Source organism: Pleurodeles waltl, chromosome 5 (assembly GCF_031143425.1).
Source record: "Pleurodeles waltl isolate 20211129_DDA chromosome 5, aPleWal1.hap1.20221129, whole genome shotgun sequence".
Classification (NCBI taxonomy): domain Eukaryota; kingdom Metazoa; phylum Chordata; class Amphibia; order Caudata; family Salamandridae; genus Pleurodeles; species Pleurodeles waltl.
The window spans coordinates 1578132445-1578276623 of NC_090444.1; positions in this window are offsets into that span (position 1 = coordinate 1578132445).

Below are 144179 nucleotides of genomic sequence, written 5' to 3' on the forward strand. Positions count from 1 at the left end.
AGGACCCTCATTTTGCTGTCTCTTCTCCGTGCACATGGCAGGCGGAAGGCTGGTGCACAAGTGGCCTGAAATGGCAGCTTTCACTGCCTATGGCCCTGGCCTGTATGTGCCCAATCTCAGAAACGCTAAGCAGGGGCAGATCTTGCTCAGCACTTCTGAGATTGAGTGCATTGGTGCCAGTAAGACAGGTGGCATTCCATAGCATGTAGAACTCTGCAGAATTCCACTGAGTTTGAATCTAACCCCACAGAATTCCATGGAGAAGAACTTCATTAGCTCCGTCCACCCCTGGTCTTCTGAAAGGAGCCCCAACCCTATACCTGAGTGATGGGCCAGAGTCTTGCCTGTTGGTTTTCATGACAGTCCTCTTAGTTGGCTGGGAAGATAAGGCCAAGATCAGCAAAGCTGCGATGAAGTGGAATAAAGCATAAGATGGCGTCTCTGGCTGGAATGCCCTCTCTAACCTCCTTTTGCCTGAATGGTGTTTTTATAACAAAACTTGTTTTATCCTGAAAACAGGACTGCCATGATTGTGTGTCCATGACTTTGTACTCTTGTAGAAGCAATACTTAGTGAACTATTGTGAATAAAAATAACAGCATTGAGCAGAGCACGGAAAGAAATGCCTACAAAATGCACATAACTGTGGGACAGGAACAACGTGTTTTCTAAGAATGGCAGATGATATAACCTAAAAGCAAGAAGCTGAAAAGCTAGCTATAGTAAAATGTATTAAAATGAATAAAATCGAACAAAATGTATACATGCTTAAAGGCATAGGCTCTGTGCCTTAAGATCAAAATATGGGTGCCCAACCTTAGTGCTAAAAAGTGAACCAAGAACAAGACCTGGTAAGCGCGTAAACTGCTTTGTGTTCTGGTAGTATGATGTGAGTGGTGAAAGAGATGTTTATGTGTATTTGTCAGCCTTCACCCTATGTGCCGATGGGTTACAGTATTTATGAGGTCACGGTCTTCGTAGAGCAATATAATAGCTGCTTAGGAGGGCATTCCGGGACTTGTGATGTAGTAAACACAACTGGAAAAAGTTTCACTTTTAGGTGCATTTTAAGAATAAATGCACTGACAAAATCAGAACGAGTCAACAAAAGACCGTATAACTGTCATATCGAATGGGGAATGAAGGGATTGCATAATGTTTAGTTTTGGTAAGTGAGGGCTTTGGATGTTGGATGCTGTATCATGCATGCTTTTAGTTTAAACATTGAATAACATTTTTGGTCCATCATTACAACCCTGGCAGTCAGTGTTAATGCAGCAGTAATACGGCCAACAGGCCTGCGGTAATAAAAATGGGATCATGACCACGCCGGAAACCGCCAACACATACAGCCACTTTAACACTCTGACCGCCACGCCGTTAGCAACAAAAACCACGGCAGTCACCACCAACAGCCAGGCGGAAGACAATGTACCGCCCACCCCACTACAACCCGCCCATCCGCCAGCTTTTCCGGGGCAGTACCAACACCATCAAAAGCACGGCAGAAACAGTACTTGGAAGGGAAACCACTCACCTCTCGACACTCAAAGAAGAACCAGGACAGCATGGAGCCCGAGCTGCACATTCTGGCCATGCTGGTGTATCTTCTCATATATCAGGAGCCTCAACAGCGGCAACGACGACCACGGTGAGTACAGTACCTAGTAGACAGGGGGGAGGTGAGGAAAAGGAGAGTGACACACACACATGCAACACGCAACATCCCCACCCTCCACCCTCATCCCCAACACTATACACACAAACACATGCAACAACATTACATATACACCCCGTTACCCTCTTGAAGAATGCAAGGATAAAAGGAATTGAGTCAAATTAGTGTTATATTAGAAATCTAGAGAAATACTTCATAAATAAATAAACAGTATGTACAATATATACAATATAAATACAAATACAATACAAATGATGGACAATGTCCATACAAAAATAGGCTGTGGCCCACTGGGCCATAACACATAGGCCAAGCTCACAGTTGACTCATACTTCAAAACAGAGAGAACACTACAGGGGCATCAGGTCAAAAACACACAGGCACCTCAGGGGGACGGGGGAGGGGGGGCACCTCAGCTGGAAGATGGTACAAAGCCACTGCTTCTGGAAAGGGCTCCATGCCCACTGCGATGTCCTGGGGAGTGCAAGGCCACAGTCTCTCAAGTCTCTCCAGTGGGTGGTTTGCCCACTGCTTGGTCCTGGGGAGTGCAAAGCCACAGTCTCTCAAGTCTCTCAAGTGGGTGGTTTGCCCACTGCTTGGTCCTGGGGAGTGCAAGGCCACAGTCTCTCAAGTGGGTGGTTTGCCCACTGCTTGGTCCTGGGGATTGCAAGGCCACAGTCTCTCAAGTGGGTGGTTTGCCCACTGCTTGGTCCTGGGGAGTGCAAGGCCACAGTCTCTCAAGTGGGTGGTTTGCCCATTGCTTGGTCCTGGGGAGTGCAAGGCCACAGTCTATCAAGTGAGTGGTTTGCCCACTGCTTGGTCCTGGGGAGTGCACAGCCAAAGTCTCTCAAATGGATGCCTTTCTCCACTGGTTCTGGAGGGGACATTGTGCCCAGTGTTCTTCATCCTGGGAAGGATGCGGTGAGTGGAAGCCTTTCACCACTGTTCTGGAGGGGACTTTATGCCCAGTGATGCTGCATGTGGGAGGGGGCCAGGTCACAGTTCCTCACCTGGGTGTCAGACTTACGAGATTCGCAGTGGTCAAGATGCATGATAGTCCATGGAAGCAGGGCTACAATCCACCTGCTGGTGGCTACAGCTGCACAGTGGTGGTAGTGGTGGTGCTGATGGGTGTGCTGCAAGTGGTGGTGGGAGGCTCCAGCCCTTCCCCTGCAGCCTCATACGGCTGCCCACTGGGACTGCTGCTGATGGCAGTGGTACCACTTTCAGCGGTGCATGTGGCAGAGCTTGCAGCGGTGCAGGTGGCGGTGCTGCCAGTGGTGGGGGGAGGCTCCAGCCTTTCTCCTGCAGCCTCAGACGGCTGCCGACTTGGGCTGCTGCTGCTGGCAGTGATGCCACTTTCAGCGGTGCTTGCGGCAGTGGTTGTGTTGGTGCAGGTGGTAGTGCTGGCCGCGGTGGAGGTGGCGGTGCTGGCGGTTGTGCTGGTAACCACCAGGCCTTCACCTGCAAGCTCGGACGGCTGAAGTGTCTTGCCTGGTATTTTGAGCCCTTTCCTGCCCTAGGCAGATGGTGGTATAACCTTTGGTCTGGCAGATGGAATCTTTGAGGTGGCCTTGCTGGGTGGTTGTGGCTCCTTTCCCTGACTGGATGCTGACCCCTTCTTCACCTTGCCAGGTGGCGGAATGGTCTTTGCCTTGGCAGGGGTTGGTGGCACATTGGCTGGCCTGACAGTTGCCCCCTTTGAGCCTCTGACAGCTGCAGGATCCACAGCGGATGTGGACCTGGTGGCTGAGGTGCTGGGCTGGGTCTTGGCCACCATGGCCCAAAGGGAAGGACGGGGGTAGGAAACAGGTCAATGTTGGCTAGGAAAATCTTCTTAGGGACACTGGGGCTGGAAGAGGGTGAAGGTTTGGGAATGGAGGAAGAGGGAGTAGTTGTAAGAGGTGTCAGTCTGCTGTGTTTGGGTGCAGGTGCATAAGCTGAATGCAGTTGGGAGGTGGATGGTTGTTGGGTGGGTGTGTGCTTGCCTTTGTGTACTTTGGGAGGAGCGGTCACAGACACAGTGGGAGAGGACACAGGGGACATGTGCATGGATGTAGGGGTTGTGACTGCCATTCAGGGGTGTGTAGTGATGGGCATGCTCGTGATAGATGTAGTGGATGAGGTTGTAGTGCATGCAGATGGGAGTGGAGATGCTACTGGGAGGGAGGTGGACGAGGAGGGGGACACAGTGGAGGCAGTGGATGTTGGTGTGTCTGCATGGGAATGGTGCTTGTGTGAGTGCCTGTGTGATGAAGTGTGGTGCTTGTGTTTGCCTGAGCCACTGTTGTGTGTTGATTTGGGTGAATGCTGGTCTGAAGGTGTGCTTGGGATAGACTGGGGTTGAGGGGATTGGGACTGGGTAGAGGAAGTTGGAGGGGGAGGCTAGAGACAGGGACAATGGCTGTCATCAGTACGGAGGCCAGAGCCTGAAATGCTCTTGGTTGGGCCGCCACGCCAGAGTGAATGCCCTCCAGGTATGCATTTGTTTGTTGCAAATTCCTCTCAACACCCTGGATGGCATTCAGAATGGTTGACTGCCCAACAGTGAGGGATCTCAGGAGGTCAATAGCCTCCTCACTGAGGGCAGTAGGGCTGACCGGGGAAGGGCCTGGGGCGAAGCAGATGCCCACCCTCCTGGGTAAGCGGACACCGGAAACACACTGAGGGGTTTGTGAGAGGGCGGTGCTGGTAGGGGGTGGCGTTTGTACCTGTTGTTGGGGTGGGCACAGAGGTGTCTGCCACCGCCAGGGAGCTTCCATCGGAGGAGGAGTCGCTGTCTGCAGTGTCCCCTCCTGTCTTCGTTGTGGTGCTCCACTCGCCCTCCGTCCCACTGGTGCGCTCACCCTTGGTGGATTCGGCCTCGAGGCCCATGTGGGATGCAGCTCCCTCCATTGCCGGTGCCTCTGTGCTCCGCCAGATGATGCTAATGCACACAAGGACAGAGTGACAAAACAAAAAGGGGGGGGAGAGACAGAGGATACACTTGGTCAATGCCAGCAACAACACTACTGTTGGCGTAAACACACAGGGAGCTGCACTATGCACTAGGCCATGTACTACCAGTTACAATGCTAGTCACCAGCCCATGGGAGACATGGCATATAGCCATCAGCTGCACACCTGAAACCCACAGGACTCTGCCCAGTAGCAGATGCCCACTAAAACCATTGGGTTTGGAGTGCTTCAGAGCCTGCCCAACAAGGGACCTACCCTGCCATGTTCGCCCTGGACTAGGGGCACCCACAGTCCACATCCCCCACCCAGGTAAAACCTCAACTCGCGCCAACTCATGAATCTGAATTTGTACTCACCCCCTTGTGGCTGCTGTGATGCCATCAAGCACCCATCCAACTCCAGAAAGGCCACCGCCAGGATGCGGAACATCAGGGGGGGTCAGGGTATGACGGGCACCCCTTCCTCGTTGGGAGGCCAGCCCCAGCTGGGCCTCCACTGTATTCCTTGCCCAGCATCACAGGTCCTCCCACCGTTTGTGGCAATGGGAGCTCCATCTGTCAAAGACCACCAGGGTCCGCACGTCCTTGGCGATGGCACGCCAAATACCCTTTTTCTGATGGGTGCTGATCTGCAGGAATAAGACAGCAGAAAAGGGATTAGTAATATCGTCTGGACCGTCACACTCATGGCCAAACATATCCCTCCCATCCACTAACGCACATACATAGACCACCATACATGCAGCATTCTGCCCAGGACCCCTCCCCCACCCTCCCTTACACGAGGCTTGCACACACAGCACTCCATTCATTCATGCCCCATGCATCGTGCTCACAGTGTACTCACCTGTTGGTCTGGAGGACCATAAAGTAAATGGTACTAGGGTGAGACCCCATCCAGCAGTTTCTCCAACTCCTCCTCAGTGAAGGCTGGAGCCCTTTCCCCAGACACATGAGCCATTGTCGCTTCCAGACACAGGTCACGGCAGCACTTGCAGTTTAGGTCCGCTCCTGTTGAAGGTCAGGTAGCAAGTGAGTGAACAGAAAGAAAATGGCAATCACGTTCGCGGCGGTGCATACTGTCACCACCGTCGTACATTGCCATTGGCTCCTGGAACCCATAGGGCCCAATGATAACCAATGCGAAGTTGCGCGGCGGTCATCAACCGCCTGCCGCAATGGCGCACAACACTAGCGAAATTACCTCATTTCCACTTGTCTCTCCTTACAGGTCAGGCAGCCACCATTTTTGGGGGGACACAGGCCATGGCACCGAACTGCGTCACAGCAGACACTGGCACATCAACTGACTCTCGGATTCACATACTGGTTCTGTATATGAAAAGATGCATCATTATTGCAATTGATGTGTGAAAATGACCCTCTGCTCACTGTTTTCCTCCCTAGGCTTCAACTGCTGAGGATGAATATGAGATGGACACATCATCCAGTGTACAGACCCTTCGTGGACCTGGCGACTATGGAGGACAGACCCATTATCCTAACATACAGACTTGATCGGGCCACAATCCAAGAACTGTGTGCCCATTTGGAGCCAGAACTGATGTCAGCTATCCGCCATCCCACAGGTATCCCCCATCTAGTGCAGGTCCTGTCAGTGCTCCATTTCCTGGCAAGTGGTTCCTTCCAAACAACAGTGGCCATGGCATCAGGGATGTCTCAGCCAATGTTCTCCAACGTGTTGACCAGAGTGTTGTCTGCCCCGCTGAAACACATGCGCAGCTACATCGTATTCCCCCAGGTGGAGGATTTGGCCACAGTGACAGCTGACTTTTATGCCCCGGGACATATCCCCAACATCATTGGTACCATTGATGGTACACATGTAGCATTTGCCCCCCCCCCCGGAGAAATTAAGAGGTATTCAGAAATAGATAAACTATCACTCTATGAATGTACAGATGGTGTGTTTGGCTGACCAGTACATCTCCCATGTGAATGGCAAGTATCCTGGCTCTGTGCATGACGCCTTTATCTTGAGGAATAGCAGCATCCCATATGTGATGGCTCAACTCCAGAGGCACCGGGTGTGGCTAATAGGTGAGCCCACGGTCCCCACCCAGTATATCTTGGTGTCTGGTTATGGGGTTGTCTCTAAGGGTTAATGTGTGTCTAACAGTTGCCCCTCGATATTTGCAGGTGACTCTGGTTACCCCAACCTATCATGGCAACTGACCCTAGTGAGGAATCCCAGGACAAGGCCAGAGGAACGTTACAATGAGGCACATGGGCGAAAAAGGAGGATTATTGAGAGAACCTTTGGCCTCCTGAAGGCCAGGTTCCGATGCCTCCATCTGATAGGTGGATCCCTGTACTACTCACCCAAGAAGATGTGCCAGATCATTGTTGCATTTTGCATGTTGCACAACCTGACCTTGAGACACCAGGTGCTGTGGTGCCGCTGCGCGGGGCACGAGCCGACCATTCGGCTCGGGCCGCAGCGCGCATTTCTCTGACGCGACGCGCCCCCAGTCTGCTGTGTGCTTGCAGAGGCCCCAAATTGGGCATGAGGCCTCGTTCTTTTGCTGTGAACCGCGTTTTTAGGTATGTCTGACCCCCCACTCACCTGTTCTTTTCTTCTCTTTTCTTTTCTTCTTTTCTTGGACATCTGGTTGTGCCTTCATTTATGTTTTTCCCCCTTCCCATGTTCCCTTTCTCTTTCCAGCATTCCTTGTACCCTATTCTCTATGGTTCCTAGTCCATTCTGTTCTATGTGCTTTTCCCTATCTAAGATGGTGTCCTTTTACTTCCTGTTGGTCGTTTCCTGTTTGTTGGTATTTAAGGGCTGTGATTCTTTCTCTCCTTGCACTGCAACACTTTCTGTTTGGATGGTGTCTTCGCTCCTGCTTCCTCGTATTCCTGTGCTGGTTCTCGTCAGTTCAGAATACTTTTTCCTGTATTTGCTCTTGCTGATATCTCTTCTTTTTGTTCCTGTTTTAGGAACATTCTTTGTGGAGGTTTTTTCCCCTTTCAGGGTTTTTTTCCCTCTGGCGCTACTTCTGAGGGGCATGGCCTGCTCTTGGCATACCCATTGCCTGCAGCACCGTGGCTACAAGAAAGAGTCGCCCCTACTTGGGCCAAGGCCGAACATTCAAGAACAGGATCCACGCCACTCGCTCTGCGGCCTCCAGGGTAAAGCAGCACGTAAGTCGTGACAGGTGCCTTTTCTGCAGGAAGATGAGCCTGGAGATGGTCCTTTGGCAGCGGTGGAGCCTGTGGACAGTGAGGAAGAGGAGGCAGAGGAAGAAGATGTGGACAACAGAAGTAATATCATACAGCAGTACTTCCAGTGAAACACAGGTAAGACACTGTAACTTCACTTTTCTTTTCAATTTTCAGTTGGACATTGTACATGGCAGCATGATTTCCCTATGTCTATGGCCACTTACTGTACACTTTGGCATCTCTATTTTCAGACCTCTGTGCCCCACTCTGGCTCCTTGAATGATTATGCTGCACACTACAGGTCATACCAATGTATAAATTACTGTACATAAGATTTGCAATGTTTTCAGAATGTTGTACTAATACATATCTCAATCAATTGACAGACGCCAGAATTGTATTTGTTCCAAGGGTGTTTATTTAAGTGCTAATAAGTAGAGGTGGATGTGCAATGGGCTGGGCTAATGGTGGAGGAAAGTCCAGAGTAGGGGACAGTTTGCGGGGTGGTTCTCCTTCTGCATCAAGTGGGGTGCTGGTGGCCTGTTGTTCCAGTGGTGGGGCCTCCTGTCCACTAGCGCCGGTTGAGGTGGAGGGCTGTTCTTCGGTGTGACTAGTGTCAGGGGCCCGTTGTTGTGCCACTGCCTCCCTCATGGAGTTGGCCATGTCAGCCAGTACCTCTGCAATGGTGACCAGGATGGTGTGAATGTCTTTGAGGTCCTCCCTGGTCCCCAGGTACTGTCCCTCCTGCAGCCGCTGGGTCTCTTGCAACTTGGCCAGTATCTGGCCCATGGTCTCCTGGGAACAGTGTTATTGTATTTGTGTGTGCAATTGTGTGCATGGGTGTGTTTCCCTGTATGGTTGTGATAGCCCTGTCAGCTTTGCCTTGTGTGCGTGGGGATTTTGTGGGCTAGGTGATCCTCTCTAATGGGCATGCTTTAGTGATGGTTTGGTGTTGCATGCAAGGCTTGGTATTGGGATGGGTGGGTTGAGATAGTGGCGTATTTGTGAGTTGGTGGAGTGATGAGGGTGTGGGTAGGGGTTGTTGTTTGTGATGGCATGCAGGTAGTTTGGGGGATATAGTAGTAAAGATTTGACTTACCAGAGTCCACTCCTCCTGCTACTCCTGCGTGGCCCTCAGGATGCATTATTGCCAAGACTTGCTCCTCCCATGTTGTTAGTTGTGGGGGAGGAGGTGGGGGTCCACTGCCAGGCTTCTGTACAGCTACCTGGTGTCTTTCTACTGCGGAACACACCTTCCCCCGTAGGTCGTTCCACCTCTTCCTGATGTCACCCCTTGTTCTTGGGTGCTGTCCCACGGCATTGACCCTGTCCACTATTCTCCGCCATAGCTCCATCTTCCTTGCAATGGACGTCTGCTGCACCTGTGATCCGAATAGGTGTGGCTCTTCCCGGATGATTTCCTCCACCATGACCCTCAGCTCCTCCTCTGAAAACCTAGGGTGTCTTTGGGGTGCCATTGATGTGGTGTGAGTGCTACGTGTGAGGATGTGTGGGGGGATGTGTGGGGTGATGTGTTGTGGTGTGTGCTATGAGGTGCGTGGATGGTGTATGGGTGATAGTGTTCTGTGGCTGAGATTGAGTGGGTGCTCCTGGCTTTTCTCTCTCTCTGTTTGCAATTTTTTTTTCATTGAAAGGGTTGTGGGTAATGTGGGTGTGTGTTTTATAGTGGTGTGGGTGTGGAGTGTGTATGTGTATCAGGTGTGTGTATTTTGCATTGTCCAATGTGGTGTAGTTTTGTGTGTGTGTATTTTGAGCGCGGCGGTGTGCACCGCAAATGGTTTACTGCGGTTAAAAGACCGCTGCAGTGATTCGTGGGTCCTGATACTGTTGGTGTATTCCTGTTGGTGTAACGGTGTGGGTTTTGGTAAACCCATTTTATCACTGACCTTTGGTCTGGCGGACTTGTGTGTGTGTCTATATAGTGGCACATTTCTCTGTGTGGGTCATAATACCCGGAGCGGTATACCGCCACGGTCATGGTATGTTGGCGGCCGTCAGCACGGCGGTAAGCGGCATTTACCACCAAGGTTGTAATGAAGGCCTTTGTGTTAAGGAAATAAGGGCTGACTTTGTGATACTTGTCTTATGCAAAATGATACAAACATTTAAAAGAGAACAAACACACGTCTTCAATGCAGTGGCACATTAGTAATTTCTATTTTCAAGGTCAAAGGCCTAACTATGTACATGAGCATAACAGTATGCAGCATAGACAAAGCAACCCTGACTTGCAATATGAGGCACTTGCCATGTACACTGTCAAATGTTCTCTAGGGATTTCCCAATATTTTGACTCACATCTTAAAAAAGGATGTTTGTGTCTTTACTTCCTATTTTGCAGGTGTGTGGTACTTCAGTATGCCACACCACATATGACATTTGATGAGAAGTGTATGACTATTGACACTGCACTTTACATGATAATCCTAGAACTACTTTTAGGTGTGGCTAAATCCATCCTGTCTGTGTCCTATCCCCACTTGTGATATTTTACATTGAAAAATAACTATGTTTCAATGTCCTAAAAGTCACATCACACCAATGCTAAATGTGAGGTTCGTAAATGTTAAAGAGAATACAGAGCAAACTTCAGATGTATGTTATTGTGTATCTATTACAGTGAATAAACACATACTTTTGGCCTCCTAAAACATTACCTTGCCTACTGAGATACAAGGATTACAAAGTCAGCACTTGCTCAATGTTGTTGTGAGCTCCATGGTGATTTGTAAACCAACTATTATTTGCCTTCAATTTCAGTGGATAAGGCTGACCAAGGGACATCTACCTATGACCTGGGGCAGGGAAGTAAACCTCAGTAGGCAGGTACAACCTCTTGACACCACCAGCAAGGGGGAGAAGGGAGAAGAAGATCAGAGCAGGGGAAGTGCACCCACCCAGATGGATGATATGCCACCACCAGCCCGGGTGGAAGCTGTGGACATTGAGGGAGGGGGTTTTGAGAGGAACACCACCATCCAAGGGGGAAATTGTGGGTCTCCCCTGGCCCCGAAGACCAGGATTTTGTTGTGGTGTCACCGAGGCAGGCACCATTGTCATCTGAACCTGTCACCAACCTCTCATTAACTACTGAGACCCCTATTCGATCAGGGCTTCTAGCTGCACCCACTTCCACTAATCCCCTCCATGAGCCCATCCAGAAGAGCTGAGAGAGGCACCGGCCCCAGACACCCCACTCCCCTCTTGTTCTACTCAGACCCCTTCATGTGCAGTTATTTTTCGGGCTGCTTCACAGGAACTGGTGCTAGTAAATGAGGCTGAGGGGAATGTGTCCTCTTGTGTCTTAAAGGAGATCCGAGATGAACTCTTTATGTTCCGAGAGGCAGAATCCCAAGACATTGCTCACCTCGGTGCCTCCATCACTTACTTGGGGGGCAGCCTTTTTGCCTGTAATCGACCTGTACCCCACACCACTGTTATTGCATAATCCAGTTCATCATCCTTCTCTGTTTCCCCTGCTGCCCCTGGTACCTCTCATGTTGTCCACTCCAGTGGGGTGTCTGGTCCTGCACCGGCCAGCCAAGAACAGTTCACATGCGCAGAGGAGTTGGACATCATTATAAAGGATGACAGTGAGAATGGCCATTGACTGGACATTGTTTTGACAGTGGATCTTTTTGGTTTATCCCTTGTACATAGACTGGTTCCCCAGACACCTCTTGATGTGCTATATTTATGTTGTCCACCCCCACCAAGTCCCCTTGCCCAATCTGTTTTAAGATTGTATTTGATTTCCTTTCTCTCTTTCCAAAGAGTTTTTTTCTTACAAAATATAATTTCTGTAATTAAGAAAACTACATATCTGTGTTGTAATACCCCTGAGTGTACCGCCAGCCTGTCGGTGGTACAATCGCCAAAACAGCCCTGGTGGTCTTTGACCGCCATGGTTGTAATAAGGCCCTGTGCCTTTATTCCAACTACTGAAGTTACATTGTTATGTGTTGAGCTATGCTTTCTACATGATACCTTTGTACACTGATTGCTCGACTAATATGCATGTCTTACAAACACTTATCAATACATATATGGGCTACAAGCAGATAAACCAATTGACCACCATCAACTATTACTCAACGCATTTGAAATGTGAAAGTTATATTTATTTTACAAAGTGTAGTGAAAACCTATATCACATTGATCAAGGGGAACCCTCTTGTGATTTTGCAATTGTGGTGGTAAGGCTCTCTGTGAGTAAGTGCATTTGACATGTTGGTGCAGATGTGTTGGTGGGTGTGGTGCCTGGACAGGGGGCGAATGTGGCTGTACAGGTGGGGTATGTGCCTAGACAGGTGTTGATGGTGGCTGTGCAAGTGAGGTGCGTGCCTGAACAGGGGTGATGGTGGCTGTACAGTTGAGGGATATGACTGGGCAGGAGGGGATGTGACTGTGCAGTGTGGGGGATGTGCAAAGGGAATAGTGCTTGTGAAGGTGGGGGGTGCACATCCATGTTGTGGTACTGTTGGCTGCTTCTGATATGGTGCAGGTAGATGTGTTGGGTCTCCTCCATGGGCTGATCATGAAGGGTGATCTTGGATCATTTGGAGTGTGCCCTCAATCATCTTTATGGCCAATGCATGGTGTCTTGCACTCTCTTCCCTGTGGATGATTATGATGTCATTTATCTTCTTTAACATGTCCTGCCAAGATTTATCCATCCTGTCCAAGGCCTGAGTTACTCTGTCAACCATTTGAGGAATTGGTGCATACCCTGAAATGAGTCTCAAATATCAAACACAGTAGCCCCTATGTCCTGTCTCACATCATACTTCTAACAGAAACAAACATCCTCCCACTGGCCACCATAATCATCAGCCAGCCCCCTCCTAATGGGATGGCCTTGGATATCATCATGTGGTCCTGCAGCGGAGGGGGGTGGCAGGTAGGAGTCTGTGGGCCAGGGATTGGTACCTAGGGGATACCTGCTCACCAGGAATGCGAAGTCCCTCAGATGGTAGAAAGAAGCCCAGGGATCCACTGTCACAGAAGGAGTGGCTGACAGCTGGGTATAGGCAATGCTTGGGGTTGGAGTGGAAGGAAGTATGTTTGTTGTAACAGGTATGCATCTGATTTTTACCAACTGAGCCAACAATCATTTTCAGGGGACCAGCCTCATCATCCTCTCCATACATTGCCAGCTTTCTCCTCCTCTGCTTCCTCCTCCTCCTCTACTTCCTCATACTCCTGCTGTACTTTACTGGCAGCTGACAAGGATACTTGGAAGAGGAGTGGGATGCAACAAGCGATGTCCAAAATGTGATCAGGTTTGTGTGTGCCTACATGTGACAGCTCACACCGTAGCACTGAGGTATTCAAAGCCCATGTTCAATGCAAAAGCAAACTCACCAGCTCCAATCACAGCTCTGTGTGGTATTGAAATCCCCCTTGTTGACGGCTGTTGGATCTGCCTACTCATGTGCACAGCAGAAGATGTGCTCCTCAATCCAACGTTTTAAGAAGGAAGTGGCAGCATCTTAATGTTCTGCATGAGATATATGTTAGCATGCAGACTTGACACACACTTCACTGATTATGTTGAGCACATTTAACACACCAACTACAGATGCCATGCAAAAGTGACTAAATCTTCCAATGTCCTTCCACAAGGAGTTGGTCATTATGAATTAATTTGGATTCAATAGTTTACAACACTGTGGGGGTCATTACAACCCTGGCGGACGGTGTTAAAGATGCGGTAAATACCGCAAACAGGCCGGCGGAGAAAAAAAGGGAATTATGACCGTGGCGGAAACCGCCAACATAGACAGCCACTTTAACACTCCGACCGCTATGGCGGTACAGACAAGCAGCGCGGCGGTCACCGCCAACAGACAGGCGGGAGACAATGTACCGCCCACACTATTACAACAGGCCAATCCGCCACCTTTTCCGGGGCGGATTAACCGTGGATAAAAACACGGCAGAAACACCTTTTGCAATGGGAAAACGCTCACCTTAGCACACGCCACGAGGAAGCAGGGCAACATGGAGCCCGAACTCCAAATGCTCCCTGCACTTGTCTACCTGCTCTTCTACAAACATCAGCAATGGCGGCACCGAAGACAACGGTGAGTACTGCACCTATGACATAGCGGAGGGGGGAGACAAAAGTCAGGGGGACACAAACGCAACACCCCCACCCCCATCCCGAACCTCACCCACTACAACACACACATTAATGCATAGCCAAACATCACAGTAACAATCCACAACCCCCCCCCGGAAGAATGCAAAGACAAAAGGGAATCAGTAGAACTATTGTAATGAATAAAAATACTGTAAGCTCATATATACAGAAATATATACACATTCCAAATATATACATCACGATTACTAGTGCAGGTATGCACAATTCAATGTCCGTGGACCACTGGGCCCAAAATGCATGGGCGAGCCCCACACTAGATACCTGTCCACAAACGGAGAGAACACTGCAGGGGCATCAGATAGTAATACAACAGGCACCTCAGGGGGAAGGGAAGAGGGGGCACCTCAGCCGGATGAGTGCAAAGCCAGATCCACAACGGGGCTCCATGTCCATTGATGTATCCTGGGGAGTGCAAAGTCACAGTCTCTCAAGTCTCTACAGTGGGTGGTTTGCCCACTGTACCATCCTGGGGAGTGCAAAGCCACAGTCTCTCAAGTCTCTACAGTGGGTGGTTTGTCCACTGTACCATCCTGAGGAGTGCAAAGCCACAGTCTCTCAAGTCTCTACAGTGGGTGGTTTGCCCACTGTACCATCCTGGGGAGTGCAAAGCCACAGTCTCTCAAGTCTCTACAGTGGGTGGGTTGCCCACTGTTACATCCTGGGGAGTGCAAAGCCACAGTCTCTCAAGTCTCTACAGTGGGTGGGTTGCCCACTGTTACCTCCTGGGGAGTGCAAAGCCACAGTCTCTCAAGTGGATGCAGTTCTCCACTGGTTCTGGAGGGGGACTGGTGCCCAGAGTGCTTCATCCTGTGAAGGATTCAGGTAGTGGATGCAGTTCTCCACTGGTTCTGGAGGGGGACTGGTGCCCAGAGTGCTTCATCCTGTGAAGGTTTCAGGTAGTGGATGCAGTTCTCCACTGGTTCTGGAGGGGGACTGGTGCCCAGAGTGCTTCATCCTGTGAAGGATTCAGGGAGTGGATGCAGTTCTCCACTGGTTCTGGAGGGGGACTGGTGCCCAGAGTGCATCACGCTCCTCGTGACGGTCCCAGTTCCGTCATAGCCGCACATGGGCTAACGATGCCTGTCATGGTGGTCTTTGCCCTGTTCAGCGGTGCTTGACTTTGCTGTCTGTGACCTGTGCAGCGGTGCTTGCCCTGTTCAGCGGTGCCTGCCATGGCGGTCTTTGCCCTGTTCAGCGGTGCTTGACTTAGCCGTTTCTGACCTGTTCAGCGGTCTTTGCCCTGTTCAGCGGTGCTTGCCATGGTGGTCTTTGCCCTGTTCAGCGGTGCTTGACTTCGCCGTTTCTGACCTGTTCAGCGGTCTTTGCCCTGTTCAGCGGTGCTTGCCATGGCGGTCTTTGCCCTGTTCAGCAGTGCTTGCCATGGCGGTCTTTGCCCTGTTCAGCGGTGCTTTCTATGGTGGTCTTTGCCCTGTTCAGCGGTGCTTGACTTAGCCGTTTCTGACCTGTTCAGTGGTCTTTGCCCTGTTCAGCGGTGCTTGCCATGGCGGTCTTTGCCCTGTTCAGCGGTGCTTGACTTTGCTGTCTGTGACCTGTGCAGCGGTGTGTGGCATGACGGTCCCTCAGTGTCCAGCTGGACTGTGGGTAACGGGGCCCTCCAGGGCACTGGCGCTGGTCTCCGGACCAGTGACGACAGTGCTGCCCTCCAGGGCACTGACTCTGGAGGTGGTCTCCGGACCAGTGACGATAGTGCTGCCCTCCAGGGCACTGACTCTGGCGGTGGTCTCCGGACCAGTGACAACAGTGCTGCCCTCCAGGGCACTGACTCTGGCGGTGATCTCCGGACCAGTGACGACAGTGCTGCCCTCCAGGGCACTGACTCTGGCGGTGGTCTCCGGACCAGTGACGATGGGGCTGGCGGTGGTGTCCTGGCCAGCGGGGAGGATGGCGGCCTTCTCCGCCGTGCTGTTCCTCCCAGACTTTGGAGACTTCTTCTGCCCCTTCACCACCTTGGGAGGGGTCACAGCTGTCTCGACAATCCCCCCAGGACCCTTGGGGGCGGCTTTGCTGGCAGGAGTCTTCACCCTCTCCCGTCGGGCACTGTCCAACTTCTGGTGCTTTACAGGGGGTGGACTGGCAGTGCTTTGGCTCTGTGTCACACTGGCTGCCCTGGTGGCCGGTGCACTCCACATACCTCTAACACGCACCACTGGTACTGGACTTTTTTTGGCTGAGGTGCTAGTACGGGACCTATGAATTGGAGGGGTGGGGGTGGTGGGACAGAGGTCAAGGTTGCTCAGGAAAAGTTTCTGACGAACACTGGGATGGGTAGCTGGAGGGGGTCTGGGAGTGGAGGAAGAGGAGGTGGTTGTAGGAGGTGTAACTTTAGATGATTTGGGTGCAGGTGCAGGTTCTGGAGGCTGTCGTGAGGTGGATGGATGTTGGGTGTGTGGGTGTCCACGTTTGTGTACTTTGGTAGGGGGCGTCACAGACACACTGGGAGAGGACACCGGGTCGTGTAAATGGTAGTGGGGGTGGTGAGTGCAGGTGAGCGGGGTGTGGTGCTGGGTGTTCTGGTGCGAGTCCTAGTGGCTGTAATGGTAGTGCATGCAGGTGAGAGTGTAGATGACACTGGGAGGGAGGCGGGAGACGATGAGGAGGGGGACACAGTGAGGCAGTGGATGATGCTGTGTCTGTATGTGGGTGATGCTTGTGTGAGTGCCAGTGGGATGTGTGATGCCTATGTTTGCCTGAGCTGCCCTATAGTGTTGAGGTGTGTGCAGGCTGGTCTGATGGTGTGCTTGGGATAGGCTGGGGTACAGGAGATGGGGTCTGGGTGGAGGAAGTTGGAGGGGGAGGCTAGACACAGGGACAATGGTTGCCATCAGTGCTGAGGCCAGAGATTCCAGGGTTCGATGATGGGCAGCCTGACCATAATGAATGCCCTCCAGGAATGCATTTGTTTGTTGCAACTCCCTTTCTACACCCTGGATGGCATTCACAATGGTTCACTGCCCAACAGTGAGTGACCTGAGGAGGTCAATGGCCTCCTCACTGAGGGCAGCAGGGGTGACAGGGGCAGGGGCTGAGGTGCCTGGGGCGAAGGTGATACCCACCCTCCTGGGTGAGCGGGCACTAAGCGAAGGCTGAGGGGCTGCTGGGAAGGCGGTGCTGGTAGGGGGGGTGGCGGCTGTACCTGTAAAAGTGGGGGGCACAGATGGTGCCGCCACCACAAGGGAGCTCCCATCGGAGGACGAGTCCGTGTCACTGTTTGCTGATCCGGTCAATGACGTGAAGCTCCCTTCGCCCTCCGTCCCACTGGTGTATTCAGTGTCCGTGGTGTGGCCCTCCATGGCCATGTGGGATGCAGACCCCTCGTGCTCCGGTGCCACTGTACCTCCGCCTGATGATGCTGATGCACAACAGAACAGGGAGACCACAAAAAAGGGGTGGGGAAACAGATGAAAGACAGGTTGAGTGCATGGCTTACCGATACAGTTGGCGGACAATACAGACACAGCAGCCCACTGCACTACGCCGTGCTCTTGGCCTCTACAGATGCAATTCCTGGGATAGGGCCTACATGGCTACGAGTGTCATCTACCCATATAAATGACACAGGGGCATGTATACCTGTACTTGGCACTCTACAGAGGTGGGGTGGAGTGGCACATGACCTGGATTCTGGAGGGGCCTAGCCTACGGAACTCGCCCTGGCCTAGGGAAACCCACAGCCCTCACCCCCCACCCATCCACTACATGCAGTCATGAGAATGCGAGTGTACTCACCCCCTTGTGTCTGCTGTGATGCCCTCATGCGCCCATCCAACTCAGGGTAGGCCTGCGCCAGGATCCGGAACATCAGGGGGGTCATGGTGCGACGGGAAACCCTCCCATCGTTGGGAGGCCATCCCCTGCTGAGCCGCCTCCGTCTTCTTGCTCCAGTGGCGAATGTCCTCCAATCTTTTACAGCAGTGGGTGCTCCGTCTCTGGTGGACCCCCAGGGTCCAGCATCCTTGGCGATGGCACGCCAAATATCCTTCTTCTGGTGGGCGCTGACCTACATGACATGTACAGGGGAAGAAGAGAAGTCATTAGCAACAGCACCGTCGAAGTGAGTGGCCCAAATCCCTGCCCTTGCCATGTGGCACATGCAATCACACTTCTACATGCTCGCAGGACTCTGCCCCCTTCCTACTGTCATCCAGCCCTCTCCACCCAGGCATAGCCCATACAACGTGCTCCCTGTGTACTTACCTGTTGGTCTGGAGGACCGTAGAGTAGCGTGTACTGGGAGAGTACCCCGTCCACGAGCTTCTCCAACTCCTGTGCAGTGAAGGCAGGGGCCCTTTCCCCAGATGCACGAGCCATTGTCCCTTCCAGACCGAGGTCACAGCAGCACTTGCAGTGTAGGTCCTCTCCTGTCGAAGATCAGGTATCGAGTGATTCAACAGATAGAAAATGCCAGTCACGTCCGCGGCGGGGACGTCTGCGGCGGTGCGTATCATCACCGCCGGAGCACTTCGTCATTGGCTCCTGGGACCCATAGGGTCCAGTGTTAACCAATGCAGCATTGCGCCGCGGTCTTTAACCGCCTACCGCGACGGTGTACAACGCCAGCGCAGTTACCTCACATCCCATTGTCCCACTTTAGAGGTCAGGCAGCCGCCATTTCAGGTGCCCACATGGCTTCATTTACAACTGCGTCACACATACCTAGGCCTACACTCAACACACATACAGGAAGGATATTGTATTTAGTGTTGTGTCCTGTGTATCTGTGGGTACATACCTCAGGATTTGTTGACTCTGTGGTCGCTGTTGTCCTTCCTAGGCACCGTCAGCTGGGACATGTGAGGAGATGGCGGAATCCTCCGGTGTACCTACCGCTGGTGGACCTGTTAACAATGGAAGAGCGACATTTAATCATCACCTACAGGTTTGACCGTGCCACAATCCAGTTGGAGCCAGACCTGATGTCACCAATCCGCCATCCCACAGGAATCCCCCCTCAGGTGCGTGCCCCATTTCCTAGCAAGTTGGTCATTTCAGACAACAGTGGCCATGGCATCAGGGATGTCCCAGCCTAAGTTTGCCAACGTGTTGTCCAGAGTGTTGTCTGCCCTGCTGAAACACGTGAGGAGCTACATCGTTTTCCCTCAGGTGGAGGATTTGGAGACAGTTAAAGGTGACTTCTATGCCCTGGGACATATCCCTAACATCATAGGTGCCATTGATGGGACCCATGTGGCTCTGGTCCCCCCCCACAGGAGTGAACAGGTGTACAGGAACCGGAAGAGTTATCATTCGATGAATGTACAGATGGTATGTTTGGCAGACCAGTACATCTCCCAGGTAAATGCTATGTTCCCTGGCTCAGTGCATGACGCCTACATCCTGTGGAATAGCAGCATCCTGTATGTGATGGGTCAACTCCAGAGGCACCGTGTGTGGCTATCAGGGTACTGTGGTTACCCCAACCTGTCATGGCTATTGACCCCAGTGAGGAATCCCAGGACCAGGGCAGAGGAACGCTACAATGAGGCCCATGGGCAGACTAGGAGGGTGATCGAACGCACCTTCGGCCTCCTGAAGGCCAGGTTCAGGTGCCTCCATATGACAGGTGGTTCCCTATTCTACTCACCAAAGAAGGTGTGCCAGATCATCATCGCCTGCTCGATGCTTCACAATCTTGCTTTGCGATGCCAGGTGCCTTTTCTGCAGGAGGATGGTCCAGATGACGGTGTTGTGGCAGCTGTGGAGACTGTGGACAGTGATGAGGAGGAAGCAGAGGAAGAAGACATTGATAACAGGGACTCTGTCATACAGCAATATTTCCAGTGACACACAGTTGAGAACAATTATTTTACTAATACATTCACTTTCACACTTCTACCTCTATCCTGTCTGTCAATTTGAAGTAGTATCTGCTAACTGAGTGATACATTTCCATTACGGTTTCACAGGTGTGGTTACCAACGTGTGTCATCTGCTTGCATCCTTCATGGACTTGTGATGTGTGACATAGGTATGTTGACATTTCTATTGAGAACGGATTTTGTCACTGTCATAGCTAATACACATTTTCTAAATCACAGACTGACTCTAGATTGTTTTGTGGTTCAAGGGTGTTTATTGAAGTGCTAATTATTGGATGGGGTGGCAAAATGGTGATGGGTGATGGTGGAGGAATGTCCATGGCAGAGTCCAGTCTATTAGTCTCACAGGTGCATTGCCCATATGGGCATAGGAAGTGGAGCTGGGGCAGTTCCAATCTGGACAGGGTAACAAAGTGGGACAGTGGGAGGACAATGAGGGTGGTCTCATTTCCTGGCGGGGGTCTTGCTCTGTCCTGTTCCTGGATCTCAGGAACTGCTTGCGGAGTGGTTCTCCGTCTGCAGGGGGTGGGGTGCTGGTGTGGTGGTCCTTTGGCAGGGCGTCCTGTCCACTAGCGCCGGCGGAGGTGGTGGCCAGTTCATCATCCATGCTAGTGTCAGGGGCCCCTTGGAGTGCCACGGTGTCCCTCACGGTCTTTTGTATGCCCTTCAGGACCCCTACGATGGTGGGAAGGGCGGTGCTGATGGTTCTGAGCTCCTTCCGGAACCCCAAATACTGTTCGTCCTGCATGCGATGGGTCTCCCGAAACTTGGCCAGGACTGTAGCCATCGTCTCCTGGGAGTGGTGGTATGCTCCCATGATGGAGGAGAGGGCCTCGTGGAGAGTGGGTTCCCTTGGCCTGTCCGCCCCCTGTCGCACGGCAGCCCTCCCAGTTCCCCTGTGTTCCTGTGCCTCCATCCCCTGGACCGTGTGCCCACTACCACTACCCCCAGGTCCCTGTTGTTGTTGGGGTGGGTTATCCTGGGTTCCCAGTAGTGGTGGACACACAGCTGACTGACGTGTCCTGGGTACGGAGGTATGGGCCCACTGGGTGGGTGCTGTGCTGGTGTTACCAGAGGGTGGAAGGTCAGTGTTGGGCTGTGCATGTGCGAGGGGAACCGACTGTCCCGAGGCCCACGATGGTCCGGGCTGGTCATCTGGATCCAGTTGGACAGAGCTGCTGTCATCACTGTGGGCCTCTTCTGGGGGTGGAGTGGACATGTCTGGACCCTCCTGTGTTGTGACGTTACGTAGTGGTCCTGCAGGGGTATAAAAGCATGATTATTGCATGTGTGTGTGTCATGGTGTGCAATGGGTGGGTGTGCGTGTACCCCAGTGCAAGCATTCCTGTGTGGGGGCCTGTGAGATGATGGTTGGGGGGTGTTATGGGTATGTGCAGTGGGCATGCTTTAGTGATGGGTGTCCATGCTTAGTTGTGTCATGCAGGGCTTGGTGTTGGGATGGGTGGTTTGTGTTATAAGTACATTAGTGAGGAGTTGGAGTGATAGGGGAGGGGGTGAGGGTGGGGGTGTGTGATAGCATGCAGGTAGGGTGGGGGATATGATAGTTAAGATTTGACTTACCAGTGTCCATTCCTCCACCGACTCCTCCAAGGCCCTCAGGATGCATAATGGTCAAGACCTGCTGCTCCCATGTTAGTTGTGGGGGAGGAGGTGGGGGTCCGCCGCCAGTCCGCTGAATCGCGATGTTGTGCCTGGAAACCACTGAACGCACCTTCCCCCGTAGGTCGTTCGACCTCTTCCTGATGTCCTCCCGATTTCTTGGGTGCTGTCCCACTGCGTTTACCCTGTCGACGATTCTTCGCCATAGCTCCATCTTCCTGGCTATGGAGGTGTGCTGCACCTGTGATCCAAATAGCTGTGGCTCTACCCGTACGATTTCCTCCACCATGACCCTGAGTTCCTCCTCGGAAAACCTGGGGTGTCTTTGGCGTGCCATGGGGTGGTGTAGGTGATGTGTGGGGTGGTGTATGTGGTGATGAGTGTGGTGATGTGTTGTGGTGTGTGGAATTTTGTGCGTGGATGTTGTGTGGGTGATGGTGTTTTGTGCCTCTGTGTGGTGGGGTTCTCTATTGCTGTGCTCTATCTCTGTCGCCTTCGTCTCTGATTTTTGGTCGTAGGGGTTTGTGGGTGATGTGGGTGTGTGTTTTATATTGTGTTGGGTGTGTGGGTGTGTTGTTTGTATGTGTATCAGGTGTGTGTATTTTGAATTGTCCAATGTGGCGGTGTTTTGGAGATGTGTGTGTATTTTGAGCGCGGCGGTGTGTACCACCAATGGAATACCGCGGTTGAAAGACCGCCGCGTGGATTCGTGGGTCATAATAGCATGGGCGTGTTTCTGTTGGCGTGACGGTGGAGGTTTTGTTTTCGCCAGTTTATCACTGACCTTTGGTGTGGCGGACTTGTGTGGGTGTCTGAATTTCGGCGGATTCCGAGATGTGGGTCATAATATCTGTGGCGGATTTCCGCGGTCGCGGTGGTGTATTGGCCGTCTTCTGCACGGCGGTAAGCGGCTTTTACCGCCAATGTTGTAATGACCCCCTGTATGTCACGCTTATATGATGGATGGATGGATGGTAGTGGGTTTCACTACTGTAGCCAGAGTGTCTCCCAAACCCCTGGATGGTGTCTTCGGGTACATTGAGGATGTCCCAACAGCAGCTGTAATGTGACATGCAGGTCTGTATTTAAGTGCAAGGGATGATAGTAATTATTTTACCTATATATGTTATAGGTATAAACCAGCCATCTGCAATTTGCAAGTGTAGGGCCACATGAAGCACTCCTGACCCTTATATACAGCACATTGGTCAACAGCAGCAGTGGGCAGCAAATGAATCAACACAGCACTGACATCTACCAGATTTCACATTAACAGGCAAACATGCATTTTAAATGTACTGATAATTAAAGTAGAGATGTTACTAAGATATTCTTCACCACCTACCTTTGGAGAACCCTTCATTTTTAGGGACATCATACATTATAAGTATGACTGATCTCTTCAAATTGTGAAGTGATTTCACCTCAACATACAAACCTGCTTCACATTTACACATCAGATCTTGTCAGTGTTTTGCAGAGTAAAATGCAGGGGTATGATTCTCAACTGAGATTTGCAAGACTTTCATTCTCCCCTCCTTCCAGCCCCAGAGGTCAGACATTTGTGCTGTCTACTTTTTATGTGTCCTGTTTTTCACTTATACATAATTATTTATTTTACATGACACTGGATAGGGTTTTATACAGCATACATCCTTAAGTCATGGATTTTAGGGTTCACTTATATATGATTGTGGAGGTGGAGGGGCAAAGTGAAAAACAACATTTGGCTAGGATCACACATTTTGGTCAAATGGAGAAGCTGGGGTGATACCCATTTTTACCTGTTGCACATTGTGTTGTTCCACCACCAGATTAATATGTTTTACTTCCTCTACACCCACCTTACCAGCCACAACTCACTTCCCCAAAAACAATTCTACTGGCATCAAGGCAGCCCTCATACACATCAAATTGCATCATACATTTTTGTCCCTTGGAGCTTGTTAGCAAGTATCCATGTAATGGTCTTTCACATCAGTTATTTCTACCCCTCTTTATAAGAGACTAGGGGCCTGATTTAGACTTTGGCAGATGAGTTACTGTTAAACCTGACAGCCTTAGGGTGGTCACCCCTAACTTTTTGCCTGCCTCCCTCCACTTTCTGGATACTGTTTTTGCTGGTTTTAGGACTCTGCGCACTTTACCACTGCTAACCAGTGCTAAAGTGCATATGCTCTCTCCCTTTAAACATGTGACATTGGATCATACCCAATTGGATTATTTAATTTACTTATAAGTCCTTAGTACACTGCACTATATGCGCCCAGGGCCTGTAGATTAAATGCTACTAGTGGGCCTGTAGCATTGATTGTGCCAGCCACTTAAGTAGTCCCTTAACCATGTCTCAGTCCTGCCATTGCAAGGCATGTGTGTGCAGTTTCACTGCCAATTCGACTTGGCATTTAAAAGTACTTGCCAAGCCTAAAACTCCCCTTTTTCTATATATGTCACCCCTAAAGTAGGCCCTAGGTAATCCATAAGGCAGGGTGCTGTGTAGACGAAAGGCAGGACATGTACCTGTGTAGTTGCATGTCCTGGTAGTGTAAAACTCCTACATTTGTTTTTGCACTGCTGTGAGCCCTGCTCCTTCATAGACTAACAGTAGGGATACCCTGATATACTGTTTGAGTGGTAGCTGTCTGGCTAGGTTCAGTTGACAGCTCCCTTGTTCATTCACTCAAACAAACCCCAAACGCAGGATGCTCAGCCTCACTTGCATACATCTGCATTTTGAATGGGTCTTCCTGGGATGGGAGGGTGGAGGACCTGACACATGTCAAAGGACAGTAGCCTGCCCTCACACAAAGGACTGCTATACCCTCTAATGGGACCCTGGCAGACAGGATTGACCTGAAAGGGGACCTTGTGCACTTCTAAGCCACTCTTTGAAGTCTCCCCCACTTCAAAGGCACATTTGGGTATTTAAATATGGCCTCTGCTCAGAAACGTCCTGGAGAAGAGAACCTGAACCAGAACCTGTCAAGAAGAACTGCCTGGCTGCCCAAAGGACTCACCTGTCTGCTTTCTGAGAAGGACTGCTGCCTTGCTGTTGCCCTGCTGACTTGCTGCGCTCTGGCTGTGCTAAGAAGTGCTCTCCAAGGTCTTGGATGGAGCTTGCCTCCTGTTCCCTGAAGTCTCTTGACCAAAAAGACATCATTCATGCAAGAAGAACTCCTTGAGAGGTGAAAATCGACGCACAGTCTGCCAGAAATGATGCGCAGCCTGCATCGCGGTAAAAAATTCACTGCACGGCAAACCGGAACGATGCAGCCTGATTTCTCAACGAGAAGATTTATGCAGCGCCACCATAGCGACAGGAAATTTGACGCATGGCCCACTGGATCGACGCACAGCCTAGCCAGAACGAGGCAGCCCGACTTCCAGAGAGGAATCAACGCCACGTCTGCCGTGCAGTAGAAATTTCTACGCAACACCCACCGGATCAACGCAGACCCTGTGACTTCGTCCTGTCAGTGCCGGATTTCAATGCATCGTCCCTGGGGCGTCCGAAAACCCTGCAACCCAAAGAGGGTTCAAGCCTGAGCACCAGAAATCTACGCAAAGCCTTCCCTGTGTGAAAAATAAACAATTAATCCCTGTGTGCGTCCCTCAAAAAATCGGCGCACAGCTCCCTGTTTTTCATGCATCTTCTCCTCTGCAGTTTCTTGCGGAGATTTTGCACGCAAACTAGGTACTCTGTGCTTGCAAGCAACATTTGTTGCTTTTAAGAGACTAAAGACACTTTTTATCATTTTTACAGTGATATTTCAACATATACTTTTGCATCTTAATCACTTTGACCTGTATCTTACCAGATAAATATTATATATTTTACTAAACACTGTGTGGTGTATTTTTGTGGTGTTCTACTGTGTTATTGCATGATTTATTGCACAAATACTTTACACATTGCCTTCTAAGTTAAGCCTTACTGCTCAGTGCCCACCTACCAGAAGGTGGGCACAGGATAATTTGGATTGTGTGTGACTTACCCTGAGTAGAGTGAGGGTCCTTGCTTGGACAGGGGGTAACCTGACTGCCAACCAAAGACCCCATTTCTAACAGTTACTCCATCACAAACATGATGAAGAGCTGTACAGCCGTGCTGCACTCTCTAATGGCTCTAATGGAATCGACAGCACATCACAGTCAACCCCTCATCCCCAAACCTGTGTCCCAAGGACTGTACAATCAATAGTGTGCCCCACAGTACAGGGACCAGAATTGACCCCTCACACCCCAGACAATTAAGGTCCTGGTGATACTGGGAGTGGGCACACTGTGCCAGGGGCATTGGCACAGGGGGGCAGGGGACATGGGAGGGCACCTGTGATCCAGAGGATGGGGCAGCCAAGGGAGTTAACCGACCAGGAGGCCATCTCCAAAGTCTTGGAAGCATACCAGCAATCCCAGGACAAGATGGACCAACTTCACACCATCTTGGGGGAAAACCAAAAGTTGCAGAAGAAATACCACCACAGGCTCATGCAGCAGTGGCAAATCCACAATGCCCCCATGGCCTCCATTGCAGGGCTGCTCGGTGACCTCACCACCATCCTGTGTGCTTCCTCCACCCAGCAGCAGGCCCCTTCCACTAACCACATACCAACTGACCAACCACATCTGCGGCAGCCACTGGAATGGAGGCACTGCCAGGGGAACCACAGGCCACTGGCACCCCTCCCTCCGTAGCTGAGGAACCCTCCCCCAACAAATGTGGTCATCCATCCAGAGATCCGGGTAGAGCAGATGCCAAGACAAAACCCACTGCCAAGAAGTGACCCTCTCCTGTATATTGTCCCTTTTGTGCCACTGAGACACCCTGTAGACTGTTCAATGTCATGTCTTCACATTGCCTGGACCCTTGGACAGTGGACTTGTACTACCTACAGCTAGGCCCTTTTGCGCTGGTGATTTCATCCACCATGATCCCACTCGTCACAAATATATGCACAATAAACACTACAGATCATAGCAACTGCATTTGTGTCTTTATTTTTAGATACACTAATGTGTGGTCAGCAATATGTTATGTGTGGATATCACCAACAGCCAGTGAAATGGACAGTAGATGGAGGACTCCTCTACAGGGGACACAGTACACCAGACATGTCCCAAAATACATGTGTAAGGGAGCCACAATTCCAGCCACACACCAGAGTAGATACATTTATCCAACCTGAAAGAGACCAAGAAAGGGACACACATCAGATTGTTAGGCATGGTGGCACTCAAAGCACATATGCAGTTCATTGTGGTCGTGCCCAGTGTGTAATGGGAAGGAAACAGGGCACAACAGATAATACTTCTACATCAACAATCTCAGGAAATAAATTATTAACATGCTGTAGCTGACAGCTGTACTGGACTAAACACTACAGTTTCAACTGTTAGCAAAGGCTAATGTACATGAATGGCTCAAGCAACAGGTAGGAAAGGAAAAATTCACAGTACACAGTTAATTGCTGGAATTACATCTGGACAGGAGATTGCAGGACACACAGCGCACTACAGGCATGTCCGTAGATGTTAACCTAGCAACCTGCATTGAGAACAAATGTCAGAGCTGAGATCAGTAACACTGCTCCTGACATGCAATCTGTCCCCTACCACAACCCACACATACGAATAGGTACACTGGACATCTCTACTGATGTACATGGCCAGGTGGAGCATTGTCATCAATCAAAATGGAAACATAACACCTGCTACTACACACACAACATGCATGTATGTCACTGGAAGTACTTATTGATCAGCTCAGTCCTAGAATCAGCTGCATCATCCTCATCTGCTTCCTCATCACTGTACATGTCACCATCATCAGTCACTGATCCAGCTGCCTCCTCATCATCAGCCACTAATGGGATCTGGCATCTCAGGGCTAGATTGTGGATCATGCAGCAGGCAACTATGATCTGGCATACCTTTTGTGGAGTGTAGATGAGGGCACCTCCGTAGACGTGCAGACACCGGAATCTTGCCTTCAGTAGACCAAATGTCCTTTCTATTACAAGCCTCATCCTTCTGTGGGCCTCATTAAACTGGTGGTCCCCCATCTGTGGCACGGTACCTCACTGGTATTAACAGCCAGGGTGGGTTAGGATAGCCTGAGTCACCTGTGTGAATCAAGGTGGGGCCTGTTAAAATACATGTACAGTCACAGGGAAGAATGTGATGACATGTGCCACAGAAGAGACACACATCCACATGCATACATACCAATGAGACAAGCCCTCTCTATCTGTAGTTGTGCCATCATGTGTGGGGCATTGCTGTTCCTCAGAATGTAGGAGTCATACTCAGATTCTGGAACCCTGGCAGTTACTTGGAAAATGTACAGGTCTGCCTGTCACATCACCTGAACATTTCTAGAGTGATGTTTTTTCCTGTTCCTATGCATTTGTTGATTTGCACTGGGAGGGACTAAAGCAATATGGGTGCCATCAATGGCCCCTATCACCTGAGAGATGTGTCCAATATCACAGAAGTCTGTCTTATCAGTGGGAAAATCCGCAGGTTGGGGGAACCTGATGTAGCTGTCCAGGTGTTTCAGAAAAGCTCACAGTATATCATTCAACACCAGACTGAACATGGGCTGTGACATTCATGCTGCCAAGCCCACTGTAACCTGAAAGGACCATGTGGCAAGAAAGTGTAACACTGACAAAGCTTGTACTGTGGAAGGAATGGCATAGGGATTATGTATGGCAGGCAATAGAGCTGACACCAACTAGGTACATGGATCCATGATGGTCAGACGATAGGTCTGGATGATGTGCCTCTCTTCCAGGGTAGCAAGGTCGACTAACAGATGGTACACTGGTGCATTTCTCAAGCTCCCCATGAGAGGGTATCCAGGATGGAGAGGAGTGAATGTACAATGTTATAAGCACTCCACACATGTTATCAGAACAATTTCTTGTGCCACACGCCTAACACTGTAGCCATGCCTGAACAGTTGGCAAATACTATATTGGGGATGCAGTAGCTCCATTTCAACCATCCATGCTGCCCATTTCTGGCCCTGTACAATAGTTACTGGCACACAATACATGTGTAATGTTCCACGTTGTGTGCATAGATGGGTCCTGCATGGACCATGTATGTAATAATGCCAGTGACCTAAATGGTTACACCACCTATGAGGCACCGAGTAGCTGGACATACACTTCATGTGACAACAGACCATATAACAGCATGAATGTCACATGTATGAGCCTAACCATGATGGCATGACATAGGCCTGCTCAGCATTCTGGACATATTACTATCATGATGCACTTATTTTTCTGCAACAAGCCATTAACTGTTCATAAAATGGAAGCTGCCTGCCCTTCTTGGTCTGAACAGACGGAAATGGCCTAAATCCACCGGCATAAGTCGTCATGGCAATAGGCGGTTGCAACCACAGTGCAACTTCTCATTGGTCTATATTGCTGCCATTGGGGGACTGGGGCCAATGATGATTACTGCTGGCAGTGATGATCATGTACCTGGCAGCCTTGACTGCCATTTTCTGCCCCCTAGCTCACTTGACTCCTGACACTCCTGCAAGCAAGACGTCCACAATGTGAGATGCTGTGTACTGTCTCTGGGGTCCATCATGCCACGTCCTAAAGGTGATAGGGCCTCAGCCTTCACACAAGAAGAGCTTGAGAAGTTGAAGGAAGGGGTCCTATCCCTTTATGGACAGCTGTTTGGAGCACCAAATGAGCAGGTGAGCCCAATAGCCCAATGGCATTTTCCTGTGTGATAGGGATGTGTGTCAGAGTGAATGGCGTACGCATACCGGCCAGGGAGTACATGCATGCGGGGGGGATGGAGTTAAGGCATGTGAACCATTATGATGGATTTGTATCTGCATCTGGTGAGTGTGTCTGATGCGTGTAGTTCACTGCTGTTGAGTTGGTTCCAGTCTTCATTACTTTGTCCTTCTGTCTGTGTCATCGCCAAGCAAGTGCGGACCCTGGGGGTCCATAGCTGGCAGAGCACCCACTGCAAAAACCGGTAGGAGGACCTTTGACGCTGGGCCCGGAGGACGCGGAGGCCCAGCTGGGGATGTCCTCCTAACGAGGGAGGGGTGCCCATCAGACCTTGACCCCCATAATGGCCTGCATTTTGGCTGTGACCTACCAACTTACTGCTGGGAATGTATTTGTATTTGCCATTTATAAAGCGCATTTCAGCCGTGGCATCGAAGCGCTAAGTACAACAAGGGTAAGTGAGCGAAAAAACAAAAATAACTCAAGGTAAGATGAAAATTAGCAAGGAAAGAGCCAAGTTTTTACTAACCCCCCCCCTAAAGGTCAAAAAGTTTTGTTCCTTTCTTATGACAGAGGAAGTAAATTCCAGTATTTGGCTGCAGCTAATGTAAAGGCACTATCTCCGCATCTAGCCCTACGAGTACGAGGGACATGGATTGTGTGGGCTGCTGTTGTTCTAAGTTGCCGACTCAGCCTATACCAACATAGCCTCGAGGACAAATATTCCGATCCACATCCATGCACAGACTTATAGGTTAGACATAGAGATTTAAACATAATGCGCTTTGCAACTGGTAGCCAATGCAATTGTTTCCGGCTACTGCTAGCAGGAGCCAAACAAGGGAGATCTAATATGAAGCGGGCAGCAGTGTTTTGAATCAGCTGGAGCTTCTTAAGTGAAGAATTGCGCAATAAGGCATTACAGTAATCTAATTTGGAAATAACTAATGCCAAGATGACTGTAATTCTCCACTCCATCTGTAAGTAAGGAAAAATCTTTTTCAACGTTTTCAAAATCCAAAAACTAGATTTAGTAATGGAGTTCACTTGGGACTTAAAGGAAAGACAGTTGTCAACAATACACCCAAGTTTCTGGTGACTGTAATATGGGCAGGAAGCTCGCCACACTCCAGAGGCCACCAGCGTGAGTTCCACAACTCCTTACCAGAGCCAAAACACAAAATTTTGGTTTTGCCACTATTCAGCTTTAGCCAATTCAGGCCCATCCAACTGTTGACCTCTTGCATACAATTATTGAAGCGTTCTGCCACTTCCTCCCAATTTTTAGAAACTGTAGTCAGTTGAGTATCATCCACATAGGAGGTGGGCATGAAGCCTAACAAACGAATTAGTCTGGCTAAAGGAGTGACATACAAATTGAATAAGGTGGGGCTCAGAGAGGAGCCTTGTAGGACACCACATGGCAAATGATATGTTGGTGCCCTAAAATCTCGGCAACTAACCGTAACAAGTTTATCTCTCAAAAAAGATTTCAAAATCTTCAATGCCGTATCTCCAATCCCTACTTGATGGAGACGAGATACCATAATTTGAGGCGAGATGGGGTCAAAAGCAGCAGATAGGTCCAACAGGACTAAGATGGCTCCTTGCCCCTCATCCACTAATCTACGAATAGTGTCAGAAGTGGTAATGAGTGCAGATTCAGGACTATGGGCATTCCTAAAACCATGTTGGGAAGGGTCTAAGCCTCCCGAATTATGAAGAAAGTTGGCTAAATCATTATTAATGTGCTTCTCAAAACTTTTAGCCTGAACAGGGAGTAGAGAAATAGGCCGCAGGTTACTTAAATCATGTACTGCTCCGTCAGGTTTCTTTTTTAGGGGAACCACTGTCGCTTCCCTCCAAGAAGGAGGAAAAACTACTGTTAGAACTTCCAGAAAAAATGGAGAAAGGGCTGCAGAGACTAGTTCAGGAACCTGCTGTAGGATATGTGGGGGGCAAGGATCGCTGGGGGAACCTGACTTCATTCCCAACATAATCTCTTTAATCCTTTCAGTATGTAGTGACTGTAAATTGGTTAACAAAGGACGATCTGTATCAAAAGTGCTTTAGAGATATCAAGAGAGTTGAATGTCCCTTCAGAATGGCTAAAGCTCGAGTAAATTTGTAAAACTTTATTTTCAAAGAAAATTGCCACCTTTTACAAAATTCTTGTGAGTTTTCCAGCTCCGGGGGAGTAGGAGGAGCCGTCAAGGAACGTATCACTTTAAAAAGTTCTCTGGGGGTATTTGATGGCTCCTTAATCTTTTAGGTGAAATATTCAGGATTTAGCTTTAGTACTAGCAACTTTATAAGCCCTCAGGACTACTCTTAGCTTATCTTTCTCAGCTGCGTTTCGCTCTAACTTCCATCTCAGTTCTTATTGGTGATATTTTATTTGTAGTTGCTCTAGGTCCTTAGTAAACCAAGGGCATCTGGTATTTTTAATTTCTGAAGAGACAGAGGTCTTTAGTGGGGCAAGTTGATTGAAAGACGCACAGGCTCATGTGACCAGCAGCAGCTAGACTGCTGACCTTCAATAAGCCAATAGTATGACTAAAAATGGAGGGGGGCTTTAACAGGCCCCCTAATCGTCTGAGAATTAAAACCCAGCTTTTGCCACTAAACTAAATTGCCCTGTACTTTAAAATCAGATGTCCCCTAATCAGAGCCCAAACAATATTCCCAATGAATAAAACACGTAGGGCACTTACGCTACAAGTAGCTGCGAGGCCGCATCGGGTCTGAATAAGAGCACCGGTTCAAAAATGCACAGGCTCAAGTGACCAGCAGCAGCTAGACTGCTGACCTTCAATAAGCCAATAGTAGGAGTAAAAATGGAGGGGAGGGCTCTAACAGGCCCCCTCACCTTCTGAGAATTAAAAAACAGCTTCTGCCACTAAACTAAATTGTCCTGTACTTTAAAATCAGATGTCCCCCGATCAGAGCTCAAACAATGTTCCCAACGCATAGAACATGTAGAGCACTTACGCTACCAGTGATTGTGATCAATGCTACATGCACATCAACAATGAGAAATGGCTGTCTGTTACCCTGGCAGAGTATCCTTTGCAGATGTGTGACCATACTATGGTGTCAGTGGATGTACATTTCCTATTTCCATTCCTCTCCATGTCTGTATTGTGTAGATGCACTAATGACATGGGCACATGCGTGACTCCATTCTGGCCATACAATGGCCATGAGTGTTTGGATCACCCTAAGCATTGTGTGCGAGCAGCTCATCAATCTGCATTAGTGTATCTGAGGTGTAAGTCCAATCTTATCTGTGTAACCATCCTGTATGTGCTATTGTGTTACTCTCCTATAATTACTGAGACAATATACATCTGATACTGTAGCTGGCATCGACTGATTGTGGGACTGGCATTGCAGTTCCACCACATGAAAGGCATCATTGGGATAGTAGTGCCCTGATAGCTGACTATGCATATATAGGTGATCTACAGAGTGTAGGGTATGTGTAGGGAAGCAACCGTAGGATAATGATAAATGATATTTTATGAATGCGGATTGCATAGATAGTGCAGTCCTTGGAGCTATTATTGTATTGCAATTTGGCCTTTTAACAAAGGGATGGTACGAGATATGGTAAGTGCCCTGGGGGGGTTCCTGATTTTTCACCATTGTGTGTTCATGTCATGTATGACAAATCCCTAGCAGTTCCTATGCTCCAATGTAGAGTACCTGTGTTCATTATATCAATATGTTAAATTGGGTATACATCTGATGTCCTATGACTATTACAGCTTGGCTTGGGCAATAGGTAGTGTCAGAATTGAGCAGGATTGGTATGGCATGACACATTGCGTTTTCATGTGATGATCATTTCCAATTCAGGCTCCTCAGGCTGGTTTATGTGGTAGTGGGATGTGTAGTTGTAGTACAAGCTGTGGTATTTGTCCATGTGTGTCACATGAAAGCACATATTTCCCCTCTAAGATGTATGTTGTCTGGGCTAAGTGACAGGGTTTGCCATTTGTTGAATGGTGTTTGTGTGTGACTGTAGTTGTCATGGTGCGTAATCCAACTACTGTTCCTGCATGTGTGGTGGCATTGGAATTGGTCCATTATATAGTGTGTGTGTTTCAGGGGTACATATGTTGTCACACTCCACCTAGTGGATGTGTGATATATGGTACATGGCCCGTGGTTGATGCAGTGAGCAGTATGCTGAGTAGTGATGTATGTTTTTGGGGGTCAGCTGCTCTGTCTATGTCATAGTGTCAGACTGGTTAAATGGGTACACCTGAGACGTGAACTGCTTGGGTGTGTGTCTTGTATTGGCAGGATCCAAGTAGTACTCCATTTTGCCATCACTGTACTGAGTAGGCAGGCAGGTAATATGACAGCTAGATGCTGTGTGGTCTTTGAGTGGAGTTTTGAACAGTGTAATTGACATGTTACAGTGGGCATGGAGTAATCAGGTGTTGTAACTGTACAAGGCCTGAAGTGTTGTGTTCTGTCAACTGTCCATCCAATGGGTGAAGGTGGATGGACAGGTGAGATATGACTCAGCCATACTATAGATACAGCATCCAGGGCATGATATCCCAGTTAATATGCCTTTGGTTGGCATTGTGGGGATGACTCTAGAAGTACAGTCCTACTTAATTATTGTTGCAGGTGTGAGTGTTAGCATACAGATGTGGGTAGTAGTAACATATAATGACATGATTTTGGTTATATGTATTGTCATATGCAATTGCCTAGCCATGATATGTAATATAAGAGATGCAAATGTTCATATGTATCTATGGGAGGTATGTTTTGACTCTTTTCCATCCTATCTTTCTCTTTCCCTCTCTCTCCCTCCCTTTTTCTTTGTGTGCATCATCAGGCAAAGGAGAATGGGCACAGGTGAGTGGGGAAGCAGTATTCCATGGGACTAAGGAAGCTGGTACCAGTGAGGCCAAGGGAACCCCTAGGACAGAGAGCGAGGGGAGTGCCACAGGGAGACCAGATCTACCAGTTCATCTTCGGAATCCTCCTCCGGTGGAAACTCTCTGGCCGTGGTAGATCCATCTGGGAGCACACCAGCACCATAATTTTCTGTCACCCCCTCAAAAGCACTGCCCTCTCTGTAGCTCCCCAGCCAGTTGCCTGTGCCCACTCACCCAGGAGGGTGGGCATCTCCTTCACCCCAGGCAACTCAGGCCCTGCCCCAGTCAGTCCTGCTGCCCTCAGTGAGGAGGCTATTGACCTCCTGAGATACATCTTTGTAGGGCAGTCAACCATAGTGAACACCATCCAGGGGCTGGCATCCCAGATGCTGCAATGCAGCGCCTTCTTGGAGGGCATTCAAGGTAGCTTGCAGCCCTACAGAGATTGTTTCAGGCTCTGGCCTCTTAACTCATGCCAACCAGTGACCCTGTTTCTTCCACCCCCCCTCCAACTACCACTTCTCAGTCCCAGTCTCATCACCCCCAATCCATCCCACGCATACATTCAGACAAGCTTGCACACAAAACATCACACAAGACTCGCTCAGACAAACACAGGCAGCACACTTCAGTCCACAAGCAATCACACAGCCTACAGACAGTTTCACACACAACATAATCCACTGCCTCCACTGACTCCCCCTCCTCCCTAACAGTCACATCTGCACTCACACCTACATGCACTGCAGCAACAGTCCCTGAACCTGCCACCTATGGAGCCTTGCCCACAGTCACCACAACAGCAGACCCGCAGACATGCACCCTACACACCACATGCGCAGTCACCACCACCACATCATGCAGCACACCCACCTTACTTGCAGATGCCACCACAACATCCATCCACACGTCCTTTTTGTCCTCCCCACCATGTTTGCCCCCCTCCAAAGACACACAAACGCTTGCACTCAGACCCCCAACAGCCATCCACCGCACACACGCACACTGTCCATGGACCTGCACCCAAGTCCAGCATACCTCCCCCTCCTACAACCACTTCCTCTACCTCCATTCCCATCTCTCCTTCCACATCCCACCCCATTGGCCCTAAGAAGCTTTTCCTTTACCGCCTTGACCTCTTCCCTCTCCTTCCCCCATCCTGCCCGTAAGAGGAATGTCTCACACCCCAGCCCGGTACCACAAGCACATAGTCTGACACTGTACCACCCCCAAAGGAGCACATGAGTGCAACACCGGCCCCCTGCCCCAAGGATACTCCTCCACCCCCAAAAAGGAGGGCTAAAGTGCCCCCCTCCCAAACAGACAACCAAGAAAATGGAGCCACCTCCAAACCCTAGGGCCAAGGAGACCACTTCCAAGACCAAGGCCAAGCAGGCCCCTACAAAAAGTAAGCCCAAGGAGGCCCCTACAAAAACAATGCCCAAGGACCCCCTCTAGAACCAGTGGCCAAGGACCACCCCAGAACCAGTGGGCAAGAAGCCACTTCCATCATCAGAGGGCAGGGACCCCCTCCAGAACCAGTGGTCAAGGACCACCCCCCCAGAACCAGTGGGAATGGAGCACCCTCCATCACCAGAGGGCAGGGACTCCCATCCAGAATCAGTGGCCAAGGACCCCCTCCAGAATCAGTGAGCAAGGATCCCCCTCCATCATCAGAGGGCATGGACCCCCCTCCGGAATAAGTGGCCAAGGACCCCCCTTCCAGAGTCAGTGGGCAAGGATCCCCCCATCATCAGAGGGCAAGGACCCCCCTCCAGAACCAGTGGCCAAGGACCCCACCTCCAGAATCAGTGGGCAAGGAGCCCCCACCATCACCAGAGGGCAAGGCCCCCTTCCAGAACCAGTGGGCAAGGAGCCCTATTAGTATCCAGTGTCAAAGGGTCACCTTCAGAACCAGAGTGCAAGAGTCCCCTCCAGAACCGGTGGTCAAGTAACCCCCTCCAGAACCAGTGGGCTAGGAGCCCCCTCTAGAACCAGTGGGCTAGGAGCCCCCTCCAGAACCAGTGGGCTAGTAGCCCCCTCCAGAACCAGTGTGTAAGGGTCCCCTCCAGAACCAGGAGATAGGAGCCCCCTCCAGAACCAGTGTGCAAGGGTCACCTCCAGAACCAGTGGGCAAGGATCCCCCACCAGAACCAGTAGGCTAGGAGCCCCCTCCAGAACGAGTGGGCTAGAAGCCCCCTCCCAACGAGAAGCACCCCCCCATCCACTCTACCCCTCCCTGCCCCCTGAGGTACCTGCCCATTTCCAAAAGATGCCCCCGAAGAGTGGAGTCCCGATGTTGTCAGTAGTCAAGTTGGGGTTTGGACTTTGCCTTGTGGGCATTGGAGACTTTGAACTGGCCTTTGGGCATGTATGTACACATGCAGTTGTATGTTTTTGGATTTTGGGAATTAGAATTGTCATCCAACATGATTACAGTGGTTGGAACAGAGGTATGTGTCCTAGCCTTCTTTGCTTCTAGATCCTGTTACAGTCGATTTACCCTGCAGCTAGTTCTGGGTGTGTGGTATGTGTGTATGGTGTGTGTTGTGCGTGTGTGTGTCACTCCCACCACCCTCTCTCCCTCCTTTGTGTGCTAGGCGACTGAACTCACCGTTGTTGTCTTCATTGGCGTTGGTGCTGCAGGACGGCAATGGCGTGCTACAGCATCGGGAAGACTTGTAGTTCCGGTCCCATAGCAGCCGGGGACTAATCTGTGTCCCTAGAGGGGAGTGTCTCCTTTTAAATGATGGTTTCCACCAGGCTTTTGGTGTTGTTGTTACTGCCCTGGAAATCCTGGTGGTTTGCTATGTTATAATATGGTGGGCGGAACCATGTCTTCCGCCTGCCTGTAGGTGGCTACCACCGTGTTCAGTGGTCGTACCCTGCTGGCAGTTGGTGTTGTACATTGGCTGTCTATGGCAGTCATTATTTGGCAGTCATTACCACCGTCCTGGCGATAGTACTACTGCTATCACCTGCGTGGCAGTAACCTGACCGCCAAGGTCATAATGACCAGCGATATATCTATATGCATACATGTAACTACACAATCATATCCCACACACAATACACAGCCATCACAACGGGACTGACAGCAGGGCCTTACACACACATGCAGGCCATTTAAAATCAGATGTCCCCCAATCAGAGCCCAAACAATATTCCCAACTAATAAAACACGTAGGGCACTTACGTTACAAGTAGCTGCGTGGCTGCATCGGGTCTGTATAAGAGCGCCGGCTCAAAGACGCACGGGCTCACGTGACCGGCAGCAGCTAGACTGCTGACCTTCAATAAGCCAATAATAGGAGTAAAAATGGAGGGCTCTAACAGTACACCTCACCTTCAGAGAATTTAAAAAAACGGCTTCCGCTGCTAAACTAAATTGTCCTGTACTTTAAAACAGATGTACTCCAATCAGAGCCCAAACAATATTCTCACACACGCACAACCAACAGACACATATCACACATGCACAAACTAAGGACCACGAACACAAACCCACCATGGAGAAAGAAAGGTAGGACAAGTAGAGTTCAATGGATTCCAACATCTTGTTGGCCCAGATGTATCGAATTGTGAAAATAAATAAACAATAACTATGTAGAATAATAGGCATAAGCCAGTCCAATGTCAGAGGTGACAAAGGCACATTTGGCACCTCACAGTGCCTTAACTTGACTCTTGGCTGCAAATTGACCTCCACAGGGTAGGGGCATCAAGGGGGGAGATGGGCACTTCAGTGGCGAGGAGGGAGTTTGGGCTTGGGAGGGGGCCATTGGGTTTGGGCTTGGGAAGGTGGGTCTTTGGGTTTGAGTTTGAGTGGGGGTCCTCGGGTCTGGGCATGGGAGGGGGGTCCTTGGCCTGTGGGGTCACATTTTGGCAGGGATAGGGGCATGGGCATTAGCAGGGGTGACAGGGGAGGACTTGGAGGTGGAACGGCTGGAGTTGGGGAGGGACAGAGTGCTCTGGGGTCTCATGGTGTGGGAGAGGGGTAGGGAACAGGGACCCATAGAGGAAATGTTTCCTAGGCACACAGGGGTGGTCATGGCAAAGGGGTTTGGGAGTGGAGGGAGAGGGAGTGGTAGTGGTAGTAAAAGTGCCTTTATGGTGTCTGCGTTGAATACTTCTGTGTGTCTGTTGGGTGGGTGGGTGAGTGTGGGTGCTTAGGTGTCTCGGTAGGACGGATGGAGGAGGTGCTGGGAGATGCCATGCTAGATGGGTGACTGTCTGTTGGGGTAGTGTCTGCAGGTATGGTACATGTGCTGCATGTGGGGGTGTCATGCTAGATGGGTGACTGTCTTTTGGGGTGGTGTCTGCGGGTATGGTACATGTGCTGCATGTGGGGGTGTCAGTGGTTGAGGTGAGTGCGGATGTGGTGACTGGGGTGGATATCTGACTGTCTGATAATGTGGTGACTGTGGATGAGATGGGACTGGTGGCTGGATGTGCAAGTGATGATGTGCTGCCTGCAGGAGTTTTAGGTGGATGTTGTTGTATCTGCAGGTGGATGTTGCCTGTGTGCATGCCGGAGGTGGGTCTTGTAGTGCTTGTGTTTGTCAGTTCCAACCATGTTTGTTGAGGTGTATGAATACCTGTGTGAATGTGTGCTCTGGATGGGAGTGGGGAGAGGGGTTTGGGATTGGGAAGAGGTAGGTGGTGGGGGGACATATGATAAAGGGACACCCACTGCCGTCAATGAGGAGGCCAGAGCTTGAAAGGATTTCTGGAGGCCAGCCAGGGCACTGTGAATGCCTTCAAGGAATGGATTGCTCTGTTGGACTTCAGCTGCCACTCCCTGGATGGCATTCACAATGGTGGACTGACTCACAGAGATGGACCTCAGGAGGTGAATAGCCTCCTCACTGAGGGTGTCAGGACTGACTAGGGAAGGGGCTGAGGTGCCTGTGTCGAAGGAGATACCCACCCTCCTGGGTGAGTGGGCACGGGCAACTTGGTGGGGGGCTACTGGGAGGGCAGTGCTGGTACCAGGTGGCAGTAGAACCTGTAGCTGGGGTGGTCCAGAGGGATCCCCCACCACCAGGGAGCTCCCATTGGAGGAAGAATCAGAGTCAGTGGTATCACCTCCTGTCCCTGTTGTGGTGCTCCCCTCGCCCTTTACCTGACTGGTACCCTCGGCGTCAGTGGACGCTGCCTCCCGGGTCCCGTGGGCTGCAGCTCCCTCACTCGCCGTTGCCCCTGCTCCTTCACCAGATGATGCTAATGCACACATGGACAAGACGACAAAAGTAGAGGGGAGAGATAGAAAGGGAGCACAGGATCAATCACAGCACCGACAGCACAGATGGCATACACATCACTGTCACACCCTGAGACTGATAATGGGAAGAATGGATCACACTGGCATTCCATTGGCTAAGTACCACACCAGGTAGGAGCCAAACACTGCCAGCTACACACCCACTGGGACCAATTAAGCCCTGTCTGCCATGGAACGCTAGATACCTAGTTATCAAAAAACATGCATTTCACCCTACTAACGTAAGCTGGACGATGCAGCAATGTCTAAACTGGCATATTGGGACAACCATTGACTAGTACCCAGCACCCAAATCTCATGCAAGGCCTACAGAGATGGTTGTCAAACACACTGTACTCACCCCCTTGTGGCTGCTGTGATTCTCTCATGCGCCCATCTCAGGATTGGCCACCGCCAGTATGTGGGCCATCAGGGGGGTCAGGTTCTGACAGGCACCCATCCCTCCTTGGGAGGCTGTCCCTAGCTGGGCCTTCGCGGTCTTCCTCGCCCAGAGTCTCAGGTCCTACCACTGTTTCCTGCAGTGGGTGCTCCACCTGCTCTAGACCTCCAGGGTCCACACTTCTTTTGGCAATGGCATGCCACAACCCCTTCTTCTGATGGGCGCTGACCTGCAGAGGAAACACAAACAGTGGGACACCATGAACAAATCAATCCATCCTGTTACACACAAGGCCTACAAACTGCATAGCCCCTCATCAGGCACATACATGACCTGTACGCCTCCATTGACACTGCCACCAGCAATCACCCCCATGACACACTGCTGGCTTACTCATACATCTACATGCAGCCATGTTGTATGCAAAGCACCCATGATGTACTCACCTGTTGGTCTGGAGGACCATACAACTGCCCATACAGGAGTAGGACCCCATCCACGAGCCTCTCCAACTCTTCTGACGTGAAGCCTGGGGCTCTTTCCCCTGTCTCATGTGCCAAGGCAGGTTCCAGACACAGGTGAAAGCAGCACACGCAGAGGAGATTTCATCATGTGGAAAGTCAGGAATCAAGTGAAGTGATAGAAATAAAATGGTGGTCACATCTGCGGCAGTGAACACTGTCACCGCCAGCATTGATCATCATTGGTTCCCATACTTTATCGAGGGCCATGTTAGCCAATGAGGAATTGCATGGTCGTGCAGATCGTCTCCCGCCATGATGCGAACGCTGGCAGAGTGAGATCACTTACATCTGTCCCTGCATACAGGACAAGCAGTTGCCATTTTCCAATGCTAGTACACATGTACAGATTAATAAGTGTGTCATTGCAGCCAAATGTACTCACCTATACAATTCCAGTGTCCAACATACAAGCATGCTCTGTGTACACGGCTGTAGTGTGTTCATGGTTCATGTTGTTACTCCCTTCTTACTTTTGGGTCCCTTACGTTTCACCCACTGTGGAGGAATAGGAGGAGGAGGCAAGCACCTGTGTACAGACCCCTTGTGGACTTGGCTACACTGGAGGACAGGCTCATCATACTCACCTACCGTCTGGACAGGGCCACAATCACAGAGTTGTGTTCACAATTGAAGCCTGATCTGCTACCTGCTACCTGTTGCACCACAGTGATACCCCATCTCAGTGCTCCATTTCCTGGCAACTGGCTCTTTCCAGGTGACAGTGGACTTGGCTGCAGGAATGTCACAGACAATGTTCTCTATTGTGCTTGCAAGGATTTTGTCTGCTATGCTCAAACATGTGCAGCTACATCAGATCCTCCCAGATAGATGATTTAACCACTATGAATCCTGGATTCTATGTGATGGGACATATACCACATGTAATTAGGGCCACTGACGGGACCCATATTGCCTTAGTCCCCCTCCACGGCCAATGAACAGGTGTACAGGAAAAGGAAGAGTTTCCACTCACTCAAAATCCACAGCTGATGGCACAGCTACAGAGTGTGGCTTATAGGTGAGCCTGAGTCCCCACTAATGTATTTCAGTGTATGCCTTCAGGAGTCATATCAAAACAAACTTTATTGCGTGATTACTTAAAATCTTTGCAAAGCAAACACATACTGTACCAAGTTACAAACATCAGCTAAAAATACTAATAAAGCGCCACTATTTAGACAATAATCATGCTTCTTAGTTTGCGAAGTAATTAAAAATTAAGGCCTAATAAGGTTAAAGGAAAATAAGAGATGCAGCAGTAGATGTCAGAGCTTGGTGTATTCCTTGCGTCATACTTTAAAATAAAATATTAGTTTATATCAGTTAAACCGTTTAAAATTAAATCAGTTTGACGTGCAGTTTTCATTTAATTTTGCTTGCAGTTCTGAAACATATTTCCCAAATTTGGCTATCTCTACTGGCTCTTTTAGACGGAATGCCAAAGTTCTAGCCTCAGAGCAGGACCTTATGCCATAGCAGAGGAAGAGAGGTCCTAGTAAAGTGCGTTGTGCATTCAACAGTGTTGGGCAGCAGCATAATAAGTGGATAAATGTCTCTGTTTTGTAGCCACAAAGTCTGCAGCAGTTTATACTGGTAAGGGCGTGACAGATTGGGTTCAGTTCCTTTATTTTTAGGCCAAGCAGTCTGGTGAAGGCAATTTTTGTCACGGCAGCCTTCCTGATTGTGCAAGCTCTGTGGGGGTGGGGTACCAGATGCTGTATATCACTCCTATAAGATGCGGCCACTGCTCTTTGTACTGCTGTGTTATTCAGTTTACCCAGATCAAATGCTCAGGAAATGATTTTTGTTTGTCTTTTCTAGAATCACCTTGATGGCTATTTGTGCATGTACTAGTTTTGTCAGCACAGCTTGATCAATTTGTAGGCCCGTTAATGCTGTGGTTAAGTATTGTGACCATGGTTTTGACTTTGTTTCAAAGATGTAGCGAAGAAATGATTTTAGAGTATTAGTAGGTGCCATAATTAATTTGTGGTAGTATTTCAAGAAAGCCCCCATATGTGCCCAGTTTTGGCCTTCCAGCCCAAATTCTAATCTTATCAGGTTACTCCTTAGATACTGAGGGAGTTTGAATATTCTTTTATAGATTTTCATTTGAAGCTTTTCTATCAGCACAGTACGGTGACCTGGGTAAGCTTCATAGCCATCATTTAATGCTGGTAAGAAAGAAGCATTCAGTACTTGAAAGATTAGTCTGGAGGTCGGGCTAGCTGTGGTTTTGTTTAGCTGGCAGAGTCTAGTTATTATTAAATCAGCTTTTGCCTCCAAGTGATGAAGATGAGCTTTGGGCTTTCCATTGGCTGATAGCCGGACTCCCAGCTAGATGTAGGTGTCAGTGCTGCAGATGTTAAGTTGCCTCATTTTCCAGTTGAGGTGCCGGTGTTTTTGCAGCCCACCAAAGATTAATATTTTAGTTTTTGTGGGATTTGCTGTCATTTTATTTGCAATGTTATAGTCATACAGAGCTGAGATTGCTTTTTGTAGGCCGTTTTTTTAGTGGTCCAGCAAGATGATGTCATCTGCATATTGCAAGAGGGTTAGTCTGAGGTTCCCAATTTTTGGTGGTATCAGGTTTGCGTGTTTTTGTGTTTGTGACATGTCTGCTGTGTAGAGATTAAATAGAATAGGTGTGACACACAACCTTGTCATGGCCTGCACATCTCTTACCACCGTAGGCTGAAGAACTTGGAGGAACACCTGGTTGTTTACTGATTTTGGACTGGCCAAGATAGGGGCGACCCTTTCTAGTAGCCACGGTGCTGCTGACTGGAAAAGACAACAAGGCAGACCGTACCCTTCAGAAGGAGTCCCAGAGGAAAACCCCAAAAATGAGAAAAAACCTCTACCACAGAAACTCCTGAAAAAGAGAAAAAAAACAATGAAAAAAGGAAAAAAAATAGAATATATTCTTGTAGGAAGAATCAGGAGCACAGAATAAATGAGGATCACCACCAAAACGGAGTGTTTGCAACACAAGGAAGAAAGGAACTGCAGTGCTTATATACCAGGAAACAGGAAGTGCTACAACAGGAAGAAAATACGACACCATCTTGGAGTGGGAAATTAATAGGAAAAAAAGACCAAATAGAAAAGGAAAAGGAAAAAGGCATGCTGGGAAGAACACCAAGGAAGGAAACAATCTGGAGACTAAGAAGAAAGAAGAAACGAAGACAGAAGAAAAAGAAAAAGAAAAAGGAGGAAAGAATATGAAAGACCCAAGGAGGTGAGTAGAGGGAAAATCAGGGAGGCTGTCAGGGGCTGCGGCGCGACCCAGAGAATGAAATGTGCCTCCTTGGCCGTACCGCAGCAAAGCGTGTCACGGATTCAGGCAGGTCTGTTCAGAACTCTGGTTGGGACACCCCTTGAGGTCACCGAATATCGTAAAGAAGTAGTGTCCTGGGGCAGAAGAGCAGCTAAAGGCATACACGGAAAGGACAGCTATGGACAGGCACAGGAAACAGGAAAGTAAAAGCAGAGCAACCCTTGTGGAAACAAACAGGAAACGGATTACTAATGGACAAACACGCTGGGGTTGTACACAGAGTAGGGCGCAGAACCTCCCACAGTGACAGGGAATGTCAATGCCTCTGTGCAGTTTGCTCTTACAGATAGTCACCCTGCCAGCCCCATAGAAAGGAGGCAGCAGAAATGATTCTGTCTCTGGACCCTAGAGCACAAACAAGGATAGTACTTACATACACAAGACATGTTCTTTTGGGTCCAGCTGGAAACACAGTGGCGATTCCTGGAAAAACAGCAATAGCACACTGTCACTGTTAGGCACAAAATACAACGTATAACACTAGACAAGGATGGGGGCTTGAATTGCCTCCTGAAAACCAGAAGCCAAACCCAGTACAAAGGAGGACACATACACTGGTGAGGATTGATAGAACACTTACCAGACACAAATACTGACAGGAAACAGAAACAGAAGGAATAAACTAAGAGGCAGAGGCAGGAACTGGGAACAGGCTCAGGCTGAAGCAAAGGCAGGACTAGGACAGGAAAACAGGGTGCAAACTTCTGGCTGGAACAAACAGGACTGGGAACTGAGAGCAGGCTCTGGCTGGAACAGGCAAGGCAGGGCTGGAATACAGGGTGTAGGAATAAGCAGAAAACAGGACTGGAAAACAGATCAGGTTCAGGCTGAAACAAGGTAGTAGCAGGACAGAGAAACATGGAGCAGACTCTGGAAGAAACAAACAGGTACAAGGCTAAGAGATAGGTAGCAGACTATGGCTGGAACAATCAGGAGCAGGGCAGAGAAACAGTAAACAGGACAAAGTTGGAACAGAACAGGAACAAAAGTGGAACACCATCTGATAAGGGGTCTGTAACACAAAGGAATCGAACTCCAATGCACGATGGGGATCTTGAAGAAATGGCTGCTTATAAGCAGTTCCAAGCTGGGTTGCAAAGGAGAGTCCTCAGGTGTGTGTAGTTTCAGACACTTGTAAGTCCTGGAGGAGAGGATCCGGTGAAAAGGAGCAACTGAACTTCTTCCATAGAAAACAATGGGAAACAGAATTCAGGCTTTCTTGACTACCAGGCTGCACATTATGGGATTTGCAGTCCCAAGAAGCAAATGTAGTACTACACAAGTGTACCATGGAGAAAAGAAAAACACAGGATTCAGCAAGGGACTCTAGATAAGTGTTTAAGGTGATTCCCAGGCTTCCTACAGTCCCCATACAGTGCCCCCTAGAGATGGAATGACAGAGTAGTAACAGTATATCCCCCCACCAGTCTGCTCAAGAAGAGAAGGCGATCGTTTGGCTGAAAAAAGTTGAAGAGGAAAAGCCATAACAAGAAAATCCAATACCAACCTTGGTGGTTAAGTTTACAGTCCTGCCATAGGTGAATCTTCCAATGAGCAAAGCATGTATTAATACCAATATGGGCTCCGATGTCTTTCCTCTTTATTGTTCGATTGATATGGAAGGAGTGCATGGAGTTGGTTTCTGGTGAAGTGGATTCAGGAGCAAGGAGATCTGTAATGGCATTATGGGCGGTATTCTTTAGGACATTAGTTTCCTGTTTATTGCTTTCTTCTTTGGAGAAGATAATTGGCGTATTAGTAACTCTCAGGTCTGTTACACCTTCCGACAAGCAGGATATGTCTGTTCTGCAGCAGTATTTGCATTGGTTGTGGTCTGAGGTTTACAAAGCATAGAGACTTGGGAGACATGGGGAACTGGTTTTCTCAAGGTAAAAAAGTCAGAATTTTCTTTCGTCTTGGATGACTTCGAAGTATCAAATTCAGATACAACAAGAGTTTTCAAGGCTTTATAAACTGGATTAATATATGAAAATGTAGAAGTTCCACAAGCTAATTCTTTAGGGTGATCTTCAGACAAGATTGAGATTTCTTCATTGCAAGTGCTCTGTGGTGTATTCGTGGTGTCACAAAAGGTTTCTTTGCAAAGCGTTTCTCCTACAGGTAATTGATCTTCAACTCTGTTGACACTGAAAGGTTGTTCTTTGGAAAGAAATAGAACTGGAGTCTCTTCAGAAATCGCCTTTACACTGTTGCCTACATTTTCAGCTCTACCCTTTGAATTGATGATGGTTTCTCGCACTAAAACACTAAGAACAGTACTTATCATCAGTTCTTCGAATACAGGATACAAATTCACGTCTTTAGTCGGAAATATTACATCTTTCAATACTTGAGCTTCTGTTTCAGAGTGCTGATTTTCAGGAGTCTTTAATTTCATGGGCACAGCAGGTGGCATTGGTGTTACTAGTTTTACATCAAGATCAGATACCGGTAGATCAAACATCTGTTCTTCACCAACAGTTGAGCTGGAAACAGGATACACAGTGGCAGGGAACAGCAGGTCAGGATCAGTGGTTGAGGCTGCAACTGTGTCCAGTTCTAGGAGAAGGCTCTCATTTCTTATGACAGGCTGTTTAGTTTCAGATTGCTGGCTCTCTTCCTTGTCTGAAATCTCCACGGTTTGCTTTGACACAGAAGAGATTTTTAGACTTTGAGAAGTCCATTACATTCTTAGTAACTGCAGGTATTTCTTCACATGCAGAAAAATCCATTAATTCACTTGGAACAGGAACTGTCTCTTCATTATCTGAAAAGTCTGTGATATTGTTTGAAAGGGCAGGAGTATCCCCACAATCTGAAAATTCGGGTGTGTGCGCCATTTTAACATCACTATCTGCAGGTTTGTTCACGGCAAGGCAGGAACCACTGTCATCACTAGATTCAGATTCTTCAACACTGTTGAACAACTTGCCATTAATCTCCAGTAAAGTCAAATCTTGGTTTCTTAAGGTGCAGCTATTGGAGTCTGCATCAGAACTCTCTTCTTCCTTTGGCTTTATTTGTTCTGATACAGGGGCTGAGACACTTCCTTCTGAAGACTCTGATCCATCCTTTGAATCAAAAGGTGTCAAATCTCTCAGAGACGCAGTCAACTGTACTGGGATATTCTCTGAAGAACTACAAGCTGAGAGAGAGTCTGAAAAATAGGCTAATATTTATACCTGGAGCAGCCTTTTGACATTCATTCACAACAGGGAAAATCTGCTCTATAGTAGTCTTTGGAGAGGCACATGAGGTAGCATACTGTTCTTTAAGCCAAAGCTGGTGATCATTTTCTTTTTTCAGGTTTTCAAATTCCCTTGCAGTAGTTTCCATCAGCTGCTCTGTTACTTCTTCTACCTTACAGATAAACAGAATGTCTGGTTCTGGCAACAGTGAAATATGCATTGATGAAAAGAGCCCACGGGCAAGATTTCTAGTGTATGTTACAACATATTCATGATAGAAGTCCAATATCTGCCTTTTAATCTGCCAAAACTGCTTTTTGTGTGTGTATGTCCATATTGTTACTAAACCCATTCAGAATAGAATAGGGTTTAGCAGAGCTTTTAGAGATTGAGACTGGTGTATTATCATCCAGTTTGGGAAGAGCACAAGCCTTTTGAGTTCAACTAAGGAATCCCACAGTCTTTACTGATCCCTTAGATACAGGTTCTATCCTGCTGACTTGAAAGCTCTGAGGGACTGGTAGGTCTTTATAAGAGTCAGCACTGCACTTTGAATTCTGAGAAACTGACCTAGATGGACTAAAGCACACATCAGAAAACAAGGGAATCCCTACTGTGGCTTCTTGAACAGTGTCAGGCTTCTTTGTTTTGGCAGAGTCCTGGAGGTGAACTTGGGGTGCACTAGCATGAGGCAAGGAATTAACCAGTTTTCTTGAGAGTAAGTGTCTTGTGCAGAGGTAGCAAGAGCTCTTTCACTGTTAGGAACATTCAAACCTGTTTGAGGCAATAGATTCTCCAAAAACTCATTATTTCTCTGTAATTCTTCCACAGACATGGATTGGGGTCATAATCACAGATATGATAATAGTTGAACATTAAGGGATCAGCAAGCCTCGCAATGTAGTACTGAATTTGCAATCTTTGATTTTCTTTAACAAGTCTATCCTTTAAACTAAGGCCTTTTTAGAGATCTTCAGAGAATGTAAAGGTTTAGAAAGGGGTGTCTTAACATGATAGGAAAACATTTTAGGTCTGTGTGTGCCTTTGCTGCCTGAGGAGCTTGAAATTTTTGGGTCGTGCATTCTGTCACGGATTCGGGCGGCTCTGTTCAGGACTCTGGTTGGGATACCCCTTGAGGTCACCGAACAGCCTAAAGAGGTAGTGTTCTGGGGCAGAAGAGCAGCTAAAGGCATACACGGAAAGGACAGCTATGGACAGGCACAGGAAACAGGAAAGTAAAAGCAGAGCAACCCTTGTGGAAACAAACAGGAAAAGGATTACTAATGGACAAACACGCTGGGGTTGTGCACAGAGTAGGGCGCAGAACCTCCTACAGTGACAGGGAATGTCAATGCCTCTGTGCAGTTTGCTCTTACAGATAGTCACCCTGCCAGCCCCATAGAAAGGAGGCAGCAGAAGTGATTCTGTCTCTGGACCCTAGAGCACAAACAAGGATAGTACTTACATATGCAAGACACACTCTTTTGGGTCCAGCTGGAAACACAGTGGTGATTTCTGGAAAAACAGCAATAGCACACTGTCACTGTTAGGCATGAAAGACAACGTATAACACTAGACAAGGATGGGGGCTGGAATTGCCTCCTGAAAACCAGGAGCCAACCCCAGTACAAAGGAGAACACTTATACACTGGTGAAGACTGATAGAACACTTATCAGACACAAATACCGACAGGAAACAGAACCAGAAGGAATAAACTAAGAGGCAGAGGCAGGAACTGGGAATAGGCTCAGGCTGTAGCAAAGGCAGGACTAGGACTGGAAAACAGGGTGCAAACCTCTGGCTGGAACAAACAGATAGGACTGGGAACTGAGAGCAGGCTCTGGCTGGAACAGGCAAGGCAGGGCTGGAACACAGGGTGTAGGAATAAGCAGAAAACAGGACTGGGAAACAGAGAGCAGGTTCAGGCTGAAACAAGGCAGGAACAGGACAGAGAAACAGGGAGCAGGCTCTGGAAGAAACAAACAGGTACAAGGCTAAGAGATAGGTAGCAGACTCTGGCTGGAACAATCAGGAGCAAGGCAGAGAAACAGTATAAAGCTGGAACAGAACAGGAACAAAACTGGAACACCATCCGATAAGGGGTCTGTAACACGAAGGAATCAAACTCCAATGTACGACGGGGATCTTGAGAAAATGGCTGCTTATAAGCAGTGCCAAGCTGGGCTGCACAGGAGAGGTCTCAGGTGTGTGAAGTTTCAGACACTTGTAAGTCCTGGAGGAGAGGATCTGGTGAAAAGGAGCAACTGGACTTCTCCCATAGAAAATAATGGGAAACATAATCCAGGCTTTCCTGACTACCAGGCTGTGCATTATGGGATTTGCAGTCCCAATAAGCAAATGTAGTACTACACATGTGTACCATGGAGAAAAGAGAAACAAACAGGAGTAAGCAAGGGACTCGAGATAAGTGTTTAAGGTGATTCCCAGGCTTCCGACAGTCCCTTTAGAGCGCCCAATAGAGATGGGACGACAGAGTTGTAACAAAGCGAGCCCAGAAAAACAGGCCACAGCAGTTCCGGCGTCCTGAAATGTGGACTGCCGGCCTGATCGCAGTCCGAAAAAGAGACATTGCGGTAGTCCACGGTGTCACAAACCTTGCTTTAGCCCACTGGTGTTGGTGATCTTCTTATTAATGGCAGAGTTCAATAGCTTAACTCATACCCAAGTTGATGAGTAAAGTAAAATTATTGCCCTTAGTAGTTTTCTTGGAACTCCCTAGTTTTGGAGCTTTCTCCAAAGCCAGTTCAGGTACACTTTGTCAAATGCCGCAGAATAATCTACAAAACATGCAAATAATGGAAGAGTCTTTTTGGTAGTTGCTTGCTGTATCAGAAATGAGAGAGCCACTACGTTATCTATGGTCGCAGATTTTGCCCTAAAGTCGGTTTGGCAGAGAGGTACTACCCCAGTGTCCTCTGCCCAGTTTTGTAGTTTATCCAAGAGGACGGAGGCAAAGCCTTTGGCTTCGATGTATAATAGGGCAATAAGGCAATAGATGGTGGGGTTGTGTCTGTCCCCCTTTTTAAAAATTGGGTGCAGTATGGGGCGTCTCCAGGCGGGGGTATTTCCTCTGATGCCAGATATGAACAGTAGAGTGCCGACAAAACCAGGGACCAGAGCTCTTTGTTTTCGTTGAAGATTTGTGCAGGGATACCATTTGGACCAGGGGCCCCTGATGATCTGATATTTTGCAAGGTTTTGGAGACTTCCCTTGGTGCGGGTGCAAGGCCCGTGCCTTCAGGGTATCATATGTGCCTAGTTTAAGCAGTTGGTAGTTGGAAATCGGTGAGTTAACTGTGTACAATTTCTTGACATATTTTATCCATTCTGTTTTGTTTATTGTGTTAATTTGAGGATTGCTCTGTCCCACCTTGTTTTTAATGTACCTCCATAAATCAGCTTCATTGTGCTTTCCCATCAAGGAATAGATATGGACAGCCTCCTTTTCCACGTGTTTGTGTTTTAACAGCCAGATCAGCTGTTTATGTATGTAGCTGGGCGTCCTCCATGGATGCAACCCGCGGATTATCCGACCCAGAAGAACCTTCCAGGAGACGAAGGATCGAGGGAATGCCAGGTACTGGAGGGCTTTTAAAAAGCCCAGGAGATCGAGGTGGATAGGCCGCTGCAGCCGATGCCGTCACCACAGGAGCCGAGGAAAGAGGACAGATCAACCGTGTCGTGGGACAATGAGGATTCCCCCCGAAGGTGGCACAGCGGACTGGGCAGCTGGGAGGCAGCAACACGCTGAAGCCGCCCACACTCTGGGAGAACGTGGCCTAACCATGTACGGGAAGGAGGGCAGGCAAGGAAGGGAACAAGGATTTTTTTTCGTTTGGGCTTTGTTGTATTTTTTCTCTTTAACCGCTAAAACTGGCCCCAGATAAAAGACCGGAACATGGTCTGAATTGGTTTTGCTTCTTTTGCCATTTGTTTACGAACCAGAAGGTTTTGTTTAGTTGTGCTGAGACATAGTATAGAGTTCTATATCAGTCCCAAACAGAATACAAGGAAAAATTAAGGAACCAAGGGAAACAGTGAAATTATGAGTTAACATCTTTATTTAGTTAGAAACTCAGAAGTCATTTTTGTTGAGCATTTGAGACTACTAAAAGAAGACATACAATAACGAGCAGAACAGGAAAAAAAACAGTAAAGACAGGAAAACGAAAGCGAGACAGAAAGAAAAGCAGAAAAGAACAGAAAGTGAAAGAAACACAACAGGAAGTTAACAAAAGTACAGGAGTAGAAGGGAAACAGAGAGAAAATCAAAGAAAGACCAGCACCAGAAAAGAAAAGGTGATGAGAAATGTAAGAGGCAACAAGGAAAGAGAAGGAACATAGAAAAAAAAGAGAACATACTTACATGCTCCTCCTGAGTTGGCCCTGGATAAGAGAAGAATAAAAGGAGGAGAAAAGCTTGAAGATTAAAGGAGAAGGCAAAGAAAAAAAGAGCCAAGACACACCAAGAATAAAACGATTAAGAGACTGTCAAACTCTTCTTTACTTTAATAAACCATTATAACAAAGACAAGTGTGTTCCTCGATTACTGACACTCTCCTACAATATGGTTTAACATGTTACTGTAGTTTTATGGTTAGCACCCTTTTTACTACAGCAGTCCTAGTTGTGTTGCGTTGTGCTCTCAGTCTACCAAGTCTCCATTTGCTTTCCATTATGGGTGTTAGGGGGAGAATTTTACTAACGCTCTGTTGTGGGGTGTGTGATGATCTTGCATGTTGAAAGAGTTTTTAGTGATGTGTGACCAGTCAACCTGAAGTGTATCACCAGCCATTGACAGCAGTGTGAGGCCATTTAGTTTCACCCACGAGCTGTATAGCCAGGCTGCCATGGGACCCCTACTAGCTTTTGTGTTTCCATGCATTTTATATCTGTTTTGATATTTGCTGTGAGTGGGAGATGATCGCTGGCATTTAATTCTAGAATTTCAAAAGAGACCAGGCGATTAATGATTGCCTCTGAGGCAAAAATATAATCCAAGGTGCTTTTACCCTGAAAGGTTTTTGGGAATGACTGTGTGTGAAAACGTTTATTTTTCAAGTGTTGAAAGGAGACAAGACTATGTTTACTGAGGAAATTGTATCCCTACATGCTGGTTGTTGGGTAGTAGGCCTCTCTCCCAGGGACCTAAGGTTAAAGTCCCCTCAGATTAAAGTTTTGTAGCTAATGTAATCACAGAGTATTCCGTCCGAAATATCTACTAAGTGGGCCATATTTTCTGCTCTGTCATAACCGAAGTTATGAAAATAAAGATTAACTATTAAAAAGTTTGACTTTTGATGTTTTGGCATTGAGGTTTCTAGCCTAATTATTTATAACATTTCATTTTGTGTGGAAACCACTCGGACAGTGAAGTCAAGATTGACATTTAGATATACTGGGAGGCCGCCAGACGGTCTGCCGAATATATTTTTCTTTGTTGCTACTTTTTGTATTTCTTGAAAGCCCAGGATTGTCAATTGCGAGATTAGCCATGTTTCTTGTAGGCATATTATATCAGCTTTTTTGAGAGCAGTTGTGCCTGGTCATACTTCATAAGTCTTGTCAGGCTTGCCACATTCCACGAGACAAGTGTCAGATGGCACTGGAGCATCTCTATGGTGCTTTCGTTGTTAGGTAGATTGCTGGCTGATGCGCTGGGAGAATAAAGGACTTCAGTTGGTGTTGGTTTCAGTTCCACAGGCTTGTAATACTTTTCTAGTGCTGTTCGTTGGAGTCGAATAGGTGCAAAGTATAGAGAAATTAGTGTGCTGCCCTGCGGCCTTGGAGTGGCCTGTCCCTTTTTGGATGAGGTTGGTGTTCTTTTTTAAGCGGGATGGGGTACTTGGTCTGGCCAAGCGTTACTACTTTTGTTAGAAATGGGGTGTTTGGTTGGCAGTCAGGTTACCCCCTGTTCAAGCAAGAACCCTCACTCTAGTCAGGGTAAAAGAGAATCACCCACAGCTAACCCCTGCTTACCCCCTTGGTAGCTTGGCACAAGCAATAGGCTTAACCTCAGAGTGCTAGGTGTAAAGTATTTGTACCAACACACATAGTAACTTAATGAAAACACTACAAAATGACACAATACAGGTTTAGAAAAGTAGAAAATATTTATCTAAACAAAGCAAGACCAAAACAACAAAAATCCACACTACACGAGTTATCAATTAAAAAGGAAAAAGAGTCCTCATGTAGTTTTAAACACATACTAACACTGTTAGCGTGAAAATCTATCTTGGGTGCATCAAAAATAACCCAGCACGGGAGAGTGTGCATGAAAAAGGGCTTGCGATGCGTCGATTCCACTCACCAGCGAGACCTTGCGTCGTTTCTCCTTTCGTCGGGTCAAGGCGTGTCATTGCTTCTCTCCTCAGGAGAGTGATGTGTCAATCCGGGCAGCACTCTCGGGTCCGGGCAGGCCTTGTATCGTTTTTCCAGCCGCACGATGATCTGAAAACCACGCAGCACGTGTTGCGATCTCACCAGCCTCCCTCAGTGACACTGCGCATCATTTTTCCAGCTCCGTGTGTCGATTTTCGGGTCGCGTTGCAGGTGAGCATCGATTTTCAGCCGCTAAGCCGGCGGTGCGTCGATTTTTCAGCCGCAGATCAGAGTTGTGTCGATCTTTTACCCACACAGCACTCTGTGCGTGGATTTCTTCCTCTTAGGCTGCCAGCATCTCCTTTCAGGATACCAGTAACTGGATGGGCACCACTTGGCAGAGTAGTAGTCTGGCAGAGAAAAGCCTTTGCTGTCCCTGAGACTTCAGACAACAGGAGGCAAGATCTAAATCAAGACCTTGGAGATCTTCAGAAGATGGAAGGCACACAAAGTCCAGTCTTTGCCCTCTTACTCTGGCAGAAGCAGCAACTGCAGGATAGCTCCACAAAGCACAGTCACAGGCAGGGCAGCTCTTCTTCCTCATCTCTTCGGCTCTTCTCCAGGCAGAGGTTCCTCATGGTTTCCAGAGGTGTTGTAAAGTCTGACATTTTGGGTGCCCTTCTTATACCCAGTTTTTCCTTTGAAGTAGGCCTACTTCAAAGTAAAGTCTCTTTTGAATGTGAAATCCTGCCTTGCCCAGGCCAGGCCCTAGACACTCACCAGGGGGTTGGAGACAGGGGTTTGGAGACTGCATTGTGTGAGGGCAGGCACAGCCCTTTCAGGTGTGGATAACCTTTCCTCCCCTCACTCCTAGCACAGATGACTCATCAGGAAATGCAGGCTACAGCCCAGCTCCCTTTGTGTCACTGTCTAGTGTGAGGTGCAACCAGCCCAACTCTCAAACTGACCCAGAAAGGGGATCCACAAACAGGCAGAGTCACAGAAATGGTATAAGCAAGAAACTGCTCACTTTCTAAAAGTGGCATTTTCAAATACACAATCTTAAAATCAACTTTACTAAAAGCTGTATTTTTAAATTGTGAGTTCACAGATCCCAACCCCACATGTCCATCAACTCCCAAAGGGAATCTACACTTTAATCAGGTTTAAAGGTAGCCCCCATGTTAACCTATGAGAGGGACAGGCCTTCCAACAGTGAAAAATGAATTTAGCACTATTTCACTGCTAAGACATATAAAACACATTACTATATGTCCTAACTTAACCATACCCTGCATCCTGCCCTTGGGGCTACATAGGGCCTACCTTAGGGATGCCTTACATGTTAGAAAAGGGAAGGTTTAGGCCTGGCAAGTGGGTACACTTGCCAAGTCGAATTTACAGTTTAAAACTGCACATACAGACACTGCAGTGACAGGTCTGAGACATGATTACAGAGCTACTTAAGTGGGTGGCACAACCAGTGCTGCAGGCCCACTAGTAGCATTTGGTTTTCATACCCTGGGCACCTCTAGTACACTCTATTATGGACTTACTGGTAAATCAAATATGCCAATCATGGATGAACCAATTACATACTCATTTTGTAAAGGAGCACTTGCACTTTAGCACTGGTTAGCAGTGGTAAAGTGGCCAGAGTAACAAAAACAGCAAAAACAGAGTCCAGCACACATCAACAACCTGGGAAACAGAGGCAAAAAGTTAAGGGAGACCACACCAAATATAAATAGTCTAACAACTTTTATGCCCCATTCCCCAAGGATTGGCTTGTTTGCCAGCCGATGTCGGGGGCTTAGAGTTATTATAGTTGATGCTCGGTAGTTGTTGTGTTCAGGTAGTATCTTAAATACCACCTTTAAAATATTATCAGAGTTGATAGTAAACTTTTCTGATAATGCCTCAAATAACCTCAATAGATTTGACTGGTTCAGAATATCATGGCTCCCTTCTGAGCGGGGTGTGAGAACTAATTCAGCAGAGAGCGTTTTTCCCTTGGATCCCTCCTTTGGTAGCTTTTAGTTGTACTGGAGTATTTCCTCTCATCCTATATTGTGCTAAGTTATTGGAGCTTTGCACTTTGTGTTTATGTAGTGAAGACACAATGTTTAAGGAGGCAGGCAGAGGAGAGTTAACGTTTCTGAGATAAAGTGTGGATCCAGTTGAAAGTAACTGGTTGTCGTGCTCAGTTATTGTTGTACTCAGTCTGCCATTGTTATGAATACAGTTCCATTGCAGTGTCGGTATGGGCTGATTATCCACCATCTGTCTATCATCATTGTGCTTCTGATATTTTTAGTCAATCTTCGTGCCCTTGAAAATCGGGTATAAGCTAAGACCGCCTTGTGGTGCTGTCCTACTTTCCATATTTTGTTGTGCCTTTAGTGAGGCCTTATTTGTTTTGAGCTTTGCCTTTTTTAATCTCTTTTTGCTTTCTTCAATAGCACTCTTGTCCAGTGTGGCATTCTACTCTTCCGATCATAGGATTTGCCTATATTTCTGCATATCTCTGCTTCAGTGTCGCTTTGGGGACGTATGAGAGGTTTTTGGAGGGTGTGGGTCTCATCTGTTTGTGAATTTTTCCTTGAGACTGGGAAATGGGGCTGGTTAAGATGATTGTCCTGCTGGTGTGCCAAGGATGGGGATGAAGTGGTAGTTTGGGAATTATGCACCTCTTTGGTTGATGCTTCAGTTGGTGCTTTCATTAGAGCCTGGTCTGAGGAAATAGTTTGTGCTATGTCTAGCGTTAATGGCCTGGTTGTACCGGCGCTTTGTAGGGCTGTTTTCCATTCAGTAACCATTGAGGATAAAACGTCTGGTAGAGATGACAATTTGTCCACAATCGCCATGCAACCACATGAGCTTGTAGATGAAGTTTTGTCAATGTTGCAAAGTCGATGTTTAACCCTGTTTGTTATAAAGTTGTGAATTTCAATTCCAGTTTATTAATGGATTTTGCGAATGCATGTATAAGGTCTAGTTGCATTTCAAGCTTTTCCGATTGCCAGGTGAGCGTGTTTATTGCAGTTGTCGGAGTGGTGTTGATTGATGCCAGCAGATCTGATTGGTCTGTGTCCATTTGAAGTTCCAAGATGCTTGTTCTTTCCTGGGTGCTTGGTAGATCCATCTGGCTCAGGGTGTAGGGTGAGTAGTGTTGGTTTTTGTAAGAATCTGTGTGTCTCTTTTTGCTGCTAAACCTCAGCCTGCCATCTCGCTCGATAGTGAGTTTATGCTCGGAGTCAGAGTGTCCTGTCTGTCCTGGCCTGGAATAGCAAGTTGGCTTTCCTAGTTGGCAGGTATCTCCCGATGGAGTCTGTGAAGGCTGAGCTGTACAGGACGCAGGGTAGAATGTGCTGTATTCCTCTGTTTTTTGAGCTGAAGGGTTGCCTCGTTCGGGATCCTGGGCAAGGTGGCCATGCTGCATCTATGGTCGAATTGATACTCATGTCGTAGGTAATCCTTTATTACCGGTGGTGTGTTAACTATAGTAGTGTTGGATGATATTTCTCTGATTGCGTCATCCTTCAGCTGGACCGACCCATTGTATGATGGAACTTGGGGTTCCTTTGTGCACTGTTCAAGCACTATCTTGGCACAGAAGTTGCTTTTGCACGGAGGATAGCCTTCGGCTAAAGTGAGGTTTTCTGGAGCCCTGTTTAAAAAATCTAGACCTGATCTTATAGCTCGTCTGCACTGTTTTGTTGTTACTGCCTTGGTGTTGTTCCTAATCAGGTGGTTTTACTTTGTTAAATATTGTTTTTGCACCTTTATGCTTTGACGATGATTAAGCAATTCGCTTTTGCATAGGTTCTGGTCTGAGGACAACTGCAGCCCGGCTGACCTGGGCCTCCATAGCTGTGTACGGATTGAGCATGAGACATCTGAGGTCACCTCCCTGAGCTTCCGTCTGGGGGTATTTGACATCCTCTTGTGCGACTTCAGGTTGAAAGTCGGGATAGAAATATATCTTGCCATTGGATACCTTGCTTTCAGGTTGGTTCGTTGGTTGAAGGATAACAGGTTTGATATTTTCAAGGTACGTAGTGGCAGGTGCTGCACTTTAGGTTGGTATGAGAGCCTTCCTGGGCTCATCCTAGTGTCCCTCAGTTTGCCCCTAGTTATGCGCAAGGTGAACAGGGGGGGGCGCGGTGGACATTGCTCAGCTGTCTGTTAGTTTGGGCTTAGATTTGAGATTTTGAGTTTTAAATTGGGGATCTAAGTGGCAGTTGAGGGGAAATTGAGTAAAAGTTCTCCACAAGTCTTACATGGTCATTATGATTATATACGGCTGTCTGTTTGTTGCACACGTCCTGTGTCCAAGGGGCCATAGGAAGGGGAGCAGTGGTAGTTCAAAGTGGACAAGGTGACACAGTGGAACACAAGGGGGACATTCAGGAGGGGCTCATTTCCTGGCAGTGGTCTTGGTCTTGGCAACTGTCTCTGGTGTCTGTCTGAGTCGCAGGAACTGTTTGTGGGGTGGTTCACCTTCTGCAGGGGGAGGGATGCTGGTGGCATGTGGGTCATGTGGCAATGCCTCCTGTCCACTAGCTGCAGCAGATGTGGAGGGCTGGTCAGTACACTGGCTAGTGGAAGGGGCTCGCTGGTGTGCTGTATAGTCCGTCATGATGTTGGCCATATCACCCAGCACCCCTGCAATGGAGACCGTGGTGGTGTTCAGGGCCTGCAATTCTTGCTTGATCTCCTGGTGATGTTCCCCCTGCAACCGCTGGTTCTCCTGTAGGATGTTTATCACCTGACCCATCTTGTCTTGGGATTGTTGGTAAGCCTCCAGGACATTAGTAAGTGCCTCCTGGGAAGCCGGTTCCGTGGGCCTGTCCTCCCCCTGGTTCCCAGCTGTCCTCCAACTGTCCCTGGCCCCCTGTGCCTATGTCCCCTGAATGGTGTGCCCACTGCCACTGCCCCCAGCACCCTCATTGTCTTGCCTGTGAGATGTGGACTGGGGTCCCTGTACAGGTGGGGGATGTTGGGTGACTGCTGTGGTGTTGGATTCTGAAGGGGAAGGCTCTCTAGTGGACTGGGTTGGGATAGCCGACTGACTAGTGGTCCCTGATGGGCCAGGGAGGCCATCCAGATCCAGAGCTCCAGAGTTGCTGTCATCACTGGGGGCATCTTCTGGTCGGGGGCTGGGTAGCCATGGCTCCTTCTCGCTGCTGAGATTGGCTGGGGCTCCTGTGGGGATGTAAGTGGTGTTTTATGCTACATGGTTGTGACATATTCTGCATCACTAGCTTCCCGTATACTATTGCTGTTGCACTGCCACCTTTTTTTGTAAACGGTGATGGATTGTGGGATTGTTAGATTTCCATGCTGTGCATGCATTGGTGGTGGGTGTGCATGCATGGCTGGAAGGGATGTGCATGCAGTGGGTATGGCATGCAGGGCATGAGATTTCATTTTGTTAATTGTGGTGGTACACTGTGTGGGATGGAGTGGGGTGATGGGTGTCAGGGTGAGGGGTGGTGGTGGCATGCAGGTATGGGGTGATAGGAAGGAAATGTTGACTCACCAGTTTCCAGACCTCCGGCTACTCCAGTGAGTCCCTCAGGATGCAGGATTGCCAAGACTTGCACCTCCCATGAGGTGAGCTATGTGGAAGGATGTGGGGGTCCCCGGCAGTCCTCTGGATGGCAAGCTGGTGCCTTGATGCAAAGGAGCGCACCTTAACCTGTAGGTGGTTCCACCTCTTCCTCATGTCGTTCCTTGTGCATTGATGTAGTCCCACAGCATTCACCCTGTCTACGACCCTCCACCTTAGCTCCATCTTCCTGGCAATGGATATCTGCTGGACCTGTGCTCCAAACAGCTGTTGCTCTACCCTAACTATTTCCTCAACTGTGACCCGCAAGTCCTCATTGGTGAAACGGGGGTGCCTTTGTGGGGACATGGGTGTTGTGTGGTGTATGTAGGTTGGGCAGAGGGTAAAGTGTGAAGTGGTAGGGTGTGTGGTGCATGCAGGATTAATAGGTAGTTGTGATATGTGTGTGCAGTTCTCTTTTGTGTTAGCATTGCTAAGTGTACCTGTCTTGTCGTGTTAGCAAAGGATTGTGGGTGATATGGGTGTTTGTTTTATAGCGCTGTTGATGGGTGTGTGAGGTGTGTGTATTTATGTCAGGTGTGGGTTTTTTGTTCTGGCCAATGTTGTCTTGTTTTCTATTTGGGTGGCCTTATCATCCCGCGGCGGTGTTCACCTCCAATGGTTTACCCGGTTGAATGTCCTATGTGGTGATGCATGGGACATTATTTGGAGGGTGCAGTATTGGTGGCATAACGGTATGGGTGGTAGTACTGACAGTTTTACACATTCAGTGGGTCTGGCGGATTTGTGCTTGTGGCAGTTCTCTGTCGGTTTGTGGCAGATGGATGTTCGCCTTCGTGGCGGTATGTTGGAGGCAGTCACTGCAGCGGTTTTTGGAATTTACAGCCAATGTCATAATAATAATAATGAGGACAAATTGTGTATTGTTTGTGGTACGAGGTGTTGTGGTGGTGTTGTGTGCCATTGTGTTGTTGTTGTTTTGTGCATCCGTGTGTGTGGTGATAGCTATGTCATATGCGTTGTGTGTTGTGTGGGAACGATGTGACGTTTAGTACATTGTATGGGTGTGTGATGGTGTTGGTTGGTTGTGTGTTCTTGTTCCGTGTTGTTGTCAGTATGTCTTGTCATTTGTAGGTGTGCAGTACAATGGCTTGCAAATGCGTTTGCGTAGGTGTGGTTGTGTTGTCATTGTGTGACTCCGTGGTATTGTATTTGTGTGTGTTAGCCAGTGGTAGTGATTCCTGTGTGTGTGGTTTGTGTATGTGTGTGTGTATGTAGCTGTATGTGTGTGTTGGTATGGGTGTGTGATTGCGTGTGTGTGTGGCCGTCGCTGGCTGTACCGGCTGTGTGTGTTGTTTGTGTGTGTTTTCTAATGGCTTTCCCTCTAGTGTGTGCTAAGTTGGTTTGCTTACAGTTGTTGTCTTCGTCATTGCCATCGCTGGTTCCGGAGTCATAGCGTGAGCAGTGGGAGGACTTCGAGTTCTGGTTCCATTGCAGCTTCAGACGAGTTTGTGTTCCTGAAGGTGAGTGTCTTCTTTTATTGTGTTGGTTTCCATCAGAGTTTTGGTGGCGGTGAGACCACGGCAGAAACCTCGGCGGTGTGCAGCCTTTTAATGTGTCTTGTGGAAACATGGTCCCTGCCTGTCTGAAGGTGTCTACCGCCATCTGAGGCGCCCTGACCGTACTGGCGGTACTGGCAGTAGTTTGGCTATGTTCTGTTGGGAACACCACCATGGTCAAAACTTGGTGGTCTTCACCGCCAGGCCATCTGCTGCCACCAACATGGCGGTCCTGGGACCGCCAAACTCATAATGACCACCATGGTGTTGGTTGGCAAATGCAATCGGACCTCTTACTTTCCATCCATGCTGCACTGTCATGGGAACTGCTGGAATACTGTATTTATAATTTACACAGCACAACATTGGGGTTTGGGGGGGTCCATGATCACTCTCTTGTTAAAGGTAGGAATATGAGCAAGAAGAAGAAAGCCTTCACAACAAACATGCATGGTGAGGATTATTTATAATACTAGTTTACTTGGGTCTGCAATTTTAACAGTAGACTGTAGAGTACTGTTACAAATGGAGTATTTGGTTGGCAGTCAGGTTACCCCCTGTTCAAGGAACGACCCTCACTCTAGTCAGGGTAAAGGAGAATCACACTCAGTTAACACCCTGCTCACCCCCTTGGTATCTTGGCATAAGCAGGCAGGCTTAACTTCAGAAGCAATGTTGAAAGTATTTGTACCAACACACACAGTAAAACAGTGAAAACAATACAAAATGGACACCACACCAGTTTAGAAAAATAGGTAATATTTATCTAAATCAATCAAGACCATAACAACAAAAATCCAACATACACAAGTCAAGTTATGAGTTTTCAAAAGACTAAGGCCCTCATTACAACATTGGCGGTATGCGCCGCTTACCGCCATGCTGACTGCCGCCAACATACCGCGACTGCGGCAGTTTACCGCTACCCATATTATGACCCACACATAGAAATCTGCCACTATACAGACACACACACAAGTCCGCCAGCCCATGGGTGAGTGATAAACTGGCAGTACCAAAATCCACACTGGTACGCCAACAGAAATACACCCACAGCATCATGACCCACAAATCACCGTGGCGGTCATTCAACCGTGGTAAACCGTTGGCGGTACAGACTGCTGCGCTCAAAATACACACACACATACAAAACTACACCACATTGGACATTTCAAACTACACACACCTGACACACATACACACACCACACCCACACCAATATAAAACACACATCCACACTACCCACAACCCTTTAAGACCCAAAGATTTTGGCAAGTGAGAGAGAGACAGGCCAGGAGCACCCACTGAATCTGAGCCACAAAACAGCTTCACCCATACACCATCCAGGCACCTCACAGCACACACCCCAACATATCACCCCACACACCCTCACACACACACTACTCACACTACACCCATGGCACTACAAAGACACCTTAGGTTCTCAGAGGAGGAGCTAAGGATCATAGTGGAGGAAATCATCCGGGTAGAGCCACAGCTATTCGGATCACAGGTGCAGCAGACATCTATTGCAAGGAAGATGGAGCTATGGCGGAGAGTCGTGGACAAGGTCAACGCCGTGGGACAGCACCCAAGAACAAGGGATGACATCAGGAAGAGGTGGAATGACCTACAGGGGAAGGTATGTTCCGTGGTTGCAAGACACCAGATAGCTGTACAGAGGATTGGCGGTGGACCCCCACCTCCTCTCCCACAACTAACAGCATGGGAGGAGCAAGTCTTGGGGATCATGCATCCTCAGGGCCTTGCAGGAGTAGCAGGAGGACTGGACTCTGGTAAGTGAAATCTTTACTACTTTATCCCCCAACCTACCTGCATGCCATCACAAACAACAACCCCTACCCTCACCCCCATCACCCCACCACCTCACATATACCCCACCATCACAACCACCCATCCCAATACCAAGCTCTGCATGCAACGCCAATGCATGGACCCCCATCACAGACCTGCATGGACACCCATCACCCAGCATGCACACTAGTGACAATCACTTAGCCAAACAAATCACAACTCACACAACCCAAAGCTGCCTGGCTAATAACAACCACAGAGGGAAACATACCCATGCACAAGATGGCACACACAGAAACAATAACACTGCATTTACATCCCCACAGGACCCCTACTCAACATCACCGGAGAGGAGGTGCCAGCCACATCCAGTTCCTCCCCAGAAGAGGCTCACAGTGATGACAGCAGCTCTGCACGCCTGGATCACGATGACCAACCTGGCCCATCAGGGACCTCTGACAGTCGGTTACCCAGGCACAGTCCCAACCCACCACAGAGCCTCCCCTTCAGGAAACACCACCACAGCACCCACCCAGCGGGCCCATCCTTCTGTCCCTAGGGCAGGTCAATCAGCAGTGTGTCCACCACTACAGGGAACCCAGGCAACCCCACAAACACAGGATTATCAGGGACCTGGGGTCAGTGGCAGTGGGCACACGGTTCAGGGGACAGAGGCACAGTACAACAGGGAAGCTGGGAGGACTGCTGTGCAACAGGGGGAGGACAGGCCCAGGGAACCCACTCTCCACGAGGCACTCACCAACATCCTGGGAGCATACTACCATTCCCAGGAGACCATGGGCCAGATACTGGCCAAGTTGCAGGAGACTCAGCAGCCGCAGGAGGAACAGTACCTGGGTATCAGGGAGGACCTGAGGGACATCCACACCACCCTGGTCACCATTGCAGGGGTGCTGGCAGACATGGCCAACACCAGGAGGGAGGCAGTGCACACCAACGGGCCCCTGACACTAGCCACACCGAAGAACAGCCCTCCACCGATGCTAGTGGACAGGAGGCCCCGCCATAGGATCAAGAGGCCACCAGCGCCCCACCCCCTGCAGAAGGAGAACCACCCTGCAAACGGTCCCTGCAATCCAGGCAGAAGCCAGAGAACCTTGCCAAGACCCCCATCAGGAAATAAGACTCTCCTGATTGTCACCCTTGTATCCCACTCTGTCACCCTGTCAACCTTGAACTGCCATTGCTCCACTTCATATGCCCCCTTGGACAATGCACCTGTGATACAAATAGACTGAACTCTATCCTGGACTTTCCTCCATCATCAACCCAGCCCATTGCACATTCCCATTTACTGTTCAGCACTGAAATAAACCCCCTTGGAACAATCAAAAGTATGGAGTCTGTCATTTGTTTGACATATGTATTAGTTTAAGAAACTGTAAACATTGCAATTCAAAAGTACTGTAATATTTACATAGGGATGACCTGTAGTGGACAGCAGTAAACACACCAGGAGCCAGAGTGGGGCGAAGAGATCTGCAAATAGAGATGCCAAAGGGTACAGTAAATGGCCATAGAAATGGGGAAATCAGGCTGCCGTGTTCAATGTCCAACACAAAACTACAAAGGAAGGTGAAGCTACAGTGTCTTACCTGTGTGTCACTGAAAGTACTGTTGAACTAGTGTAGTTCTGTTGTCCACATCATCTTCCTCTGCCTCCTCTTTGTCACTGTCCACAGGCCCGCTGCTGCCACATGACCATCACCAGACTCATTCCCATGCAGAAAAGGCACCTGGCGTCTCAAGGCCAGGTTGTGCAACATGCAACATGCAACGATGATCTGGCACACCTTCTTGGGTGAGTAGTACAGGGATCCACCTGTCAGATGGAGGCACCGGAATCTGGCCTTCAGGAGGCCAAAAGTTCACTCAATTATCCTCCTTGTTCACCCATGTGCCTTATTGGAACGTTCCTCTGCCCTTGTCCTGGCATTCCTCACTGGGGTCAGTAGCCATGAGAGATTGGGGTAACCAGAGTCACCTGCAAATATCGAGGGATACCTGTTAGTCACACACTCACCCTTAGGGCCTAACCCACACCCATATAACTACATCAACTGGGTGGGGAACATGGGCACACCTATTAGCCACACCATGTGACTCTGGAGTTGAGACATCACATATGGGATGCTGCTGTTCTCAAGATAAAGGCATCATGCACAGAGCCAGAATACTTTGCATTGACATGGGAGATGTACTGGTCTTCCAAACACACCATCTGCACATTAAGAGAGTGAAAGCTTTTTCTATTACTGAACACTTGTTTATTTCTTCGGGGGGGGACAAACGCAATATGTGTACCATCAATGGCACCAATGATGTTGGGGATATGTCCCAGTGCGTAGAAGTCAGCCTTCACTGTGGCCAAATCCTCCACCTGGGGGAATACGATGTAGATGTGCATGTGTTTCATCAGGGCAGACAACACTCTGGTCAGCACTATTGAGAACATAGACTGTGACATCCCTGATGCCATGGCCACTGTCGCTTGGAAGGAACCACTTGCCAGGAAATGGAGCAGTGACAGGACCTGCACTTGAGGGGGGATACCTGTGGGGTGGCGGATAGCTGATATCAGGTCTAGCTCTGATTGGCCACACAGTTCTTGGATTGTTGCTCTATCAAGTCTGTAGGTCTGGATAATGTGCCTGTCCTCCATTGTCACCAGGTCTACCAGGGGTCTGTACACGGGGGTGTCTCCATCTCTTATTCATCCTCAGTGGTTGAACTCTAGGGTGAAAAGCAGTGAACAGAGGGTCATATTCACACATTTGTGAAAATAAGAATGCATTTCTTCCTTTACAGAACCAGTATGTGAATTTGAGAGTCAGTTGATGTGCCAATGTCTGCTGTGACTCAGTTAGGTGCCATGGCCTGTGCCCCACTGAAATGGCGGCAGCCTGACCTGTGAGTAGAGGCAAGTGGAAATGAGGTAATTCCGCTGGAGTTGTGCGCCGTTGCAGTCGGCGGTCGATGACCGCCTCGCAACTTCACATTGGTTATTTTTGGGCCCTATGGGTTGCATGAGCCAATGGTGATGTATGCCAGCGGTAACGGTACGCACCGCCGCGGACGTGACCGCCATTTTCTATCTGTTCATTCACTTGCTACCTGACCTTCCACAGGAGAGGACCTACACTGCGAGTGCTTCTGTGACCTGTGTCTGGAAGCGACAATGGCTCGAGTATCTGGGGAAAGTGCCCCCGCCTTCACTTCGGAGGAGTTGGAGAGACTGGTGGATGGGGTCTTTCCCCAGTACACTTTACTCTATGTTCCTCTAGACAAACATCTGAGTACAATGTGAGCATGATGCGTGGGCCATGAATGTATGGATTGCTATGTGTGTAAGCCTTGTGTAGGGGGGGGCTGAGGGGTCCCGGGCAGAGTGCTGCATGTTTGGTGGTCAATGTCTGTGCGTAAGGGGATGGGATTTTGTGGATCATTAGTGTAAGAGTGTGGATGGTATGACTAATACCTTTTTTCTATGCATATTTTCCTGCAGGTCAACGCCCATCAGAAAAAGGGTATTTGGTGTGCCATCACCAAGGAGGTGCGGACCCTGGGGGTCTTTGATAGGCGGAGTTCCCACTGCCGCAAACGGTGGGAGGACCTGTGCCGCTGGGCAAAGAAGACTGCAGAGGTCCAGCTGGGGCTGGCCTCTCAACTAGGAAGCGGTGTCTGTCATACCCTGACCCCCCTGATGTTTTGCATCCTGGCATGACTTGGCACACGTTAAAGTTTTACCTGGGTGGGGGATGTGGGCTGTGGGTGCCCCTAGGCCAGGGCGAACTGGCAGAGTGGGTCCATTGTTGGGCAGTCTCTGAAGCACTCTAACCCCAATAGTGTTACTGGGCATCTACTTCTGGTCAGGGTCCTGTTGTTTTAAGGTGTGCAGCTAATGGCGTTAGGCAATGTACCCCATGGCCTAGTGCATAGGGCTGATACCTGTGTGTTGTGTACGCCAACGGTAGTGTTGTTGCTGGCAATGACCAAGTGTGTCCTCTGTCTTTCCCCTCCTTTTTTTGTTTTGTCACCCTGTCCTTGTGTGCATTAGCTTCATCTGGCAGAGGAGCAGAGACACTGATGTTGGAGGGAGCTGCATTCCACATGGACCTGGAGGCCGAATCCACTGACAGTGAGGGCACCAGTGGGACAGAGGGCGAGGGGAGCACCACGACAGAGACAGGAGGGGACACTACTGACAGCGACTGCTCCTTCGATGGAAGCTCCCTGGGGGTGGCGGACAGCTCTGTGCCCACCCCAACAACAGGTACAGCCGCCACCCCCCCTACCAGCACTGCCCTCCCAGCAGCCCCTCAATGTGTTTCCCTTGCCCACTCACCCAGGATGGTGGGCATCTCCACAGGCCCTGCCCCAGTCAGCCCTGCTGCACTCAGTGAGGAGGCTATTGACCTCCTGAGATCCCTCACTGTTGGGCAGTAAATCATACTGAATGCCATCCAAGGTGTCGAAAGTCATTTGCAACAAACAAATGCATATCTGGAGGGCATTCACTCTGGCGTGGCGGCCCAACAGAGAGCATTCCAGGCTCTGGCCTCCGCACAGATGCCAGCCATTGTCCCTGTCTCCAGCCTCCCCCCTCCAACTTCCTCTACCCAGTCCCAATCCCCTCAACCCCAACCTATCCCAAGCACACCTTCAGACCAGCATGCACCCAAATCAACACACAGAAGTGGCTCAGGCAAACTCAAGCACCACACTTCATCTCACAGGCACTCACACAAGCACCATCCCCATGCAGACACACCAACATCCACTGCCTCCAGCGCATCCCACAAACGCATCACACACCCACCCAACAGCCATCCACCTCACAACAGCATCCAGCTCATGCACCTGCACCCAAACATAGCAGACTGACACCTCCTACAACCACTCCCTCTTCCTCCCCTCCCAGACCTTCACCCTCTTCCCGCCCCAGTGTCCCTAATAAGCTTTTCCTTGCCAACATTGACCTCTTCCCTACCCCTCCCCCATCCTTCACCTCGGGCTAGGGTGGCCAGCCCAGCACCTCAGCCACCGATTCCACATCCACTGTGGTTTCTGCAGCTGTGAGAGTCTCCAAGGAGGCACCTGTCAGCCCAGCCAGTGTGCCACCAACACCTGCCAAGGAGGTTCCACCACCTGGCAAGGGCAAGAAGGGTACAGCATCCAGCAAGGGGTAGGAGGCACAACCAGCCAGCATGGCCAAGTCAAAGACTCCAGCTGGCAGAAGCAAGGAGGCACCACCATCTGCCAAGGGCAGGAAGGGACACAGAACACCAGCCATGCCACTTCAGCTGTCCAAGGCTGCAGGTAAAGGCCTGGAGCCTACCACCACAACAGCCAGTATCGCCACCTTCACCGCAGCCAGCACGGCCACCTGCACCGCGGCCAGCATCGCCACCTGCACCGCCGCAAGCAGCACCACTGCCAGCAGCATCAGCCCCATTGGGCAGCCGTCCGAGGCTGCAGGTGAAAGCCTGGAGTCTAGCACCACCACTGCCAGCACCACCAGCTCTGGCTCCATGGCGTTGTGGTTCTTCCTTGAGTGTCGAGAGGTGAGTCGTTTCCCTTCAGAGTACTGTTTCCGCTGTGCTTTCGATGGCGTTGGTACTGCCCCGGAAAAGCTGGCGGATGGGCGGGTTGTAATAGAATGGGTGGTATATTGTCTTCCGTCCGGCTGTTGGCAGTTACCGCCGCGTTGTTTGCTGCTACCGTCGTGGCGGTCGGAGTGTTAAAGTGGAAGTATGTGTTGGCAGTTTCCACCGTGGTCATGATTCCATTTATTTTACCACCGGCCTGTAGGCGGTGTTACCGCCGATTTAACACCGACCGAAAGAGTTGTAATAAGGGCCTATGTACCAATTACTCTATAATGAGCAAGCAGAAGATTTCCCTCCTCAACATAGCAGCAGACCTGAAAACGAATTAGGATAAATTCTTGAAACCTTTAAAGAATGTAAAAGTTTTCATACCAGTGTCTATTGTGCCTTAGGGTATGCTATTCAAACCAAACAATGTTAAATTGTATGTTCTATTCTGCACCAATTCACTTAAATCATCAGTGATACTTTTCCTCCATTTTCAACCTGTAAAGTTTGTAAAATATTTTTTTTCTTTCCAGTGTATCCAATTCACAATCAATAATTCACCTAAATCCCAGAACCAGTATCATTTGCACTCGTTCTTTGTGTTTGCGATATCAATCTATTTAATGCACATATACTTCAGCACATCAGTAGGAACTGGTGTACAATTCTCAAAAACAATCCCTTTATCCACTTCCTGTTCAGTAGACACTAACTCGTCAATTGGACGCATTGGAAAGAAAAGCTTGATTATTTGTTATGATGAGGGTGCTACCTGTATAAACATGACTTTTGTCCTGATGATGACCCTTTTATGATTGGTTTACTTTTGTGGGTTAAAACATCAACATTGATTCTTGTGGATTAGTTCAGAATGAAATGAGTGACTTCTGGACACCTGGACTAAAGGGGTCCCTTTGACGTTCACTCCTTCTATTATATATTTTAACCACAAACTGTATATATTATAGATAACACTTGACACTTTATATTTTCACACTAATCACGTTTCACTGTGCCGTTAACTTGGGAGCATCTTATTATACTAAATCATTTCAATAATTGAATAAAATGATACTTTTATAAGTTCCTTCAACCTTTTGGGTTTGTAAGATTCCTTTAAAAAGAAATTGTTGCCATGGGAGTAAAGGGCTACACTCCCACCTTGGGGCCAGAAATTACTTTCAATATTCATATACCCTGGTCCAGGGGTTACTGGGTTTGCCTCATTTTCTCTTTGTAGACTTAACTTAGAGCCAATGTATGAAGTATTCATGCAGCCCGTCAAATAGAAATGAAGTGAAAAACCCATGGAAGAAAGATCCCCCACCAATTTAGAAACATATATTGACATTTAATCAATTATTCAAGTCCAAAATGACAAAACTCCAATCAGTAGAACCAGAGATCTGCAATTTCATAGTTTTAAGTAAAAACAGTTCCCCAGACTGGGAAACAGTCGCTAATTCAGGCCGGTAGTGATGGAGTTTAGACCAGCTACAGGACCCAAGTTAGGCCAGTTGCACAAAAGTACCTTAAACCCTGGTTGTGGAGTCCTGTGTTGAGGATGTGTCACACAGGAGAGGCAATGCAAGGTCTTTGCATGGAGATGCATTGTGCAGTGGTGGTTCCGAAATTCCTTGGTAGCAGTGCATTGTCCTGTGTGGAGATCGGTTACGTATTAGCAGTTCTGATAGTCTATGGGTTGTGATGCAAAGTCCTGTGTCGGGGATGCATTGTGAAGAAGTTCTGATGTAGATCCTTGTGAGTCAATGCGTTGCACTGCATCTGTTCTGCTGGGACCACGGATAGGCTAGAAAAGCACTTTCAGGCCCACTTCCATGGGTACAGGATGAGGTGGCACCACTTGGGGGACAGAAATAACAGCTGGCAGAGACTAGTTGCTGGGTTCAAGATTGTTGGAACCTGTACTGTCTATGAGGCTCTGATCAGGAGGCTAGTCAACTGACCCTTGAAGTCACTCTGGTAGTGCCAGGTTCAAGATGCCATTCCAGTGCTTCACTCAGGGAGCAGGGTAACAAGGCAACAGAGTAGATGTCCTTCTTGCAGAACTGCACCACACAGTCCTTCAGCGTCTTCAACAGGTCCCGAGGTGTCTTGAAGAGTTGGGTCTGAGGGTCCAATATTTATATATAGTACCCACCTTGAAGTAAGAAAAGTTTCTATATGTTTCCACCCCGAGAGGTACTTGGAATTTTCTGCTTCTCTACACTGACCCCAGCTTGTTTGGGTCACATTAAACTAGTATCAAACCTTTTCTGAGTGTGCTGAGACAGAGCCTTTGTGATATGTAAGTGTGGTAAGTGACAGCACCTTCCCCTCATCAAGTCAGTGATGGCCCATCCAGCCAACATCTATGTTCCTTTGTCTCATTGTCTGGGGGCAGTATACAAAAACAAACTACCAGCTTCGCCTAGTTATGTGACCCACGAAACAGGCTGCAAACACTAAATGGTTAGAAAAAAAAAATTCCAACTCTCTAAAAGTCATATTTTTTAGAATTGTGATTTAAGATTTGATTTTACCATTAAGGAAGGTTTGAAATTTTAATTCTTTAGACACCAAACTCGACATTCCTATGTACACCCAATTGAAGGTTATCACTTATCAAATGTAATACATGAACCCAATATTCTCCTACAGGAGAGGCAGGCCTAAATAGAACTCTGTAATGAATTTAAGAGTTTTTCACTACCTGGGCATGTAAAACTTAAAGTACATGCCCACCATTTTAAATACATTGCGCTCTGCCCTCTAAACTGTTTATAGTCTACCCAAGGGGTGATGTATATGTATTTAGAATGGTGGTTTGGGCCTGGTAAGAGGTTTAACTTGCCAGGTTGAAATGGCAGTTTGAAACTGCATATACAGGCTGCAATGGTAGGCCTGTGGCATGTTTATAGGGCTGCTTGTAGGTGGTACAATGATTGTTGCAGGCCCACTGGTAGCTTTTAATTTACAGGCCCTGGGCACATGTACTATCACTTTACTAGGGACTTACAAGTTAATTAAATATGGCAACTGGGTGTAGCCCAATCTTATCATGTTTAAAATAGGGAACACAAGCACTTGTCCAGAGCACTAACGCCAGAAGAAATGAACACAGCAAAATTAGGAGTCTGGAAGGCAAAAAGTTGGCAGAAAACTATTTCAAGGATGTCAGGTTCAAAATTGAATTAGCTTATTTATGTATGGCCCCAGCTTAAGAGATGACGAAGGAACTTTAAGAGCTGCTTATGCAGTCTGTATGTTAAAGACATGATGGAAGCCCCTTGACTTTGCAGTGTAATGTCTGTCCAAGTGGCTGAGCTGGTCACTCTTACTAGAGCTTACTTTGTTCTAGGTCAATTGACTTTATTGATAGTCAATATGGCTCTGGTGTTGTCCATGACATCGGACACTTGTTGTTAGAAAGGGAATTAATTACTTTATTTGGATCTCCTGTAAGATATGGGGAGTATGTACTGAGATTACTTGAAGCATTACAGATGCCCTGAGAGGCTGCTGTAGTTAAATGCACAGGACATAGGAGCAATAATTATTATATAACAGTTGGTAACTGGTATGCAGATGATGTTGCCCAGTACTGTGTTTATGGGTCCTGTGCATTTAACGGGAAATATTCAAATTAATCTGAGAATGTGACTGACTTCAGTTTTTTTGTCTGTAGGCAATACTTGATTATTAATTTTTAATGAATTTAAGAGACTACAGGAGAAAGTGGCAGAAATTGAATAGCAAGTATGGATTAGAGGAGGATGCATCTGAAATAAGGATGACATTTAGGTTTCAGTAGTAGTAAGAACTGTGTTGCCTGATTGTTTGTTGTACCCAATGACTAGACGCTTCAATGGTCCCACACACATAGAGAGGGGCAAGATGAAGCGCCTGTTCAGAAGGAATTGGTTTAACCGCTACTCTGGATAGTGGCTGAAAACCTGTGTCACAGGTGTGTGGTCTGCCATCAGGTAAAAGTAGAAAGAAGAACCCAAATTATCATCTAGTCACACTGGGAGGCCAGGAGATCCTTTCAACAGGATTCAATGTGATTTTATTGAGGTGCCTGTGTGTAACCGTCTTAGATATGTCTAGATTATTGTGTGTATTTTCTCCAGTTGGGTTGAAATATATTCGACTGGGAGGAATGGCAGTCTCACTGTAACTAAATTGCTGTTGTATGAGTTGATTCTCGGTTTCTTTGGAGTCATACTTAGGGAATCTTTTTAAAAATTAGGTCCTGAGAATGCTGGGTGTACCTTTGCAGGTAAAACAGTGACTGCTTTGCAGTTACCGGCCCAAAGATTCTACCATTGTGGAACAGATAAATGGTACATTGAAATTCCATCTGGCTAAAGTGTGTGCATCTACCCCAATGAGGTGGCCAGTTGATTTGCCTTTGGTGTTGATGAGCCTCCTAAGAACTCCAAATCAGCAAACAGGACTGTCGGCCCTAAAATTGGCTGCTTTGCCTGCTAATAAGTTTGCAAATATCACATATGTTATGGTTCTTGACTGCTGCAAGGGACTGGCCGATGTGGTGTGTTCCGTATCTCACCAAGTTGAACCTACTACTGACCTCCATCAACAGGGGCAGTACCACAACCTCAGTCCGGTGGACTGGGTCAGGGTTATGATGCATATCCTAAAGTTGTGCTTGAAGCCTTATTGGAAAGGCCCTTTTCAGGTCAATTTGGTGCCCAACACAGCTGTCAAGTGCGGCACCCTGCCAACCTGGGTGCATGCTTTCCATGCACTGCAAGTGAGAAGTCCAGATGAAGAAACAGCAGTGTCTGCTGCTAATCTGTAAACCCCATCTTGTGAGTACCCTGAAGGAGCAGAGGGATGAAGTGAACATTGAAGAACCAAAGACTCAACCTGTGATTTAAGTTCAAGCACAAATGCAAAGTCGAGTTGAGGCAAGCTCTGAGTGTGTGATAAGTGAATCAGAGGTTACCACAGTGAACCCACCTCAGGTATAGGTAATTGATGATGCAGGTCTCTGTGAAGGGCCGAGTAATGTGATTAAAAGTGACCAACGCAGAGAAAAATGGCCAAGGGATCAGAAGAGACTGAAACTGAGTTTATCTGTTAAACATATTCCACAGGTTGTCATCAAAGAGACTGAGTCAAGTGGGTTGAGTGACAGTGAAAACAAACAACCTGTACTCAGGAGATTAAAAAAGTGAGGCTGCCTTGAAGGAGGTGCTCTGCTCCTGAGTGGACTTATTATGTTGACAATGAACTTGATCCAATAACTTACGATCTGAGTGAGCAGGGTACTGTGCCTACTGAGGCTCTGTGATTTATGTCTATACAGCAACAACAATTGATTTATTGGATTGGTCATCACTGTAACACACTGTGTTTGTGAATTTATGCTCTGGTGAGTTTTGTTGAACTGAACTTTGATGAACTTTGCTCCAGCAGAATAGTAGGAGTGTAATTTTGGAAGAAGGCCGAGTAGGGATAGGGATGACTCATGAAGACCGATGTACATAAAGCTAATCTGAACTTGTGATAACACAAAGGTTTTGCCATTTGCACAAGTAGAAACATTGTAGAATTTATACGTCTGCTTGCTGCTATTGTACTGAAAAGGATTAACTGTAGAGAAACTATGGGTATGCTTTCCAATGATCAGCACAGGTTAGTTATAGCTGGAGTGTTAGTAGATTTTATTATGCTCACGGCTGCCTTATCAATAGGGTTAAGTTCTCCTACTGATAATAGTTCTGTTAGGTCCACACCTAAGCTTAATATGAATGTGCACACTGTTTAAAATGAATATTGCCTTGACATTTGGAGCTATAAGGTATTGTTCTCAATGATTTAAAGATTGGAATGCTTTCCACAGTAGTAGACAAACTTCCCACTAGTGCAGCAGGTGCATTGCTAGCAGTAGAGAAAGAGCTATTAGGGCAATGGTCCTACACTATAGTCATTCATTAGATATTTTGCTGGCAAGGGTGGTGGAGTCTGTAACATGCTGAAGGTTCAACAATATTTTATCTTAATCCCTGATAAGAGCACATAGATAAGAGGATTTATGGAGAATACTCTTGGATTGAAAGCTGATTTGAAGAAATTAGAAGCAAATGGTGCTTTGAAAGAGGCTGGGAAATGATTTGCCTTTGTAGGTATTTGATTTAGCAATTGTGGTTGCATAATTGTAGGAGCTATATTAAGGACTATTTTGTTTATTGCCATTTGCTTGAGTAGTTATTTTACTATGTTAAAGGAGTTATATGCATGAGATCAAAGAAGATGGTGATTGAAGGAAAGAAAATTCAGAGGAAGACATGAAGGGGAATTAGAAGAGACTCAGTGGAAGGCCTTTGACAAGATGAAGGAGTTGGAACAGTCAAAGCATGTTGAAGACAACAAGAGTTTGAGGTGGTCTTAGAAGGTTCATGTGATTTGTATAATGGTTGTTCTAGCCATCGGAGGGGGGATTAGAGCAGCATAATTCCATACCTAACCCTTTATATGCAAAGTATAAATTTAACATGTGTTTAACTCTATTAATCTGTGTCGATTTATTAATCAACTGAAGTAATGGGCTGTATATTTCTTTTAACTATAGCCACATGTACAATTTGCTAAATTATAATAGTGTACTCACCATGAAAGAAAATATATGCTTTCTTTTGAACTACATTTGATAATCACTCATACTAAGAGTATTCATTTACAAATTGTTTAAATGTAGTGTTGGCCTACCTGTACTGAGATTCAAGAAGCCAAACTCTATCACTTGCACGTATGGCTTTGTACTGTGTCTTATCACACCTTGTTGCTGTACTGCTCATAACTGGGCAGTTGTAAGGAAATGCCTCTTGTATGATCACCCCAAGTCTTTTGACTGATGCTTTTCACCCCTGAAAGAACACAAAGGTCTGCTCATTGGACCTCAGTGCCAGTGGCCAGACCCCAAAATGTGTATGTTACATTGGCTATACCCAATTGCTGTAGGCTAACTTACCTGTATGTCTCTTGTATAAGGCGTCCAGAGTACCCAGGGCCTGTAAGATGAAGAGTCACTGTAGGAATTGCAGCAAAGGTTGTGCCACTTTGGGTGTGATAAAATTAAAACAAATCTTTCAGTCTGCACCTGCAGACTGGAAAAGCACTTTTGAACTACTATCCCTTCCTTGCCATTTAAAGCTATGTCAAAGTCAAATGTGTAAGTCACCACTATGGCATGTCTACCAAGGGCTAAGACAGGCAGCAGCATATTTCATGGGATAAATGTATTTTATGTGTTCAGGCAGCAATGCAAAAAATTCAAAATGCAAAATTTGTATTTATACTGTGAAAACAGTTGTCATCCCATTGGTGACTGCGGTTTTATGCCCTGACCCCTCAGATGTGCTAACTCCTGAATGATGTGACCAAACATTGAACGTCCAGGGTATCAAACAACTTGTTACATTAAGCAAGACTTGGGGGGTCATTATGAACACAGTGGTGTTTACCGCCGTGTTCATGTTGGCAGTTTTTCCATAGACACCAGCCCCCTTGAGGCGCCACTGGCCGCATAAAGAACATTCTGCTGGACTGGGACATTGCCGATGGCTCCACATGGAGCCGTCGTCAATGCCTCAGTGCGGTGGGTGAAGCAGCACCCATTGCACAGATCAATGCCCGTAAATCGGGCAGTGACCTGCGTGACAGAGGACTGCACGGGGGCCCCTGCACTAACCTGCAGCACTGTCCTGTCGGATAATGTAATCCGCCATTGTCAGGCTGGCTGTCGTGGGTAGCCTGGCGGTGGCGGAGGGCTGCCACAGGTGGTCCTCCCTGTGTGTATTACATTGTGGTTCAGATGGCCATGCCGTGGCGGTCTTTTCCACCGCCGCCGGCATGGCGGTCTGAACTGCCGGGGTTCATAATGACCCCCTTGGTTCTTAAGTCAAAACTAATGTAACAAGTTACAGTGTGGAATTTTTACAAAGTTGCCACTTTGTTGCATTCAATCTTCTGTGCCCTTAACAGTTACAATGGTGTGAAAAAGGCCCCTGCAGCCTCTGTGGTGCTTGGGCCCCCACCTGAGCTCCAGGGGTCCACCTCAGGACAGTAAACTGTGCACGAGTGGCAGCCTCCTGATGGGGCCCCAAGGGGAGGGGGCCTCCTACAGGGAATTTGCAAGGGGGTCCCCTCAAGTTTCGCTATGCCACTGAACAGTTACACAAGAAGCTTGAACTAGAGACAACTTTCTGTCCTCCTAGAGAGAAGTACTAATGACTCCCAAGAAAGGAGAAGATAAGGGTCTGCTCTTTAGAGATGTGTTAGCTCCTTCCTTCAGGAAACCACATGGGTAATGGCCCAAAATGCGAGCTTCAAAGTTGAACCCATCTTTGAAGAGCAAATGGGGAACACTTGGGAGAGGGACAGCCTCATTGTTTAGGCAGGCTAGCTGGCACATGGGAAGAAGGGGGGGAAACCTGCTGGCAAAGCGGTTTATCAGGGGTGGCTAGTCCCATTGGTAGCCACAATCCTGGATTGTGCTAGGGAGCTCTGGTCGCTGAGAGTGGGTATCTGCCATGATGGGAGAGGGCAGAATGGTGCATCTTGGAGTAGCTTGATGTCACAATTCCCTCCCAGGAAGTGCTCATCAGGAGGAAGGGAAACTAGTAGCGCAAAGACAACTGACTACATCCACTCTGAGGTTCTTTCTGAACATAAATAGGGCACCCTTGGCACCCAGACGTCAGAGTTCCACTGGACTGGAAGAAGGACTTCCCTGCCACATCATGCAACAGGCAAAAAGAGGCTGCACCAACATGGACTGTACTTGCTGAACATAGTGGCTAACAAAGATGAGGGATAGTGCTTGCTGTGTCCTGCTCAGGGAGGCATACTATCCAGCCAAAGCTAAGAGACTCCAAGGTCAGTGGGGTGATTTCCTGGTCACAGCACAGGGACACAACAGCTGAGAAGCCTGCTGGGGCAAGGTGGTAGCCCACAATCTTCAGATCGCCTCCAACCACTGCTGTGCAGAACCAGAAACTAGGACCTGATGCCCAAAGTTGCCCCTGAGCTGGCTGAGTCAGAGAGAGTGATGAAAGTGCAGCCTGGTCACCCAGAAGCAAGTTATCACCCAGGGAAGAATTTGGCTGTGAACCTGATACAGGGCTACTAGGAGCCCAGCAGTGACTGGACTTCTATGAGCACCACGAGAATGTTGACCCTATGACATGGACCGCTTCACCCTGGTTGTGGACAGAGGAGTAGCCACTCAAGGGCTCCTATCAACTGCATTGCATCTACAGCACCCTTAAGCATCTTAGCATCCTTCATCCCTTGCATCAGGACCCCTTTTTATAGGGAATCCATTGCCATGGTAATAAAGTGCCTGAAACTGCATGAAGTCTACTTCACGTGTAAAGGTACCTGGTTCTGAGAACCTTGCTGGTCCCCCTGACTGGCAATCTACTGGGGTTGGCCACCAAAGGTGATTCTAAGTGAGTGCAACACAAATAGTCCAACTTTTTGGTGAAAAAGTGTTTTTGTCAAATGTATTGAATTATTTGCCAATGCTTGTTCACTGTTGAGTTAAATGCTTTGAATTACTTTACCTCATAAATTCTATATCTCTGGAACTTTCTGGTGGAACTTTTTCATAGTGGTGATTAAAAATAAAGTCTGTTTTTATAAATTGGTGTCAGATTTCTTTAGCATCTTGTTGATTTTTTCTTCAATTGTTTTGACATTTTTTTTAATGCTTTACACTTCCTTTGTCTAAGCCTTGCTGCTCAGAGCCCCAGCTTCCCAGGGTTTAGCTGAAGGTTTGACAAATGAAACCTACTGGTCCCAAAGGGATTGGTAAGTGTACAATGTGGTGAGGTCGCACAACCGTACTACATAACACCCCATTTCCTCACAGTGGTTATTTTAATTATTTCTTGTCTCTGCGATTGAACTAACACGCTTACTTATCCTGAGGTGTATTTCTGTATTTCTGAGGTGGGGTGATGTACTTTGCTACCTTGCATCTAAAACTCTAGTGGTTCCTAAGTCCTCCTTCATCAGGGTCCAATATTTGCTATTCTCTTCATTTAACCCCAATAAAAGCATTGTGCATGGATCCATGGTGAGGCCCTGGGAGAATTTTCTCAAGTAATTTTCTTGCCGCTCCCGCAACTTGGCGTTGCTGCTCCACTCACATCAGCCTCAGATGCAGACTTTTGCATTACAACATATTACACTTTTTATGACTTTTCTGTGTGGCTCCAGTGGACTCTTGATGATATGCATTCAACATCAAATTCAGACTTTCACACTGCAACTCTTTCAGTTTGGTGGTGTCGTAGTTTGGACTCTTGCTCTAGGCAAGACTGCTGGTTAAAGGACAGCACCTTTTGTTTGTAGGTGACTATGCCTATCCTACAACAAGTTGCAACTGCTGTCCCAACCTTACCGACTCACTAGCAGCACCTCACCAGAAACACAATAGTAAAAGGTGATTTGTGGCAGCCTTTAGACATGGGCTCGAAAATAAGCCATCTCAGGGAGCGTTGTGGTTAAACGGAGATTACCCCTTTCTCACAGATATATCATGTCTCATACAAACACAGGCAATGAAAAAGATGCAGTAAGGTTTCAATAGTTTTTATTTAACATAACTGCAATTTGCGATAAGTTGCATGGGCTGCAATGATTAGGATAATGAATAATGCAAGAAACAGAATTGTGAATACAAGAGTAATTATTACAAAGACCCCCACCTTCTTGCAATGCATAAAAAAGACATACAAGATGTAATGTGCCCTAATACCCTAATGTGAGAGGCCTAACCTCCTACCTAGAGGAGAGCTGGGTTTGCTAAACCTAATCTGCCAATGCCATGTCCATGAGAGGAGCCCCCAATCCTTTTTACCTTGGAATGAGGTCTCTATCCCAGACTCCGCAGGGACATGAAGACTGGGTCAGCATCAAGACGACGTGCAGCATCGATATCAGCGATGGTGGCGATGCCCTCTAGTCGGAATTCGTCTGATTATCTGTCTAAAGTGCGATGTATTTATACAGATTTATACAGGACCCCTGACGTAGGTGTGTTCCCATACAATAGATAACAGAAATGCTTAGGACGGCAATTAATATAAACAATCCCTTGAAAGTATAGAAAGGGAAAGTCTAGAAGTGTGAACACCTACTGTTTGTTTGTCTTTGTTGCTTGATCTTGACGCCTTAGCGCGGTGGCACTGATAATGCAAAGCATAGCAAGTGGCCTAACTATAAAAAAGGCAGCCATCTTAGAAGAATTAAATATAATAAATGGGCTAAGACAGAGCAAGCTAAGTAGGTTAAAAGTCACTAGGTGACAGGGGCACGAGTCTGCAAGCCAGAGGCTAAGCTAACTCCTGTTATCCCATTAAAACAAACTAGGATTCACTACACCCTCCCCATTGCCGTAACAGGTATGACAAAGGTACAGGAACCCAAATGATAAAACTGCTCTGAACTAAAAAGCTAAAAGCATAAAAACCAGCTAAAAAAAATCTTTAAAAATGTGTTAAAAGGGTAATAAAAACAGTTCCGCTAAAATACATACAGAGATGTTAATGTCAACCATGACAAGCACAGCGTGCCAAAGCAAGTTAATTTAAATGCATAACTTTAATCGGGAATGGCAGACCAATTCATCAAATTATTTGCTGTACGCATGATCTTGAAGAGTGTCATCAAAGGTGCTTGAAGCATTGAATATTCTGGATACCAGTTCTCCAAAGTGCTTGGAGAAGTTGGTATCTAATAGGGATTGTATCTTGGCTGATGATCTCGCAATCTGGAGAGCATACGTCTCCTTTGTGGCGACCTGTTCTTGAAACAATAGCACCTTTAGCCTGCTCAGCTTGTCATAGTTCACATTAATAGTATCTATGTGGAGCCACATGTCAGATTCTTTTTTCTCTCGTGTGGGGGAGAACAAAACATGTCCACAATACGTAACAACTTTCGAGACCGAGATTGCATACGCAATTCATGGTCGCATGCCGCAACAACTTTGATAGTTTAGTACCACATAACTTCCATTGGAAAGTACATGAAATACCGGGCGAATCAAAGGGACGGAGTACCCTTCAGCAAACAGATCAAATTTGCTTCCCCCGTATTGCAAAGACTGTGAAGGGACACCTGCTTGCATACCATGGAATGACTAACAGCAGTCGCATATTCGCTTCTGCTAAGAAAGACCTCTGTTTCGCCATTCAGACATTTGTAATCAAAGGGCAACTCCCACTCTTTCTTAATATAGCTATCTCCTAGTTGCTCGTACCTTCCCACTGCAAGATGTTTCAGGCAGTTTGAGAAACGAAAGGTCGAAATGGATAAATTGATTATGCCATGTAAGAGCCAGTTTGTTGAAGGACTCTGCTACCGTGAAGGTGAATTTATCTAACTTTTCTACGTGAAGCATGGTGAAACTAGCCTCCCTTTTAGCCATTGTCAGTTGTTCTCTGGAAAAATGAAAAGCAGTGAAGAACTCACTCCGGTTAATATACTTCCATGGAATGCAACCATTTTTCAGTGTCTGTAAAGTCCAATCCAGCTGCATGATGGAACGCAGCTGTGTTTGCCCATGATATAACCGGGACAAGTTTGTCTGAGTAATATCAATAGCAGATTACACTATATTTGATAGTGAATAAATCCTGTTGGACAGAGTATTCATGCCGTTGTCGACAACTGCTAAAGCCTTTTCTAAATTTTCCTTCTCCAATTGCCTTAAACGTGCAGCAGCCTCAATCTGTGAAAGTTTCCAAATTTCATTGTACATAGCACATAGAAACCTTTTTGAGTGCTGTTTTCTAGGACACAGCAGAAAATCCTGCAACTCTACATCTTCAGAAAGAGTGTTCAGGTGTTTCTTAACTGCGGCTAACGTATTGGTCTGTACCCATTGCTGGCACAGCTTACTCACACTGTATGTTGTAACTATACCTGTATGTTGACCTGATACAAAGCAAGGGTCTGGCCTGTTAATTGAAAAAACCCCTGAAGAGTTAAAAAAACACGCTTGACGCTCATTAGTGTCAGTGGGCCATATTAACCACCCGCCGGGACTGGAAAGTGAAGAATTATAGGTACCAGCCCTAACCATTACATCTAGCCTGTCCTCGTGATGTTAAGGAAGTATTGGCAATCTTTAAACCTTGCTGGAGTGGGGATACTGGGCGTGTTGAAGTTTTTAATTTTTGCTAACCCCAGACAGGATGTCTGCTGAATAGTGTCATTTTAGAAAATCATTTGCACAGGAATCAGTCATGCTCGAAATAAAGCCTCCCTACCCTGTATCTGCCAATCGTGTGTTCCCCATACACGTTTCAAGTCAATAGTGCTCTTCCAATATTCGTAACCTTCAAATGCGAGCCGAGAAACAAAGGGATCTGAATAAATCATTTTTGTGTCAGTTAGCAATATTTTCCTAATTTGTGCTGGAGGTATTTTAAAATAATACGACTCTGCTTTTTTGTGTCATGCCCAGAAAAGTATGTAAATTTATCACAATAGTATTTTGGGCTCCCCACCGGTGGTGTAGAACAGTGTTCCCATTGTGTGTAGTTTAATACTGGCCTGTATCTAGTGGCACGGTGTAGGTAGTAATGTCCCCAATTGTTATAGCAGAACATTTCCCCATAATTCATTGAATGTTCATATACATCATCACTTTCAAAAGCGGAATAGTCCTTCATTTCAGTTAGCATGGAATCAACTGTTTGGACATCCCAATCATCAGAGACAACATCAGGTGTAATTACATCTGTCATAGAAATTTTGAACACGTATAGTATTTGAATAATTTCTGTAGGCCCGTATATATCAAATGGAACTTTGTCCCACACAATCCCATCAGAAATCGGTATTGCTGTAACATTTACAGGGGTAAAGTCTCTTCGGACCTTATGTGAGGAATGATATGGAGTTAAAACTTCATCAACAGGCTCAACAGAGGAGCGATCAGGAATATAGGGACCATTTATGAGCAAAAAGAAAACAGTCACAAAACCAATCCATAAAAATAATGCAAACAATGTCAAACAGAACCATAAATAGTTCCATGGGTATATCAAGTAGTTCTTTTTAAGCCATTGATACAGCTTATTTCTTTTTGAAACATTGTCAACCACAGTAGTGGAATGCGTCGGAAGAAAAATCATCAATGTCAATGAAATAGCGAGAGGCAGTCTCTGCAAACACGGGAGCCGGTGCACTATCTGTACTTTGGTCCACTTCACGTGGAGGCTCTTGGTAGACGGTGTCATTAGTCTGTGATGTGTTTGTGTAAAAAACAGCCAAATCTTGGACAGGAGTTGTCACTGAAGTGGTGACAGGAACCAGCAAGAGTTCATTTTCCGCCCTCCCCATGGTCGAGGAGGTATCTGGAACAGTGTTGGACATTGTTGCATAATCCGTAACAACGTTGTTCATCCTACTATGTAGATGTATGTCCTGTTGGGTAGTGAGAGGGGATCGGGAACCACCCAAGGGACCTCTTGGTGTACTGTGAAGGAACGGCCACATGATGTAATTTGATGTCATCGATGGAAATGAATCTGTTCGTTCTAGAGCCAGACAGTGGTGGTAAGATGACAGTCCTGGTACCGTGGATTCCCCAGACCGGTACAGGTGCTCTGTATGATGGACCGAATTCCTTCTTCACAGCGATCTTCTCACAAACCAGATCCCCAACTTTAGGAATACAGCCAGTCGAAGTTTTCGCTAAATCCCTTATTCCTAAAGTGGCAGCACTTGCAGATGATTTATCATCACAAAATTGCTAAAGCTCCTGTAAAACAGTGAGACGTTCATTTATGTCAAATGGTGTTTCTGCTGCCACCATACCAGGGGCATCAAGATCTGGGACATACATAGGTAACCCAAAGAGAACCTCATATGGAGTGGGTCCCCCAAGGAACGTCTTGGCAGATTATTCAATGCTACCTGGTCCCCGTATAGGTGATGTAACCAGCTGCGGCCTGAACCTAATACTAGAGCTGTTAAGGACTGTTTCAGATCACGACTCCGCCTCTCCATGACCAAATTTCCCTCGGGATGGTATGGTGAGGAGTAATGGAGTTCAACACCCATCGTCCCCATGGTGTCCCTGAATGCCTTAGAGGCAAATGCAGGGCCCTGGTCCAAATGGAATGCTGCAACTGCATATGTACCGATAAAGATCAGCAAGTCTTTTATAACAGTTCGAGCGTCAGCTGACCACTGTGGCCATACCCACTGAATATAGAACAAGTATCTACAGCGACTAGTATGTATTTGTATGCACCATCAGGCTGTAAGGGACCACAATGGTCCAGGTACACACAATGTAGTGGCCTATTGGACTGCGGTGGGCGTTTGACATTAGAGCCCTTTATCTGCTGGCAAATTTCACAGCAAAGGACATACTTTTTTGTTCGTCTGCTTCGACCTGGCCACCAGAAGCGTTTCTTTAAGAGTGTTATCGTGGCCGATATGCCAGCATGTGCAGAAGCAACACCCTCATGCTCTACTTTTACTAGATCTAATCTCTGGTCTTCGTTGGGGAGCACTCGATCTCCAACCCCAGGAATTGTTGCATAGGCAACATTCTGTGCACTGATATGGTAAGTATAGTTTGTATGGTATCCCTTTGGAAGGGGCTTGCCTGCAGCCGAGGCTTTCACGGCAGTCAAAATTTAATTATCCAATCTCGTCTGTGAACGAGTCACTGCAGCCACAGAAGCCGTAGCTATTGCTGCCTTGGCAGCTTCATCAGCCAGTGTATTACCGGTAACGTGTACTCCTACACGTTGGTGGCCCAATGTATGTACTACATGGACACGTAGTAGCTTATTCTTAAGATCAGCCACTCTCCCCCACAATATTTTGTGTTTAATGGTGTTCCCTGTAGAATCTCTAAACCCGTTAGGCTTCCAATGATTGAGATAATCATTGTATGACTGAACGCAGTAATATGAGTCACAGACTATTAAAGTCGGGCTTCCTGGCTCTGTATGTTCGAGTGCTAGTATGAGTGCTTTAAGTTCAGCCAACTGGGCTGTGCAGTCCCCTAAGGTCTGCGTGTAGGTATTGTGTGGGTGGAAGACTCCATCTTCTATCACTTCACTCACGACTGCACAAGCTGCGGAGTATTGATATTTAGCACCTATTGCCAGTTGTGCTGAACCATCATTGTATATGACAGTATGGTATCTGTCCAGTGGCAAGATATATAGAGGAGTGGGGTACTCTTGTTCGTACTGGAGAAACTCTTGTGTCTGAAGTTTTGGATCAAAAATGTAATCGATATCAGTGGCGGTCAGAGACGTTGCCCATTGAATCCAATGTGGATGTAATGCTTTAGAGATAGGAACGCTTGCTTTGGTGACAGCCTCTAAGGCCGGCACCGGGGAGACAACAATAATACGTTTCCCCTGGGCAAGTGGCCTCTCTTTCATGACGGCCATCTGAACTGCCGTCAGGATCTTTTCTGTAGGTGCAAAACGCTGTTCTGCATTGGAGTATAAATGTGATTTATATGCTATAGGTACTGTGTCACCCTCATTGAAGGTGACATAAGTAAATCCAATGGCACCAACAATTATTCTGATGACCAAATTTGTTTTATTGTCACATGTGTGCAAGTGTTTAGTTTATAGCAGGTCCTGTTGCATTTCCCTAAGGATGCGGGTGTGTTCAACTGTCCAGTGTCTGCTAGAAAAATTGGTCTGAACCAAGTCATAAAGTGGCTTTATTCGTTGTGCATAATCTGGAATGTAAATTCTGCCAAAATTAGTAATGACTGTAGTTTCTTAAGTGTATTGGGAGGATGCAGTTGAGCACACTTTTCTAGAAAGTGCGGGGCAAGGCTCTATCCCTTGTTTGATAGCTCATATCCCAGGAATAATACACTGAGAAAGGCGATCTTGCTTTTCTTAAAGTTGAATTTGTAACCGAGGTCTGCAAATCCCAAAATGATCCGATCGACCCTTGCAAGATGAATGTCGAGGTCTTCGTCTGTGAGATATATGTAATCCACATAGGTAATGCCGCGGAATCAATATCATGTAATATTGATATTACACGGACTGAAAATAGCCCTGGGCCGTTTTTATAGCCTTGAGGTAAACGACAAAAGGGTTTCTGAGAGCCAAATGAGAATGCACTCAGGTCCTGACTTTCATGTGCTAAGTTCTGGCAGAAAAAGCCATTAGATATGTCTAACGTTGTTTTATATTTTTCACGCACTGTATTGTTTATTAGTGCTGTGCTTTGTGACTTTTGTATAGCATATGTGCATGTATGACTATTTAAATGTCTATAATCAATGACTATTCTATATGAATGGTCTGACTTTGCAACGGGGAATAACAGATTATTCATTGCAGATGTACAGGGCTCAATTACTCCCTGATGCTCAAGCTGGGTGAGGATTTCCCTCACCGGAGCTTTTGCTTCATGTTTTTCAGGATATTGTGGCTGCGGTTGGGGTGTAGACCTAACGGGAATAACATGACAAGAAGACCCCTTGTCCCAACCTACATGATTGCGATATAGCGCATTCAGCAGCATAGACTTCTTTTTCTGCTTCCAGGAACAAGATCAGAGAAAGAAGGCAAAATGGCATCTTCCCCATGCGGGAGCTTACGGAGGTGTTCAGGTGGCCAATCTCTTTCGGCCAATAGGGTATCACTAGTAAGTTCATCCCAAAATATCACACTTATAGTGCGCTCCACGTCTCCCGCTATCTGAATTTTTAAATCATATACCCTGTCGGGGGGAGAACGCAGCCATCCGCTGTTTCAACTGCGATAAAATCGCTAGTTGCTGTCGCATCCAGATGATCTTTCAGACTCTGGCAACATATTGTGACCTCTGCTGCGCTGTCTTGTTCCTCAACAGTGTTCTCAAGTATACTGGCATTTTTTGCTGTCTGTGCTGCCACCTTTTTCTTTTTAAACTGTGGCTTTTGCTGAGGAGCTTTTTCTTCTTTTTTAATGGTAGACTGTTGTGAGTCTTTTTTTTCTTTCACGTTTTCAGGACCTCCCTATTTCTGAGATTGTATCTCCTTTCGGAGTTCTCCGGGTGTAGAGAATCAGCTCTCTTATTTCTTCTATCTTTGAAATCTTTTTGTTTGTCCCAGCGCTTCTTAGGGCCCTCTTGTGCCTGCTTTTTACCTTCCTTATGGGTGGTACCTTGTAACTCCAACTTCTTTGGTTTGGCTCTCAAACAATCCCGGCCTGTACTAGTATAGATGTCGGAAATTATTTTCTGTAGCTGTTTCTCTTGTTCCTGGTGTGGAGTTTCCCAGAGACGCTGGCGTATTGCCAGTGCTACCACTTCCCCTTTAACATTACTGAGTATTATTGAGGAAACTGCGTCAAAAGTACGCATTAATTTCATCCCCAAATCCAGGGCTGGTGAAGCCCCATGCCAATTTTGTATTTGTTTTAACACTTCCGGTAAATTGGCAAGTGTCGAGGTACCATGTGTGGTAGTAAAGTGAGGAATAATGACCTAAAGCAGGCAAGAACATTTCCCCCCTCCAAACTATCCCCCGCCCAAACTGCATTTCAGATCTACACCTTTCCTTTCCTCTGCAAAAGTACTTTCCAACTTGTCCTTTCGAATTGTAGACTTTCCTTTCAGAGCATGTTCTTTCCCAAGATTTTCCGTCTCTGCATTTCCCTCCATTCCTAATACCAGAGAGGCTACTTGTTGAACAAGCATTTGCAATGCAATAGGTCTGGCATTTGCTCGAGTTAGAGCTATTAGAGTTGTAAACTCCCAACCGGACTTTACTTTCCACAATAATTGAAAATGAAAAGTAATATACAATAGTTTCACATATGCGAGCTGATTCAAAGCGCCATGGCATCAGCGTGAAGGGGAACACAAAAGGAAAGAGAAGTTCACTCCCAGTTAAACCTATTTTCAAATGTGCAATTAGCCATATAACAGGGGTGATGTCCAAGACAGTAACCAAACTGCCCCAAGAAGGGACAAACATAAAGCATTTACCAACAAAAATAAAAGATTTTTAAAGGTCAAGCCCATGAACGAGCGATAGTGATGGACGTGCGGTGGGTGTGGTTAGCTCCTTCACTGCCAGGCCTTTTCCCCCTCCTGTGCCAGGCCTTTTTTTGGCTATTTGGGGCAGTTTGCGCTTAGGCCCTCATAACTTTTAGTGCACATAAGCTAGCCAAGCCAAATTTTGGTGTTTTTTTCCCAACATCCTAGGGATTCTACAGGTATCCAGACTTTGTGGGTTCCCCTGAAGGAGGCCAAGAAATTAGCCAAAATACAGTGAACATTTCGTTTTTATAAAAAAAAAAAGGGAAAAAGTCGCTGCAGAAGAAGGCTTGTGTTTTTTTCCCTGAAAACGGCATCAATAAAGGGTTTGCAGTGCTAAACTCACCAGCTCCCCAGCTTTCAGGATTAGGCAGACTTGAATCAGAAAACCCACTTTTTCAACACAAATTTGGCATTTTACTGGGACATACCCCATGTTTATGATTTTTTGTGCTTTCAGCCTCTTTCCAGTCAGTGACAGAAATGGGCATGAAACCAATGCTGGATCCCAGAAACCTAAACATTTCTGAAAAGTAGACAAAATACTGAATTCAGCAAGGGGTAATTTGTGTTGATCCTACAAGAGTCCCTATAGAAAATAACAACTGAAAAAAAAAAATATTTAAATTGAGGTAAAAAAACAGCAAATTTTCTCTACGTTTTACTCTGTAACTTTTTCCTGCAATGTCAGATTTTTGAAAGCAATATACTGTTACGTCTGCTGGACTCCTCTGGCTGCTGGGATATATAGGGCTTGTAGATTCCTCAAGAACCCTAGGTACCCTGCAGTGGGTTTTCATTCTATACCGGGTATACAGCAATTAATTTGCTGAAATATAAAGAGTGAAAAATAGCTATCAAGACAACCTTTGTATTTCCAAAATGGGCACAAGATAAGGTGTTGAGGAGCAGTGGTTATTTACACATCTCTGAATTCCGGGTTGACCATACTAGCATGGGAATTACAGGGCATTTCTCAAATAGACGTCTTTTTTACACAAACTCTCATATTTGGAAGGAAAAAATGTAGAGAAAGACAAGGGGCAATAACACTTGTTTTGCTATTCTATGTTCCCCCAAGTCTCCCGATAAAAATGATACCTCACTTGTGTGGGTAGGCCCAGCGGCCGCGATAGGAAATGCCCCAAAACACAACGTGGACACATCACAATTTTTGACAGAAAACAGAGGTGTTTTTTGCAAAGTGCCTACCTGTAGATTTTGGCCTCTAGCTCAGCCAGCACCTAGGGAAACCTACCAAACCTGTGCATTTTTTAAAACTAGAGACCTAGGGGAATCCAAGATGGGGTGACTTGTGGGGCTCTGACCAGGTTCTGTTACCCAGAATCCTTTGCAAACCTCAAAATTTGGCTAAAAAAACACGTTTTCCTCACATTTCGGTGACAGAAAGTTCTGGAATCTGAGAGGAGCCACAACTTTCCTTCCACCCAGCGTTCCCCCAAGTCTTCCAATAAGAATGATACCTCAGTTGTTTGGGTAGGCCTAGCGCCCACGACAGGAAGTGCCCCAAAACACAATGTGGACACATCACAATTTTAGACAGAAAACAGAGGTGTTTTTTGCAAAGTGCCTACCTGTAGATTTTGCCCTCTAGCTTAGCCGGAACCTAGGGAAACCTACCAAACCTGTGCATTTTTGGAAACTAGAGACCTAGGGGAATCCAAGATGGGGTGACTTGTGGGGCTCTGACCAGGTTCTGTTACCCAGAATCCTTTGCAAACCTCAAAATTTGGCTAAAAAAACACGTTTTCCTCTCATTTCGCTGACAGAAAGTTCTGGAATCTGAGAGGAGCCACAAATTTCCTTCCACCCAGTGTTCCCCCAAGTCTCCCGATAAAAATGGTACCTCACTTGTGGGGGTAGGCCTAGCGCCCACAAAAGGAAATGGCCCAAAACACAACGTGGACACATCACATTTTTTCACAGAAAACAGTGCCTACCTGTGGATTTTGGCCTATAGCCCAGCCGGCACCGGGGGAAACCTAGCAAACCAGCACATTTTTGAAAACTAGAAACCTAGGGGAATCCAAGATGGGATGACTTGTAGGGCTCTGACCAGGTTCTGTTACCCAGAATCCTTTGCAAACCTCAAGATTTGGCCAAAGAAAAACTTTTTCCTCTCATTTCGGTGACAGAAAGTTCTGGAATCTGAGAGGAGCCACAAATTTCCTTCCACCCAGCGTTCCCCCAAGTCTCCCGATAAAAATGGTACCTCACTTGTGTGGGTAGGCCTAGCGCCCACGAAAGGAAATGGCCCAAAACACAGCGTGGACACATCACATTTTTTCACAGAAAAAAGAGGTGTTTTTTGCAAAGTGCCTACCTGTGGATTTTGGCCTCTAGCTCAGCCGGCCCCGGGGGGGCAGAAATGGCCTAAAATAAATTTGCCCCCGCAAATGCCCCCCCGGAAGCCTACGGGGTCGCTCCGCTTGCGTGACATTGGTGCATAAATGGTCTAAATACAATTTGCCCCCCAGGGGAGCGACCCTTGCCTAATGGCTTTCTCCCCATCTCTAAAAAAAACACAAAAAAAACACACAAAAAAATTTGCCCTGGAGCCTAGAGGTTTCTGCCTAATAACAATAGGCCGATCTGCCCCCGGGGGGGCAGAAATGGCCTAAAATAAATTTGACCCCCCAACCTCCCCCGGGAGAGACCCTTGCCTACGAGGTTGCTACTCTTGCGTGACATTGGCGCAAAAAAAATAAATCCCCGGTGCCTAGTGGTTTCTGCCCCCTTGGGGGCAGATTGACCTAAAATCGGCCGATCTGCAGAAATGGTCTAAATACAATTTGCCCCCCAGGGGAGCGACCCTTGCCTAATGGGTCGCTCCCCATCTCTAAAAAACAAACAAAAAAAAACACACATTTTTTTTTTATCCCTGGTACCTAGAGGTTTCTGCCCCCAAGGGGGGCAGAAAAGGCATAAAAAAAACAATTCCCCCCCTGGGAGCGACCCTTGCCCAAGGGGTCGCTGCCTTATGCCAATTTTTTTTTTTTTTTTTAAACTCCCTGGTGTCTAGTGGTTTCTATCCCCTTTGGGGGCAGATTGGCCTCATAAAAATAGGCCTAAATGTGATTTGCGCCCTAGGGGATCGACCCTTGCCTAAGGGGTCGCTCTCCACCTCAAAAAAAAAAAATAATGATCCCTGGTGCTTAGAGGTTTCTGCAAACCCCCCCGCCGCCCCGCCCGGGGGCAGAAAAGGCCTTAAAAAAAATGTCCCTCCTGGGAGCAACTCTTGCCCAAGGGGTCGCTCCCTTATGCCAGTTTCCCAATAAAAATAAAATCCATGGTGTCTAGTGGGCGTTTCAAAAGCTGGATTGCTTTGCAATCCAGCTTTTGAAACGCTGAGACTTCAAAGGGAAGGAAATAAATTTCCTTCCCTTTGAAGCCTCTCTCGGCCTCCTCCACGTGATCGAAGAGAAATGCTTTGTGGATTCCCCTTCCATCCACGACTGGGGGTGTGGGTGGGGGGCACATGGGGGGAGCGCTAGCGCTTCCCCCAGTTCCCGGGTGCAGGACGAGTGATCTCGTCCAAGGCACCCGGGAACTGGTGCCTTGGACGAGATCACTTCGTCCAAGGCACCGTAGGGGTTCAAAGCCCAGATGCATACCAACACGTCGGAAAAGCAGGGCTTGCTCGCTGCTATGCCCAACCTAAAAAAGGTGTCAGAACAATGAAGTTAGGAATCTGCCTACGCGGGTAGGTTAGTAAGAAGTAGCAGCTTCGTTCACTTCAGGCAGACTTTCCTAGACCTGCTGGCAGTCTTTTCTCCCAAGGACAATATTATTTGTATGCAATTTGCTTATGCGTTTAAAACTATTGTATATGATAAACTGACCATATTACATGAATAACTGCATGATTATTTATCTGTTTAACTGTGAGTGAACTTCTTTTTCCTTTTGTGTCCCTCCTTCTTGCTCATGCTCATGGCGGCCATGGCTCTTTGAATCCACTCACTTATGCCAACTGTTTTATTTTTAATTATTAATTCATAGGTCCAGAAAAGTCCAGTTAGGAATTTACAACACCAATAGCTTTAGCTGGAGCAAATGCGAGACCCATTGCATTGCAAATGCTTGTTGTTAATTAATATGGCACAGCGATTTTTGCCTTGTCGATCCACATTAATGTAAAAAAAAAAATGCCGCTAATGTGGCACAAGGAGGCGCTAGGGCCTTGTAAAATTGGCCCATTATTTTTGTAGTCTCCTAACTAGTGTTTTTTAAGCAAAATTAGCAAAAGGTAACTTATTCTGACTGCTGATCTCCGTTGCTTTATTATTGACCACTTAAAGTTCAGCGAGGTTTCTTTAGAGCGCATTCAATTACTATGCATTTCAAAACACTGAGATTATATTTCAAATAATTACCCATAGTATATCGCAAAATAACACGGAGTCAAAGGAGCGAGACAGTCCTGTGTTCATTTTTTTTTCAACTTCTGTCCATTGCCTTATTTCTGGCGCCCACCGTCGTCTGGTAGAATTATTTGGCCACAATATCGGAGCAGGCCTGGTAGCAGTGAGAACACATCTGGAGTCTAGACTCAGTGGCTCCATGGAAGGGCTAATATAGTTGGGCTCCCTTAGGCCCAATGCCTGGTTTTGTTTACATAGGTGGTGGGCCGAATCATCCGTCCCACTTGTACGACATACTGGGCCCCACTGATGCTTTCATTCCGGAGACATGCCGAGAAGGTATCACCCTACCGCCCCCAACCGCTCTCCTACATTTTATCCCTTCTGTTTTGAAAAGTGAATTTAGGCCTTCAACGTGAGCCTAAAAGTTTTGTTTGTGTCGTACAAAGGTGTGTTTCCGCACGCCTGCACGATAATGCGCTTGCCTGACTTCATCTCAACAATGCAAATAGTGCAGGAAAGTCTGGAAAACAGAGGTGGCATGTGTGACAAAATCTTAACGTGGATGAAACACTTACTTGTGACTTACAATTCCAGAATTGAAATCTTCAAGACATCTTCAGTAACAATGTTTTATTTGATTATTTTCTTGTGCAACATTTTTGGATACAGCTAACTAGAATATTTGGACATCTGTGGCGCTTTTGCAACTATAAACAGAACTTCAGCTGGAAAACTCGACCTCGCTCAAAACAAAACTAGAAATACATGGTATTTTTTCATTTAAGATTAAATGTTGATCTTCTTAGGCAGATCACTATATTGATTTAATATGTGAAGCAACCACCTGTTGTTTTCCACTGCATCAGGCAAATTGCACCTAATAGAACTTATCATTCAGATTTGCATTGATACGTTCCAGTTTCCGAAAGAAATCACTTATGTTGTGCAACACAAGGCCATCTTGAAACTGTAATTCAAAAAATCACTATCATTGTTTATAGTCTCAATATTTTGATAGACCAACCTTGCTGGTTGTCCCTAGCGCGGTATAACAAGCACATTAGAAACTGAATGCAGGTGGTTTAGATCTGTGATTTGTCAATTTGTAAGAAAAATGGTAATCTGGTTAAATGTTTGGTAACAACTGGACAGTCACGTTCAGCTGTAGCTAACACTGCACAATTTAATATGCATTAGTGTTGGACTCTGATCCTGTCTGCAGCGTCATTCTCAGTTTGCCTTCACTCCTCCTATTTTTTGCTGAATTCGTTTTATTGGTCAAAGGACTCTTTGCACTTTACCACTGCTGAACAGTGCTAAACCGCTTGACCTCTCTCCTTTAAACATGTTAAAGGTGGCTTAAACCGAACTTGCACATTTAATTTACATGTAAGCCCATGGTAAAGTGCCACTGCCTGTACCCAGGTCCCTTAAATTAAAAGCTACAATTGGGCCTCAAACACTTATTTTCCCACCCACCTAAGAAACCTATCTCATGTGTGCCATTTTAGCCTGTTGGCAGTTTTAAACTGCCATTTCAACATGGCAAAATAAACCCTTTTTGCCAGGCCTGAATCTTCCTTTTTAGAGTCGAGCGTTCTGTCCCTGGTGTAATCTCTCTGTGGGCTTTTAACCACGCCCATCAGTTTGGTTGGTTCGTGGGCTTGCCTATTTAAAATTTGCTTGATTTAATAAGTGAAAGAAATGCATACGTCATGCTTTTCTGGTGTTTAGCCTGCCTCGAGCGCACCAGCCAACTACTGAAAACATACAAGGCTCCATGTTTTCAGTATGGTTCCTAGACTACTTTTCTCTTTATTTTGTAGGCAGTGCAATCTCGCTGGGCAATAGACGAGTGCTTTGCAAGACATTGACCCTGTTATATGGATATTTGCACTTTTGCCGGTTACATAGATAATTGCACTTTTGCTATTCACATGGATAATTGCACTTTTGCCAATACGTTTCACTGCCAGTGAACTTCAGTTTCCTTTTGTGTGTCTGCTTTGCGCTTGGTGGCCGTTGTCTCGCTTACATGAAACTGTTTTACTTTTCATTTTCAGTTTATGTGGCAAAGAAAATCCAGTTAGTTATGTGAAACTGTTTTACTTTTCATTGTCAATTTATATGGCAAGAAAAGTCTGGTTAGGAGTTTAGAATGCTAATAGCTTTAACTTGAGCAAAAGCGAGACCCATCGCATTGCAAATGCTTGTTAATACACATGTTACCACTAGGGCAGGCCCTAAACAGGCAAGGCATAATGCATTTAAAATGTTGGATATATATTTTTAAGTTTTGCATTTCCTGGTAGTGAAAAACTCCCACATTTTATAGAGAGGCACGAACTCAGGGCCTAGAGCTGCAAGGAGGAACCCATTAGTAGCCCCCATGAAGAACATGGAAGATGGTAGTGATGCTTTGTTGCCAGAGAGGAGCATTAATTGTGTGTGGCTACAGGGTTTGTTTTGTGCACGATGAGCAATGGAGAGGTGGTCGCCTAGGCTGACGTAAGCGACTGTGTTGGATTATGCGAGGAATGACAATGATGAACACTGCCAGGCTGGTGTACAGTTATGCGAGGCAGGAAAAGAGAAGCAAGTTGGTAGACTGCCTTGGGATGGGTGCCACCTCCTCTTTCTTTGCTTAAAAACATGCAGTCACATAGACAGATGCTGCTAGGAGCTGGGCATTAGGCCATGAGTAGATTGTTTCCAGGTATGCCCCTGGGGTCTTCTAAATTGCCCTGTGAAACTGAGCCAGCAATATAGGCGGTGAGATATTTTAGCACCTCTTTAGAGAAGAAAGTGTGTAGACAGCACTTCACATACAGAAAGGGGAGTATGATCTCATGGTGAGTCTAACTGGCAGAGTCCCTCAATATATTGATAAAGGATATGCTTTCCAATCCCTCAGAGGCCAACAAAATAATGCAGTATGCCACTACTATGTTTGGATTTAGCACTCAAGCTGACAAAACGGAGGAGAAAGTATGATGATTCCGAAGTGCTAATTGTAACAGATATTCTGAAGACAATTGCAGGCTGATGCTCTCTGATGGAGCATAAAATATATACCATGTCATTGAAGGTCATGTTGCTCTTGGCTGACTAAAAGAAAATAGCAGAAAAGACTAAGAAAGCAGAACTGATCATGAGGGCAGTCACAAAGGAAGTTGTGGAGATGCACTCCATAGTCATCAAACTCGAGGAGACCACAAATGTCCCTGAGGCCTTGCTGCAACAATTTGTGCCTTCTGGGTTTCTCAAAGTGGAGAAAAAACCCTTCACCAGAGCTATTTTTGAGATTTTGGATTCTGCACACATTGAAGCTCAGAGGGTTGTTCAAATTCTTCTCCAGTGTAAGAGCCTATACAATGTTGGTGTCACCCCTTATGCGTTGGGCTTCTCCAAGGATCATCATCACCTGATTCTTGCATTTTAGAAACTAGACAATAATTGTGATAGCAAGATGCAGCAGCAACAGCATGCAGTGCAGTGGTCCTATTGTGTAATATTCCCCGACAGTACGCAACTAGTTTTTAAATAACACAAGTCTTTTTAAGTCTTTTTACTTGTTCTTGAAAATAGCCTGGGATTGGTTGGACACTTGGGAGGAATGTTATCAATTCTGTAAGAGCAAACCTGAAGCACAGCTAGGCTACACACTGACTGTAGCATCCCCTTGATCTATAGAGAGAGTGGAGGTCCAGACACCCCCACCCTGGGGTGAGTAATTGTGAATGAAGATGGAGCTCTGATGTTAGAACACTGAAGCCAGACCCACCAGGAAACAGTGTGGGGCTGTGATGGAGACCAAGAGCCAAGAAACTAGACTGAACCTTCTGAAGTGGTAGGGTAGAATCACTGATGTCCTGATGAGTCAACATCCCTTCCCCAGAGTTATATTGGGGGCTTGGGGCAGGTGTTTTTGATACCCTTGCTAGAAGTGGTCAGCAGGTTCTCCTCTACTCACCCTAGGTATATATACAGGTTATACTGAGTGGATGTTGGGGTTGCAAATGGGTGGGAGGGCTTATATGGGTGATGGGAACTGTTGGGAATTGTTTGTTTGAAATGTTCAGCACTAAAAGTCCTTGGTTCCTTGGGTACGGGGATGGGAGAGTTTGGGTGACAGCTGTGACTTGCTTGAAGTACAGTCTGGATGTAAAATATTAGATGTGTACATAGTGTGTGTATCAATACAAATTAGGGGGGGAAATGTGGCATATATATTGTTATTTTGTATCAGTTGGGCTATGGAAAGTAAGGTTTGGAGGATGACTTGGAATGCCCGAGGTTCAATGATTATAAAAAGAGGCTCATAATACAAATGTTCTTCAGGTTGGGAATTGTGTTTCGTCAAGAGGTGCACTTGGATGCCCTTGAACACCATAAGTTAGCTTGAAGCTGGATGGGTTACCTTTATTACTCTGCCTGGTTCTAGTGTTTTAGGAGGTCGCATGGTGTATAGTTTCCCTTTAAAAATGTTACAGGTGACTATAAGCGTTCCTATGTCAATGTGGGCAATGCCTTTGATGGCCAGGAGATGTGACTCCTTAATGCCCCAGCGCTGTGATAAAATACCTAAACTGGACAGAGAGAAGCATGACATGAACTATGCAGTCAAGGATCTCATTTACCCAGATCTTTCCAAGAGCCTTATTGGAAATTCATGCTGTTAGGAATGGAGTCTGTGGTTTGCAGGGTGACCTACCCTTGTCCAAGCAAGGACCCTCATTCTAGTCATGGCAAAGGAGAAACACCTGGTTAACCCCCACTTACCCATTTGGTAGCTTGGTACGAGCAGGCATGCTTAACTCAGAAGCGATGTGTAAAGTATTTGTACCAACACACACAGTAATACAGTGAAAACACTACAAAATATACACTATGCCAGTTTAGAAATATAGAATATAAATCAAACAAGACCACAATGACAAAAATCCAACATATATAAATTAAAATATGAATTTTCAAACGAATAAGAGTCTTACTCTATAGAAAACAATGGAAACAATGATTTTGCACAAAGTACCTGGTGTGCCTCAAAAATAGAGCCTCACGGGCGAACGTTTGTTGGAAAAGTCAGCGATGCGTCGATTCCTTCCTCACAAGAGAGGCCATGTGTCATTTCTTCTCCGGTCGGGTGGGCAATGTGTCGTTTTTCTCCCCCGCAAGCGAGTGATGCATCAATTTCCGGACGAGCTAACTCAACTCTGCCCAGAGGGACAATGTGTGGAAAATCCAGTCGCACGGTGTTAGAAAACCATGCTGCGTGGGGTTTGCTTCTTTATCTGCAGCCGCAAGCAGGTGCTGTGTGTCAGTTCTCCAGCCACGATGCGTCGATCTCCCAGCAGCGATGCAGGTGGAGCGTCGCTTTCAGCGGCAAGGTCGGTGGCGCATCGTTTATCAGCCGCGTTGCAGATGGTGCATCTAAAATTTCCCCGCACCGCATTGTGTGTGTGGAATTTCAGCTCTTGTTCTGCCAACTTCACCTTTCAAGGGCCTATGGTCTGGATAGGGCACCACTAGGCATGACAAGAGTCTCAGCAGAGAGTCCAGGTGCTGGCAGAGGAAGCCTTTGATGGCCCTGAGACTTCAAAACAGGAGGCAAGCTCAGTTCAAGCCCTTGGAGATTCTCCTCAAGCAGGAATGCACAACAAAGAACAGTCTTTGTCCCCTTTCACAGGCAGATACAGCAACTGCTGGATAGCCCAGCAAAGCACAGTCACAGGCAGGGGCAGCACTTCTCCTCAGCTCTTCTCCTTGGCAGAGGTTCCTCTTGGTTCCAGAAATGATATTGAAGAAATCTAAAGTCTGGGGTTTTGGGTCCACTACTTATACGCCTTTCTGCCTTTCAAGTAGGCAGACTTCAAAAGAAAATGTCTCTGTTGTTTACAGGATCCTGCCTTGCCCAGGGCACGCCCCAGACCCATACCAGAGGATTGGAGACTGCATTGTGTGAGGACAGGCACAGCACATTCAGGTGTAAGTGACAAAATAGCAATCTGTAAACCAACTTTACTAAAAGATGTATTTTAAAAGTTTGAGTTCAGAGACACCAAAATCCAAATTTCTCTCTGCTCCCAAAGGGAATCTACATTTTAAATATATTTAAAGACAGCCCCCATGTTAACCTATGAGAGAGATAGGCCTTGCAACAGTGAAACCTAATTTGCAGAAAAAATAGAAGGAAAGAGGCAAAAAGTCCCAACACATGCCAATCAAAAAGAAACTATAATTACTTGAAGTACAATACTCCATGCTTGGTCACACTAAACTAAGGTTAATGGTGGCTGGAAAGATTCAGGTGTTCACTGACCATCAAACAGTAGCTGCATTTGTCAAAAACAATGAAAAAGTTTATTAACCATGACACAAATGAACAAGCATCGTCAAACATACTTCATGATGTGGTTGGTGGTTGCTGTATGGGGTGGTACTAAGTACTGATGAATATGTGGAAAAGGTTGACCAACTTGTCGCTACCCACCTGTTGTTCTCAAATGTTTAAATGTATTGAGATCACGTGATTGTAGTGCTAAATCATAGAACTGTTGCATGATGTCATCAGTCAAAGAGAAGTCCCTGCTGATGCTATTCTGGCTATCTCTTTACTGGCTGTCTCTCAGCAGTTTTGGCAAGTTGTTATTGTTATGGGCACTAAAAGGAAGGGAATTGCTAGCCCTTGTAGTGGCCTGAGTTGGCTTATGTTCAGGTTCAATGTGGAAGGTGGTGAGGGGAAGGGAAGCAAACTAGTTCTACAATACACTGCTCAAGTACTGTTCGGTGGCATAGATTAAGTAAAGAGGGAAACAGCATGACATTTCAAATACTGAAGGCACAAGATGGCTGATACAGAACAGAGGGATGAGCCTGTCCTAAAATGTAGATTCCTGTTGTGGAATGTGCATGGTTTCAACAATGTTGTCGAATAGTGGTGTATCTTAACAGACGTAATATGGACATATTGTTTCTACATAAAACTAACCTTTTCCAAGATCCTACTGCTAACATTGCTAAAACGTGGGGTACAGATAGATTCTTTGCATCATATTGCACATACTCCACTGAGGTTGGCCACATTAATCAAACAACAAATTCCCTACAAACATATACATACTGACAAGCAGCATGATGATGGAACTTCCCAACAGGCTGCACACCTAGCTCCATCACAGAGTCCTGAAGTTTTCCCTCACACTGCAACACAGTCACACTGGACCCTTTCTGACTGAATAATTTTGACCACTCCCCACCATTAGGGATGCAGCTAAGAAGGGATAAAAAGGCCTCAGACTTCGCTACTATAGAGCATAAAAACTCATGTGAGCAAAGAAAGAAAATTGAGCCCCACCTCTGTCATTGAAGCCTAGAAGTGACACAGCCATGGGGAGCTGATGCATAGATAGGTTGTTTCAGCCAGAATTCAAAGGAGAGATCATTGTTGGTAGTGACGGAGGCAGCAAGGTGTAAACTAAGGTGCAAAAAGCTCAATCAGGGCTAGTCTGCTAGAAGTTGGGGAGGATTCAGCCACCAGCATTGAAAAGTATCCTCTGCCTTCTTCTTGAAGAACTCCTTGGGGAGTTGAGAAGACGTATAGGGTGATGTAAGAGTTGTGAGAGTGGAGTTAAAGTTAGTACAAAAGACTGGTGCAGATTCGGTCTTGTCTTGTTGCTTTATCTTGGAATATTTGGTTTTATTTTGGGCAAGAGAAAGATATATATATTCAGACATATACAGTGTGGAGAAGTTGTAATTAAAAGAAAAAACTGAAAGCGATTCAGCCCTAAGTAAACATACTGAACAGAGATTTTTAATCTGGAACAAAAAGCTGATTGCAAGTAGTCGGCAGTGAATAAAAAGCATGACATGCTAGATTCTTTATTTTCAGTCTACTGAGTGCTACCCATTGTTCCTTTTTCCATGCCAATAGGTTAATGGGTTTACAGAACAAAGATGAGAGCTTAAAGCTAGAGGTGTCACTGACAACCTTCTTCTCCTCACTGGCCCCTTTCCTGGCTGGGACCTCCTTCTTTGGTGACATATTTACTTCTTTATGGTTTAGCACTCACCACAAGAAGAATAAATTAGCAGAGGACTCTTGTGTCACTGTCACAGAATTTGAAGACTTTTCTCTGTCTCAATGTGTGATGCTCATGCACCTGCAGACAATACAAATTAAGCAGGACATCAGGGAGACTTGGACAATCAGGTCAATGTAATACAAGTCATCATTATCACAAATACTTACCATTAGTGTACCCATGAAGAAACTAACTTTATTGCTTGCTGGCCATCACAGTGGGAAAGCTAAATTGGTGTTCCTCCATGAGACTCCTATGGAAGGAAAGGAGAACCAAACTAAAGTAAAATAAATTAATTCAATATTAGCTAATTTCCCTCATATAGGACCCCCATAGGAAACAGGGGGAGGCAGACAGAAATTGAATAAATAGATAAATACTGGCTTGTGTCCCTCGAAGGTCCATGAGACCTCATTTGGAGGCAGACAAAAAGAAAATAAATGAATTAAATAATAGTTCCTCTCAAGGGCCCATGGAGCACCTATAGGAGGCAGATTATAGGGTGGTAAAAATCAAATAATTAATTCAATATTAGCTGGTGTTCCCCTAGGACCCATTTGGCCACTAGGGGCTGTCAGGAGAAGAAAAAAGGCAAATAAATTGATCAAAAGCAACTAAAGACCACTGCAACCAAACACATACAAACACACAAATAAATATATATCAGATAAGATATATTAGGACACACTAAACACTTACAAAACCTTTTCAATATTTCTTGAAACTGGAACAAAATGATCAATAATCAGAAACTCCCACTGCCTTAGCAAAATGGTGGTCGCTCACCAAAAGGCATGGGCCAGCAAGGAAGGAGGCATGGCATATATACAAAACAAATTGCATGAAAACCACATAATAATCAACCATCAATCATCTAACACATAAAGAAACTCTTAGAAAATAGTAGGAAAGCACATCTGAAAAAGATAGCTGAGAAAAAAAGGAAAATGTCTAGCTACATGTGCCTAGGCTAAAGGAGCCAATGCAACCTAGTCACTAACAGGCAGACAAAAAAATAACCTACATTTTGAATGAATACAAGGCCATTTTCAAGCCATTGAAATAATAAAAAAAAGACCATCAACACAGCAAGAGTAAGAATTTGAGAGACAAATTAGAAAATGCATCTAAAACACACTGTGAAGACTAGGCCCCCAATCAATAAGACAACAACAAAGCAAAATTAATACTAAGGGCCTCATAACAAGCTTGGTGGTCGGACCGCCATACTGCCAGACCACCAGACCGCCATGTTGACAGTCCTAAAAAGACCACCATGTTGGTGGTTTTCCAGACAGCTGTATTATGAATCAAACAGGCAGCACCGCCGACCGTCAACCTACAAAGGCAGGCTAGTAGCTGTGCAAAGGCCAGGAAATAGATGATCTGACCTCTAGTGCCAATAGAACCCTGATCAACCACTGCCCATATTACAAGCTCAAAGTCACAGTGGTGGACACACATGGCGGTCGGCCATTGCCGGCCTGAACCACAGCAGTTCACTGTCACGAAAGTACTACACAATGGCACATTTGATGGATTTGAAAACAACACAGCTGACACACCCCTTTACACACCACAATCCTTTGCATTTACACTTCAAAACACTGAAGCCAAAGCAAATTATTTATGACACACCACAGATACTAGGCACCGCTTTTTCTCACCATCTCTTTTCACATCCAGCACACACTTTTATCCAGTCACACCCTTTTGCACTGCCCTCTTTAGCAAGTCACATTTTTTCCTTTTCCACCATGTCACTTTAAAAAAATCCACTTTTTTCTGAGGATGAGTTGAGAGTCATGGTGGATGAAATCTTAAGAGTAGAGCCTAATGGTTTGGAGCACAAGTCCAGCATACTCCTCTCGGTAGGAAAATGGAAATGAGGGGCAGGATAATCAACAGAGTCAATGCTGTAGGCACCACCCTATGCACAGAGGACATTAAAAATAGGTGCAACAACCTCAGAGGCAAGGTATGTTCTCTGGTCTCCAGGCACCAGTTGCAGGCCAAGAAGATTAGCCATGGTCCTCCCAGTGCCTCATTATATAATTTTCCCTGGGAAGAGAAGGTTTTGGCCATTCTGCATCCTGAGGGTTTGACAGGAATAGCTCAGAGAGTGGTGTCTGAACACTAAAAATGTCACTAAAATGCATGCATGCTCACTGCTCACCTTTTGTCACCTTTAGTGTCACACCACTCACCAGCCCATTGTTCACTTGTCCAAAGACCCCTGTTTATTAACTTCCAATTAAAGTGTACTCACCTGGGAGGATTACATTTGTCAAGTGTGTGTAGTATAGGGACAACCCCAAGGAGGCACTGTTATAATGTCTTCACCCAAAAACAAACATCTTTTTCTCCACATACTCCTGTTTGTGAACTCACTGCTGAAGTGTACTCACATGGGAGGATACAATGGGCTAACTGTTGGGAAGTAGAGTGAGTGACATGGCTGTAAAGCCCAATAGCACCTGTTTCTCCAAAACCAAACCCCAGCCCAGTGTTTACTTTCCCAAATACACCTTTTAGTAAACTCTCCAATGACCTTTACTCACCTGGAAGTATACCATTCATCAAGTAAGTGTAGCAAGAGAGAATGACATGACTGCAAAGCCCAATAGGCACTTTTTCTGTAACTCCAAACACCACGCACGGTGTTCAATTGTCCATATACCCTTGTTTGTCAACTCACAAATGAAGTGCACTCACCTAGAGGGAGAAAATATGGATGGTGTGTGTTGTAAAGGGACTGACCTGAATGAAAATCCCAGGAGGCTCTAGTACTATTGCCCCAACCACCAACACAGTGTCCTCCTTTCCAAATACCCTGGTTTGGTAACTCTAAAATGCCGTTTACTCACCTGGGGGCATAACATTTGTATAGTGCGTGTAGGAGAGAGAGTGACAGGACATGCAAATCCCAGGAGACACTGTTTCCATAACTCCAAACACCAGCACAGTGTTCCCTTGTCCTAAGAACTCTGTTTGTCTGCTCACAAATTAAGTGTACTCACCTGGGAGGATTCTATTTGTCAAGTATGTGAAGTAGAGGGAATAACATGACTGCACTTACAAGAGGCACTGTTTCTCTGACTTCAAACACCAGAACACTATATATTCAATCAAAGACCCCAGTTTGGTAAGTCACAATGCACGTTTACTCAGATGTGAGGATAACATTTGTAAAGTGTGTGTAGTAGAGGGACTGAAATGACTTCTAAGGCCAGGAGGCTCTGTATATCTCACTCCAGATAGAAGACCAGGGTCCCAATGCCCAAATAGCCACATCTGTGAAATCCCAAATGAACTGCACTCACCTGAGGGGATACCATATTAAAAATGGTGGGAAGTAGAGGGAGTGACCAAAATGCAAATCCCATTTGGCCCTTCTTCCCTAACTCCAGCAACAAAACCAGTTTCATTTGCCTAGATCTATCTAGTATAGAACTCCCAAATGAACTCTACACACCTGGGAGGATGAAATTTGTCACGTCTGTGCAGTAGAGAGTGAGACATGACTGTAACTAGCAGGATGCATTGTTTCCCCAACTCAAACACCACACCAGTGGTCACTTGATCAAAATCCTTGCCTGCTAAGTCACATTTGTGGTTTACTCATCCGGGAGTGACCAGGATACAGATCCTGCCCAACTCCGATCTGTTTCTGGCTACCAAGCTCCATCTTGACCTGCTAGCTTAAAATGATACTCTTGAAGACAGGAAGGACAGCTTACCCAGTGTGTACAACATGTATTCCTAAGGCATCAAGCTGCATCACCAGATAGGTATTGGCAGCAGACACATTCACACTGCAGTAACCACGTGATGACTCCTGTCACATATTCAACAAGCTCCTGGGTCTGTCTGCATCACATTTGACTAGGCCTCAAAATGAGCCAAAAACCTAGCTTGCCTGGCAACTGGTCAACCTGTACTGGTGGCAAGGTGACATTCTCATGCCATCCCCCCAAGGGACAATGTTTTGCACATCTCAGCAGCTGTTTCAGGCAAGGAGATCTGGCATGCTTCACAAATGTCATGTGTATACAACAAATACCATGTGTACATGTCACAAAAGGATTACCTGCAAATCAAATATATAGGGTCTTTGTGAAATGTCAGTGTTAACCTTTGGATGTAGATGTCACAATACAACCAGTAATATTGTACATTTCATATCAACAGGTTGAGCTACCACTGTGGCCACTAATTCACCTTCCAGACCAGTTGTCTCCACATCGCAGGCAACCATGTACCCCCCAACCTGTGTCCCTAGGACAGAGTCAACCATCTTGTGCCCCCCAATCCAGGATCCTGAGTCACAGCACAACACATCTGACAATGATGGTCCAAGAACCACTGGGAGGGAGTACCTTGTGGCAAAGGTACAGGCCTGTGGGGGTATGATGTGTGGGAGGGATGCTGTGTGCCAGTAGGGTGAGGTCACTAGTGCTGCTCCTGCCCAGGACACCAGTAGCCACTTCTTGGGGGTCTATCAAGAGTCCCATGGCATGATGGGCCAGGTATTTGCTGAACTCTGGAAAATGAAGCAGCTGCCGAGGGACTTCCATCTGCAAAAGCAAGAACAGTGGGAGGCTTACAATACCAACATAACCTCCCTAACAGAGGTGCTGAGCGACATTACACCACCTGATTAGTGATCAACCACAACTCTCTGTTGCTTCCTATGGCGTATCTATACAAGGCCCTTCATCAATTCCAGTCACTGGAAGGAAAGCCCTGTCAGGGGAAGAACCTACTCCAGACACTCTTGCCTCTATAGCAGCAGTTCCCCACCACCACGTAAACAGAGATGTCCAGTGAAGAATCCAGGAGGTGTGGATGGCAAGACACCCACCACTGCCAGCAAATTACCTATTCCAAAATTACCTCCTTTGTGTGCCACATATTCACTCTTTTGACCGTACTTTTACCACCTTCCATTTCCAATGGGAGGAGTACACTGGACTTTGGACCTCCAATGGTGTGGCATCTACTCCAATGATTTCATCCACCATGACTGAACCCTTCATTTTTCTGTTCCATCATGCCCCAATTTTATTTTCTACACACATGTTCAATAAATCCACCTATCACAAAGTCATTGTCTGCTTGCTTTTGTTCCACATATTGATATGTACAGATGTAAGCCATGTGAAGCAAATGAGGAAGGCACAAGATACTAATGCAAGAAGGGATATGTTACAGGTGCAGTGTCCTGTTAAGGATTACTACCAGCTCACACAAGCACATTGCTACAAGTGTCTGGTCACACCAAACATTTTATTACAATGTACAGCACATAAGCTATTGCAATGACTGGACTGTCACAGCCAAGAATCAGTAACTCATATTGTGTCAAGGTACACATCCCAAGGTACAGCCCCCCCAGACCATGGAAGGAAAGGCCTTGTTAGACACTGACCTGTAGAATAGGCAAAGAGAAAAGTGGACAGTGCTGCCAGCTTGAGTCTTATCACATACCACACCAGAGTAATCCACTATCACATGAACCAAGGTACAGACAGAGTGCAGTACAGCAGTCTCTGATCACGGGCCCATCATAATCCAATGGCCATGCATTTGGTGGTATGACACAAACATATGTCTGTGCTGTGGCACATGCGCTGTGGCCTACAATGATGAAACACTACACACAGGTCAAGCAAGAAGAGGGTTTAATCTATGTAAATGGTGAATGCCTTGCTTGCAAATGATGACAACATAGTTCATGCCCACATGATCACACATATGATGCAATTGGCCCAACACAGCACACTAAACAAGTCCAATGTGCACTTCTGACCTTCCACCCAAACACTGTTCAAGCTGCCTTGGCACAGGTCTCATACACCCTAAATCTGTCACCTACATTACCTGGAACAATCCATGTCCACTTTGTATGTTGAAACAGCATAAGATACCTGCCTATGTCACAACTCTGACATTCCCACATGAGGATGTCATGGTGAAGTTACCCTCACTAAGACAAAACAAGGAGTATAGGCTTCAAAACATACCTATTACACAAATGACACAGCAACCATTTGGAAAATAAATTACATTGTAATGAGGCTGCCACAAACAAAGCAGCTTCATCGAGGTGGGGGTATGTCAATGGATAACTCTTCAAGCAGCCTTTGACTGAATATTGTAGAGAATCAGCTCCCTAGTTGTTGCCAAAACACAACTCCACACATTATCACAACTACAGTTCTTTGTACAGTGATAGTCATTATATCACAAGACATATTTACATAATGAAAAGTAGCTGTTGATTAGATCTTCCCACAAGTCAGCTCCTTCCTCTTCACCACTGTCCTACTCACTTGGCATTTTAGGACTATCACCTGGTGGCTCTGCAGGCTCTCGCTCATCTGGGATGTGCGGGATATTCGTCCACCGGGCAATGCTGTGGAACATGCAGCATGCCACAGTGATCTGACACACTTTTCCGGGTGATTAGCGGAGGGCTCCACATGTCTGGTCCAGATAGCGAAAACTAGCCTTCAGGAGAATAAACGCTTGCTCCACTACCCGCCTTGTTCTCCCATGGACCTCATTGAAGTGGACTCCCCCTGGCGTAGTTGGATTCCTTATTGGCTTTAATATCTAAGGATGGTTTGGATATGTGGAGTCTCCTGTTAAATAATGGGACATATGTGCTTCAGTGAGTCACTCAGCTCATGACTGCAGCACCAGACTTTGCACACACACAAACAGGACAGATGTGACTTACCAACCAGCCAGGCCCTCTCTGGGTACAGTTGTGACACCAGCTGGGGTATGTTGCTGTTCCGCATTAAGAAGAAATCATGGGCTGAACCTGGATAATGGGCACAGACCTGTGAAATGTAGCAATCCGCCAAATAGACAATTTGCACGTTGATGTAATGGAAGTTCTTTCCATTGCAATATACTTGTTCATTGGCCTGCAGTGGGACTAGGCCAACATGTGTGCTATTAATGGCCCCTACCACATGTGGGATGCGTGCAAAATCACAAAAGTCAGCCTTCAAATAGGCTAAATTCTGATTTCAGGGAAACTGGATGTAGCTGTCCATGTGTTTCAACATTGCTGAAAAGACATCCTTCAACACCGGACTGAACACAGATTGGGACATGTCAGCTGATAGGGCCACTGTATGTTGGAAGGACCCTGTGGCTAGGAGGTGCAATACTGACATAACTTGTACAATGGTATGCTGGTTGGATAACTAATAGCTGGCATCAGATCTGGCTCCAACTGACGACATAAGTCCACTATTGCCTATTCAGAATGATACTGTGGCATTCATCCATGGTCTGAAGGTCTGGCAGTGGATGTTAAACAGGAGATTGTTGCATCCTCCCTCTCCCTGGGTACCTATGTATGACAAGACATGATTTCTAACATTAGTCATTGTGTCCACAGCAACATACATGATGCATGTCAATGATATCATGTGACAAGGCATTTCTGAATGGATAGACATGACAACCAGTAAACAGCATAGCTGCAAATAACACAAGGGTCACATCTGACCCCCATGATTTTCCACACGTGTCCACAACATGTAGACGGAGTAACTCAAAAATGTGCTACACAATTAACCCTCGAAATGTGACTGGATATCGCGACCGCCAAAATGACCATTTGTGGTGGTGGACTGTGCCCCACTGTTAAATGCCATCTGTGTCCTGTGACATACTTCAATGGGCTTTGAGAAGTAGGACCTACATGACAAGATAAGCATATTTATGAGGTCAAAAATACGTTCTCAGAGGTGTGACCCTGTTTCTAAAGCCAATACAGCATTTCAGGCCATCAAAATAGCAGCATCCTGATCTACTTCACTGGACATTAGGAACCATCCCGACTGTTGACGGACGTCTTCATGGCGGTAGGCAGATGCAACTGTGGCGGACCCAGCCATAGGCTAACGTTGTTGCCAGTGGCATTTGTGGACTGATGGCTGTGTCCACCGGTGGTGACGACCGTGTACTTGGAGGTGGAGGTGACTGCCGTGTTCTTCAGATTCATTCACTTGACTCCTGATATTGCTGCCAGCATGACCACCAAGACCGGAGACGCTGTTTACTGCCTTTGGCTGCCAAGTACAGCAGGAGATAGGGCCCCTGCCTTCTCTTAAACGGAGCCGGAGGGTCTAGTTGATGAGATCCTACCCCTGTATGAACAGCTCTATGGTTCATCAGAGGAGAAGGAAAGTACCTCATGTGCACATGTTTCTCTGTACTTCACCATCCATACCCTCCTTACAGGCTAGAATGTGCCCATGTGTGCCAGATAGAGTACTCATGTGCCTGTTGTTGCAACCAGTGTGACATCATGGGGAGGGACAATGGTAGCTAGGTATTCTTAGCTAGTGCCATATGTTAAGTTCAGTCACATTGTGTTGGGTGAGGTTTTTGGGGTCCTAGATCTATGTGTTGTATGGACATAACTAGGAATGGAGACATTACTACCATCCACTGACATCTCTTTCCTCATAATTCTGACAACATGTATGTGCACGACAGCATGAGCTGAGTATGCATGTTGTTTGAATCAGTTGAGAGTAATGTGAGCAATGTGTATGGTGCTACAGAGATTTTTAAACACATCTGCCCTTGTTAAACTGTTATTTTGAAGGCATATCATGACTCACTCTGCCCTTGAGGTTGCCACACACACCACATGCCAAATTGCTGTTGACGACATGATGTACTGCAAGTGATTGAAATTGAGTGTCATGTAAGTTATATCAGCTCAGCCTGCAGAGACAAGGGTCTGTCAAATGTATCTCCTAGTATGGGACCTAGTCTAGGCTGGGGTAGAGCCACTGTGGCTATGCAACTGTGGCACTTTGCCCACTCCCAGTACCCCAGCAGATCCTGTCATGTGGCCAACAAGAGACTTTGATGACAAATCCTGCCCAGAATGCCTTATTTCTTTCACCAGATTAGGAATAGGTACAGAGGAGTCATTATTCTAAGCCATATGTAAACATCATTGTCAATGTGTGTGTTAGACTCATGACAGGTACCTTACTTCCAAAACTCTGTTGTCACCATCCTACAGGTCATATTTGTCCTCTACAGGCTTACTGCACAAATGACAGTCCTACAGTGCAGACAGTGTGTTGGTTCCTGGGAGGCCATGATATGTGACTTGGCAGCTTTGTCACATAGCAGACACTGTACAACACATGCCTTTGTTTTTGGATGCCATCTCTGTAGGATGGACACATATGTCCAAAGAAGTGTTCTGTGGTACAGGTACATAGCACAGTATTACCACCCCTGAAGTAACATGATCCTCCATTTGTTATTGCACATGTCCTCACATAGCCAAGGAAGACACTTTTGCCCTCATTACAACCCTGGCGGTCGGTGTAAAAGTGGCGGTAAATACCACCAACAGGCCGCCGGTAAAAAAATGGGATCATGACCATGGCAGAAACTGCCAACACAGACAGCCACTTTAACACAATGACCGCCACAGTGGTAACAACAAACACCGCAGCGGTAACCGCCAACAGACAGGCCGAAGACAATGTTCCACCCATACTATTACAAGGCACCAATCCGCCAGCTTTTCCGGGGCGGTACCAACTCCATCAAAAACATGACGGAAAAACTACACAGAAGGGAAACCACTCACCTTTCGACACCCAAGGAAGAACTATGACGCCATGGAGCCCGCATTGCAGATCCTACCCATGTTGCTGTATCTATTAATACACCACAAAGTGGAAAGAAGTGGGCGGTGGCGATGATGACAGTGAGTACTGCATGTAGCAGACAGGGGAGGGGAGGAGGGAAAAGAGAGTAACACACACACACGGCACGCAACACCCCCACCCCCCACCCACAACAACATACACACACACGTATCCAATAACATCACAGATACACCCCTTCACCCCCTGGAAGAACGCAAGGACCAAACAAAATGAGTGTAACTAGTGTAATATTGGAACCATCGGATAGATCAAGACAACAACAAATAATCAGTATGCACAAATATTTTCAGCAAGTACACAAGTCCGTACACTGTCCCATGAAATGTCCGTGGACCAGTGGTCCCAAAAAGCATGGGCGAAGCACACACATGACACCTGCCTAAAACCGGAGCGAACACTGCAGGGGCATGAGGTCGATAAACCACAGGCACCTCAGGTGGAAGGGGAGGCGGGCACCTCAGCCGGATGATGGTACGACACCACTGCTCCTCGAGGGGGCTCCATGCCCACTGCCTGGCCCTGGGGAGTGCAAAGTCACAGTCTCTCAAGTCTCTCAAGTGGGCACAGTCTCTCAAGTCTCTCAAGTGGGTTCACTGCCCACTGCTTGGTCCTGGGGAGTGCACAGCCACAGTCTCTCAAGACTCTCAAGTGGGTTCACTGCCCACTGCTTGGTCCTGGGGAGTGCAAAGCCACAGTCTCTCAAGTCTCTCAAGTGGGTTCACTGCCCACTGCTTGGTCCTGGGGAGTGCAAAGCCACAGTCTCTCAAATGGATGTCTTTCTCAACTGGTTCTGGAAGGGGCTTTGTGTCCAGAGTGCTTCATTCTGCCAAGGACTGGGTGAGTGGATGCATTTCTCTACTGGTTCCGGAGGGGGCTTTGTGCCCAGAGTGCTTCATCCTGCCAAGGACTGGGTGAGTGCATGCATATCTCCACTGGTTCTGGAGGGGGCATTGTGCCCAGAGTGCTTCATCCTGCCAAGGACTGGGTGAGTGGATGCATATCTCCACTGGTTCTGGAGGGAGCTTTGTGCCCAGAGTGCTTCATCCTGCCAAGGACTGGGTGAGTGGATGCATATCTCCACTGGTTCTGGAGGGGGCTTTGTGCCCAGAGTGCTTCATCCTGCCAAGGACTGGGTGAGTGGATGCTTTTCTCCGCTGGTTCTGGAGGGGGCTTTGTGCCCAGAGTGCTTCATCCTGCCAAGGACTGGGTGAGTGGATGCCTTTTCCCACTGGTTCTGGAGGGGGCTTTGTGCCCACAGTGCTTCAAAGTGCCAAGGACTGGGTGAGTGGATGCATATCTCCACTGGTTCTGGAGGGGGCTTTGTGCCCAGAGTGCTTCATACTGACAGGGACTGGGTGAGTGGATGCCTTTCTCCACTGGTTCTGGAGGGGGCTTTGTGCCCAGAGTGCTTCATACTGACAGGGACTGGGTGAGTGGATGCCTTTCTCCACTGGTTCTGGAGGGGGCTTTGTGCCCAGTGATGCTGCACCTGGGGTGTGGCAGTTGACTTCGTCTCACCTGGATATCTTAGCCATGCGATGTACCTGGAACAGGTAGCATGATACTCCATGGAGGCAGTGCCACACACTATCCTGTGGCTACTTAGGCTGCCAATTGCTAGTTTGTGTCAGTGCTGGAGGTGTCGTCTCAGGTGGCATGGCCAGGGTCCAGGACGTCACCTGCAGACTTTGACGGCTGCACACTGGGGATGGGGCTGACGTCCCACAGAGTGGCATCGGCTGTGCAAGTGGCGGTGCTGATGGTGGTGCAGGTGGCGGTGTCTGTGGCGGAGATGCTGCCAGTGCTAGCCGTGGTGCAAGTGACTGTTGTGGTGGATGGAGACACCATACCGTCTCCGGCAGCCTTGGATGGCTGATCCTTGGGGAGGATGCTGCAGACTGACGTTGTGGCACTGGCGGTGCAGGTGGAGGGGCAGGTGGCGGTGCAGGTGGCGGTCGGAGTGGCGGTGGTGACTGTGGTGCATGTGGCTGCTATCCCTGATGATATGGTGGTCACCAGCCCCTCACCAGGAGACATTGTGCCCAGGGTTGACAAGCCCTTTGGCTTGTGGCCCTTCCCCATCTTAAAAGTCACTGCAAGGACCTTGGCACTGTCCACTTGGTGTTTGGGTGAGGCCTTGCTGGGTGGGTGGTGTGACTATTCCCTGCTGGAAGCCGGCCCCTTTTTGACCTTTGCAGGTGGTGGAATAGGGTGGTCTTTCTTTTCTGTCGGTGGCACACTGGCAGCTCTGACGGGTGCCCCCTCAGATCGTACTGGATTAGCAGGGACCACAGCAGATGCAGATTTGGTGGCTGAGGTGCTGGGCTGAGATCTAGACATCCTGGCCCTAGGGGAAGGACGGGGGAGGTGTAGGTAAGAGGTGAATGTTAGCTAGGAAATGTTTTTTTGACACACTGGGAAGATGGAGGGGGTGTGGGAGTGGAGGAAGAGGTAGTGGTTGTAGGAGGTGTACATCTGCTGAGTTTGGGTGAAGGTGCATGGGTTGGAGGCTGTTGTGAGGTGGATGGCTGTTAAGAGGGTGTGTGCCTGCATTTGTGTACTTTGGAAGGAGGACTTACAGACACACTGGGAGAGGACACAGGGGACATGTGAATGGTAGTGGGGGTGGTGATTGCACATGAGTGGTGTGTAGTGATGGGCGTGCTGGTGATGGAGGCAGTGGCTGATGATGTAGTGCATGCATGTGTGAGTGGAGACGAGACTGGGAGGGAGGAGGAGGACGTGGAGGAGGGAGACACAGTGGAGAAAGTGGGTGTTGGTATGTGTGCATGGGTATGGTGCTTGCGTGAGTGCCTATGGGATGTGTGGTGCTTATGTTTTCCTGAGCGACTTTTCTGTGTTGATGTGTGTGTATGCTGGTCTGATGGTGTGGTTGAGATAGGCTGAGGTTGAGGGGATTGGGTCTGGGTAGTGGAAGTTGAAGGGGGGAGGCTGGACACAGGGACAATGGCTGCCATCAGTGCTTTGGCCAGAGCCTGAAATGCTCTCTGTTCGGCCGCCACACCAGAATGAATGCCCTCCAGGTATGCATTTGTTTGCTGCAAGTGCCTCTTGACACCCTGGATGGCATTCAGAATGGTTGACTACCCAACAGTGAGGGATCTCAGGAGGTCAATAGCCTCCTCACTGAGGGTAGCAGGGCTGACTGGGGCAGGGCCTGAGGTACCTGGGGTGAAGGACATGCCCACCCTCCTGGGTGAGCGGGCACGGGAAACACGCTGAGGGGCTGCTGGGAGGGCGGTGCTGGTAGAGGGTGGCGGCTGTAGCTGTTGTTGGGGTGGGCACAGAGGGGTCCGCCACCGCCATGGAGCTTCCATCGGAGGAGGAGTCGCTGTCACTGGTATCACCTCCTGTCGTGGAGCTCCCCTCGCCCTCAGTCCCACTGGTGCCTTGACCCTCCATGGATTCACCCTCCAGGGCCATGTGGGATGCAGCTCCCTCTGTTGCCGGTGCCACTGCTCTCCGCCAGATGATGCTAATGCACACAAGGACAGGGTGACAAAACAAGAAGGGGGTAAAGACAGTAAACACACATGGTCAATGCATGCAACACCACTACCGTTGGCGGACACAACACACAGGGAGCAACCCTACGCACCAGCCCATGCACTAGCAGTTAGTAGGAAATTCACCAAGACATGATGTACATTGCCCAGTTGTAGATGCCCACTAAAAATATTGGGGTTGGAGTGCCTCAGAGCCTGCTCAACAAGGAACCTACCCTGCCAAGTTTGCCCTGGCCTAGGGGAACCCACAGCCCACATCCCCCACCGACACTTCGTATAGCGCACAGTCAGCTTAATGACACTGTAACACTCCCTTGTGGCTGCTGTGATGGCCTCAAGCACCCATCCAACTCCGGATATGCCACCGCCAGGATCCAGAACATCAGAGGGGTCATGGTGCGATGGGCACCCCTTCCACGCTGGGAGGCCAGCCCCAGCTGGGCCTCCGCCGTCTTCTTGTTCCAGCGGTGCTGCTCCTCCCATCTTTTGCGGCAGTGGGTGCTCTGCTTATGATAGAGCCCCAAGGTCCACACTTCCTTGATGATGGCATGCCAAATACCCTTCTTCTGGTGGGCGTTGACCTAGAGGAAAGGTACAGGAGGAAAGGAAATTACTCACCCGTCCGGAACGTCAGACTCATTGCCCACCAGTTCCCAACCATGCCCTGACACACATACACTTACCATCCTCACATGCAGCCCTCCCCCACATGTATCTTCCATCCACACCACTCCAATCAGGCATTGCCCACGCATCATGCTTACAGTGTACTCACCTGTTTGTCTGGAGGACCATAGAGTAGCGTGTACTGGGGGAGGACCCCATCCACCAGTTTGTCAGACTCCTCCGTGGTGAAGGTAGGGGCCCTTTCCCAAGACACTCAAACCATTGTCACTTCCAGACTCAGGTCACAGCAGAACTTGCAGTGTAAGTCCTCTCCTGTTGAAGGTCAGGTATCAAGTGAGTGAACAGATAGGAAATGGTGGTCACGTACGCGCCGGTGCGTACCGTCACCGCCGGCGTACATTGTCATTGGCTCCTAGAACCCATAGGGCCCAATGACAACCAATGCTGAATTGCATGGCGGTCTTCGACCGCCTACCGCAACGCTGTACAACTCCAGCCCAGTTACCTCATTTCCCCTTGTCCCTCCTCACAAGTCAGGCAGCCGCCAATCCAGGGGGGCACATGGCATGGCACCTAACTGCGTTACAGCACAATTTGGCAGATATATGGACTAACTACGCCACACATGGATTTACTCACATAACTGCGAAACACACTTGTGCAACTGATGTGGTACATGACCGTCTGCTCACTATTCTCCTCTATAGGCCACATCCTAATGGACCTGTCGACAATGGAAAACAGACACATCATTATCACCTACCGACTTGATCGTGCCACAATCCGAGACGTGTGTGCCCAATTGGAACCAGACCTGATGTCATCTATCCGCCATCCCACAGGAATCCCCCCTCTAGTGCAGGTCCGGTCAGTGCTCCATTACCTGGCAAGTGGCTCCTTTCAAACAACAGTGGCCATGGCATCAGTGATGTCTTAGCCAATGTTTTCTAACGTGCTGAGCAGAGTGTTGTCTGCCCTGCTGAAACACATGTGCAGCTGCATCGTGTTTCCCCAGGTGGAGGATTTGCCCACAGTAAAAGCTGACTTTTATGCCCTGGGACATATCCCCAACATCATTGGTGCCATTGATGGTACACATGTGGCATTTGTCCCCTCCGCAAAAATGAACATGTGTACAGAAATAGAAAAAACGACCATTCGATGAATGTGCAGATGGTGTGTTTGGCGGACCAGTTCATCTCCCATGTGAATGCCAAGTATCCAGGCTCTGTGCATGACGTCTACATTTTGAGGAATAGCAGCCTCCCTTTATGTGATGAGCCACCTCCAGAGGCACCGTGTGTGGCTAATAGGTGAGCCCAAGGTCCCCACACAGCATGAGTAGGTGTCTGGGTATAGGGTAGTCCCTAAGGGTTAGTGTGTGTCTAACAGTTATCCCTCGACATTTGCTGGTGACTCTGGTTACCACAACCTCTCATGTCTACTGTACCCAGTGAGGAATGCCAGGACAAGGGCAGAGGACCGCTACAATGAGGCACATGGGCAAACTAGGCGTATTATTGAGAGGACGTTAGGCCTCCTGAAGGCCAGATTCTGGTGCCTCCATCTAACAGGTCGCTCCCTATACTACTCACTGAAGAAGGTGTGCCAGATAATCGTGGCATGCTGCATGTTGCACAACCTGGCATTGCGATGCCAGGTGCCTTTTCTGCAGGAGGATGTGCCTGATGATGGTCTTGTGGCAGCGGTGGAGCCTATGGACAGTGAGGAAGAGGAGGCATAGGAAGAAGATATTGACAACCGAACGAACATCATCATGCAGTACTTCCTGTGACACACAGGTAAGAGACTGTAACTGCTCCTCACATTTCTGAATACTGCAGGACATTGTATAAGTCAGCCTCTTCACCTCTGTCTATGGACACTGACAGTTCACTTTGGCTTTCAATTTTTCAGATTTGGGTACCTCATTCTGCATTCTGCTATATGTACTGCTGCCCAACAACTGTCATACATTGGTATAAGCAAATGAACATTTACATTGATGTTTGTTGGTGATGTTGTAATAGTACATTCGTGAAAGATCAGACTGACTCCCGATTTGGTTTGTGATTCAAGGGTGTTTATTTAGAGGCTAATGTGTATAGGGGTATGTGGAAGGGGCTGGGGTTATGGTGGAGGAAGGCCAATAGTAGAGTCCAGTCTCTTGGTATCACAGGTGCATTGTCCAATGGGGCATAGGAAGGGGAGTAATGGCAGTTCAAGGTGGACAGGGTGACAAAGTTGGACAGAAGGGTGACAATCAAGAGGGTCCTATTACCTGGTGGGGGTCTTGGCAATGTTCTCTGTCTTCTGCCTGGATCGCAGGGACTGTTTGCGGGGTGGTTCTCCTTCTGCAGGGGTTGGGGTGCTGGTGGGCTGTTGGTCCTGTGGCGGGGCCTCCTGTCCACTAGCGCCGGTGGAGGTGGAGGGCTGTTCCTCGATTTGGCTAGTTTCAGGGGCCCTTTGTTGTGCCACTGCCACCCTCATGGTCATGCCTATGTCAGCCAGCACCCCTGCTATGGTGACCAGGATGGTGTAGATGTTGGTGAGGTCCTCCCTGATCCCCATGTATTGTCCCTCCTGCAGCCCCGGGTCTCCTGAAACTTGGCCAGTACCTTCCCAGGTCTCCTGGGAATGGTGGTATGCTCCCATGATGTTTGATAGTGCTTCGTGGAGGGTCGGTTCCCTGGGCCTGTCCTCCCCCTGTCACACAGCAGTCCCCCCAGCTTCCCTGTTGTCCTGTGCCTCCGTCCCCTGAACCGTATGCCCACTGCCACTGACCCCAGGTCCCTGATCGTCCTGGGTTTGTGGGGTTGCCTGGGGTCCCTGTAGTGGTGGACACACTGCTGATTGACGTGTCCTAGGGACAGTGGCATGGGCCCGCTGGGTGGGTGCTGTGCTGGTGTTTCCTGAGGGGGGAGGTTCTGTGATGGCTTGGGACTGTGGCAGGGGAACCAACTGTCCAGAGATCCCTGATGTGCCAGGTTGGTCATTTTGATCTAGGCGTGCAGAAATACTGTTGTCACTGTGGGCCTCTTCTGTGGGGGGACTGGATATGGCTGGCACCTCCAGTCCGGTGATGTTGGGTAGGGGTCCTGTTGGGGTGTAAACGCATTGTTATTTTATCTGTGTTTGCTATCTTGTGCAATGGGTGTGTTTCCCTCTATTACTGTGCTTGCACTATCGCCTTGGCCCTTGTGTGAGTGGTGATTTTGTGGCCTGGGTGAGTCTCTCTTTTGGACATGCTTTGGTAATGGGTGTCCATGCATGTCTGTGATCGGTGTCCATGCATTGGTGTTACATGCAGGGTTTGGTTTTGGGATGGGTGGGTTGTGATAGTGGGGTATATGTGAGGTGGTGGAGTGATGGGGTGAGGGTAGGGGTAGGAGTTTGTGATGGCATGCAGGTAGGGTGGGGGATATAGTAGTAAAGATTTGCCTTACCAGAGTCCAGTCCTCCTGCTACTCCTGCGATGCCCTCAAGATGAATTATTGCCAAGACATGCTCCTCACATGTTGTTAGTTGTGGGGGAGGAGGTGGGGCTACCTGGTGTCTGGATACCACGGAACGCACCTTCCCCCGTAGGTTGTTCCACCTCTTCCTGATGTCATCCCTTGTTCTTAGATGCTGTCCCACTGCGTTTACCCTGTCAACAATTCTCTGCCATAGCTCCATCTTCTTTGCAATGGATGTCTGTTGCACCTGTGATTCGAATAGCTGTGGCTCTACCCGGATGATTTCCTTCACCATGACCCTGAGCTCCTCCTCAGAAAACCTGGGGTGTCTTTGAGGTGCCATGATGTGGTGTGAGTGATGTGTGAGGTGATGGTTGATGTGATGTGTGTGGTGATGTGTTGGGGTGTGTGGTGTGATGTGCATGGATGGTGTATGAGTGATGGTGTTGTGTGCCTCTGGATGCTGGTGTGGTCTTTGCTTTTCTCTCTCTCTGCTTCTTCCAAATTTTTCAGTGTAAGGGGTTGTGGGTAATGTGGGTGTGTGTTTTATAGACGTTTGAGTGTGTGGGTGTGGTGTGTGTGTGTGTCAGTTGTGTGTATTTTGAATTGGCCAATGTGGTGTTGTTTTGTAAGTGTGTGTGTTTTGAGCGCGGCGGTGTGTACCGCCAATGGATTACTGTGGTTGAATGACCGCCACGTTGATTCATGGGTTGTGATACTGTGGGCGTATTCTTGTTGGCATAACGGTGTGGGTTTTGCTATCGCCAGTTTATCACTGACCTTTGGTGTGGCAGACTTGTGTAGGTGTCTGTATAGTGGCAGAATTCTCAGTGTGGGTCATAATACCCGTTGCGGATTTCTGATGTGGACACGGTATGTTGGCGGCTGTCAGCACAGCAGTCAGCAGGGTTTACCGCCTGAGTTGTAATGAGGGCCTTTGTGTACCCACCATGCCAGTCATCATGTGTAACATTTGTGTTTGTACTCTGGCAGTTGTCTGTAGGGACTGTATGCAGTGAGTCGATCTCACAAAGTGTGTATATGTTGGTCCATTCATGCCTAAGGAGTTTACCCTTCCGAAGTCACTTATGTGTGATGTGTTTCATAGTGGCTCACATCACAGTACAGGTTACTAGAGCATGGACTGTATGATGTGAATAATATTGCTTAGTAATTGTAGGGCCTGAACAGGGTAGTGGGTTAGTCTGCAGATAGAAAAATGTATGCCTGTAGTCATGTGCCTGTACTTTTAGGCTTGTGTGTGTCACACTTGGGGATTACTGACAAATAGGAAAGTCCTAGCTTGATGTTTCTGACATGTATGTGACTCCACCATTTGTGATAAAACTTCAGATCATGATCTCTTGATTTATCATTTACATCCATGAAGATCAACCCCCATCAAAAGAAGGGCTTATGGAGAGCCATCACTCGGACAGTGCAGACCCTGAGGGTTCACAGCTGACAGAGCGCCCACTGTAGGAAAAGTTGGGAGGCCCTAAGACTTTAGGCCTAGAAGATCGCTGAGGTTCAGATGGGGATGACCACCCAACATGGAGTCGCAAGGGGGTGGGAACATGGCATATTCCTGCCCATCAAATTGCCAAGTGAATTAGTTACGCTCTGAAAGCTTCCCCTGATAATTAGGGATAAGCCATGTGTCACACAGTAGATGAAGGCTATTTTGTGTAGACATGTCATGCGGTACACACTGATGTGCCTTGCCAATTGGCCCAGGGACTTAGGACACAACTTGGCAGAATCTTCAAACCACTTTCTCTCCTGGACTGACAGATGGCTGGGTACATTGATCAATCAGGTACTATTTATTGTTGTAGTGTGAGTAATTTCTATGCAACAGGCCACTACTCCTCAATGTTACAGGCCAAAAAGAAGTAAGTGATGGATCACTGTTCTCAGTCATGTGTTTGGGTAAATGAGTATATAGGCATCTGCCACCCAGAGGCCTCATTACAGCCTGTAATGTGAAGATAGACAGCATATATGTAAAAGAGCTTACATTGTTCTTTGGGTGAGCTATAGATCAATACTTTCCCTTTGTAAGTGGGGAGTGTCCATTGACATGATTTGTGTGCCATCACTGTTTACAACATTCCTTGTGCCCACATGTCAGCATGTGTCATTTCTCTTTGGAAAAAAATATTTGTAAGCTTCTGTTTCATGCATGGTCTACCTATGTTGATGGGATGATGTCTGTATTCTCCCATATATATATGCATGGAAAACTAGTTGTGGAATAGGACATTTACAATGGGGGTACATTTCATGTTGTGTCACATACAGGAGTGTGTCACCATTGTTTATTGGCTGACACATTCCCTCATGCGTAATAGCATGTAATTTGTCATATACAACTGCAGTAGCAATGAGGGACATGACAGGTAGGCCTGGACCTTTGAGCCAATATGTGCATTTCTATGCCCTTGATGTGGCATCATGTGGAAAAGTGTACTGCACATGTGTAATGGTTAAGGTTTGTGACCTGACTGTTGGCCAGCATCATGGAGTGACTTGCAGTTATATTAAAATCACATGTGTTTGGATACAAGCATACACCCACAGACAGACATCTGGGTCTGCATGACATAATGGAAACATTATGGGCAACATTTTGAGGGCCTTCAACAAGTACTTGCAAACTCTGGGGCTCTCCAACATCCAAGGGCCAAACGGAATCTGCTGATGCACCCAGTGTATGCCATTACAAGGGATGCCAGATCTTCGCTGATTCATTGTGTTGTAGATTCTGGGGGCATCTCTCCCTGACATATTGCACATGATGTCTACAGTGTCCATTTCCATGCCACATATGTGGCCTACTAGAGCAACATTATTACTACCTCCATGACTCTATTGGGACAAATATCACTTGTTATAGTGTGCATAGTGGAACTGCTTCCAGTGTGACATGAGTATTTCCATGTCACCTTCTCCAGGCTATTGTACGTTTGTCATCAACATGGTAGGAGTTTGGAGCATCATTTGTTATTGTTTGGTCATTATATATGTGACAAATATATGTGTGCATGATATTGTGTGGGATCAGTGGGAATGCATTTGGCATTGGCCTACTATTGTATGACAACAGGTAACTGAGGTCTGCTGCATGCGGCAAAGCTTTGAGGGCGATGGGGTCTCCTACTTGTTGAATGGTTGTTATGAGTGCACAAATTCAGCCATTCAATTGTAGTTGTATGAGATCCTTTTTTCCTGTGGGCAACTCTTGACAGTTCAGATGACATGCATACATAGGAAATGGTACATGCATGGGCCACTTAGGTGGAGTTTGTCTCTGGGGCCTACTTGATATCATGGTAATGTTTGCTAATCAGAGCTGTTGCTCAGGTGTGATCATAGTCATGTGATGACCCTCTTTCACTTTTTATTTGCAGCAAAGGCACCGGCAAGTGAAGGAGATGGGGCACAGTCGAGTGGGGAAGCATCTGCCCATGGTACTCCTGGTCAAGACTCTACCAACACAGTGGCTTGGAGGGTGAGGGGAGTGCTAGGAGGGAGACCGTAACATTCTCTTCATCATCGGGTTCTTCTCCAGTGGACACTCTCTAGTGGTCGTGGACCTATCAGGGCATCCTCCTGTACCATTTTTATCCACCACCTCCTGTTCTATCACCATCCTCCATGTTACTCCCCACTCAGTTGGCTATACCCACTCACCCAAGAATGTGGGTGTCTTCTTTGCCGCAGGCACCTCTGCCCCATCCCCTGTTACTCCTACTGCCCTCATTGAGGAGGCTATTGACCTCCTGAGCAGTATCTCTGTGGGTCTGTCAGCAATAATGAATGCCATCCAGGGATTGGCAACCCAACTCCAATGAATGCATTCCTGAAAGCATTGATAGTGCAATGACTGACCTACAGAGGTTTTTTCAGGCTCTGGCCTCCTCACTGATGGCAGCCAGTGACCTCCCCACCTTCCATCCCCCCTCCACATACCTCTTCCCAATCCAAATCCCCCTTCCTCTACACACCCCAAGAAGACAGACCGATACACACACTTCCACCACAACACTCAAGAGCAACAAACACAGACACGAGCACCACAAAACACGCTACACGCAAGCAATCAACAGACACCCATAGACACAACAACAGTCACCACATTCCCAGACATCTCCAGAATTACACAAACATCAAGCATACCCACAGTGTCACATCCACCACCCCCATAATACCCACAGACGCCACCGAACAGACACACAGACATCCACCACATCCCACAGTCACCACCCCAACAGACACACACACATCTACCACGCCATCCCCCAGCACCTCCACCTCCCAAGCCCCCAAGACACACAAACCCACTCACTCATCCACCCAACAGACACCAACCAAACACAAGCATACCTCCCAGAAGCATGCACCCACAACATCTACACCAACACAGCAGACAACCACTCCCTCAACCTCCAAATTTGTTTTGTTACCTCCACCCCGGTCCCAAACCCAGGAGGCCCCCAGCCACCTCCCAGCCCCTCACTTCCACCTTCAAGGCCTCCTTTGCCCCCCCTGCAAGCACCCATACCTCTTCCCCACAAGAACAATCCCCCTCCCAAAAACAGTCCATCCCTCACAAACCCAAGACCAAACCCTCCTCCTAAATCCAACCACCCCCCAAAGATGGTCACTGAGGTGCCTGCCTGCCCACTTGATGCTCCTTCCTGTGGAGGTTCCCTCGTAGTTAGGAGTCAAGTAACGGCACCATGATGTGCCTATGCCAACATGCATTACATGGCCAATAGCCTTGGACTTTTCATAGTTATATTTAAATAAACACAAAGAGTTGTTCTTCTGGAGTGTGCATTTGGCCCCCGATTCCTTTTCTACTTTTATGTTGTTCCTGAGTAACTTGTACAGTTGTAGGGGTTTCATTCTGCTTGCTAATCCATTTGCTGTTGTTTGCAGTATCTGACTGGGTTGGCTAGGCTGATGTCCCCCAAGACAAGGGTATATGTTAACTGTATGGATAACTGGGTGTAAATGCATTGGTGGTGTCATGGCATTATGTATTATTTGTTATATTAGGTATTTCATCTTGTGCCCAATATGAACATGTGTGGTGTTAGACATTTCCCCATGATATGGATTTTGTATTCATCTGATGTGCGTCAGCTTGAGTTTTATTTGTGCAGGCATGGAATGTGTTTAATTGTGCTAGCTTTTTTTGCATTTGACTGTGCATGTATCCATTTAGCTGTGTGTACCTTGCAGTTATTTAATGTAGAGGTATGTCCCACGCAATTGTATGTGCTTTGTTGACTTGCACTTTTACACTGTGCAGATAGGCATGCCATTTGTGTCTAGTTTTGTTTGTCCCAGAGATACCTCAAGGACCAGTTACTGAGCAATAGTTATTTTATGGACAGTTGTAAGGTGATATGTGTCCCAGTGCAGCCTCCTTTCCTGGGTGTTCCTGCGGGCCACAACCCTTTTGCGTAGGTACTGTTTGCATAGTGAGGTTTGTGTTTGTCTTTCTAACTATTGTGCATCCCACTGTCCTACCATTGTGTTGCAATGAGTGTGATGTGTGTGTTCATTGCAGGGCTGTTTACTGGGAGTGTTGTATGTGTTCCATGCCTCATCCCTAGATATTTGTGTTGAATGTGATGGCAGTCCATGGCATGTGTACAATGTGAGTCTGTGAGTTATAGTTGTAGATGTGATGTTGGTGTGTTGTTGGTGTTGGTGAGACAATGTTGTGTATACTTCATTGTATCTATGCCTGAGATAAGTGGATTTAAGTTATTGTGCTGTGTTGCAGTGTAGTGTGAGTGACCTGCCCAAAAGGGGTGTAATGTGAATGTGCATTTATCCTTCTTTATGTATAATTCTGACTCGAGACACAAGACATCTACTTGGTGCCCGTAGAGTGACCCCCATGTCATGTGAAAGATGGCACAATGATCTGTTGGTATGTTTAATAACAAAGGTAGGTGTGTGTATTTACAGTCAGTTGCACCCACGGCAGCATTGATTTTGTAAACCTTCGATGATCAGCAGCAGTGGCAGGACATGTGTGATAGGCTGCATGGTGGCACTGGACATGAAAGGTGAGTGTCTCCCTTTATAGACCCCATTTCTGCCTGCTGGGATGTGGTGGTTGGACCCCCACAGTCACATTGGCAGTGTGAAACCTCATAATGTGTCCAGTGAAAACACTGTCTCCACCGGCCTGGTTGTGCAGCCTCATGACCGTGGCGGTCTGTGCTGCCTGGTGCTGCAAGCAGGACTGCAGCAGACTTTGCTCCATAGGGCAGCATGACTCATAATCTGGTGGTCTGACTGCCAGTCTGACAGCAGCTACCCCCACCATGGCAGTCCACGACCGCCAAACCCATAATGAGCCCTAAGTCTGCACAATATTCACAGAAAACACAGGGACTTGGTGAAGATGTGTATATATATAATTCCTGGACTCCGCATCTCAAATTGTGCAAAATGATCCCTCAAAAATCTTAATCCCACATAAACCTGTACTTCAAACTCATGGCCATTCTTCTGCTAAAAAGCAAAAGGAAAAAAGTCAAAAGAGGTTCACAAATAGTGGTGACTGCACTTCCTCCAGCATCAAACATTTTGCAAAAACCTGCTATGAACTTAATTGTTTTTCACAAAAGTAGAAATTCCATGGTTGTGAATGCAGCAAAGATTGCAGATAAAAAGTAAGTGATGCTTTCCCTCCAAAATACAAATCTCAAATGACCAAGGGCTTAACAAAGTAGAGACAGGAGTCTTTAAGACAGGAAGAGGAAGTTGCCCATGCATATACAGTAGCCTTCCAGTCTCTATTGCCCCTTGTGTAAAAAGAGAAAATTAAATGCTTTCTAGCTAAAAAAAAAAAGAAAAGAAAAATATACCAGAACTGTCCACTCAGGGAAACATCCTGCACATAAATATATATTAGAGGTGATTTAGGACGCCTGCATTAAAAAAGAATTTACATTTGTGGTCCAAGAATGAAATTTGCATTTGTTTGACCATCTTGTTTCCTGTGCACTTGTGTTAGGATTTTTCCCGAGCCCCCTTGTCATACGATAACGTGGCATAATGGTATAATCTCTAGCATTACCCATAAATTGTGCTATGCCAAATAACTGCCACTATACCAGATTACACTGGTGCATTGAAAATACTTCCCACCACTGAATATAACACTGCCCCAGTTAACTTTGCCTTGGCCTAGCTCAATCACATTCTTTTTTTCAGAATGTCGTCTCAAATAGAACCCACACAACACAATAGTTTATGTTCTACTCCACACGTAGAGAAGCCTATTCTACAATAAAATGTGAATTAAAGGTGTTCGTTTTATGTCTGCACTATATCAAGTACTTACAATGCTAAATAAGACTGTTATTAAAAACAAAAGTCCAGGGTAGGTACTGGCTGTCAGTCTGATAGGACATTTAGATGGTAAATGATTGACATATTAAAGCATTAAGGGCCAGATGTATCAAACGTTTTTGCGATCGAAAAAATGCGTTTTGGTATGTAACAAGTCCAATTTGTGATTTGTTAACTAGGAAAGGTCGTGTCAAGGGCGTCCCTTCCTAATACTAAATCGCAGAGGTATGTATGATTGTTTTGTGACCGTGAATGCGGTCGCAAAACAATCGCAGTTACCATCTACTTCAAGTAGGTGGTAACCCATTCGCAAAGGGTAAGGGATTCCTTCAAAAACATTTTTTAAGAGCAGGCAGTGGTCTAGCTCAATCACATTCGGTTTTCCTAATCTGGCCTCGAATATAACCCACACAAAACAATAGTTTATTTTCTACTCCTCCTTGGGGACCCCTTCCCCTTTGTGAATGCATGCAAAAACATTTTGTAAGAGCAAGCAGTGGTCCCATGGACCACTGCCTACTCTTAAAAAATGAAAAGAAAACCTTTCATTTTTCTTTTTTAAACACATCCCATTTTCCTTTAAGGAAAACAGGCTGCACTTAAAACAAAAAAAAATAATTGCTTTATTGAAAAGCAATCACAGACATGGTGGTCTGCTGAGCCCAGCAGGCCACCATCCCTGTGATTGTAGTCATTCGCAATGGCTTGCAAATTGCAACTCAACTCATGAATATTAATGAGGTAGGTCAATTTGCATGTGAGCCCTTGTGTATCGCAGTGTAAAACTCCTGGAGTTTCATACATTCCAATAGCGATTACTTAATTGCAATTCACTAAAAATCGCAATTAGGTAATCGCTATTGTAAAAAATGATACATCTGGCCCTAATTTATATCAACAAAACTACATAATAAATATGTGTCAACTAAAATGGGCAGAATGTTAATTCTGTTTACTTGTTTTATCATTCCTTTAAAGCTGTGAACACTATGGGCCTGATTCTAACCCCGGCGGGCGGGAGCACCGCCGACAGGCCGGCGGTGCCCCGCAGGGCATTCTGACCGCGGCGCTTTGGCCGCGGTCAGAAAGGGTAAACCGGCGGTCTCCCGCCGGTTTACCGCTGCCCTCAGAATCCCCCATGGCGGCGCAGCTTGCTGCGCCGCCATGGGGGATTCTGACCCCCCCTACCGCCATCCTGTTCATGGCGGGAAAGCCGCCATGAACAGGATGGCGGTAGGGGGGGTCGCGGGGCCCCCGTAAGAGGGCCCCGCAAGGTATTTCAGTGTCTGCCTTGCAGACACTGAAATACGCGACGGGTGCTACTGCACCCGTCGCACCTTCCCACTCCGCCGGCTCGATTACGAGCCGGCATCCTCGTGGGAAGGGAGTTTTTCCCTGGGCTGGCGGGCGGTCTTTTGGAGACCGCCCGCCAGCCCAGGGAAAAACTCATAATACCCTCCGCGGTCTTCTGAGCGCGGAGCGGTATTATGGGGGCGGAATTCTGGCGGGCGGCCTCCGCCGCCCGCCAGAATTAGAATCAGGCCCTATGTTTGGCCGCATCAGACATCATTGTATGTGTGTCCGTTTGTGTGGTGGAAGGTAATTGTCCATGTATATAATGTGTAAATAACCATGCAGCACTCACAGAAAGCAGTAGGACCAAGTCTAGTTTTGGTTAGAATGATGTTGGGTCCGCTGAGAAGAGGGTAAATGCCTGCTATCAGAAAGTCCACTAAAGTCTCTATAATGTATGAATAACATGTGAAGATGAACAACAGTTGTAGAAGTAGAGAGCTGAATTATAGGTGTTGGGCTCTTTTTTAGGGAGTAATGGAGGAAGGTGGCTGAATGAATAATTGTAGCTCTTAATCATGAATGGAAAGATAGGACTGTCTTTAGCACTTTCATGCACGTCAAAAGATGTCAATCAAGCCTCTGCTGCGCTGTTATGGAACTAATACATCCAAATCGTCTACTCAGTTTTCTTTACCTGATTTGGTGATGGGTTCTCTACTAAAATATCATGCGTAGAAGACTGTCTGACATAAAGATATTGTCCTAAATAGTGTTTTCAGATATATCTCTCCATTAGAATTAATAATAAAAACCCTGCTCCCAAAGGAATAATATTTTTGTAAAAGATATTTGAGACATAATACATTATTAGAACACAAGATTCTTAACTATGGTATTCTGACATACAAGCTGCTGATGTTGTTTCAATCAATCAATCAATCAGTGATTTCTAAAGTGCAGCTAATCACCAGTAGGGTCTTAAGGCGCCGTTTGCGGGCATGCTGCTCAATCGAAGAGCCAGGTCTTGAGGTCCTTCCTACACTACTTCAGTGATGCGGTTTACCTGAGTTTGAGAGGTAACGTGTTCCATGTCCGGGCGGCGAGGTAGGAGAAGGATCTTCCTCCTGCTGTGCTTTTCTAGATATTCAGAATGGCCGCAAGGGCGAGCTGGGAAGAACGGAGATGTCTGTTCGGTGTGTAGAAGGCCAGGCTGTGGTTGAGGTATTAAACAATACCAAGTGAGACACCCATACGTAAACAAATTGTAAGTTACACAGATGTTTGTTTGGTCATAATGAAATGCAATTCGAAAATCTTTTCATGGTAGTAAGTTATCAGTATCAATTACAGGTATACTAGTAACATTGTTCAATGATCTCTTAATAGTTATAAATAATCGTAAACTTTGTTCAAAATATAGCATATTATTTAATCCTATTTCCCATAATCCTTAATATGGAACCTAGAGAAATATCTCTTTAATAGTATATTCGATTAGGAAGAAAAGTTAGCTCTTCAATATAAGATAAGACATTAATTTAGACAATGTCGTTCAACATAACATTCTATTTGCTCAAATCATTTATTGTGATCATTAGTCCAAAATATTGACCATAAAAATTAAAAAATGTCCATCAAAGAGTGTGCTCTCAAAAGAGAAAAAGTAATAGGCGGAAGGGGTGGAGCCGATTACAAGGATCTCTGTCTTGTCCGTGTTGAGTTTGAGGCATCTGGCTTCCATCTAGATGGCCACTGCTCTCATCCCGTTGTGGAAATTTCACTTAGCCTTTGCAGGGTCATCGGACAGGGAGCGGATCAGTTGGGTATCGTCAGCATAGGAGACTATTTTTAGCCCATGCTATTTGATGATCTTGGCTAGCGGGGCCATGTAGATGTTGAAAAGCAACAGGCTGAATGATGATCCTTGGGGCACTCTGCAGCATGTGTCTTTGGGTTCTGATCTGAAGGGTGGTAGTCTGACACTCTGTGGTATTCCACTGAGGAAGGACCTAATCCATTTAAGTGTTTCTACTCGGATGCTAGAGTTGTGTAATCTGGCACAGAGGGTGAAGTGGGAGATGGTGTCAGACACAGCAGAGAGGTTGAGGCTGTGCCTTCATGGTCTAGGATGGTGCGTATGTCATTAGTGGCTGCTAGGAGTGAAGTTTCGGTCCTGTGGCTGCTTTTGAATCCAGATTGGGATGGGTCTAGGATATGGTGTGTCTCGAGAAATTTGGTGAGTTGCTGGTTGATGGCCTTTTCTGTTACTTTGGCTGGGAACGGGAGCAGAGAGATTGGTCTGTAGTTTTTCAGCTCCCTTGGGCCAGTGGTAGGCTTCTTTAGCAGCAGGTTGATCTCTATGTGCTTCCATTCTGATGGGAAGGTGACAGTCCCAAAAGATTGGTTGATAGTTCGGCAGAGCAGAGGTGCTAGGGTGGTGCTGGCCAGGTTGAAGAAATGATGAGGGCACGGATCCAAGGGTGCTCCCGAATGGATGGAGTTCATGAGTCTTTGCGTGTCCTCTTTTGGTGATGGGGGTCCAGTAGTTCAGGATATGGCATGGTGCTGGGTATGTGGTGGTGTTTGTGGGTGGTGTGGGTGGGGTTTTGGTTCCTAAAGCCTGCGCAGAGGTCTTGGGAGGGAGGGATGGATGTGGTGTCTGTCCCGGGGTTCGATGATGGCGAAGAGCTCTTTGCTGTTGTGAGTACTGGAACTGAAGCATTCTTAAATGGCGGCTTTTTGGCGGCTCTGATGTTTTGGTAGTGCGTGGTGACTGCGTTCTTGAAGGCTGTGCGGTCTTTGGTTGATTTGCTGTTCCTCCGTTTCCATTCCAGTCATACACAGGAGCGTTTGGATTCCTGTAGGTCTGCCCCACCACATTTAGGTATTTTGCCATGTCAGTTTCCTGCTGGTTTCTTTAGGGGGGCTATGTTCTAGGTGCATTTCAATAACCAGCGGTGTAGATTGCATGCGGCTTCATAAGTGTCCACTGCGTCTGGTTAGGTGGAGTGGTTGAGAGCATTGGTGAGTTGTGCTTTTGTAACTTTGCCCCAGCATCGGCAGAGGGGACCAGGGATATAGTGGTGTGTAGTGTTCTTTGGGAGGGTGAAGTGGACACACTTGTGGTCAGTCCAGTGGTGTTCACAGGTGTGAGAGATGGTGATTTTGTTTCCTGCTGAGAAGACGGGTTTGGGGATGTTTGCAGCTTTGTGGGTGGGGATGTTGACAAGTTGTTTGAGGTCGTGTGTTGCGAGATTGTCCTTGAGGTTTGTGGGCCGCCTCTAGATGAAGTATGCCACAAAGAGAAAAGTTGGTGTTGCTCTGAATCTGGAAGTGTAAGTGTTCATGGGTTGGCTGAGACTGTGACTCGTTGGTGGTTGTCAGGTGGAGGGTGTTCTTGTAGACTAAGGCAATGCCTCCTCCAGGCCTGTTGGCTCTTTCTTTGTGGATGATTTTGTATTTTTACGGGATGGCCATGGCCATGTCCTGGGCAAAGGTGGGGGTGATCTATGTCTCCATTAAAAAGGTGACGTCTGGGGTGATCAAGGAGGTCCCAGACTTCTACTGCGGGCTTGCCAAGGGAGCGTGTGTTGAGGAGTACGCACTTGAGGTTGTCATCCGTGCTTTGTACAGGATTGTGAGGTGGTCCTTGAAGGATGCGGGAGCGTGCGCGGCATGAAAAAGGTCAATGAGTGTTCCTGGGGTCGGCTAGGTGTCAGGTTGCAGATCTTCCCAGGGTGAGGGTGCATAGAGTATTGCCGTTGAACTGGCAGATGTAGCGAGGGCCAGGGTTTGTGGTGTTAGGCGCAGTCCAGGCACGGACAGGCACAGATGGGCTTGCCTTTGGCGTGCCAGCAGTGCTCATGCTGTGCACGGGCACACAGCGTCTGCCATTAAGCAGGGGAGGTAGGCGTGGGGGTCTGGTCAGCTGTGAGGCTGTAGGATGGGAAAAGCGCTTTGGATGGAGTGAGGGGGCTGGGCCACAGTGGCAGCAACGGCACTGGGAAAACATGGGGAGAGTGAAGCAAGGGAGAAAGAGACAAGATGGAAAAAATTAAATAAAAGACAGAAAATAAAACAGAAGTAAAAACAGAAGTAAAGGCAGAAGTAAAAGCAGGTGTAAACCGAGACTGAAGATACTTAAAAGCAAAAGGCCACTAGGGATGAGATGCAGGGAGGAGCCTCGGGTGGAGGTGGGCCTCAAACTGAGAGTCAGGCAGGCTCTCAGTGTGCTTCAGACAGCAGCAACAGGTGGAACTACACAGAGGAAGGCAACAGACACTGACAAGGAGGTCAAAGGAGTCACCCTCTCAGTGCGCAGCAGCTGCCGTTAAGAAGGGGAGGGTGGTGGGGGTTCCGGTGAGCTGGGAGGTGGGAGGGTGGGAAAAGGACTTCACAGGGAGAAAGGGAGGGGGTACGCCATGGGGACAGCAGCAGCGGTTTGGTGAAAACTCAAGCAGAGCGAAGGGAGAGAAAGAGAAAATAAGGGAAAAAATTGAATAAAATACAGAAAATAAAACAGAAGTAAAAAACAAAAGCAAAATCAGAAGTGAAAGCAGGAGTAAAGAGAGACAGAAGATATTTATATGCAAATGGCCACTAGGCTAACAGGGATGAGGTGCAGGTGGGAGCCTGCAGGTGGAGGTGGGCCACGAACTGAGTCAGGCAGGCTCTCAGTTTGCTCGAGGCAGAGGCAGCAGCAGCAGCTACAGGTGGAGCTGCACAGAGGAGGGCAACAGACTTTGACAAGGAGTTTAGATTCAAGAAGGCCAATGTCAAATGTGCAGGTGAATAATAATGCTGGAAAATCAGATGGTGGTCATGCTAGCTGCTCCTCAATCTAAGAATAGTAGAATATTGTAGTGATCACCCATGTTTCCTTCTGATGAGGTTCTATAGACTGTGTGAAATAGACTTCACTACTGCTGTAACGTACAGGGAAAAATAGAGTGTGTCCCTACACATAACAACAACACTGGAATTAAGTATCCATTTACAGAAGAATGTATTTTTTTCACACTTAAGCCAGGGGCATAAAGAAAACTGTACATTCTCATCTTTCTTTTGTGATCGCTCCTCATGGGGCTCATTAACAGACCAGAGCTGCTGCATCATCAATAGATTTATGCATAGATCAAAGTATGTAGGTTGCTTATAATCGATAATTTCCAAAAAGTAATAAAGTCTGTAAGATTACCCCAGCAACTCTTATGAGCATAAAAGAAATATGAAACCCTAAACACTGTAGGTCTGATTTACAAAGATTTCTCTATAAATAGGCGTAACTTACTCTTGTAGTATTCATGGCTCGCTCTTGAAATTCAGGAGTAAGCCAGGATTGCTACAAGAGTAAGTCACAGAAACCCTTTGTGAATTATGGATATAACACAGAGGGGATTGTAAAGGAAATTGGATGTGTGCACTCAATATTGGGATAAGAAAATAGATAAAACTAAGACTATATTTTTTGAATGTCAAAAGAATCAATGGGTCATTAACAGGGCAAGGATGGAAGAACTAAGGGCCAGATGTAGGAAGGAAGCAATTTGCGAGTTGCAAATTGCGAGTCCTTCCGACTCGCAATTTGCAACTCGCAAATTGCTATGCAGTACGGTGTCTCAGACACCGACTGCAACTCGCTATGGGGTCGCAATGACCCACCTCATGAATATTCATGAGGTGGGTCGCAAATTGCGGCCCCATAGCGAGTATAGGCACTCGCTAACATGGAGGCCTGCTGTAGTCAGCAGGCCTCCATGTTAGCGACCTGCTTTTCAATAAAGCAGTTTTTTTTTTTTTTTAAATGTAGCCCGTTTTCCCTAAGGGAAAACGAGCTGCATTTCAAAAAATCCGAAACCTTTTGTTTCGGTTTTTTCAGGGCAGGGAGTGGTCCCTTGGACCACTCCCTGCCCTGAAAAAATATTTTGGGGTCCATTCACAAAGGGGAAGGGGTCCCATGGGGACCCCTTCCCGTTTGCGAATGGGTTACCATCCACTTCAAGTGGATGGTAACTGCGACTCCATTTGCGACCGCATAAGCGGTCACAAATGGAATTGCATACCATTGCGAATCGCAAATAGGAAGGGAACACCCCTTCCTATTTGCGATTCGGAAATGCATTTTGCGAGTCGGTAACGACTCGCAAAATGCATTTCTGCATAGGAAACACGCATTTGCGAGTCGCAAACGGCAAATTTTGCCATTTGCGACTCGCAAAGTGCTTCCTACATCTGGCCCTTACATCCTATATGTATCTTGAATTGAATTTTGGGTCAGAGTTACACTGGAAACTATAGGCCAGTTGTACTAAAGTACTGTTTTGCATTTCTTCAATAGTGAATTTTAAGTCATCCCTATTAAAGAAATGCAAAATGGTGTGTAAGAAAATAGCAATTCCCTAATAGCGATTCCCACAGAGTCGCAGTCCCTATTAGGGAATTGCTATTAAATGCAACTCCATTCGTTCCTGTAGGCCTTCAGGCCCATAGGTGCAAATATTTGTGCTTTTCCTAATTTGAGATTCCTTATTACGAATTGCAAATGAGGAAATACAAAACCAAGGGTGCCAAGGCCCTAAGGCCCACTTTGAGGCACCCCAAACTTTAATTGCGTAGATGTAAAGGGCACACATGCCCTAGGGGCATATGTGTGCTACATGGCACTTTTAAAAATGCATTTTGAATGCATTTTTAAAAGTTGCACTAACTTGGAGTCCAACTTGGAGTTGCTGGTAATTGGATTTCATAAATGCCCAGTTCGCATTTAAGAAATGCATGATACATGTGCATAGAGAACTGCAAATAGGAATTCTCTATTTGTGATTTCCTATTTAGGGAATCTCACATTGCAATACCCTAATCTGAGTCAAACATTTTATGGAATTGCTAACAATTGTGATTTCCTCAAATGGGACTGCGATGCCTTTCACACATCGTAAAAGGCTATTTTGCATTTGCAAATGGTGGAAGTTTCCAGTATGCACCGTTTGCGGATGAAAAATAGTTTGATACATCTGGCCCTACATCTGTATTCATTTAGAACAGTAGCACTTCCTTGTGTCCTGGATTTACAAAAGTTCTACAGGGTCTGTGAAGAATGCAACATGCTCCCGGTTTTGCACACTTTAAAGGCCATGGTATAAACAAAATGTCTTTATGTTACTGATTTTTTTTATAGGAGTGGATATCAAGATTGGAATAAGTTGGAAGGTCATTGTCTGAAAAGACTTCCAAGCATTCCCCAATGGTTCAAATGATAAAAACACAACCAAAACCTGTCTTTTAGGGCCACATGTATCATTATTATAGATTGTGATTACCTAATTAGATAATCGCTATTCAAATGTATGAAACTCCATGAGTTTCATTAATGGTTTTCTAATGGGTCGCAAGTCGACCTACCTCGTTAATATTATTGAGGTCAGTTGCAATTTGCGACCCATTAGAAAACGTCAAAAAACACAGGGATGGTGACCTGCTGGACTCAGAACACCAACATGTCTGTGATTGCTTTTAAGTAAAGTAATCTTTTTTTTAATGCAGCCTGTTTTCCTTAAAGGAAAACAGGATGCATTTAAAAGAGAATTTTTTTTTGTTTTTTGTTTTTGTAGGCAGTGGTCCGTCGGACCACTGCCTGCTCATAAAAAACGTTTTTGCTACCATTCACAAAGGGGAAGGGGTCTCTTGGGGACTCCTTCACATTTGTGAATGGTTTTCCACCTACTTAGAGTAGGTGGTAAAATGCAGATGTTTTGCAACCACATTTCAGACACAAAACATTCCTACATACTACTGTGATTCAGTATTAGGAAGGGATGCCCTTGACACTCCCCTTTCTAATACCATGTCAGTTTGTATGCACAATTCCAAATTGCAAATTCGGTAACATGTTACTGAATCGCAAACTGGAATTCATGCATACCAAAATGCATTTTTGCAGTCGCAAACAGCCCGACCTGTATGCTACGACATAAAAAATTATACATATGGACTTTTGGGCCTGATTACGACTTCTGGGGAGGGGATTACTCCATCCAAAATGTGACCGATATCCCACCCGCCAAATTACGAGTTCCATAGGATACAATGGACTCATAATTCAACAGGTGGGATATCCGTCACATTTGGGACGGAGTAGTCCCTTCCGCTGAAGTTGTAATCAGGCCCTATATGAGTAAACACCACAGCTACCTCATTTTGGGATGTCAAGCAACTACCATCAGAGTATCACTAGCATGAGTGCTGTGTCACCAGCACATACATAGCTAAGCAATACACAGGACCCTAAAATGTCTTGCAGTAACGTTCATGTACTAAGGAGAGCCTTAGGTTCAACCTGGATACTGCCAGAAGATGCAGTGACATGAGTGCATGACTTCCAGTCCTAGACTTCACAACTACCTCACTGGACTTACTCAGGCTTACGCTTACTGGCTTACTTATGCTGCTTACATATATTTGACAGGGTGTTCAGGGGTATGTTCAAGGAAACATCACTGCACAGTCCAACATAAATAGACACAGCCAAACAGGCTGAGGAGATTTGGATGGTGTAAACAACTGTTTCCTTATTCACATTGTCACATTGCCTGTAGGCACATCACAATCAAACTTGTTCCAACATATTTTTTTTAAAGCAAAAGGAGAGACCCAGTGACACAATAGCTAATGCTTATGACCTCAATGTCAGTCTTCTGTGAACTTGTGTTTGACAAAAAAGGGACATTTGTCCTGTGTCACTTGAAAACATCATGCTACTGACACACTAAGGCTTAGCAAATGAACATTATGTAAAGCATCTCTAAACAACAGAATAAGAAAGTCACACAGTAAAAAGAAAAATGGCACCCATATATATTTATAGGAATAGAGCAGATTTGTTATCAATTTTTAGAGAACGTATTTATTAAAATCCACTGAAGGATTCCGGAGATACAGATTTTAAAAACAATATATAACGTATACCAACTGCAAACAATTTGGAAACTTTTGAAAAGTTTGTAAAAGCTAGTTCGCCAACCCCAGCCCGAGTTGGGTGATGAAGGCTGGCAGGACAGAGGTCTTGGGTGCCAGAAAGAATACGTTGGACAGTTAACTGGCCACCAGAGTTTTTTTGTAGAGCAAGATCCAAATGCTCAGTCCACAGGTGAATGGGGGTGACTCTGGAGTCCCACGAAGTGTTCTTTGCAGGATTCCAAGAGCTGCCAATGCAGACCTTGTGCTTTTGCAACACAGCGGTCATGATTCAGGTCTCTGGTGGAGGCTGGTGTTTTGCTTGGGTGATGAATCTGATCACAACTAACACCCAAGGGTCCAGCAAACACGGGTGCACCTTTTGGCTATTTCTGAATTGTACTTTGAGGTGCCTGGTGTCCAGTAGCAGCATAACCTCTATGGAGGCTATGAGAGGTGTGTCTTGGGCTCTTTCCACTTTGATGACCCAGGGACCCAGCCACCTGACCCTTGGAGTCTCTGCTTTGGATTGGGACCAGGAATTAGCTTTTCCCCGAGTTAGGCATGCAGAAAAAGGTCCAACTTCTGCTACCTCAAAGTACAGTAGGTGCAGTCGCTCCAGTGTTGCAGCCTCTCTTTGTGCGCTTCCAACTGGTGCAAACTGGTCTGCTGCTCATCCTTTTTCTAAGTCAAGCTAGTACTGTGGATCAACATGCTAAGGGTGCCATATTTATCCCAAGAAAGTGCCCCGAAGGAACCACACAGTCACTAGCCAATGGACTACTATGTCCCCTCTTACTGAGGGACAAGGTTCCTGTGATGTGTGAAATAAGGCTATTCCAGAATACCACATTCTTCTCCTCTTCAAGATGGCATGACCCTTTCTCGTTGTGAATAGAAAGGTAGCCCACCCTGGAGTGATGGCTACCTGAGGGCAACACGCCCATTGTGAAACCTGTTTGGGGGTAATTTTCTCCTCTCTGGCCCTGTCTCCAAGCTTCTTACAGGAACAAAAGGCATCCTGCTAAGGGATATTGGGCCAGGTGGCCCATTTAAGGTGGCTTTCCCTTTGAAGCACGCATCTGGACTAACCCCCGAATGGCCATGCTAGCAGAGGAGGTGAACCTCACTGCTGCAGCACTGCCTTTTTTCCTGAGCCTGGGAGTCATTCACAAGTCTTTCCAGGCAGCCAGACAGCTGTGTGTGTGTGTGTATGCCTTTTTGAGGCTACTGGATGATCAGAGCACACTTTCTAAAAGATGCCCACCTTTGATAGTGAGATTAATTTTGACCTGGGCATCATGGCGCATTTGATGCACAATTGATTTGATACATTACAGGACCCAGTTTGGTAGTCCCAGTCAAAAGTGAGCTGGATTGGGATGCACCCGGTAACTCTGTATCAGCCAATGGGGCTACCAACTTTACGCACACCAAAACGATAATTTGCTGCTAAGACATATCTTAAAATATGTGTCTTACTTCACAAAATAACGCTCCCTGCCATAGGACTCCTTAGGCCTTCCTTAGGGGAGACTTACATATAATGAAAAGGGATATGGTGGGTGTGCCATTGGATTAACCTCTTAGCTGCTGGGCCTTTTCTCCCCCAGTGCTGAGCCCTTTTTTGGCTATTTGGGGTAGTTTGCACTTAAGCCTTCATAACTTTTTGTCCACATAAGCTGTCCACGACAAATTTGCGTCCTTTTTTTCCAACATCCTAGGGATTCTAAAGGTACCCAGAGTTTCTGGGTTCCCCTGGAGGAGACCAAGAAATAAGCCAAAATACACATAACATTTAGTTTTTTTAAAAAAAATAGGAAAAAAGGGCTGCCGAAGAAGGCTTGTGTTTTTTTCCCTGAAAATGGCATCAACAAAAGGGGACATAACCCATTTTTACTATTTTTGGTGCTTTCAGCCTCCTTCCAGTTAGTGACAGGAATGGGTAGGAAACCAATACTGGATCCTGGAAAGCTAAGCATTTATGAAAAGCAGACAAAATTATGAATTCAGCAAGGGGTCATTTGTGTAGATCCTACAAGGTTTTCCTACAGAAAATAACAGCTGAAAAAAAATTATTTAAATTGAGCTGAAAAAAACAGCAATGTTTCTCAGTGTTTTACTCTGTAACTTTTTCCTGCAATGTCAGATTTTTTAAAGCAATATACCGTTACGTGTGCTGGACTCTTCTGGTTGCAGGGATATACATGGCTTGTAGGTTCATCAAGATCCCTAGGTACCCGGAGCCAATAAATGAGCTGCACCTTGCAATGGGTTTTCATTCTATACCGGGTATAAAGCAATTCATTTGCTGAAATATAAAGAGTGAAAAATAGGTATCAAGAAAACCTTTGTATTTCCAAAATGGGCATAAGATAAGGTATTGAGCAGCAGTGGTTATTTGCCCATCTCTGAATTCCGGGGGGCCCATACTAGCATGTGAATTACATGCCAGTTCTCAAATAGATGTCTTTTTTACACACTGTCTTACATTTGGAAGGAAAAATGTAGAGAAAGACAAGGGCCAATAACACTTGTTGTGCTATTCTGTGTTCCCCCCAAGTCTCCCGATAAAAATGGTACCTCACTTGCGTGGGTAGGCCTAATGCACGCGACAGGAAAAGCAACATGGACACATCACACTTTTACATTGAAATCTGATGTGTTTTTTGCAAAGTGCCTAGCTGTAGATTTTGTCCTCTAGCTCAGCCGGCACCTAGGGAAGCCTACAAAACCTGCACATTTTTTTAAACTAGACACCTAGGGGAATCCAGGATGGGCTGACTTGTGGGGCTCAGATCAGGTTCTGTTACCCAGAATCCTTTGCAAACCTCACAATGTGGCCAAAAAACACTTTTTCCTCACATTTCGGTGACAGAAAGTTCTGGAATCTGAGAGGAGCCACACATTTCCTTCCACCCAGTGTTCCCCCAAGTCTCCTGATAAAAATGATACCTCACTAGTAGGGGTAGGACTAGTGCCCGCGACAGGAAATGCCCCAAAACACAACATGGACACATCACATTTTGACAAAGAAAACAGAGCTGTTTTTTGCAAAGTGCCTAGCTGTGGATTTTGGCCTCTAGCTCAGCAGGCACCTAGGGAAACATAGCAAACCTGCATAGTTTTGAAAACTAGTCACCTAGGGGAATCCAAGACGGGGTGACTTGTGGGGCTCTGATCAGGTTCTGTTACCCAGAATCCTTTGCAAACCTCAAAATGTGGCCAAAAAAACAATTTTTCCTCAAATTTATGTGTCAGAAAGTTCTGGAATCTGAGAGGAGACACAAATTTCCTTCCACCCAGCGTTCCCCCAAATCTCCCGATAAAAATGATACCTCACTTGTGGGGGTAGGCCTAGCGCCCGCGACAGGAAATGTCCCAAAACACAACATGGACACATCACATTTTGACACAGAAAACAGAGCTGTTTTTTGCAAAGTGCCTAGCTGTGGATTTTGGCCTCTAGCTCAGCAGGATCCTAGGGAAACCTAGCAAACCTGCACAGTTTTGAAAACTAGACACCTAGGGGAATCCAAGATGGGGTGACTTGTGGGGCTCTGATCAGGTTCTGTTACCCAGAACCCTTTGCAAACCTCAAAATGTGGCCAAAACAGCACTTTTTCCACACATTTCAGTGACAGAAAGTTCTGTAATCTGAGAGGAGCCACAAATGTCCTTCCACCCAGCATTCCCCCAAGTTTCCCGATAAAAATGGTACCTCACTTGTGTGGGTAGGCCTAGTGCCCGCGACAGAAATAGATCACACAACGGTCAATGTTGGTACTTACATGAGGCAACTGTTGACCCTGGGGTGATCCATTCCTTACGCAGGCACTAGGTATAGGCACTCAAGTGGGGTAGTGCTTTTATCAGGACAGGTGTGGAATCACTGAGTGGTAGTAATTTTGTGGATCACAGCATATTCCTGTAGTTTGTGTGACAAAAATGCAAGAAAAATAGAGTTTTTATTCAACATTTCAGCTTTGCATAGTATTCTGGGTAAGAAAACTTTGGGGAATCCACACAAGTCACACTTCTGTGGACTTCCCCGGATGTCCAGTTTCCAGAAATGTTTGGGTTTAGTATGTTTCCCTATATAGCCGCCAAACCCAGGACCTAAAACACAGGTGCCTGCCTTACAAAACCAGTTTGTTTTGTGATAGATAATTTTGATGTCTCCACAATACAATTTGGGCAGTGGAATTCGGGGCTGAACTAAATTGGGGAGCCCCCAAGAGAGCACCCTCTCTGTGCTTGGCCGCGCATTCACCTGCTCTCTGGGTTGGGCTAACCCACTATTGCCCTGTTGCACAGACTGTGCTTGTGAAGGGACAACAGGACTGCCCTCATCACCTCCCTCACAATTTACTGGAAAGAGTTATCCAATGGGACTCCTCCAACTGAAAAATCACTCCCAGAGTCTGCGCCATTGTCCTATCCCTCAGATGCTGTCTCAGTATCTGCTGTCTCAGTCTCTGATCCTATGTCAGAGCTGTCCTCTATAACCAGAGTGACGTCAGCAGCAGTCATCCATCAAGATGCCATCTCTGCTATTGGCTAAAATGTTGCTCTAAAATACTAGCCTATATAGACAGTCACAAAATTGCTGATGTTTGTGTGTGATATGTGCAACAGTAGAGGCCACCTTACCTGCGCTTCTTCCCTCAATCAGCACGTTCTTTCAAGACACTCAAACACCTTGTCACATACCATTCGTCACAGTCTTTAGCACCTCCTGCGCCCAGTCCAACAATCATTATTGGTGCTCCCACTCCCATGTCCTCCTCCTCGGATTCCCTCATTACCACCCAGCAAACGTGCTCTCCATCTCTCCGTAGCCACCCCCACCCCGCACATACATTTCATTTGTATTATAGCCCAGGTAGTGGCTGACTTTACTAACGTACTCAGCTAGTTACTTAAAATACAGATTTGCTCTTTGCAGTAGTCATATAGACCTTCTGCGCTTCTTTATGGCACTAAAACTGCGACTAGACAAAAGTCTGATCCTTTTGTAGCAGAAACATAATCACAAGACTTACTTGACTTCTTTATTGCTGCCTAAAAGCTTCAGTTGAAATGCGTCAGTTGAAATATGTGCACTGCTTTGAAGACGCAGCTGCAACTGCAAGACAACTGGTGGGAAATATATATATATATATATATATACTTTTATATGTGGGTCTGGTTTTCCTGGGGGCCGATTGCAGCCCCCAGGGAAATCACTCATGCACTGACAAAAGTGATATATATATATCTATATATATATATATATATATATATATATATATATATATATATATAGATAGATAGATAGATATATCCATGTAGATAGACATATCTATCTACATGGATTGATATATCTATAGATAGATCTATATATATATATATATATAGATATATATATAAATATAGATGTACCTGTATTTTTTTTTGGTAGTTGTAGGGTTTCCTTAGGGCCAAAATGGCCCCCAGGGAAACCCTACAACTACAAAAAAAGTTGCCCCCACAGGGGTTCACCCTGCCTATGGGCGAACCCCTGTCAAATTTTTTTTTTTTAAACTAGCCCCTGGGGTTGGCGCGATCGCCCCCCCCCCCGGGGGCCCCAACATCAAAATTGAGAAATATGGCCCCACAGGGGGGGGTCGTCCTGCCTACGGGCGACCCCCTGTCAATGTCCTTATATTTTTTTTTTTAAATTAGCCCCTGGGGGTGGCGCGATCACGCCCCCCCCAGGGGGCTCCAACATTAAAGTTTAAAAATATGGCCCCCGGGGGGGCCGGCCTGTTTTCCTAGGTGGGCCGACCTCCCCAAGTGAAATCCCTGGTGTCTAGAAACGCATTCAGGAAGGCCTCGTATGAAAGGGGAGAGTCTCCCCTTTCATACGAGGCCTTCCCGAACGTGTGAAATCAACAGTGTGACTTCGGTGCGCCGCGTCACAAAAGGGCGGGTGGGGGGCAGGGGGGGGAAACAGAAGCTCTTCTGTGTCTCCCAGGGATAAAAAAAAAAGAAAGAAAATCATCGGGTGCGACGTACCCGAGGATTTTCAAACCCCATCCCCGGTGTCGGCCACTGGTCGTGATCCGCACTAAAGGGGTTAAATGTCAAAGTTGAACTGCAGTGAAAACACAGTCCTTCCAGTCTGTAGTGGCAAGCTGGGAGCCATTTGGTACTTTGTCACACAAAGGGTGGCACAAATAGTGCTTCAGCCCTGAGTGGACACTGTCATACATGTCTTGGGTACCCTGGGGACCATATATTAGGGACTTATGGGTAAGAAAAGCCTTGTCTATTGAGTGTATCCAATTTGACATGCAGTTTGTATGGGGTAAAGACTCTGGCACTGAAGTCTTTGTTAGCAGGCCTCAGGGCACTCTAAGAGATGAAAAACCAGCAACATTAGTCCAAAAATGTGGGGGTGAACATGCAAAAAGATGTATTTCCTTACATACACACACTGAGAAACTGCCTAAACAACATTTATAACTGTATATCTGCCATTTTGTCAATTTAATCCTGAAAAATGGAATTCATTCTTTTACAATGGTAGCATAACAGTAAATTCAACTGGAAGTCAACAACCGTGATGGGCAGGAGTGGTTCTCTGCCTGTTTCACCTGGACAGTGGACTGGTCCAGAGATGTCAGTTGAACCTAGGGCAGACGATTGGACATTTATGCCCTCATTACAACCCTGGCAGTTGATGTTAAAGTGGCGGTAATAACGCCAACAGCCTGGCAGAAATTACAGCCAAATTATAACCATGGCGGAAAGATCTCTGAAAGACAGCCAATGTACCACACTGACCGCCAGGGTGGAAACAACAGCCACCACGACGGTAGCCTTCTACAGCCAGGCGGAAGTCAATGTTCCGTCCACCATATTAAGACACTGCAAACCACCAACTTCGCTGGGGTGGTACCAACTATATCAAAAGCCTGGCGGAAACTGACCTTAGCAGTGAAAGGACTCACCACTGGAGATACAGGGAAGAACCACGCCGCCATGGAGCATGAAATGCATGTCTTCCACATCATGTCTTCCACATCATCTTTTACGTTCTGCTCCACCACGAGCACCAATGCCGGGGAAGACGACGACAGTGTGTACAGCCACCTAGCACACAAGGGAGGGGGGAGGAAAACGACAGTGACACACACACGCACCACGCACACCCCCAAGACCATACACACAATCAGCTGCATTACAAAAACAATTTGACCCCGTAACTCAGATGAATAATGCAAGGTCAAAATGATTTCCAAAAAATGCAATGAGATCAACACAGCATGTATAATAAGTTAGGAAAGTTAATATATATATATATATATATATATGTACACAAAAAGGGACACAGCCCATTCCACAATGTTCGTAGGCCACATAGCCACAGGCCAAAATCCAAGGCCACATATGTCACCTGCATGAACACGGAAAGAACACTGCAGGGGCATCAGTTGGTAAATAGGCAGGCACCTCAGAGGGACAGGGGATGGGGGGCACCTCAGCTGGGAAATGGAACATGACCACTGGTTCCGGAGGGGGCAACATGCCCTGTGCTTGGTCCTGGGAAGTCCAAGGACACAGTCTCTCAAGTGGGTGTCTTGCCCACTGGTTCTGGAGGGAGCAACATGACCTGTGCTTGGTCCTGTGGAGTGCAAGGCCACAGTCTCTTGAGTGGGTGTCTTACCCACTGGTTCTGGATGGGGCCTCGTGCCCTGTGCTCCTAATCCTGGGGAGTGTTGGGCATGTGGGTGTCTTAACCACTGGTTCTGGAGGGGGCCTCGTGTCCTGTGCTCTTGATCCTGGGGAGTGTTGGGCATGTGGGTGTCTTACCCACTAGTTCTGGAGGGAGCCTTGTGCCCTGTGCTCTTGATCCTGGGGAGTGCAAGGTCACAGTCTCTCAGGTGGGTGTCATGCAAACTGGATTTGCCGGGGGCAGGCCGCCCACAAGCCCATGGAGGCAGAATTACATACCATCCGCCGGGGTGATGCAGCTCAGTGGTGGTGCTGCTGTGGGTGGGGTGAGGCTCCTGCCCATCCCCTGCAACCTTGGACGGCTGCTCAGTGGAGGTGGTGGTGCTGCTGGCGGAAGGCTCCTGCCCATCCCCTGCAACCTCGGACGGCTGCTCAGTGGAGGTGGTGGTGCTGCTGGAGGGGGAGGCTCCTGTCTATTCCCTGCAACCTTGGATGGCTGCTCAGTGGAGGTGGTGGTGCTGCTGTGGGGGGGAGGCTCCTGCCCATCCCCTGCAACCTCGAATGGCTGCAGAACCATGGTTGGTGGTGGGGGCTCAGTCAAAGTTCCTGCCCCAGGCCCCTTGTTCTTCCTGCCTGCTGGTGCAGGCCCCTTGCTCTTCCTGGCAGCTGGGGCAGGCTCCATTCCCCTCTAGCCTGCTGGGGCAGGCTCCTTTCTCTTTCTGGCAGCTGGGGCAGGCTCATTTCCCTTCTTGCCTGCCGGGGCAAGCTCCTTGCTTTTTCTGGCAGCTGGGGCAGGTTCCTTTCCCTTGAGGGTGCCTGGATCCTTTTCCACCACGAGTGGGTGTGGTGACGACTGAGTGGCTGAGGTGCTTGGCTGCATTCTTCCAAACCTGCCCATATGTGCAGGACGGGGGGAGGGGTAGGGAAGAAGTCAACAGTGGATAGGAACAGTTTTTAGGGACATTGGGGAGAGAAGAGGGAGAAGAAATGGGAGTGGAGGAAGAGGGAGTGGTTGTTGGAGGTGTCTGTCTGCTGCTTTTGGATGCAGGTGCATGACATGGATGCTGTTGTGAGGTGGATGGGTGTTGGGTGTCTGAGTGCTTGTGTTTGTGTACCTTAGGAGGGGGAAAAGACACAGTGGGAGAGGACACAGGGGACGTGTGCATGACTGTTGTGGAGCTGTCTGCCAGTGAGGTGTGCATTCTGCTTGGTGTGGTGATAATGCTGGTAGTAGATGATGATGTAGTGCATGCAGGTGTGAGTGTAAACAGAACTTGGAGGGAGGTGGAGGAGGAGGGGAAGACAGTGGAAATAGTGGATGTTGGTGTGTCTGCATCTGGATGGTGTTTGTGTGAGTGCCTATGGGATGAAGTGTGGTGCTTGTGTTTGCCTGTACCACTCTTGTATGTTGTCTTGTGTGCATGCTCGTCTGGCTGTGTGCTTGTGATGGGTTGCGATTGAGAAGAATGGGACTGGGAAGAGGAAGTTGGAGGACGAGGGTAGAAACAGGGACAATGGCTGCCATCAGAGAGGAGACCAGTCCCTGGATCGCTCACTGTTGGGCTGCCAATCCAGTGTGAATGCCCTCTAGGAATGCATTAGTCTGTTGCATCTGGGCTGCCAGCCCCTGGATGGAATTCACAATGGTTGACTGACCTACAGAGATGGATCTCAAGAGGTCAATAGCCTCCTCACTCAGGGCAGCTGGCCTCACTGGGGCAGGGCCTGAGGTGTCTTGGGCGAAGGAGATGCCCACCCTCCTGGTTGAGTGGGCACAGGCAACTCCATGAGGAGCTGCTGGGAGGGCGGTGCTGGTACGGGGGTGACGATGGTACCTGTAGCTGGGATGGTTAAAGAAGTGTCCGTACCACCAGGGAGCTTCCTTTCGGAGGAGGAGTCATTGAACTGTCCCCTCCAGTCTCCGGTGTGGTGCCCCCCTCGCCCTCCATCCCACTGGTGCCCTCAGCATCGGTAGACTCTGCCTCCTGTGGGATGAAGCTCCCTCCGTCGCCAGTGCCTCTGCTCCGCCGCCAGCTGATGCTAATGCACATAAGGACAGGATGACAAAAGAAAAAGGGGGGGAAGATACAAAGGATACACTTGGTCAAGTGGCTGTACCAACACTACCATTGGCGTACACAGCACCCTCCCACACAGGGAACAGCACTAAACAACATGCCATAGC